The sequence below is a fragment of the Anastrepha ludens genome, chromosome 3, assembly GCF_028408465.1.
Source record: "Anastrepha ludens isolate Willacy chromosome 3, idAnaLude1.1, whole genome shotgun sequence".
Classification (NCBI taxonomy): Eukaryota; Metazoa; Arthropoda; class Insecta; order Diptera; family Tephritidae; genus Anastrepha; species Anastrepha ludens.
In genome coordinates this window covers 31,432,288-31,551,787 of record NC_071499.1, presented here as the reverse complement: position 1 = coordinate 31,551,787, position 119,500 = coordinate 31,432,288, and the positions used below count along the sequence as shown (strand labels likewise).

General features: G+C 36.4%; 2 protein-coding genes and 2 non-coding genes across 4 annotated transcripts; 1 reads left to right on the top strand and 3 right to left on the bottom strand.

Moving 5' to 3' along the window:
* Positions 1–1,306: 1,306 nt before the first annotated feature.
* On the bottom strand, positions 1,307–117,417 carry LOC128857340 (uncharacterized). The gene is made up of 9 exons (XM_054093053.1): positions 115,959–117,417; positions 58,455–58,631; positions 21,740–22,220; positions 21,452–21,662; positions 20,548–21,380; positions 20,277–20,478; positions 19,931–20,204; positions 18,994–19,872; positions 1,307–2,254 (listed from the first exon to the last, which is right to left on the bottom strand). Exons 1-9 carry the CDS (start codon positions 115,989–115,991, stop codon positions 2,075–2,077), a joined length of 3,270 nt encoding a protein of 1,089 aa, XP_053949028.1. The 5' UTR covers positions 115,992–117,417; the 3' UTR covers positions 1,307–2,074.
* Positions 15,275–16,616, top strand: LOC128857341 (uncharacterized). The gene is made up of 2 exons (XM_054093054.1): positions 15,275–15,722; positions 15,799–16,616. The coding sequence occupies exons 1-2, from the start codon at positions 15,590–15,592 to the stop codon at positions 16,299–16,301; spliced, it is 636 nt and encodes a 211-aa protein (XP_053949029.1). The 5' UTR covers positions 15,275–15,589; the 3' UTR covers positions 16,302–16,616.
* Positions 37,259–37,361, bottom strand: Trnai-uau (transfer RNA isoleucine (anticodon UAU)). Its single transcript has 2 exons — positions 37,324–37,361; positions 37,259–37,294 (listed from the first exon to the last, which is right to left on the bottom strand). It is a non-coding gene; the product is annotated as a tRNA-Ile (tRNA).
* Trnai-uau (transfer RNA isoleucine (anticodon UAU)) lies at positions 40,124–40,226 on the bottom strand. Its single transcript has 2 exons — positions 40,189–40,226; positions 40,124–40,159 (listed from the first exon to the last, which is right to left on the bottom strand). It is a non-coding gene; the product is annotated as a tRNA-Ile (tRNA).
* Positions 117,418–119,500: the final 2,083 nt, after the last annotated feature.

Below are 119,500 nucleotides of genomic sequence, written 5' to 3'. Positions count from 1 at the left end.
TCCTCCTTTTACTTATTATAAAATGTAATATCGATTTTCGCATGCGCATTGCTGCCATAATTTATTGAAACCTCAGTAAACGTCGTTTACGGTTTTCCTCCAACTATTCATTATTAGCAGCCAATGTTGCAATTAAATAAGCTATTCCTTCTCCTCGTCCTTTCTTCATATCGCTAATAATAATTATATATATATATATATAATTGGCGCGTACACCCTTTTTGGGTGTTTGGCGGTGCTCCTCCTCCTATTTGTGGTGTGCGTCTTGATGTTGGAGGGACCTACAGTTTTAAGCCGACTCCGAACGGCAGATATTTTTATGAGGAGTTTTTTCATGGCAGAAATACACTGGGAGGTTTGCCATTGCCTGCCGAGAGGCGACCGCTATTAGAAAAATGTTTTTCTTAATTTGGTGTTTCACCGAGATTCGAACCTACGTTCTCTCTGTGAATGCCGAATGGTAGTCACGCACAAACCCAAAGAAAACAGGTTTATAGACATAATTCTAATAAAATTTTTGTTAGATATTACTAATTATGCATCCATATTACAGAAAAAAGATTGTAGTATCTATAGACGCCTGTAAAATGGCCTTATTTATCGAATAATATCGAATTTCACATGCGCTTGTTGCCATAATTTCTTTCAACATAAGTAGACGTCGTTTACAGATTTCGTCCAACTGTCTTTCACTAACAGTAATTGCGCAATTATTTATCTTTTCTTCATATAGTTAATAGTAATTAAACAAACCAAACACATTAAAATATTCCACCAAACCCATTTCTATTAAGAAACACTTTTCAAAACAGCCTTGACAGCTGATTCCCAATTTTACAGCTAATCTTCTAATATATATGTAATTAATTTTTATGGATTTAATGCTAATCATTGGATTGGTTGCTCACTTCAGTAATTCCCGTTAAGGATGTTAATATTATATTTACTCCGACAGCCAAGCGGCAATTAGCTTGCTGTTTGTGCGTTCGAGATTGGTCGAGGAATGTGCCTGGCTTCTCTCTCAAAGCTCACACGTACATGAACTTACCACTATGCTTACCCATTTGGTTTGTATAATGTAATAGAAGGTTTTCAAATTCATAGGTGATACTTGTCTTAGTGACACGGCACATATAAGGCATTACATAAGCCGCACTGTTCTAGCTGGGAACGTATTGCTCTTATGTATTTTTCAACTGCTGTAGGTAATCGCGAATTTGACAGCCGAAGATGGCCGCCAACCCATGTCAAAGTAGAAACCAAAGCAAATTAATAGTTAAATGATTTAATTTTTAAAATTACTCAGTATAACAAAACAACTTTTATTAAAAAAAAATTACAATGATATGCTACACATTTTACAAAAAGAATAAGTACATTTGTATAATTTTCTGTGGTACATAAATACATGATTTTAATATTTAGGAAATTTACAAGAGTGGATAATTAACATGAAAATAATTAAGACATACGGATGTCGGCACTTAACACCTATGTAAACTAACAGTTAAAAAGTAATGTAAAATGTTTTTTGTTTTTTGTTTAAATTAATGAGTTAAAAATATGATACTTATTAGTTTAAAACGAATGTAAAAACAAAAAAAACACCAATTTAATATTAATTTAAATGCATTACATTCCACAAGCACTCACACACACAAATGCATTTAGATATTTACATTCCCATAAAGTTTTGATTTGAGAATATTCTTGTAAAATTTTTAATATTGGAAAGTATTTGCAAAATTTCTTGCCACACACACATACATACACGCAAACTTAATTTTTACACAACTAATTATACTGTACTTAAGTATTTGAGTATACAAACATACAAAATGTGAAATTAAAAAATTGATTAACATTCGAAATAAAAAACGTTTACGAATAAGTACTTTTTGTCGAGTAAGTATTAAATGTAATTATTTAGCTTCATGTTATCTTGAACTACATTTCAATTGATTCTTGTTCTTGTCGCTTAAGTGTACTGCTGCCAGAGAATGTTAACATTAACATTAATAACACTCTCTGCTGCTACTGCTACTGCTGCAGGTACCTCCGAAATTGAGCATTTTTACGCGGCACTTAAAATTTCCCGTATCCATGCCGCATTCGAGGTGATTTTGTCATACATTCTTGGCCGCTCTACGCCACTCGGTCCACAAGCTATGCGCCACGATGACACGCCCAGTAGAGCCCATTGATTTGTGCCCGGAATGAGACATTGCACTGGCGCACCAGAAAATTCCTCTTGCTGTAAGTGAAGAAAGAAAAGTACGAAAAAAATGCGTATATTTGAATTGTTTATGAGATTGGTTTAAAATTTGTATGCGTTTTAATATATTTATAATCTGAAAATAAATGGAATCTTTTTATTTTGTAAATAGTAATACACTTGAATCACAAAAAGTAAATTTTTTATTTTGTCCACAATAATTTGCTCCATTTCATCATCGCTGTCAGATGAAGTGAAATTATGTGATTCCAAAGCTCGTACATTTTATTTGCTTTAATACGGGGTAGCTCAAGTGAAAAAATTTTTAATTTTTATGATTTTTCCTGCCAACAATTTAATTAGCTGTAAACTTGCAACTTCCCCTCAAAATGAGATCTTATTTTGCTCTCTCACTTTCCCCTATTTTAAAAGTTTTTTAGATACTTCGTTACTTGCTTTATCAACAGACCTTTTATATTTCCAGATTCATAGTGAAAATTAATAACTCAAATAGTATTACATTAAGACAAAACAATTTATCGTTTTTCAGGCAAAAAAACAAGTTGTTTGGGGAAAGTTAACACATATGCGTAGGCGTTATGTAGGCGTTATCAGCACTTAAGAATTATCAAAATAGTGAACATGTTCTGGGATAAAAACAATGACACTTAAATACTTGTTTACTATTTGTGGTAAAATATCCTTGAAATGCAGCATAACAAAGAAAGCGATAGCAGCTACAATAACAAAATTAGCTGTAAGTAATAAGCGCGCACGGATCATCTACAAAGTAGCAGCAGCAGAGCAGAAACAACAATGGCGTGTATTTTGTTATTGCTTGAATTCGCTAGACAACAACAAAGTCAAATGGTAATAAAGTTTGACAATTTAAAGAACTCTACCGCTACACCTTGTTAATGCACCTTCATATGCATCCTTTTCACACTCTGCCTCAGCATATAAAAGGCACATACTTTTTAGTGAGGCAGCATTACTACGCAAATACTTGAATAGAACAGACGGTTGAGCGGATATAATTTCCATATTTTTTGAAAAACATTTCGAATTAAATATATCAAATAAATTTTCGAAAAACAAGTTTTTATACAGCCATACAAAAACTTGTTAAAATGCCACAGCTCAGATATTTGAAAGTTGTGTATCTCGGCAAATGTCACATCATCACCTACACATTGGGCAGCACGTATAATAAAATTCTCACGAAAAGTAAGTATACAAGAACTAAAGCAACCTGCATACATATATTTTTATAACTAACGAATAATTTGTTTTCTAATGTCGGTTATTTTCTTTTCTCTTAGTTATGCGCCATTTCAAGATACCACGCAATCACAAGTCATTGCTAGTCTTCACCAACGACGCTGGGAAAGTGTTTAGTAGACGTCGTTTAACAAATTTTTTCCTAATATTTCCGAATCTCAGGATGAGAATCCATCTACGATACAATAACAAAAGCACTGCAAAGACCAATTGTCAGAAACCTCAACGTGATCGTGATGACATGGACTGCAATTCGACCTACCCAACGACACCTGTATTTCGCATGAACTGTTTCATCGGCGTTTATCCTAGCAGCACCTCCAATAACGCGTATACGGTTTAGTAACGCTTTGGACCTACATATAAGAATTACACCAGCCCGAGCTCAGAATTTCGAGGGAGGACCGAAGAATATGCACAGCGACACACGAGCTCTTTTATTGATGATTACACGTATCAACTATAAGTTTTTCATAAATTAAATAAAAAACACATTTAAATAGCACCAAAAACATAAAAATGCTAAAATTTTTTTCTAATATCAGTTACTCTCTTGTCTAGCTTCCCCTGTTTCCCAGTCCCAGCAAACACGCAGTAAGCTCGGACCTGCTCGGCGATCGTTTAGGCCGACTCACCGCTTCAAAAAACACCTAAACTTCGTTACGTTTCAATGAGGAATTACAGGCGCCAATTCGCGGCAAAAGATTATTTAACGTCAATTCTTGAGGTACCCATCAATCTTGAGTCCCTGGGTAATTAAAAAATGTTCACATTTGCATATAAAATAAAAAATTTGTATGTACAAAATGAATACTTAAAACTTGAAATTTTTGCAATGTTTTGGGCATGAAAAATATAAAACTGCGGAGCAATATTCTTCAACCATATTGCTAATAATCGCTTTCAAAGAAATCTGAGCCTTCCCCTAGCATAGGTTAGGTTAGGTTGCCGCGGTTACCCAGCTATTGGACACACTCAGGCTCATAGATCATTGCCGTGCCGGGGACTTGTTCTAAACCAGTGTGAAATTTTAAAAAGTTTCAGAATATCCCTGATTTGCACAGTACTGGATAGAACAGGACAATAGCACCTGAGGTACGAGATCGAATCTTCTGTATTATTACCAACAGTGAAACACGTTGGTGGTGAAGTGATGATGTAAGGTGTATGGCAGCAGGTGGCATGGGAAAATTGCAGCACTATTGATTAAACAATGGACAAGTTTGGTTATTTAGATATTTTAAAACAAAATTTAAAGCAAGGCGTTAGGATGCCGAGCTTAAGAGATGGTAACTCATATATGTACTTATACTAAGGTTTTTCTCAGCACCTCCACAATCGTCAGCTTTAAACCCTATTGAACACTTAGGGACGCTTCTGGAGGGAAATATGATATAAAGAAGTACCAAATTACAGGCAAAGAGGTCTGGAAAGCTGTTATGTGGGAGGAGTGGGAGAAGATTGCTATCACTGAGACTACCACATTGGTAAACTCTATGTTCAATAGGCTTAGGGAAGTACAGGCGTCCCTCGTATAACACGGTTAATTCGTACCGTGCTATATCGAAACCAAATTTTAAGGTGTAAAATTTTATGAACCGTGCCATTTTTTTATTCTAGTACGGGACATAGCTATAGTTATAGTGATTAATAATTGTTGTGTTTCAGACAAATAGAAGAGCCAAAATGGACAACACCGTCCAGGTCCATTTTTTTTCGGGAGAGTTGTTGTTGTTGTTGTAGCAGTTGTTGTTGTCAGTGTAGTGCAATCGTCTTCGTCTAGCTCATCTAACAGTAGGCCAAGGAAACTTGCTGTTTCCATTAGTTCAAAATTGTACTACATAACTTCGTTAGTGCATTTTTGCATGTTGGCATTATTGCAAAGAAAATAAACATTTTTGAAATTTCCCAGAATTTCGTTTTTCCCCATTTATTATAGAATGTAAAGACGCTGTATGAAATACTAGCAAACCCGGCCCCCTTCGCTGGGCACACTAAAATAGAATAGATATGGTTTAAAACAGAAAATATATGATTTTCGTATTATTTATTTCTTTATTCTTTATTCAAGCGCTTTGGCATAAACAATATTTTTTGTTTTTCTATTTGTTTTTGAGTAAATATAAAATATAAATTGAAAATCAGGAAAAAAGAAGATTGTTTTTAAATTTCAAATCAACGCATATGAATAAACAATCGTCTTTTTTCCTGATCATCCATGAATTTTTCGTTTCAATTTATATGTTTTATTAAGCATTGGAGCTTTTTTAACCATTATCCATTTATATTTTTCAAAAAAAAAAAACGAAAAATTTTTTTTTTTCACGAACACATAATTTCATTCGGATTTCACATTAAATTCTCAAATTTCGTAAGAAATTATTCACTGTTCCAAAATCCACTCCAAAAAAATTCACAAACAATTTTTACATGTTGCACTTACGTTTTTTCCTTATGGCATCCAAATCAGAAACTCACACTGTCAATTTGACAGTTCAGTTCCGCCCCAAGCGTTAAAAAAGTAAGCGACATTATGGCTGGTTCAAAAGAACGCTGTACCCGTTGCCAGTGCTCCAACCAAACTTTACGAAACCCATTTTCAATACTTACTTAACAATGTGTGTAAGTTTGGTTTAATTCGGTGCAAAGACACGGCGGGTCCACGTTTTGGCATATATTTCCAGACCCTAGTCATCAATAGGTATGAAAATTACCCCGTATTAAAGAACTTATCAACAGCTTTCATTTGATACCCATATTGTACATACACAACCAAAGGTTACCCGGGTCCACGTTTTGACCTATATCTCGAGACCCCAGTCACGGACCGGTATGAAAAATACTCTGTACTAAAGCATTCGCCAACAGCTTCAATTTGATATCCATATTGTATAAAAACATTCTAGGGTCCACGTTTTGGTCTCTATCTCGAGACCCTAGTCACGGAGCGGCATGAAAAATACTCTGTACTAAAGCATTCACCAACAGCTTCCATTTGATACCCATATTGTACATACACGTCCGAAGGTTACCCGGGTCCACGTTTTGACCTATATCTCGAGACCCTATCTACCAATAGGTATTCAAACTATACGGAAATCATCTTCATTACCTACTTAACAATGTGTGTAAGTTTGGTTTAATTCGGTTCAAAGACACGGCGGGTCCACGTTTTGGCATATATTTTGAGACCCTAGTCATCAATAGGTATGAAAATTACCCCGTATTAAAGAACTTATCAACAGCTTTCATTTGATACCCATATTGTACATACACAACCAAAGGTTACCCGGGTCCACGTTTTGACCTATACCTCGAGACCCCAGTCACGGACCGGTATGAAAAATACTCCGTACTAAAGCATTCGCCAACAGCTTCAATTTGATATCCATATTGTACAAACATATTCTAGGGTCCACGTTTTGGTCTCTATCTCGAGACCCTAGTCACGGAGCGGCATGAAAAATACTCTGTACTAAAGCATTCACCAACAGCTTCCATTTGATACCCATATTGTACATACCCGTCCGAAGGTTACCCGGGCCCACGTTTTGACCTATATCTCGAGACCCTATCTACCAATAGGTATTCAAACTATACGGAAATCATCTTCATTACCTACTTAACAATGTGTGTAAGTTTGGTTTAATTCGGTTCAAAGACACGGCGGGTCCACGTTTTGGCATATATTTTGAGACCCTAGTCTTCAATAGGTATGAAAATTACCCCGTATTAAAGAACTTATCAACAGCTTTCATTTGATACCCATATTGTACATACACAACCAAAGGTTACCCGGGTCCACGTTTTGACCTATATCTCGAGACCCCAGTCACGGACCGGTATGAAAAATACTCTGTACTAAAGCATTCGCCAACAGCTTCAATTTGATATCCATATTGTACAAACACATTCTAGGGTCCACGTTTTGGTCTCTATCTCGAGACCCTAGTCACGGAGCGGCATGAAAAATACTCTGTACTAAAGCATTCACCAACAGCTTCAATTTGATACCCATATTGTACATACACATCCGAAGGTTACCCGGGTCCACGTTTTGACCTATATCTCGAGCCCTATCCACCAATAGGTATCCAAACTATACGGAAACCATCTTCAATACCTTCTTAACAATGTGGGTAAGTTTGGTTTAATTCGGTGCAGACGCGGCCGGTTAGCGAACACACACAAAAAGTTGACTTTATTTTATATATATGATTTTTTTCAGTTTGTGTCCGAAAAATCCAAATATCTTACGGAACCCTATTTTTTTCCAAAATAAAATGTAATCCGTGTTACTCGTGGATGATGTAGCTTTCGAATGGTGAAAGAATTTTTAAAATCGGTCCTGTAGTTTTTGAGCCTATTCGTTACAAACAAACAAACAAACAAACAAACAAACAAACAAAGTTTTCCTCTTTATAATATTAGTATAGATAGTAATGTTTCGCGTTTGTTCACATATCTTGAAGGAGCTAAGACGTATTATTACGTTTAAAATTATTTAGTGTTAAGTTGGTAATGAGTGCGCATTTCATATTATATACAGTAATTATTAAAATTCTGGGTGCTCTTATCTGCCAAATTACACTGATTTTGGAACTATCGGGAGTGCTATAAGAAAAACAGATTTATTATATGTATGTATGTACATACATACATATGTCCCTAAAGAATGTTATTCTGCCATAAAACAATGCAAAAATATAAAAATTTACTTTTGCATGAAATGAGGCAAACTGATTTTGTTTCTACATAACCCTTAGAATATGCAATTCTAAGAAGGCGAAAAAATAGCAATAGTGAAGAAGTAAACTGGTTGAAAGTATGTTGGTTAGGGGATTTAAAAAGCAAACCATATACATACATACATATGTTAAGCAGAAATAACTGCTGGCCGCCTACATACATGACCGGCATGCTGTCTGATGTTTAGTAGCGTGTATCATACGCATATGGCTCAACAGCATCCCTTCCAGTTACAATGCAATTGTGAATCGGCTGCTGTGAGAGCGAATGCAGTTAACAGCGAACATCCTACGTATCGCTTGCAATTGGTATGCAAGTGTGAGTGGACTGCTGTGAGAGCGACCAGAGCAGTTAACAGGGAAGAGGGAATTTGGAGATCAATCCGTTTGCGATAGCTAGGTTTACCAAGTATGTAATATTTTTTTAAATTCTTATTCTTAATAATTTATATAATATTCTTAAAATCTCATTTAGTGGGAATAAGAATCTTAAATCAATGATTATTATTATTATTATTAAATTTGTATAATAACAAGTTATACAAATATAAGAAGGCAGCAGCACTAGCAGCATGGATCATCGGCTGTCTGATAACAAAAAATGTAAATGTACATACATACTTTAAATAAGGTCTAACGTGAAGTAATTATTTAAATGCTTATAACTAAATAAAATAAGCAGAAGTAAATGTAAGCTAAAATTTTAGGTCCGTCTTAACAATTCGTTGGCTTTTAGAAATTTGTAGACAGTCAGTATATTACTTGCAGATGGCTCTTTAAGAAAATCAAGTGCGTGAGAGGATCCAAAGAATTGTTGTTGCACTGTAGATTTTTACAAGATTGTAGAATGGGGTCTAAGGTTGCGGTTTCGTCACAAAAGGGGCAATCGGCTGGCAGCGTACCTTGGAGGAGGTGTGCATGTGTGAGAATAGTGTGGCCCATCAATCAATGAATTGATTGCCCTCACAGAGAAGATCACAGAACTTTGGAAATATAGTACTATCATGTTTATACATACCATCATTCCGGACCAATCACATTATATTAATATATGTATGAATTAAAATTAACATATTTGATTGAGTTATTGTCATATATCATCACCCCAATGCATTATGACTATTTTCAAAATCTTGATCATAATGAAAAAAAGTTAAAATATATTAATATGATAGTATGAGATACATACATATAAATAATTTTGGCTGAATGGTTAATGTTGAAATAAAACCTTTTTATTTTGTTATGTATTTTTTTTATTCTTGAAGTACTAAATAAATATTTCATAAAAAGAAATTTGTTTGTTTCAGTTGAGCTCCCGTAGTTAATATTTTGTAAATATGTATAAGATTTTTACTTCGAATTCGAAACTAAAATTTTACTAATCGCATTAAAAAAATTATTACACTATAAATTGTAATCAATTTATGGGTAAAAAATACAAAGCTAGTGTAATAGCATATATCCATGGGTATATTCAGAAACGCATTATAATGCGCAACGTACTTTTGCAGTGTTGGCAATGAGTTCAGAAATGCAAATATGGCAGTACTGCAAATGCACCGCGTTCCAAAACGCCATTTTTGTATCAAACGGCACGCATTATTTGCAGGAAAAATTTTAATACTGCCGCTGATTACGCTAATATGATGTCTGATGAAAAGTGAGTATAAAACTAATTTTTTTAGCTTTTAATGCAAAGATATATTAAACATACGTTATTTAAACAATATTTTATTACATTTTTCTTGATTTTAGCGATTATCTAAGTACATCGGAAGTAAAGTTGCTTCTCAGAGTCCGACTGAGGATGGAAAGTGAATTTGCTTCAGGGAGGAGGAAAAAGAGTGTTTTGTGGAATAAGGTGGCGGAAGAAATAAAAAAAGTGAATAAAGATTTGAAAATAGACGGGCAAATCGCGCAGCGAAAATTTTCTAATTGTTTGAAAAAAAATTTTTTTTTTTTTTTGTTTTTTTGAAAATTGGAAAAGTAATGAATTACAATCACAATAAATTAAAAAGCATTAGCGACTAGGAAAAAAAGGTTTATTTTTGGGAATTTTTCGTTTTAATGAACATCTTACTATATGTGATCTTCTTTTTAGCTTTACACGTCTTTTTTTTCTTAAATTTAGCAAAAAACTATCACTTTTTACTTCAGATATATCGTCAACAACTAAACTCAATAATACTTCCATTTTAGTGTAAAACGCGTTCATAAATGCAACAAATCTTTTTGCAAATCGTTAACAAATCTAACAATTGCATCACTTGTCACATTGGCAGTGTTGCCAGCGCTGCAATTACTGCGCATTTATAATGCGTTTCTGAATATACCCCATATTTTTCAAATGCAAAACCCTGAATATAACCACTTTCAAAGAATATTTGTATGGTACATATAATTGGCGCTTACACCCTTCATTGAGTGCTTGGCCGAGCTCCTCCTCCTATTTGTGGTGTGCGTCTTGTTGTTGTTCCACAAATGTACAAAATCTTGTAGAAATTGATGAGGATGTATTTTTCATCAAGTTTCACTCTTTTAAATTTTTTTTTATATTTACCGTTAGTAAGCGTTAATGGAGCCCGTATATACATAGGTCACATAAGTTATTCGTACACCCTGCGTAGACACAAAAAACTTTAGCTTTGTGCAAAATATTTGCTGTGACAATATGTTTTTTTTTTTGTAGGTCAAAGTAAGAATGTTACTTTCCTGATGAATTGCCGCAAACAAAACTCCCGTTATTTCAACTCATACTGAGGGTTTCCAAGGAAAGCAGGCAGACGTAGCAAAAATGCTTTCAGTTCATGATATTGTTGCTACAAAAGTATCAGTAAAAATCGTTGCTGTAAACGAAGTAATATAGGTTTTTTTTTAGTTTTTCTCGCTGATTCAGTTTCAGTTGGGCGTAATATCTCGATTGAAAGTGGCAAAATGGGACGAAGTTCGGATTTACCATTAGAAATGTGTAAAATTGTTATTAAATTGTACATGGAAAACAAGTCTCTGCGCGAAATCGACAAAAAATTGTCAAATCGCATTATACGGTGCAAGGTGTTATTGCTCATTACGTTAATACTGGTAAATTGGAAGCTAACCACCACCAAGCCGGAAGGCGAAAAATATTAGCTTCACGTTCGGAACGCAACATAGTATCATCAGTCCGCAAAATCCCAAAATAACCTCCACGATACTATGGTATGCCGAAATATTCTAGAGCCTTTGCATAAAAGAGAAATCCTATAAACAGTCCGTAATTGTCTGCATAAGGCTGGTTATCACATCAGAGTGGCACGCCGCAAGCCGTACATTTCAGATATTAACAGAAAGAAGAGATTGGAGTTCGCCAAATGTTATATATATACTAATATAAATGAGCCAAATTCTTTTTGGGAAACATCATATTCAGTGGTGAGTCGAAATCCGGATCAGATGGTCCTCTAAAAGCTTGACGAAAAGAAAATACAGAACAAAATGAAAAAATCGTATTCCTACCGTTAATCATTGAGGAGGAAATGCAATGGTTTAGGGGTGCATAGTTGCATCTGGAGTAGTAAAAATGGTTTTTATTGATAATAAAATGAACAAACATCTGTATTTAAACATTTTGAAGAATAATTTACATGATAGCCATCAGAGAACTGCATGGCTCACTGTTTTCTTGAGTTGTTCATACGCTAAATTTCTTGCTCACATTCAGTCAATTGAACCAAAATATTTGGTCAAGTGCAGTCAGCTCATGCAGGCGAACGCTTAGTTCAGCTCAGTCAACACGTATGATCTAATGTCTTCGGCTCAAATCTAATCATTGAACAAAAAACAGCATTGAATGAAATTAGCATCAGCCTTTGCGTTCAAACGATCAAACTTGTTCAAAGAAGTAATTGTCATTATTGTAAATAGCACATGTTCGAGCAAACGAGCGTTGGCGTACAATGCACGCTGTAAATTGCGTTTCGTATTTGAAAGGATTAGTTGGTTTCAGCAATGTTTCCTTATTCACATTATTTTCTTTCGTGTTTTATTATAAGTTTAAAAAAAAAAACAAATATGAAAATATAGTGTTTTTGTTTTAAAATTTTGCTTTTACTTTGCTATCGTTAGTTACAAGCAAAAACTCATGCGGGATTATACGTGTTCAAACCGGCTCATTTGGCTCTATAGCCCTTTTATTCTTGCTCAAAAAAATGAATGTACAGCCGAACGAGCAAATACCCGAAACGGCTGCTATGAAGACGATTGGTGATAACATCGGAGAGCTAAAACGCAGCACATGATTTGATTGAGCCGAAATAAACAATGACAATAACTTATTTGAACAAGTTCGATCGTTTGAACGCAAAGGCCTGTTTTTTTGTTCAAGCGAAGCGTATGAATGTTTTACACTGAGCCGGTGCAGTTCTCTGATAGCCATTAAACTTGGACTAAACAAGACAATGACCCAAAATACTCATTTTATCTCGTGTAAGAATGGCTTATTTACCACTGTAAGCAGCTTAAATATTCACATCAATCACCGAATCTGAACCCAATTGATCATGTCTAGGAGCTCATAGAAAGGAGAATCAGAAAGCACAAAGTAACATCAAAGGCTTTATTAAAGACAGCTTTAAGTGTTGAGTGGGAGAAAATTGCAGCTAATGAAGCCAAGGTATTGGTAAAAGTATGCAACGACGCTTGGAAGCAGTTATTAAAGCTAAAGGTGGTCCAACAAAGTACTTAATACTCGTTTTTTCTATAATTTTTTTAATAAAATAGTCTTTATATGGCTATGTACGAATAATATTTTTGCATAAAATTATGCCTTATTTCGTTATAGCCTTAAGTTATCTAATTACAGAAATGAAATTGAAAGTTTTTGTTCCTTAAATACTGAATAAATATGTTATTCTTTACGAATATATCAAAATTTTGTTCGTTTGTATCCATCGCGTTATCTGTTTATAAGCTGTGAGTGTACGAATAAATCGTGCGACCACTGTAAAACAAAAACTTTTCATAAATGGCGATTTATGCCAAAAAAAGATTAATAAAATGAAGTATTTGTTTACTTTTTTCACAGTCACAGTAGACTTGTATATTTTGTATGTTATTTTGGCTAATTTTCTTGATTAGTTAGTTAAATATCGCAGTTTTTGTATTTTTGAAAATTAGCATTACAAGGAAGATGGGCGAGGGTATTGCCTCCTTTTTCTCATTTTCAATACCAACCGTCCAGAAACAATATGTATATATGTATGTATGTATGTGTACCGGGCTTCCTTGAAAATTTGCTACCCATAGAACTAATAGACAGATACATAGGCAGACTAGAGAAATGTCATTCTAGACATTTCGATATAACCGTTGCTTATAAAAAGGCTTTTAAGTAGGTATAGAACTAGAACGGCTTCGTTTTTGTATACCCAATATTATATTTTAACATAATAGGTCCTCATTTTAAATTCACTTCAATTATTTACAGACATGCATATGTATGTATTTACATACTTACATACAAATGTATGTACACATATCTAATGAATGAGCTAAATAAAACCTTATAAAAACATTAAATGAATAGTCTATAATACCCCTCCTTAACACTGCAATCAAATGAAGGTGGATGCATGCAGTGTTTGTTGTATTTACTAAGCGATAGTTGAATGTGGTATGCAGTGATAATGACACATCCATTTCAGGTCCAACGGCCGCCAGAGAAATAAGAAACAAAAAAGCAACCAACATGAATGAACATGCAGCAGCATGTCTGGCAAACTAAGAGAGTAAGAGAGATATTGAATGTGAAAGAGAATGTGTTGAAAGTGGTTCGACAGCTGGCTTGGATTGTACAAGTAAAATTTAATTTTGAATTTGCACTCGCCAAGTGAGCAATTGAATAAGGTTCCTCTTTTGTTAGTGACGTATAAACGTACTTGTATGTATGCATGTGTGTATACACTGTAGTGCAGTGAAAAAAACTAAATTTACGAGTCACATTACATGAATAATATTAACAAAATGTTCGTTAAAGCAATATTCGGCTGAGAGAAAGGATTTTGTTATTGTATTTTATTTTATTTGCTTTACTTTATTGTACCTACATATGTATGTATGTACAGAGCTGCTGTTTTCAGTTTAACACAAAAGAAATATTTACATATATATACATATAATATTGTATAAATATCAAATTAAATTAAAAATTACGAGAATAAAATAAAAATATGTGTGTACATATGTACTGATTTTATTTTTTTCTCTAATTTTTAATAATATTATATGTATTTCTGTTGTGTTTAACTGTAAACAGCAGCTCCTCAACAGTATCTTACTTATTCTATAATTGAAGTTTTTTTTAAGTTTGGGGCTTTAATGTATTATCATTTTTGATAGATTATAAATTATACGTACATAAATATTAAAAAAAAAAATTAAGCGAACTTTGAAAGCATTGCAATTTACGATACTCACTGTATTTAACCCGTTGGGCACCCGGATATGGCCAGATTTTTTTGACTTTGGACGTGAATTTAACAAATTCTACTACAGCTAACGACCTGAGCTTCCAAGTAGCTTCCTAAAGTTAATTTCCCATCCATTTATGGATATAACCTTTTAAAAAGGATCCTCGAATAGGACAAAAAAGATCAGATCAGGGTACCCAACCGACGGTTTAAAAACGATGTCCAACGGAGGGCTAATTTAAATTTAAATATGGTGCGTTTTGTTTTTGCTTTATGTTATGCTGTTTATTATTATTTTTTTTTTATTGCATAAGTCCTCCTCCATGTCATTATTTAATTTCAATTTATTTTATTTTCATTAAATTTCACTTTACATAATTTATTTTAACTCAAAATATATCTTGTATTTTTTAGAGTGTCCGACCAGTTTCAATTTATTGCATTCAAAAGTATCAATTGATTTTTTTCCGCTGCTATCTTTTCACATCCAAAACAAGCGCCAGTCAAATCGCACGTACCAAAAAGAGGGGAGCGCTTGAGATTACTTTTCTTCATTCAAGTTCCGTTATTGCAATTTCTGAGGGTGGCTTTTGGGTATTTGTACATTGTTCGCACGGCGCTACATCTGCATTATTGCATACATACATACATACATATATGACGGGTAAATAGATACAACAGCGAGAGAGCAGCGAGTTCGTTATTTTTCTTACAAGAGCATAGCGTTAAGCTACCGTAAATACGAGTACATTGAGATCATCCCTACTCACCTAGCGTACAAACATACAAAGAAACCGACTTATTGCCTGACAAAACAAATCGAGCCGTTAAAGTGAACGCACGCGCAGTGCAGCTGTATTTATGGAACAATCAAGAGAAATTGCAAGTGAAAATAAATGAAATTAACTGTTTTTTTAAATATTTCAAGAAAAATGGTTGAAGGAGGTGTTTTAAAAGTTTGCTATCGTAAACGCTTGTCTATCATCCACTATGAGCCGACCAATTGTTACGACCAGATCATTAAATTGAGTAAGTATATGCATACATACATATGTATATACATATGTATTTAATTATTAATTCAAATGGTTTTTTCTCGCTTCAGTTATTCAAAGCTTCAATATTCCCGCCTCACATGAACGTGCGCTGCTGATCTCCACCGAAAATGGCAGAATTTTTGACAGGCTACTCTTTGATTACTTTCTAACACTTTTCCCCAATCCCAGCATCATTTTTTACATACGGTATGATTACAATCGCGCAGTGAGCATTTTGCAATCAATACAACAACAACAGCAACAAGAAATAAAAACAGTAATAGAAAGTAGTGATATTAATATGGAAAAGGAGAAAAAAGATAATACCGAGTGTGAAGCAGACAAATATAAGTTTACACCGGTGTTTCGCATGAATTGTTTTATATACGAATATCCAACTACTAAGATAAAAGCGGAAAATAATAGTAGTAAGAAACAGAAGTCTAGCAATGTGAAGCACTCACCACGAAGCGAGTTCATGAAACGTGTGAAAAAGCATTTGCAAATTGGTGAATTGAAAAAGCGCACAAGAAAACCGTTGGCACAGGTAAGGCGCATTATGCGAGTGTAGAGATGGGTGTGCAGAGATGACTGCAAAAATAAAGCAACAAGACAGAGGCAAAAATACGACTAAAAATGAACCTCGGGGATTTTGTTTATGAAGAAATGTTCTAATTTATTCCAGCAACAAAGGAGATCAGATGGTCTGCCGTTGAATGTATACAACTTTGAATTACTCATTCCTTTAATTTTATTAAAATACTCTAATCTGTAAAATATTGACTGATATAATCATACCTTTACTCAATTAAGCGAAGTGATAAAATATTTATGTACATACGGATATATACATTTTTTATAGCGTTTATTAAGTTATACATTAAGTATGTATGTATATGGAAAAATATATATATTTAAAATCAAAAACTGCTTGTGTTTTACTCATCAAGCACTAAACAAAGCAACTGGAACTCAATTTGATCAAAAGAAAAGTGAACCAGATGATGTTGATGAAATGTAGACTCAACAAATGTCATACCCGTTTCCGTGTGAAAATAGAAGCGAAACTAAAATTTTAATAAACAAAGCGCCTGCCACCAGGCCACATTCCACAGGTAGTAGTAGTAAAATAACTAGTTTAATTTTTTTCTATCTGTTACCTCTGAAAAAGGTCAATTTTTTTTTTAAATTACGCTAAACCGTCAATCTTTGTTTATAGATGTTTACATTTTTGCGGTCAAATGCAAAAACAAAATGAATTACTCTTGTTCTTTTTACTTTACTACCCGTTCAATGAATGCACCTTGATTGACATTGAGCGAGATGCAAGAACGATAGCTGAGAGTTACGACAACCGTGAATGCGCTTCTGGCTGTGATGCCGCAATAAATATGAGTAAACAAGAAAGAGAATGGCATTGTTGGGGGAATTTGCTCGTGAATAACAAAATAAATGAAAAACAATACAACAACAAGTTGAATATAAATATACAATATATAATTACGTCAGCCAATCAACTGATTCTGTCAAATTCACTGAGAGCAGCACAGCGGTTCGCGGTTCCCCGCTTCTTCCACTGCGACGGCGATGCAAACGAAACAGAGCCATGATTTTGTCAATACTTACTTACGATGGACTGCTAAGCAAAACTAAGGGGTTATTTGGTTTAACGTCATTGAAAGAAATTGATTAAGCTCTTAGGGATACGACAAGCTTTTGGTATCAGAAAATTATCAGTTTTGAAACCAAACTCTAATTTCAGTGTAGATTCTACAAATTATGATATGGCATCTTATTTATGAGCAAAGATATGGGAAGGGTGAAACATTAATCCTTTTTACTATGGCAATGTCTTATGCCAATATTTGGAGCATATAACTTTGAGGCGCATCACAAAGGGTGTGTTCGTAAATGCAACATGACGCGCAAACTACAATTGCATAACAATCAGAACGTTCAGAAATGGCAATATTGCAGCACTGCAATAATCAAGCGTTCAAAAAGACAACAATTCTATCAGTTGTCACTCATAATTTCTATCAAAAAATTGTTTACTGCATTTAACTACGATGTCTGATGAAAAGTAAGCAAAACTGTTTTATTTTAATTTTTGTATTGAAATTTAGTTAAATTATGTTAATAATAATTGTATAAATTATTATTTTTAAATTTTTAGTGAAAATCTCAGTAATGCGGAGACACAGTTATTGCTGAGAGTACGGTTGAATATGGAGGACGAGTTTAAATCGGGTAGAAGGAAAAAAATGTATTGTGGAAGAAAGTTGTGACCGAAGTTACAAATGTAAATCCCAATATAAGACTGGACAGCACCACAGCGCAGAGAAAATGCTTAAATCTCTTGGTAACGTACAAGCGCATTAAGAAAAGAAATAATTCTTCCGGTAGAGAAGCTACATCCTGGAGGTATTTTGAGGACTTCGTTGAAGTTTATGGTACAAGGCACTCAATGACTCCGCCAACAGCAAATTGTTAAAGTGAAACTATAAATTATTAATTTTCATAAAACTTATAAAACCTTACTTTAAAAGTGGCCCAATTCATCCGAAAATGGGAATAGAAAAGGTCCTCGGGAAACGAATTTATTGTTTTAATAAACGATTTGTTTTTAGGTATTTTTCTTTTTAAAGACAAACATTTGTACTAAACATTTTTCTCTTTGACTTCAATAGCCTTCTTTTTCTTAAATTTAAAGAAAATCTATCTTTTCTTTGCTCACAAATTTCGTCTAGTGTTAGATTCAGCAAAATTTCCATTTTAGTATTATACGCGTTCAAAAATGCAAACAAACGTATTTGCAAATTGTCAAAAATTGTATAAGAAGTATCAAATGTCAAACTTGCAGTGTTGCCACTGATGCTTATGCTGCAAGTCATGTTGCATTTACGAACACAGCCAAACTGTACGAAAATGGTCATTGAAAAATAAAAATATTGGAACTCTTAAGTGCATCTGCAATCTCCGGATCATCCCATAGCCTAGCACAATTGTAAAATTGGAGAACTGCTGGTAAGTCTGGAGATACAGAAAAATTATAGGTAATGACGTTTGCTGCAAAAAAAGGAATCCCAGCAGCTTTTTAGCGAAAAATTGAAGCTATAATTGACCCAAATGCTGCATGCAGTAAATATCATTGCAACTATTAAAATAAGGAAACAGATAATCCGATTGATGTCTATTTTTAAAATGTTAATGTAATAAAATGTAAACTTTTTCCCAAATCAAAGAAAATTCATTCAGCTCACCGTGCAATCGTGCTTCTGGTAGGTCGCCTCGGTGCACATACTGTTCACGGTCGCTATGGATATGTTCTCACAAGGTGCCATATCACCAATTTTCAACTGCACCCGCTGCAGATGATCTCGCTGCCTTGACCAGCCCAACGTATTGCAATTTGTCCAAATTTCCTCAACTTTTGGCGGCGCAGGCGGTATCTTACTAGCTGCACCACCCAATGGTGTGCGCCCAGCAACTGCAACGATGCCACCCGGCCCAACACGCACAGGCGCATACCGACCAGTTGAAGACGCAGCACCATCATAATAATGCACTTGTGGCGCACTCTTTGGCAATGGATACTCGTTGAATTTTTGTTCCATTGTTTGTGTCAGCGCTTCGGCATGTGGCATTTGTGACGCCGCCGCTTCAGAGTGATCAAAATCAAAACGTGCGTTTTCTTCTCTATTTTCCGCGCTGGTGTTTATTCTAGAAGTATCAGCTTGATCCTGTTCCACCGCTGGCGAAACGAAGAATTTTTGTGATTCTGCTAGACGTCGTTGGACAGCGCTAATCGTTGGCGGCACTGTCGGCATTTGTTGTTTGCCCTCTAGACGCTCAGCTTTTGGGACAAAAGCACGACGTTTCGCTTGTTGCTCCTGTTTGCGGTGAAGCTCATCAGGCAGGCATATGGGTCGTACGTGATCGGAGAAGTTGACTGGTGTCTCAAGGCGTATCAGCGCTGCTGTAGAGCCTTCCACCGGACTTTTTATTAAACCAATAATTCGACGACGCTGTGTCCACGGTGCATTCGATGAGAGGCGCACTGCGCCAAATATGGCCATCCAAGTGGCGCGTGGTTGGCCCTGAAAACAGGACTCAGTGGTGAGTACCCAATCGCGCGAGATCTGAAAACAAAGTGTGTGTTATAGTAAGTCTTATCAAAAATGCATTCCAACAACCCACCAGTGTTCCATCACAAACATGTATATCCTCGCGATAGAGCGCCACCAACCACGGCCAGTCACCAGGTGAGGACATTTTTGGCAGCGATAAATATTGTTTAGGCGATAATACCGACTGCACACCACACTGCAATTCACCGCAGCCCACATAAAGCACCTGACGCTTCTGGCAATGGGTGCGTATGAAGGAGATTTCCGGTGCATGTGGATCCAGTACGCGCACGTAATCTTCCACAAGCTCGGTATCATTGCGCACTTCAAATATATCCACAGATCTAAAAAAGAAGTCCATAATTTTTTCATAGAAAATCCACATTAAACGGGAAGCTAATGGATTATTTACTTACTCATAGCCAAGTGATTTGCAGAGGGACTCTGCCACAGTTTGCCGCACTATCAATTTGCTATCATCCTCCAGACCCTCTGCGCATAATTTCCCTACAACTCCCTTTTCGGAGAATACAGCAAAACCTTCAGAATGGAAGCGTGGCAAGTAGGGTACCATCGGCTCGGGCTTCAAAAGATCTGCGGCCAAAGGTGCTATAGCAACTATTAAAAAGAAGAAATTTTCGATAAAATTACTTTCAATTCATTGAGCTCATAATTGTAAATACTCACGGCAGTCCTTTTCATCAGACCCATCCGGGCAGTCTGCTTTTCCATCACAACGCGCTTTCCGTGCCACACAAGCGCGTCCTCTACCACAATACAGCGCGTTTCCCGTGCAGAAAGTACAAGTGCGTTCATCTGAGAAATCTGGGCAATCCACGAAACCATCACAGAGTCGTGGGCTTTGTGCATTGTTCTGCAAATCGTGCGCGCAATGCGGCTTGTGATGGCAACTTTGTAAGCCCGTCGATTCTGGGAATGTTTCGCAATCGAAAAATTGCTTGAAGCGCGCAGGCAGCCGACTACCGCAGCCCTTCATGAAGAGCTGGCAATATTCGCGACACATAACACCTGGCGTGGGCTCGAAAGAGCCATGCGTGTCACAAGGTGGCTGCAATAGGCGGCAAACGAAGTCGAAAGCTTCACGAAAACACTCCGCATCGACTAATTCACGAAAAGCGATCACATCGGCTTGCACTTCTTCAAACGAATGATGACCCAATAGATTCGGATAGGTTGTAATGTTATAACCGATCGAGCGGCAGTAGTTCAATTTTAGCGGTTCACAACGACGCGGCGGCTTAGGTGTGGTAGTAATGATCTCGGTGGTCTCATCTTCGCCGCCAAGTGGTGAAGAGGACATAATGGGTTCCTCAATTAGGCCTGTAACTTCTTTGATGGTTAAACTTTGCGGGTCAACGGTCATATTGGCAAAGTATTTGCGGTGCGGTGAGTTTATCTCTTCTGCGAAGAGCGCTAACAGGTCGGCGGTCGATACGAGACCAGCATATGGGTCGAAGATAAGATTAAAATGGACGACAATCTCATTAAAGTCCTCCGTACTGTGATTGAAAAAAAAATATTCGAACTTTGAGGCGATACGGAGAGGTACAAAATAATAGAACAAACTTACCCATCCAATGCCAGTATCTCGCTGCCCTCGTAAGCTTCACGTAAATCAGAGCGCTTTACTATCAAATTTAGGCGTTCTCGGAAATCTCGTGCTTTGTGATTAAATCGCAAGGAATTCTGATCCGCCAATTCCATGGACCACTTGTCATTCATCACTAAAAACTTGCCGCGAAACGTCCGATCCGGCAATGGTTCAGGGCGGAAGTATGTATCTAAATAATGCAAATGCGTATTGATATAAAAATATAGAAGCAGTCGGAATATTTGCACTTTGGCTTTTCCCACTTACATCCCACATAAACGAATGCGCTGGCCACTAGGAGGGCGACTAGAAAACCTGCTATCACTGCACAGCCGCACTTTTGACTATCGCCCAGCTTACGGCGTGTGAAACGTATATCCGAGTCTGTGGATAGGACTGATTCCGATTTACGTCGATGTCCAACGCCATTGGTGTGTGTGTGATTGTGTCCATGCCCATGCGCGGGTGGAGTGCCCAATTGATGGTGGCACAAATCGGTAAGGCCATTTGCCGTCGCACCATTCGCCAGCCCGTTACTACTAATGTTGTTGTTATTGCTGTTGCTGTTGATGTTGCCATTGCTGTTGCTGTTGCTATTGCCATTATTGCTGGTGTTGTGGCTGTGGTTGTGATGTGGTTTGTGGTGGCGCGCGCAACGCGCATTGTGAAAGACCTTTTGCGGTTGCGCTTGCACATTTAAACTATTTCCGGTTGAATCGCGATGACCATTCGGATTGCATTGAATGCCCTAAGAAAGCAATAAAAACAATAAAATTGGAGATTATTGAATTTAATTGCCTAATAGTTACTTGCAACATACGTTTGGATTATAATTATCATAAAAATCCCAATGTACTATTAAACTTAAGCGTGAGTATGTGTTCATACATGTATGTATGTATAAATGTGCAAAATGGTCCCCCTAATGTTTGGAATCTGAACCAACAACTTTTTTTACTTTGGCAGCTTTTGGGTTGGCAACTAAGTAATTGCGGAATTTTTTTATAAAATCAAGGACAATTTTTTCATGGAACTAAATAACTTTATTCTGTAATGTATCGTCCATTTTGATCAATGACCTTTTGCCATCTTTCAGGCAGCATCATAATCCCACGCTCATAAAACTTCTGGTTTTTATTAGCAAACAACTGAATCAGGTACGATTTGATATCATCATCATTATTGAAATTTTTACCATTCAAGGAGTTTTGTAAAGATCAAAACAAAAAGTAATCAGATGGTGCAAGGTCAGGACTATATGGTGGATGTGGCAAAACATCCCAACCAAGCTCCAATCATTTTTGCCAAGTGGCCAAAGATGTGTGTGGACTTGTATTGTCATGATGGAATACAATACTTTTTCGATTTGTCAATTCGGGCCGCTTTTCTTCAACTGCATTGTTTAATTTCGTTAGTTGTTCAATGTAGACATCAGAATTGATCGTTCGGTTGGGTGGTAAGAGTTCAAAGTAGACAATTCCTTTGTAATCCCACCAAACGGATAACAAAACCTTCTTCACCTTTTGATGATATTTGAGTTGGTTCACCTGGCCTGCTCCACGATCTTTTCCGCTTGATATTGTTGTAAACAACCCATTATCCATCGCCAGTTATCAGTCGGTTTGATTTTCATTAGGTTTCTTTAGCAAATCGTAGCTGTTAATGCGTTGCGTTAAATGCGTTTCTTTCAGTTCGTGAGGAACCCATGTGGACCAACTGGATCAACTGGACGACCAGAGCGTTTTTCATCTGTGAGTGAAAAATCACCAGAACGGAATTTGGCAAACCAATTTTGACACTGCCGTTCTTTTAAGGCTTCGTCACCATTAACAGCACATAACTTTTTATGAGCTTGCGATGCGGTTTTCCCTTTGCGGAAATAAAAAATCAAAATATGACGAAAATGTTCCTTTTGATTTTCCATTTCTCAACGAACACCAAACGAAAACTACGCAACCGGTCAAAAAACTGTTTTTACTGATTGACAGATGATTTGCCAACTATTAAATAACAAAATGTGTTTTACATTTGCAAACCTAAAAATTCAACTGAAGCCATCTATGAGTGAAATCCGCAATTACTTAGTTGCCAACCCAATAAAATAGCCGTCGAAAACTTAATTGATGCTTAGAGATTTACAAAATAAGGCGCCTCAACAAAGTTTGCCCAATGGACTCAAGAACGCTTGGTTGAAAATGGATATTTTTACCCAAAATCCATCTCTTTAAAATAAAGCTTATTTTGGAGCTTCAGTGGCTATGTGACAGAAAATGGAGCTATGCGGGCGTCAGAAAATCCACAAGTCACCATTTTTCCTCCTTTTTTTAAAGAGGTGTACAAGCAATGAAAAGTCTTAATCAGTGTGGGACTTTAACGCCACTAAAAACTCTTCAAGGCCGACGCTTCATCCTACAGGGATACTGATTTGATGATAACGTCTGGAGGCCGTCGTGAGTAATAAGCTCAATCGTCAGTTACATTTGTTTCCTACTGCATTTTATCAATACGGCAGTTTTTCTTGCTGTGCGTTCGTCTAGCATCATTCCTTCGCCCCCAATCACTGTTGCGAAGCTCCACGATGTGTGGCAAAAAGCTTGCACCGTCCTCCACTTTTCATCCGACTCAAGCATTTGTGGGACTAGATTATTGGGAGTTACGAGCACACCAATTTTATTTGCTAGGTCTTCGCGTTCTTTATCGAAACCGCTGCAATAAAAGGCCACATGTCTCACCTTCGCCCCAGCATTCTAGGTCATAAGGACTGCCTTTTGGGGACTAGTCACATTTTGATTGCCATTCAGCTATTGTGGGTGAATGCTCTGCTTATTTGAGTTCATCTGTCGACTAGGGAACCTGTGAGCAGTACAACTCCTTCTATTCATTTGCTGCATTTTGCTGATGTTTATTGGCATTTTGCTAGCTTTGACACTTTTTTCTTCCAGACAAGACTGGATAGGCGTACAGCATTACAGAGTCTATCACTATGGAAAGAATTTTTCTACCAGCGCCTACCCAAAAGCGCGTTATTAACCTTTGTCACCTTCACACTAACAGCTGTAAGATGTTCCCGGAATATTAGTCTGAAATCAATGCACACGCCAAGATATTTTATAGACTCCTGGGGTTCTATATTGTGACCACCAACTGATATTGACAGCTTTTTTTCTGTTTGCTTCTACTGATCAGCACCAGTTCTGCTTTTTGCGCAGCTAGTTCCAAGCTGGCGCTATTCAACCACCTCTGTATCCTTTTTATGGTATCATTGCATGTATTTTGCAGTCTATTGATATATTTATCAATCCCTACGAGTGCGATATCGTCGGCATATCCCACTACGGTTGTGTCAGCGGGCATCTACGTTTTAAGAATGTCATCGAGCATAACGATCTATAGTGCTGGTCCAAGAACAGATCTTTGCACAGACCTGACACGCAGTAGCTCTTTGGCCTCCCCTTTGTATCATATTGCAGTACTATCTAGCTGCGAATGATTCTAGTAAGGTAATTTGTTACCGAGAAACTGCTGAGTGCATTCAAAATATTTGCCTAATTGGCCCAATTAAATGCATTTTTTATATCTAGCTTTACTACTGCACATTTTGCTCTGCCATACCATCTTTATTGCATCAACAGTAGATCTGGCCCTGCGAAAACCGAACAGCTTGTCTTACAGACCTGCTGGTCCTTCCAGAAACTCCTATAATCTTTCACTTAATATTCCTTCGTATACCTTCCCAACGGTATCGAGCATATAGAGAGATCTGTATGATGAAGGCTGACCAGGCTGCTTTCACTGTTTCAGCAATAATACAAAACGCTACTTTTTCTACCTCTTCGGGAACGTACCTTCGGTCCCGCACAAGCTATACAGATTAAAAAAAATCGCCCAGATTTGAGTACACTGCAGCTTTAAATACAACATTCGGTATGCCATCCGGCCCAGGTACTTTATTGTCATTAAATCGCGCCAAAGTGCTTAATATTTTTGGCAACGAACCGCATTTTTCTTCAGTTGCGTACAAACTCTGCTACTTTCCTCCTCCCTCGTCCTGTGGAGGAAAAAGTGAGATGAACAGCTTTTCAAGCAATGCTGGGCAAGTTGGTTGAGCTGATCGGGATCTCTTTCTTCTTCTTCTTCGTCTTCTTCTTATTCCTTCCTGCTTCCTTCACAGCTTCTTGCCATCGATCTCGATTTACAGCCACATCCCTCCACCATTTCACACGCATTTTCCAAAGATCAGCGTCCACATCTTCTAGCCATCTTTTCCTCGGGCGTCCCCTTTTTCTTTCTCTAATTGGACGAAGGTCTAGTACCTTTCTCGTTGATCGCTCCCTTGGCATTCCAGCCATCTAAGTCGTGAAAGCTTATAAATCGTATTATAGTTTCTTTCTTAACTATGTCTTCCAGTTCGGCATTGTGCCTAATGCGATAAGTGCCATCTGCCAGTCTAAGCGGACCATAGATCTCTTCTTTCAAAGCACACTAGCTGTTTTGTCTCGTTAGCTTTCAGCGTCCATAGTTCATAGCCATATGTAAACACAGGTCGCATCAGTGCTTTCTACATTCTTAATTTTTGCTCACGCGATAATATTTTAGATCTGAGATCTAAAGATCTCTTACTTCGGACATGAATATTTTATGGGCAATTCCCCTTGGGTTGTCATCCACGTCGGTGACCATTTCTTAAAGCATTCATGTTTGCTTGCTTCTATACCTTTCCTTCACTTCAGTCGGTGTGCTCGAAATTCTGCCGACAGCTCTTCGAGCATTGGTCATCCCTCACTCTTTGAGATCGTCTTCTTGTTTTGTTGCATGTTTCGCGCAGCTCAGCTATCTCATTCGACTACCAATACACCGGTTGACTAAAGCAACGACAACGAGTGATTGTATAGTACGGTGCCATTGAGCCATCTTTGATTTTACAAAAATGAAGAATAAAGTCACTGGCAAGCGTTATCGCGCCTTATTAACTGATTTTTATGTTTTTACTCAAATTGAAGTAGGAGTGATTCATTTTCAAAAAACGATAACAGAGTAAAACGTAAGTACTTCTTGACAAAAAAAATATTTTCATGGAGTCGATATACTCATCTTTTATACTCATTTTATACTCATATTTCTTGACGGATAATAATTTTCCGCTTTTCAACTGTTTTCTATACTTTACAACTAAACAAGCATGAAATTGAAGTTGTCCTTGGTGAGATAAGCGCGAAAATCAAGAAAATGCACGGAAAATTTGGGCTGACAGAATGCGCTACCGTGAAGCCAGCCATAGAAGCCATTGCAATGAAATGCTGTTCTTCGCTAACTCTAAATATTCATGCAGCTCTTATTTACATTTGATCTTGCTTACCATATCAATTCGCCTTACGCAAGCGCATGGTAAGTTTCCATTCACTTTCAATGGCAACTGCACCTGCTGTGCGGAATGCTGCCGCAGGGTGCTGGGTAAATAGATGTGTATATGCACACGTCTAAGACACTACACAAATAAATACTTCATCAACTTTTGCCCCCGCTCACAACATTGCAAGAATTTATGTATTAGCGACCAGAAACGCGTTCTTCGTTCAAGGTTGACTGCCTCACAACATCAGCCGTTGAATTCAATTCTAGTGGCTACAAGACCAGTCTATAAAGTAGGTAGAACAAGTTTAGGTGAGTACTTAAAATTAATTTGAGAACATTGCAATCGTGGTAATAACGCTTGGTTATTTTTTTCGTTAGGTCAAAGCTTGCATTACTGTGATCAAAGCAATAAAATTACCAATTAATTAAGCGCAATACAAAGTAGAACTAGCAGGAGTAAATTTAATCGGAATGTTTGCTATTAAATGTTGTTTACAATATCATGCCCATAGGAACTTAAAGCTAGGACGAACGATATTTTCAGTTAAGCTAAAAAGCGGCTCATCGCTGAACTTAAGCCTGAGGCCTGAGCGCGTGATGAACACTTTGCACAAACCGTCGATTTTCCTAATACAACTGTACGATTTGTAAACGTTGCTGAGGCGTAAGCCTTTCTATGATAAAATATCAATGAATAATGAAAAAATTATGTATTTAGTTTGACTGTAGTCATGCGTGATCTGTCAAAAAACCCTTAGTGGAAAAAATAACTCCAATCTGATCAGTCTTTATAACCTTGAAGGGCTTATGGTTTCACGAGAACTTTATTAGCATATTTACTTCAAGTTTAGTATTTATTAGTATTTAGTATTTATTGTAGTACTTAAATTTTATATTTTAAATTTTAATTTTTATCACATTTTTTTAAATAAATACATATACATATATATTCATATGTTGATTCTTCTTTATATATAAAATGTTTGTCTGTATGTCATCGATGAACTCAAAAACTACTGGACCGATTTTTATAAAAATTGGTATAGGTATATGTATATGGTATGTATTTTTCCACGGAGAAGGTTTGTGGAGTATGCTCATTGATGCCACTCGCCACCAGGTGGCGCTGCATAGTAGCAACTTCTGCCCCGTTCAACCGATTGTCATAAAAATTAGTATGACCCTGTATTTTTCCACAGAGGAAACGTATATGACATGTTCATGACTTTGATTGAAGACATATCGCAAATACAAAAGGGTCCCAACTCAAAATGTACCTTCTGCTCAAATATGAACGAGTCGTTATCAATAAAACGGTCCGCGGATGACATATGGCAAAAATAAATTTTTGGTTTTTTGGTAGGACTGTTATAAGCTTACATGGCAAATTTTAGCGTGATATGTCACATAGTTTGTTTTCTGTGCCACTGTAAACAAGTCAAGCTCGAGTGTGGAAAATTTTGAGTTGTGACCCTTTTGTATTTAGGGTGCGATATGTTTCACAATCGCTAACAAGGCACTGGTGCAACTGGGAATGCCTGCTTCAAACCGACCTGCAAACAACCTTTTCGATCGTGATATGCAACGAGAAACACACTATGATTCTGACGAACTGGGGACATTCGTTAGAACAAATTTTCCGCAGTTAATTCCAGAACAACGCATTGCGTTTGACAGAATTATGCGTGCAATCACAGAACAAAACGTTGGACTGTTTTTCATAGATGCCCCCAGTGGTACAGGCAAGACTTTTCTCCTTTCACTAATTTTGGCAACTATACGATCAAAAAAAAAAAAATATTGCACTGGCTATTGCATCATCTGGAATTGCGGCAACTCGTTTGGATGGTGGCCGAACAGCGCATTCAGCTTTGAAACTGCCGTTGAATTTGCAAAACACTGAGGCACCAACATGCAACATCAGCAAAATTGTCTTTGATAACTAACATGCGTGTACAACTACAGCGGAATGCATCGGCTGGAAATTTTGCGAAACAATTATTGGATATTGGAAATGGGCGAATGGGCGAATGGAAATTAATTAATCTACGCAATGTCTCACCATGCCAGCAAACTTCTCTAAGATCACAGAAAGCATCGACGAATTTTTGCAAAAAGTTTTTCCAAACATTGCACAACCCTCAGTGGCTCAGTACGCGTGCTATATTAGCAGCCAAAAACATCGGTGTCAATACCGTCAACAACGACGTGGTTGTCAACTATCCAACTGAATTCTTGAATTCGCTTGATTTGCCAGACATGCCGCCGCACATTCTTACATTGAAAATTGGCGTACCCATCATTCTTCTTCGAAACATAAATCCAACATGACTTTGCAACGGAACCAGACTCTCAGTCAAGAAACTGATGAATAATGTTATCGAGGCAACAACAACTGGAAAATTCAAAGGTGAAGACGTACTGTTGCCACGTATCCTAATGATCCCGACAGATATGCCATTCGAATTCAAGCGTTTACAGTTCCCGGTGCGACTCGCTTTCGCAATGACTATTAACAAAGCACAAGGACAATCGTTACAAGTATGTGGCCGAAAACCTTCTGATTTATTCGTCTACGCACCAGATTGAAAAACAAAAATATTGTGTATCCCATAGCACTTCAGTAAACATCGACTTGAAACTAAAATAAACAAAATCAATAAAATGGTTTAGAATAAATTGAATATTTGTGTACTGATTTTTCTTTAAAGTTATTTTTCTTAAATTTATTTTAGTTGTTGGCGTAGCGCGCCGGGTACAGCTAGTATAGATATATTTTCAGTTATGTTTTTCCTAAAACAGGTTGGCCAAAAAAAAAAACAAGTTTGCTTAAAACATTTTATTAATTCCCCAAGGTTGCATGCAGTAGTCATGTTTAATTTCCACTTGCATGTCTCAAAAGATTTAATAACGGCTTGTTATTCAATTAGGCAACATCGCACACCGAGGAGATCAAGCAATCCACAAGTACCCCCTAAGAAAAAGAATTAAATTGATCGGATGTGCAACCAAAGCTCAATGATCATAATTAATTCTAGCAAAATAATATCTATCTAAAAATAATATCTAATATATCAATATTCTATTCTACAACGGCACTCGAAGTGCCGACATGACCACCTTTTGCCTTGACTATGGCCTTGAGACGGTCCAGCAACGAATCGCAAGCTGCCGGAATGTGACTTGCAGGTATTTTGGCCCACTTGCGGACAATGGCTTTTCTTAGCGCATCGAGGCTGGTGAATATTTTAGTTCGGACTTAGCTCTTCAAAATGGCCTAAAGAGAATAATCCATTGGATTCGCGTTTGGTGAATTTGGGAGCCATTGTGTGGACGTTATGAAGTTCGGAAAGTTGTTAATTAGGCATTCTTGGTGCACTCGAGCTTTGTGAGACAGTGCCAAGTCCTGTTGAAACGTCCAAGGTCTGCTATCGCAATGATTGTCTGCCCACAGCTTCAAAGCAACCTCCAAATTACTTTCCAGATTATATTTGGCATTTACCTTGACGCCAGGCTCGAGGAAAACGATTGGAGACCAACCATCTGCGGTTACAGCGGCCCAAACCATTACCGGATGCTGCCTCCTGGTGGCCAATCGATGACTCCAATTCTCGTATGAACGGTCGATCAAATAAACCCCATCGTTTTGGGACTTTACGAATTGCGCAATTTGAAAAATTTTCTGGCTAGAAAACACAATGTTTGGAAATCGACCACTTTCGGCCAAGCGAAGCAACTCCTTCACTCTCTCAAGTCTGACTTGTCGCTGCTTCGGTGTGAGATCATGCGACTTTTGGATCTTGGAAGGCTTAACTTTTAGATCATTTTTCAGTATGCGACGGATGCTAGGATCAGATATTTTCACGTCTTTCACCATTTGATTGACACTTCGTCGGGGATTTCGCTCAAGTCGTTTCTTCACTTTTTGAACCATTTCACGTGACGTTGCGGTATTTTGATAACCACCTCCATGACGTTTCGCGATGCTACCAGTATCATTGTAACGAGTAATGGTGCGATAAAAAAATACTTTATTTACTTTAGGTGCTCGAGCTCACGAACAATCGCTGGTTGTGATTTTGAATATAATGAAATCACACTATTACGTTTGAAATCCATTACTGATTTTCTTTTTCTGCTTTTACTCTCGGCAAAATGCTTCCGCGCGCTTGCAAACAATACTCTGGACTGTCATTTAGCCAACTAACAGACAGCTGATGCCGGTGCAGTCTGAAGTTGGTTACTCTTCGAGTGCCGGACCTTGTAGTTGGCAGCCCTATATCAAAATGTTTGTGTTTCAAAGTGGTTTTATGTATGGTGCATGTAATAGATCAAGTTCGTCAGCCAAAAATTGATCAGTTTTAAATCGCACCTTGTAGCCGTCTCCACCATTAGTCATGAATGAGTTCATGCCATCATTCCAAGCGTGAAATTAAGGATAGGTAAATTTTCAAAAATCACTTTATGGAGTCAACTAACTCTGTGAACTGACTCTTTGAAAATAACACTTATTTGCATAGCCTACATTGTAGTGGATCATTGTCTGATGAAAATCAGCGGTCACACTTTGAAGTATGAAATATATGAGGAAAATTGTCGAACTGGATGGTTAATATGTACAGCACACTAGACACCTTTCGTTTAATAGAAATTATGGAGTACTTTAATTAAGTTGCATATTTATTTTTTTATATGGGCAAATGCTTTCAAAAAAACAAAATTCCGTATTAAGCAGAATGGCTCAATATATTTGAAATATAGGCCTCTCTTTCCGCCAAGATTTAGCAAGTGAGGAATAGATGAAGCAAATGAACATGTGTCAGAAGCGCGAGAAGAGAACTGCCCCAAATTATATGTGCTGGTAAGGCAGTGCAGCCCAATGAGCTCTAGCCATACTCGCCAGCGGCGAATCTTACTCGATAACTTTGTTGTTGCTTTCGCATACAAATTTTTCGTCAAGTTAATCGAGAATAGAGATAGCGAGCGGAGAAATGGCGAATAGAAAAAGGTCTTTTTTAAGTTTGGGGAAAAAGATATCCATTATTTTCTCGGTAGATTTCTCGTAAGGGATCGATGAAACAATTTGAAGTTTATACTCGTTGTCAAGATAACATTTTATACTAAAAAAATATTTTACTTTTTTTCTTTGTTCCATTCAGTTGTGAGTTACAGTGTGTTAACAATGGAAGTCAACAAAGAGAAAATTCGGTACATTTTAGAATTTTTCTTCGATAAAGGCGAAAATGTAAGCTAGACCGCTGAAATTGTGAATGATGTTTAATAAACATTGTTTTTGGTGCCGATACTGTAAGAGCTAATTACGTGCAATTTTGGTTTCGTCGATTCCGTTCAGTCATTTTTGGTGTTAAAGAAACCTTGGACAATGTCGGCAACATCACAGAGATAATTGGAGTTGATCGGCACGTTAGTAGTCGTAGCATGGACCATAAACAAGTTTTAAACCATTTGCGCAAAATTTTACGGATTTTTTTGCCGGAAAGTGTACCCTTAATATCTTCAGTTCCACACTTTGGAACCGCTTGAGATATCAAAAAAAGCTTCATTTGTGATTGACCCAAGATTAAATATTCAAAATGTCCCCCTATTTCTCAATCTTGAAAAAACCTTGTACGGTTTTGCTATCTAAGCAATATCACAGCTACAAAATACAAGTGAAAAAATGCTTTGAATAGCTCCAATGTATGCAGCTCAATCTGGAGAATCCTTCTTTTGAGTCAAAATTTCGGCCAAATAATTTTGGATATTAATGTATTTGAGCAAATGGAAATTGCATTTTTATATGCAAGGATTTTTAGTTTAAGCAACAGAGCTACATATTTCAATTTGCATTTGAGCATCCCTAATGCTGCATTCCAAAATAAAACAATTTTTCTGGTTGTTGAAATATTGCGTAGCGAAGTTTGTAATTTTTTAGTTGTAATTTTTCTACCATCTCACAATATGGCAAGATATTACCAGCAAGTATTAAAAAAAATCACTAACAGCTGCAGCTTGAAGTGATGCGCATCTAAGCTTTCCCAAATGCACTTTTGATGTACATCTTAAACCCTCTGGTAACGGCTCGCGATATCGTTTCATGTTAATAGAAAAGCGCTTATGAGTATGCAAAGCCATTCAAAGTTTAGAGACAAGGATATGCATGTGTGTGTGCATACGGGCATACATTCAAAAACCAGAAATGCATTTACCCAATTAGTGCCTTTAGAGCCATGCGAAAGGCTCATGAACACGACTATAATATATATTGTTGTTGTAATGATTGGCGTGTTCAATTATCATTTGAGCATTGTTTTTTTTTGTTGCTATTTTTCTTTTTAATTAATTTGCTACTAAAGCATGAACAAAATGTTTGCCACGTTGTGACGGTTCGCTTTGAACTGTGAAGTATAGACTGATGAGACTCGTCTGCAGTAGAAGCAAATTGATTTATGGTATGTTTATGAAAATTTTCTTCACACTTATAAATTAAAATAAATAATAGTTATTCATTAAAATTTAGCAAGAAGCAGAAAACAACGTAAAACATAGCAATAACGGTGAAGCTGATTAAAGCGTTTGTCAAACTCAAAGCTCATTTCCCTTTCCAAGGAGGGGGTTTCTCGCAAGCAAAACACGCAATCAACGGGTGACGAGTACTTGAACTGAGTAACGTTCACAACACTAATTCAGCAGCATCGTTGATTATTTGTATACTTTTTTCGGTTTTTGTTTTTCCATTTGCGGTATTTTTTTATCCACTGCCCCTCAGTCAATGATTTGACAACTTAGCGTGCATTGGCTATAGTTTTTTCATGTTCCTGTTCTTGTTTTAACGATTTGTTGTGTATAATCACTCACACATACATACTCATATTTACTTTTGTTATAATTTTCATGTTATTTATTGTTTGCTTTTGTGATTTGCTGGTCATTGGCTGCAGTATTAAAAAAGTTGTTTCAATTTTTATTAATATTGGGAATGTTTGGGAGAAACGTTTAGGCGGCAATTGTGGTAAAGACTAACGCAATCAACATGCCAAGCTTAATTAGCGAGAATGACGAATATTTTTTTATGTACATACATATTTTTATAGTTTTATAGACATACACATTAGACTGTACCAATTTACAAGAGAAAAAGATTTGTCGTACACCCCTGATCTGAAGTATTTTTGCTGGGCAATTTCGAAAAAAATAAGAACTAAGATAAGAAGGGAAAGTGCTAAGACTACAACGAGGTTCTTGGTGTCAATGAATTTTTAAGCACAACAAAATTTCTTCTCCAGACAAAAAAGTCGCTATACACGAGAGTCTCCTTTTACACGATTCTTTTATACACAAATTTGAAATTACACAGTTCATTAATAATTTTAATACATTTTACTAATAAATTTAAAATTATGCCTTATTAAGTAAAAAATTTGCGTGCAAGATAAGGGCAATAAGCATGATTCAATAATAAAACGTTTGCTCAGTAAGCAGCTTTCTCATTCTCTCTTGACAAATCAGCTCCCTTAGCAACACAATGGGTTACTAACTATAGAAATGTTTGGCAAAAATGGAAGAAAAGTAAAATTTGTAGGAAAAACATTTCGTTTTCAAAAGGGTGTATAAGCACTTGCTCGGTATGTCCAAAACAATATGGAAACCGTCCTGACATTCAGCTTAAATCAGGATATCATAGATCATATTTTTGGGGCAATGAACGTGAAAGATGGACGTTTTGACAATTTGAATCCGGTGCCTTTTAAATACATTTTGGGGGAGTACTTACTTGTGACTAATCACAGCTTCCTGATGGCAGGTGGAGAGTGGTTATGAGGAGAGATTATGAGGAGTTTTTTCATGGCAGAAATACACTCGGAGGTGTGCCATTGCCTGTCGAGAAGCCTCCGCTATTACAAACAACATTTTCTATCATTTTGTGTTTCATACCCGGGGTAGTTTGTCAAGTAGTTAGAATTGTAAGAATAATCGCGACTTGGGGGGTCAAAACTCCACTCTTACGTGGGCATAGCGTAGTAAAGCAAGGCGTGAGTATGTTCACAGCTTGTTGTTAGTCAACTAAATTTATGATGAGTTCGCTGCTCCTGTGAAAGGCTTTCATTAGGGCCATAATGCTTAGGTAATATAATAGCATAATATTGGCAAAACTTCCCAACTTCGTGATTAGTTTTCGATTTAAAAATTAATTCACAAAATATCAATCTGGGTTTAACTTAATAACCTTTTTTTTAATATCATTCCTGGCAAATTCCGTTTGTTCCATTTATACATAATTTAAGTAAAAACAAAACATTTTTTGCTACCATTTTTACCAAAACGGTAATAAATTTTTCTACTTTCTTCGCCCTTCTTAAATGCGACCTTTTGTAAGGGCGCGTCAGAATTCTAATGTCACAAAGTGAGCAAACCTTAAATAATTGAATCGGTGGCAATAAGTACATTTTAGAATTAAGGGGTTATATACAATTAGAATTTTCAAAACAATGATTCTTTTAGTTTTTTTTTTTTTTTTTTGTCTTCATGGAATACACACCGAAAATTGAATATCGTTCCGGAGAATATTTTCGAAGTTACACGCAAGTTTGAAAAGGCGTTTCAGAGTGGTTGAAAGTACAAGGCAAAATTTAAACGCATTTTTTCTCAAAATGGTGTTTTCAAAGTCGGTGACGAACATTACTTGAAAACGGTAAAAACCGATGAGTCTCAAATTTTAACAGGAGCTTCTTAAATATATTTTTTAGTAGTTGATCTAAGAGGCAGGCATTTTTGATGTTAAAGAAAATTTCATTAATGTCGATAAGCTCACAGGAATAATCAAAATTGACCGGCATGTTAGTAGTCGTAGCAGTATAAAGCAGTTTTGAACCATTTGCGTAAAAATTTTACGAGCAAATAATGGATTTATTTTTCGCCAAACTAATATTTCGAAGGGAAAGCATAAAACGACCAAACGAAATTCATTTATTCTCTAATTTGTGAAAAGTCACTAGGATATCGCTTGGAACTTCATAGCGGGCAACAAAGCAAGCATGTAGGTCTAGCGAAGGTGCTTCTATAATAGCAAAACATATTTTTTGTAAATGTAAATTATGTAGATATTCTCGAATCTAAATATTGGAAATGGTTTAGAGAGATGTAAGATTCTTTTATCAGAATTCGGAGCTTAAATTTCTGCGAGCGATCATAAAACAGATACGACTTTACACTAGATTAGATTAGATTAGATTAGATTTGAGCGGGGTTGGTCCAAGCACTCAGTCAGTAGACCATTGTACTACACCCGGATAGATTTCAGTAGAAAGAATAGAGATAGGAAAGATAAAGAGTGGATTCTCTTGGATTCATTGACTTTACACTAACTGAAGACAAAATGACGGTCGATATTTCAGACCTTTCAAACTTTGGTCCCCTCCTATGGGAAGAACACCGAATCGACCTCTGGTGAACAGATTTTACTATCTACAAGCAAAAAACGCTAGTTAACACAATTTATTTATTTTTTTTATTTCCTACAAATTTTAGTTTGTACAATTCAAAATCGCCAAACAAATCGTCAAATTTTGCCATAGGATCCACCAAACAAATTAAAAATTAACAAATATTGACGTTTATTGAACACCAAAATCAAATTTGCTCGTTTTTAGATCCTTTTCAACATTCACTGCTACTCAGATTGAAGAAATTGCCTGATTATTTATGTCTAAGTCTGAAAAGCTAATATCTCACAGAAATTCATTGGGCCAAAAAATCTTGATATCAAAAATTTTTTTGGAGGAAGCAGTAAATATAGTAATTATAGATCTTAACGGCATATTAAGCGATACAAATTTTCTGTTAATAAGTCCTTTTAACCGCTTATTTAAGGGATCAAACCGTGTTTTGATTTGGGGAGGTTTTTTTTACTCACATACCTATGAATATAATAAAACTTCTTTAACGACACGCTTGAAAAATGCATATGAAAAATTACAAAAAACATAAAATTTACCCGACATCCGCACACAACAATTAAAATATTCATATACACAATTAATCTCTATTATTTTCATTGGCAATTAAAATGTTTATCTACTCATGCGGTTACAGATATTAATGGGTTTCATCACAACGCGCATACTCTTCGCTATTACACAAAAATTATAATTTTTCTTTACTGTGTAAAATAAGTAAAGTATTTACGGCGCGCAAAAGTAACACCAAACACCAACGCTTACGAATTGGCTACACGACCACTTGAAGTGCTGGATCAAACCACTTAAAGATGATTCGCACGCAATGCAAAAAGTTACATGAATAGCTTCATAAATCTTATTAAGTTAATCTACAAACGTTTATGCACAAAATTTTGTAAAATTAAGAAAATAATGACCTGGGAGTAAAAATATGCAAAAAACAATACCAAAAAAAAGTTTTGCAAAATAATTGTGCTGCTCCAGGTGAGGCTCGAACTCACAACCCCGGCATTGCTCAACATCAACACACAAGTTACTGATTATAAGTACCGTGCGCTAACCAATTGCGCCACTGGAGCGCTGTGAGGGGGTTTGGCCAATGTTCAACTAGAGCCACAGCACGCTGATGAATCATCAGAACAATACGAGTAACAGTGGATAACAGACGCGAAACAAGAATCGAGCAACAAACAGCATATGGCATTGACAAGGCGAATGAAGCCGAGTAAATAACAGAATATCATAGCAGACAACCAATTGCTCTGCCAAGCAGCACCTGGCTTTCCTAAACACTCGTAACATTCCCAAAGCAACAAAACCAAACTCTCCGCTATTCTATGTGGCATTGGTATCCACGTCATGCTTATAATCGTCATCGCCAGCCGACGATTGGGGAGAAACAATAACAAATACATAATGTTCTCTGGTAAAAGAGCAGCAGACTTTGCGGGAGAAACACAACAAAACAAATACATACATACATATAAATCAGAAAGCACATTCTGACCGCACTGTACGGTGTGAATTTGTTAGGAGCATACGTAAATACATATGTATAGGTAAACACATACTTACATGTTAATATGCACATATAAAGAATTATTTTGCAAATGCATATATGCAATATATTGTACAAACGCACACACACACATACGTAAATGGAGAAGACGAATGAAAAACACTGTGTGTTTAAAAATAGTCAATGTCATATGACGTCACTGATAAGAGCGGCTATACAGATATAAATGTATATCGCGTGGAGACATAGCGGAAGGGAGAGGTTATCGACCGGCCGACACAATCGTACAACAAATCGAATAAAATTTGTTCCAGCAGAGTTTAAATGAATAAATTGTATTTTTGTGCTGGATTTTTGATCATAAACAATTCTTATTATTATTAAGATTACTATTTTAAATTTGATTGCTGATAATTGCATGTCTATACATATGTATGTGTGTGTATATATAAACTTCTTGTTTGCAATAATATAATAACAAAATTTTAAAAATTAACTAAAATCACAATTAAATCGTGCCAGTGAGTGGGATGAAGAAAAATAAAAATTGTTATTGTTACTATTATTAAAAATTTCGCAGCAAACTTATTTCATGTAAAATAATAAAAAAGCCATTAATTATCGTATAAAAATATTAAATATTGTTATGTTATTATTATTTGCTATAGTAACAAGTATCGAAAAAAACTATTTTTTTTGTAAAATAACAAACAAACAAAAAATCAAGTTATAAAAAAGCAAGTAATTAAAAATAAAAAAAAGAATATTATAAATTAAAAAAAAAAATGATTGCAACTATTATTAAAAAATATCGGAAAAAATTATTTCATTAAAATTAAGAAAAAAATTAGCTATCGTAAAAGAATATGAATTATTGTACGTATTAATACTTACTATTGTTAAAAAAATATAAGGTAAGTGATTTCCAGTTAGTGACATAATAAAAAACTAAGCTTACACCCTACTGAAAATTTTGAATTAAACATTTTATAATATTTTTATATGCATTAATACATATCGAAAAACTTTACTTTCTAGTTTATTTCACTTCGTTTCATTTGATTTGATCTCACTTACACACATTCATTACATTTATTCGAATTTTCTTTTGTTTGATTTAATTTAATTTTTTCATTTCATTTTATATAATTTTTACTTCCATTTTTAATTTTTTTTTATTATACCTCCCTTTCTATATTTATTGATTTACATTTTTATTAATTATATAATTTTTAATTTTATATTTTATATTAATTTCAAATATTTCGATGTATGTAGTTTCAAAAAGAAAAAATCTAATAAAAAATTATTTTGACTAATATATATAAAAGAAATCAATTTATTAACCCTGTACCGCATATGAGCCCTTATATGGTATTGCAGTTCTTATAATTATATTTCCAAGTTAAATTTTTTAAAATAATTCAAATTATTTTAATTCCTCAACTATATGTATTTAGCAAAAATGAAAAGGCAAACACTTTTCTATGATTTTATGACAATTCGCAATAACCTCACTTTAGTGCAAGTGGGTGAAAAAGCAGAATTGTAGTGCGAGGGATTCATTTTCAAAAAATGATAACAGAGTACAACGTAAGTACTTTTTGACAAAAAAAAATATTTTCATAAAGTCGATATACTCAACTTTCTTGACGGATAATAATTTTTCCGCTTTTCAACTGTTTTCTATAATTTACAACTATTTTTTATATTTGGTGTTGTAAAAAAGCCGAAATATAAAACTTGTTCATTATTTTTTTGCTTTTAATATGTCTTATTGATAATTAAATAAAGCTATTTCCACCATGAAACAATTTTTTTAAACGTTTCATTAATTCATGCAGTAAAGGGTTAAAAAATCATATATAATATGTTTCATAACAAACTTAATCCTATTTTTTAATTGTATTAACTTAGACAAAAACTAGGAATAAAATCAATTTTTGTTTTAGTTTTTTGTTTACAGATTTTTTCGAGTTTTTCAAACAACCAAAAAAAGAGTCATTAAGCTCAAGCTTTTTTCCAATTCACTCTACATTTATTTAGTAAATTTTTTAAACGTAAACTAATAAATCTGTGCCACTAAATTAGCGCCACCGGCCACATATCTGAGTCATAAATGTGGATTAATTTTATTTTCTTAACATATAAATAAGTATGAGATGCACAGTAAATTACGATATTCGTGCACCAGTTTTTTATTTCGCACTTTTTCACTATTAATACCCTCTAAGGAAATTAGAGCATAAAGCAAGCATTTAGAAACACTCAAATATTTAATTGGGTTGTGTGAAAAAAATGTGACAAAATATTTACAAGTGCTGCTCCAGGTGAGGCTCGAACTCACAACCCCGGCATTGCTCAACATCAACACACAAGTTACTGATTATAAGTACCGTGCGCTAACCAATTGCGCCACTGGAGCGCTGTGCCGATTGCTGGATGGGCTTCTCGTCACTTCTCATTCACTGCTCAGCTTGATCGGTATTTCTCTCCAATTATTGTCACGTACTTTACTGTTGATTAACAAATCTTTTTGCACGAACTTTGAAAACAAGTTTATATATTTTCGAATTTTTCTTTTCCACATTGCTTGTGCTGAATGTTTGCGATTAAAGCAGTCCACTCTGGCAGTCTATGCTCTATTTTTTAATCTGTGAACGTGAGTTAATGTTTACTCATTAAAAAATAACTTGAATCACATTTACAAAAAAATCGTGTCCGTTCCCATGAGATAAGACGAATTAAAAAAAAGCAAATAAGTAACTCCATAAATAAATACAAAAATTAACTAGTAAAGAAATCTTCGGCGTTGAGTCAAATATTTTATAACTAACCCAATGAGTAATATTTTCTGCGCGTGTAATGTAGTTCACTCCGTTATTTACAGTTCTATACATTATGTTTTCTGTTACCCACTTTCAGTATCTTCGGTTGAACCCGCTTTCAGATTTTAGAAGGAAACGTTTGCTGTATAACAATTTCTTTAAGCCGTCAAGCAAAGTTTCATGAATGTTACTCAAACTTCTTCATGACCATCTACCTAACCAATCCAACTCCACTGCGTTTCCATCTTGCACTAGAGACAAAATGGCCACATTGGTTAACGGGCGAGAGGTCTGAACACAATTTGCGCGAATATTCGGCTCGCACGAAATAAAAAGTTAGAACATAGACGACTCCCCTTATGAGTTGGAATTCGGTTATCAAAGAATTTCAAAGTTAGAAACATACCATCCTGACCAAACAGTTTCCGGAATATATTCAGAAAATTCAAAATACAAGTTTATTACTCAAAAGTGATATTGTGGCCTCCATCAACAGCAATGCCTTTATGCCAACGTTCGATGCAGCTTTCGAAACATTTCTGGAACTCTATTTTTGGTATAGCCATTAGAGCCATCTTCAATTTTTTCATTACTTCTTTTCGGCTGTTAAACCGCGTTCCCTGTAGTGGTTTGTTGACTCGATGGAACAGAAAAAAATCGCAGAGAGCTATATCAGGTGAATTCGATGGCTTTCGGATGGTATTCGCTTCGTTCTTGGTGAAAAATTCACGGATAATGATGGCACTGTGAGATGGTGCGTTGTCATTGGTGCAAAATCCAAGAGTTGTTTTTCTACAATTCCTTTCTTTTTTGGCGAACTGCCACACGTAAATGTCTCATAACGCCCAAATAGAAGTCATTATTAATTGTCTGACTTTCTGGCAAAAATTCGTGGTGCTTGTTTTTTTTCCTTGTTCACTCCTCGCGGGAGCATAGGGCTCGACAAGACTCTTCCATCGTACACGGTTCTGTGCTGTTGTTCTTGCACCGTCCCATGAGATGTCGGTATCTGCTAGTTCGCGCAGCATCGACCTTCTCCAAGTGGTCGACCGCGACCTCTGCTCCCTTGCGGGTTCCAGTCCAGAGCCATTCTCCCGTTTAATCTATGAAAACCGTGAGCATCGCTTTCTTTTTTGACTGAAAACAACGTGGTTTTTTTTTTGACTTGGTTCGTTCGGAACTCTCCACTCACTCGCCTGTTGTCTTGATTGCGTGTCCCCCTCATAAACCCACGTCTCGTCACCAGTGCCAATGATGAGTTTGATGAATGTTGGGTCAGATTCAGCCTAGGAAATCATATCTTTGGCGATATCAAAGCGATCCCTTTTTTGCGTGAAATTCAGATCCTTTGGGACTAACTTTGCAGTAAACCCAAATCATTAGTTACAATGTCCTGAACGGATCCATAAGCAATGTTCAAGTCCTCTGCCAGCTCTATGATGGTTATTTTGCGGTTATTGATCTACTTTTCCATCACTTTATTGATGTTTTCATCAGTTTTCGATGTCGACGGTCTGTTACTAAATGCGCTAAATCCGCCAGCTGTCCCATGAATTCGTTATTTCAGTGGGTCAAAAATCGTTATGTCTGCACCGTACGCAATGAGAGCTCGCATTGTTTTAGGAATAATGATTCCCCTCTCTTTGTTCTTTCCACACATTTTTCATCAATCAATCCAATCAGAATTGACCATTTGCTTCAACGTGCTTCGGATCGAATAATTTTTGTCGGACTTGACTCCGATTTGGAACAGTCGATTCTTGCCTCGTATGCCTAAATCCATATTTTACCATGTGCGTAGGTAGATGTTATATAGTACACAGCTTTGATGCATTGCGATCGAAGTTGTTCAGCATTTTCTTACACCAAAGACTGTCAATCCAGGAGCATTTCCCGTACGCAAATCTTTTTGCAAAATCTTATTGATGCTCGTCATATTAATGTCCAAGGATGCCGCAATCTCACGACATCTGACATGACGACCTTCCTCAATTATTTCGCATCAATATTTTCTGGCCCTACTAGTGATTTTGGATGATCTCCCCGAAATTCGTCGGATAACGAAAAATTACCACAAAAGAAATTCGTTGTCCCAGTTTTTTACGGTGCTAAAGGATGGTCACTGTTCGCCGCGTAACTGTTTAAGTCCACAGATGCATTCTTGTCTTGTTAACCTACGTGGAAAATTGTGGAAAATAATCGCTGGAATATGTTCCTGATTTAATTCCATTTTTCGTCGAGTTCAAAATTTAAAACCAAAACGTTCTGAGTGCGTTTATGGCAAATTGACATATTTTGGAAAATAAAAAATGTTCAACTACTTTTTTGCAATTGTTTCTACATGAAGTTGCTTGTGTAAGTAACGACGATCATTTTGAACCCAGAATCATTAAAATCGGTTAATTTTCGACTAATTTATGGGCATTTAAAAAAAAGTTTTGCTTATATAATTTAAAAAAATCGATTTTGATCCGAAAAACAAAATTGCCGATAAGTCTTGAAAAAATTTTTTTTTGGGCGAACAAAAAAATACGTGTCTCATTATTTTGACCAGAGAGCAACATATTTGAGTTACATCGAAATCGAAGAACATGACTCGAATAGCCCGGTTGAATTGAAATGGAAAGCATCTGCTATTAAAAAAAAGTCTGGCAACCAAAGCCGAATAAGTCCGACAATTTTATGTTAAATGTTGTTACATGTTTGACTATATCAAGACGTACGACTTTAGGGATTACTCGTCAGCTCCTCAATTGATCCAATTCTATCGATAATCCTACGGCAGTCGGTTCGACGTTACCGAAACGACCCGCCGGATTTACATATATCAGGCCAAGTACTGTCACTCCAGCAGCATTCCCCTTGCATGTATGGGAAATGTTCATGATGCTAAAACAACAAACAAGTTGTTTGGAAATTTTGGTATATTGGAAACGCTCTAAAGAAAATCTTGACCCGACTGCATAGGCAGGGCAGGGAAAAAAATCAAATCCCACACAGCAAACAATATCGTGCCGAGATGTAAGTCCTCACTAGTTTTTGAGTGTGTTGAGAAACTGAATCTGTTGGGAACATACAATCGCATCCGGCTAATTTGAGTTCCAGAGCACAGGACTATAACTGGGAACGAAGTAGCGGACGCATTGACAAGATAAGCTGCGGCCTCGTCCTTAATAGGACCCATGCCCGTCGAACCAACAAGGAGATTTGGAGTGAATAGACTAAGGGAGGTTGGCACCAAACTGTGAGTCTGCGCCAGATGAAACCCTTACTGGGGCGTTACAATCAAAAGATATTTAAAAAACACAAATAACACTTCCCACGAATAAATTACGAATGTTCACGGGCAGTCTCGCAGGCCACTGCAGACTGCACATGATCAGGATATGGACCACTGTGTCATGTAGTATCTGCGACCAATCCCAGAAGGCTCCAATACACCTTCTCCTTGAATGCTATAGGGCGGAGAAGGTTGAGACATTTCGGCCAAATGCAGCCAGAAGAAAGCCACGTATGCTCAATCCAACACAGCTATATCTTGTGTTTAATATCCGAACTGGGTCTGGATGAGGTACTGTGATGAGTAGAGGGCATACAAGAGCATGAGGTCGAAGTGCAAACCTCAAATCAATCTACGCCTATATCGTGCCGAAGTTGATCAAGCATTGCTTAGTTTCTATGTACAAATAAGATATGAAATGTTTACAAAATAGTTTGCGACTTTGTTTGCATCCATTTGCCCCTTTTTGTTTCTTCTCTATTTCTGCCTGGCAATGGTATCACGAAGAACGTTTCTAATTTATCTTCCAAGTGGGCCCTATCATGGGCAATCGTATAACCTAACCTAAACTAAGCAAATCAGTCATTAACTCGACCGCAAGCAACACGAAGATAAGTGAGAAAAGGTAAAGAAATTTTTTATGAAAAATAATTCAATTTAAAAAACTATAAATTGCACCACCGATTTCGGAAAAAACGTGCCAGAAATAAAACCTGTTGTCATGAAACTAATGCCATTGTTGACGATGAAACCAGTCAGAGCAGACAAAGAGGCAGTCATTCACAGTCAAAGTAGCTCAACGACGCACCGCAACGGACAATCAAATAGCAGTGCAGCAGCAAGCGATAATCACGACAAATCAAAGTAGTGAGAAACCTGGCGTGGCATTAAGATACAGTAGTTGATTTAGAACAGTACTAGCCGCCAAGGTACATACAGGTACATATTTAAGTATAAGTACGAGTGGTAAAAAATAGTTGTTTATGTAGTTAGAAGAAGCAGCGGCAGCAGAAGTACTGTAGTTGGCGTGAAAGGCTTCTTATGCAAGCCACAGCGCGAATGCGGAAGCTGTGTGTTGTGTGTTCGTAAGTTTCAGGTTGTAGTTGCATGTCATATACCCACATATATGTATGTACTATATACTTATACTTGTACCTAGGTATGTATGTACATGTATACTTTTACAAGCAATGAAGTAATGCTGTTTATGTGGTTGACGTTGTTCGTTGCTTCATTATTTACCTGTAGTTATCTTAATTCTTACTTAGAAGTCTTATTAAGAAATCTCAAAAGGTTGTTATTAAACTAGGTTACTTAAAGCTTACCAACTGATTTCTTCTCTTTCATAATTTCAAAAATATATGTACGAATATGTATGCTGATTAATTTTATTTCTTCTCTTATTAAATTCTTTTACTTTTTGACCTTAAAGTGGCGGCAAAAGAACTAATTTCGAAATACCTGAATATACAACATGTCCAATTATGTAGGTTATATGAAAATATTACGGAGATTAACAAAGTTTGCTTAACCCATTACTGCCTACCCGTAGTCCTCGCTGTACGGTTTTTTTGTTTTAAGTTTTTAGAAAAGTTTGTATAGGTCAAGCAATGACAAAGCTCCGAGTGAATTTCTGTCATACAAAAGCGTCTTATTAAAACATCCATCTGCCATTAGGAGGCGAGATAAAACTGTAGGTCTCTCCATTTGTTGAACAACATAAATACGCGTACCACAAATTGAAGGAGGCACGCGGCAATTACAATAACTATATCACAGGGACATAAGCTGTGAGTACTGCCAGACATACCTTAGCCGTAACCATAGCAATCAGCTGCTCTGATAAAACATATGGGCATCACTCTAAACGATCATAGGTGCCGCAACATAACGCCATAACCATAACCGTAGCCGTATGTAGCTATTGGATTTTGGTTTTTCCTCATTAGTGTAAGCAGCTATGGAATACTTTACATTTGTTTTGATATAATATTTGCGATCAAATTTGAATAATTGAAATGAACGACGAAAAATTAATTGCCTTAGGGAAAATGATTTGTATTTTTATGAAAAAATGCAAATGTTGTCATTAATTCTACTTCAGTATCAGCTGTTTATGGTTACGGCATGACTAATCGACAAATGCTGTAATGTTGCGGCTATGGTTATGGTTACGGCTATGGCTACGACACCACTAATATCAGCCTTACCGACAAATTTTAACAATTTATTTAGTTTTAAATTTTTTTTAAAGAAACTATAATTCATTCTACTACAAAAACTATGTAAATCTAGGTTTCAAGTTTGTGAAAATTAAATAAATAATTCTGACTATCTAAAAAAAAATGAACGAATGAATGAATAATTCAGAATATCAAATAAAAATCGAATAAAGCCCAATGAATTTTGCTGCAAGTCTGCTGTAGCGCAAAAATCGTATTTTTGGATTTTTCATTTCCTTGCCGTCCTGTAAATTTTCCTCATGCGAATTTTATTGAGGAACAGACCCAACATCGTCAGCAAAAGGATTTTGAAAAATATTTTTCTTTGATTCCTATACTTTTTAGCTTTGTAAACATACATATTTAATTTTTGAGAATTTCTGGTAATTGGCTTTTTGAAAGAATAATCGGAATTTCAGCTTACCTTCCAAAGGACGTCAGCTACTTGCACTTTCTTCTGTGAGCAGGAAAGAAAACTAAATTAATATCATATGCCTTTTACGAGATATGATTGTTTGCGCAAATATTATTTTGTGGGTATTTTAATACCCCTTAGGTAGTTATAGGTTCTTATCATGCCGGTCCTAACGTATGGGGCAGAAGCCCAAATGATGAGAATATCCGATGAGGCGTCCTTAGAGTGTAAGAGATAGACGTGGCAGCCGAAATTTTACTCACAATTTTTTTCACCATAGGTAAATAGCTATACCGTTAAGTTACCCGTTTTTTAAACTGAAGTAACAATTGCAGTCGGTCTGTTAAAATTATAAGCATGACAGACAGAGAGGACTTTTTCCCTAATGATGAGATTATTTGGATTTTACTTCTAAAATTCAATTCTAAACTTCCGCTGAACTATTTTCGATCAGTAAAAGTATATTTATCTCAACAGAATAGACGTAATCTCGGGATCTCGAACTCATAGGGCATAGGTAGGCGCTACAAGGCAGATAAACTGGCCCGTCAAAGTAGATCCAAGAGTTATGTTAACTAACACTAAGCAGCTATCTTCTTCTATTTATTCAAACTAATCTGTCAAATTATGTATAAAAATGCGCGAACAACGCAGAGAAAATAACAAAAAGGCATACTAGCCAGGCTGTCAAATTCAATTTTGAATGCAATTTTCAAATACTAGGTATGGGAATAAGTTTCCGCCCTCGTAAAAGCAGTGTCGCTGCTGATACTATTTTTGTGTTCGCTCTAGTAATATGTTGGTGATTTAAAGGTGGATATATATGTGAGGTCTCGATCGCAGTAATTGGCATTCATTTGAAGCGTAAAGATCCTTTCTTATCTAACGCCAAAAATGTCTACGTTCGCCCCGAAAAAACCGCATTTGCGGGAAGTAATGCTTCATTATTACCTTTTAAAAGAAAGTGCAGCTGAAACGTGTCGTATATTGATAAATATTTACGGCAATCAAGCGCCATCAAATACAACTTGTAAATATTGTTTCGACGCTTTCAAAGTGGCAATTTCGACGTGAGTGATAAAAATCGGAAAGGGGCACCCGAAAAAATTCGAGGATACTCAACTACAACAATTATTGGGCGAAGACGCATGTCAAACCCTTGATGATATGTGTAAAGAGTTAGATATTGTCAGATCAACCGTCGGTAAACGTTTGCATATAATGGGAATGGTCCAGAAAGCAGGTAACTGAACGCCACATCAATTGAAGGAGAGGGATATCGAGAGACGTTTGGTGACGTATGAGATGTTTCTTGAACGGCAGAAAAGAAAGATCTGCATCGCATCGTCATTGCCGATGAAAAATGGATCTATTTTGATAAGACTAATCGTCGAAAATGTTCTAGCCTGCCAGGTAAACCAGGTCCATCGGCAGCGAAAAAAAATATTCATGCTTCAAAGGTTATGTTGCGCATCTGGTGGGTTCAGAAGGATATCATATATTATGAACTCTTTAAATCATCTGAAACCATCACTGGCAATCGTCACCGACTGCAGCTAATACGTTTGATGGGGGGATGGGATGGTAGACATGACAAAATGATTTTGCCGCATGACAACCCCAGACCACACGTTGCTAAATCGGTCCAGAAATAATTAGAAGGACTGAACTGGGAAATCTTGTCGCACCCACGGTATTCTCCAGACATTGCACCTTCGGATTACCATCTGTTCCGATCACTTGTCTGCTCCGGACTAGTATTGAACATCATAGCTGTGCCAATATTACGTATAAACCCTGGCGAAGTAGTAAAGCTAGAACCCCATACGTTCTAAGTATTGTAGCTTTCAAGCAATTTATTCAGCTAACAAATATCATAGCTGAGTAAAGACACAACGCCGCGAAAGTGTAGTGTGATTTTTTTTATGGAATAAATATACATACATACAGACATACATATGTACTTGCGCGCAGAAGAACATTCGTTTACTAAAAAAAAAAAAATTTAAAAAGAACAAAGTCTCATTCATTGCTGTGGTACCTTACAGGTCATGTCTCGGTCAATCGGTGGTTATAACCAAGTTTTGTCAAAAACGTCAAGACCCGACCTGACAACTTCACAATAAATGGGTATGCTTGCATACATACATATGTATGTACATATCCCTACATTTTTACAAATGTGCTCAGAGGCCTACTTTCCCTCTACTGTATTACTGCGGTAATCGACAAGACGGCTAATTAAATTCTTTTGGCATATACGAGCAGAAACGTGTAAGTCTCCGACTCCTCTGCCACAAACGAATGTATGTATAAACCCCTAGCTGGGCGTCTGCTGCAGCAACAAAGAAATAAACATTTATATGTGTGCGTGTGTATGTGTGGTGAATATATTCGCGTATATGCATGCATGTTGCATGCAACATCATAATGCGCAACGTGACTTATGGCCATTTCTTATATGTAGCTATGTGGCTAGGCTATGCTTGATCAACAACTGCCTGGTGAAAAAAGAGAGACCTAGACTGGCTGCTGATGCGTAAGGCGTTTCAATTCGCTTTTCTTTGTTTTTTATTTTTATTTTTTATTTGTTTTTCTTTTGCTTCCTCATTGCGCAAGCGCAGACGTTTATGAGGCCTTTCTTTTCTTGCCAACACAGTTTTATGATTACCTAGCAGACTTTCTTTCCTCCATCCATTCGAATCTACAGCAGCTCATATTTCTGTTTTGCATTTCCACTCATACGAGGTATGCATAAGTGGCGTGTCGATGTGAGTACGTGAAGTACAGTGCAATTCATATTTTATTGACCATGTCAGTTTGCACGGTTCATAGATCGTCAATTCGACAAACGAATACAATGAAAAATTTAGCTTTATTAGTAATAATCACCTATGCATTATGGAGTACACAATACACTAGGGTGGTTCCATTTGCATAGGTTTTGCGACATTATTGCAGATATACTCACATACATATATTCTTATATGTATGCAAGTACTAGCTGAGCGATTCTATGTCAAGTGATCCAAGTCATTTTGTTCTGAAATTGGATTTATTTCAAACATTGTTAACAAAAAATTAATAATTTGAAGATCTATTCAGTGTTAAAAATGTGTATACAGAGTTTCTTCTTCTTATTTTTCCTGGCTTTCCTATTTCGGTTCAGCGCATGGTTCAATTCCGAATGGAACAAAATATCGGCCAAATTGCCGCCACGGCCTCGGCGGCGCACCTCCATCCGATGTTCGAAATTTTCGATGACGCTAAGGCATAATTAAGGTTCTATGCCGTTAATGTGCCGAATTATCTCATCCTTTAGCTCTTGAATTGTGGCTGGCTTATCGACGTACACCTTTTCTTTCAAATAACCCCAAAGAAAAAAGTCCAACGGTGTCGTTGACGTTTAGGTGTGGTTCACATTCAACATCCGCCCTTGAAATTTAACCACCCTTTAGTATTTTTCCATGTCTTTAGTTGTCTGCCTCGATTCAAAGATGGACAATAGCACTGAATCGAGAGTGTACTCGGAACTTTTATACTTAAATTACTCCTTTAGACTCTCAGACTGGTGTAGCGTCTCCCAAGCTGAGATGTACGCTATAGACAAAGCAGCGAAAACGATAGTCAAGCAATGATAATGGCACTGGCCTTAGGGTGCATACATTCAAGAGGTGTTAAAGATTGTAGGAGGCCGCTCTCGCTTATCCAACAACACAACACGACACTTTGTTGGGACCCCGACCACTCTGGAGGAGAGAGAAATGAAAGAGCGCATGAGTGTGCGAAGGCTTGACCGTCAGCGAGTGGTAGAGGAAATAAGCATTACTCAAGGTGGATTTAATAAGGTGACAGCATTCACCCAGCTGAATTTTTCGCCGTAGGTATGGCTTACGTCAAAATGATATGCTTTGTTTGTATGTATTGGTATGTTTACATTCGTATGTTTACATTTGCTTGCTGATTTTGACATGATGCTTGCACCAAACGCAACAACAAATACATGTAGGATTTTACTTATATGTGTTTGCTGTCACCTGTAATAAATTCGCCTTGGCATTACTCTAAACGAACGATTGACGTGAGCATAAGGGCCACCGAGTGTCTTGTCGTAAGCAAGCAATCCGTTTAACTTAACCTCACCTAGTGGTTCCGGTCTTCTCATAACATGCCCGTACCAGCAAAGTCGAGTTTCTTGAAGTTTTGCGCTAATTTGCTGCTACCAAGAATAAAGTTGTTCTGTATCTCGTCCACTGGCCCACTTCAGCTTACGTATTACTGCCCCGTACAGTTTCTGTTCTAATTTGGGGAGTATAACCCAGCATTCGGAAGCCATTTCGGTATGCCATTTTTGGTCTGATCATGCTTTTGTAAATTTTACCTTTTAGCTTTTGTGGTATTTTCTTGTCGTACAGGACACCAAAAGCTGCTCTCCAGCTTTGCCATCCGCATTGAATTCGGTTGCACATTTTCTTCTTTGAACGTAACATCTTCACTAACATGCGAATCCAAGTATTTAAAACTATTCACCATCCCGATAGGGACGTTATCGATTATTCAGAGCTGGTCACTCGCAACTCGCTGCGGCAAAATTGAACTCTATAGCTTCAGTTTTTGTGCGCTGGATTCATGCCCGTTAGATTCAAGGGAGTTTACTTACTAGTTCAGCTTTTCAGGTGGTAACTTGGTAGTATGTGTCGATGAAATGTTTTATGATGGTTCCCGGAATCAGATGGATGCTTCATGCCTACCAGACAAGCCCTATTGTGTGTCTTTTCAGTAATTAGGTATGTAGTTTAATCCTACTTCCGAGAGGAACTTTTGTGTGGATTCTTGGAGTTTCATGTCCCGTCCTTTAATAGATGGTCACCTAATACTATTTTAATAATATTATTAATAGGACTATGAATAAGTTCGTGCGGGTTTTTTTCGAAATTTGAAACTTTATTGACGTAAAATGGTTACAAATTTAATATTCAAAATATTGTCCATCGCTTACTACTACTTTTTCCCATCTTTCTGGCAATTCACGGATTCCCTTTGTGAAAAATTCGGTCGGTTTTGCCGCAATCCACGAATCGATCCATTTTTTGACTTCATCGTAATTACGGAAGTGCTGGTCAGCCAGGCCATGTTGCATCGATCGGAAGAGATAGTAATCGGATGGCGCAAGGTCTGGACTATACGGCGGGTGGGGTAGGACATCCCATTTGAGCGTTTCTAAGTATGTTTTGACCACTTGTGCAACATGTGGCCGAGCATTGTCATGTTGCAAAATAACTTTGTCGTGTCTATCGGCGTATTGCGGCCGTTTTTCTCGCAGTGCTCGGCTCAAACGCATCAATTGTCGTCGGTAGACATCCCCCGTAATCGTTTCATTCGGTTTCAGTAGCTCATAATACACAACACCCAGCTGGTCCCACCAGATACACAGCATAACCTTCAGGCCATGAATATTCTGCGCCGACGTCGATGTTGAAGCATGGCCAGGGTATCCATACGTTGCCCGACGTTTTGGATTGTCGTAATGGACCCACTTTTCATCGCCAGTCACAATTCGATGCAAAAAACCCTTTCTTTTGTGCCGTTGAAGCAGTTGTTCGCATGCCATAAAACGGCGTTCAACGTCTCTTGGCTTCAATTCATACGGCACCCAATGGCCTACCTTTCGGATCATTCCCATGGCTTTTAAACGTTTGGAAATGGTTGATTGATCAACTCCCAAAGTTTTTGCAACCTCTTCTTGCGTTTGAGCCGGATCTTGATCGAGCAATTCCTCCAATTCGGTATCCATGAACTTTGGCGGCGCACCCTCGCGTTCTTCGTCTTCCAAGCCAAAATCACCACTTTTAAAGCGTGCAAACCACTTCTGGCACGTTCGCTCAGATAGAGCATGCTCACCATAAACTTCCACCAAGATACGATGACTTTCGGCTGCTTTTTTCTTCATATTAAAATAATGAAGAAGAATTCCCCGCAAAAACACATTATTTGGCACGAAATTCGACATTTTCAAGTGTGGTAAAAATATTGTTGTTTACGCTTCAAATAAAAAACTTATACTGACGTTTGTGCCTTACGACAGTAGCTCTCCAATGAATGTTTGGAAATGTGGATCGATGGAATAATAATCAAGTTACGCCATCTGTTGTAAAACCGCACGAACTTATAAATAGACCTATTATAATAATATTATTTTACATTCGATGAACGGTGCTCAAGAATGAGTCTCGCAGTTTCGTTCTCTACTCTGCAAAAATATGCAGGCTTCCCAGTTTAGTGAAAACTTCTGTGACAATTCTTAATTTGTACTTACGGAAGCTCATACAATCTTTAAATGGATTCTGGTTCTCTGGAGGGTTTCACAACTGGTTGATTACTCTAATGTAGTTCCCTAGGAGCTTTATTTGTTTTTCTTTTTCTTCTTAATTGTCGCGATAACCGCTTACGCGATTTTGGCCGAGTTTAACAAAGCGCACCAGTCGTTACTTGCTCGTGCTAACCGGCGCCAGTTGGACACACCAAGTGAAGACAAGTCCTTCTCCACCTGATCTTTCCAACACAGAGGAGGCCTTCCTCTTCCTCTGCTACCATCTGGTACCACATCGAATACTTTCAGAACCGGAGCGTTTGTATCCATTCGGACGACATGACCCATTATTCGCTGCGCTATGTCTATATCATCGTATATCTCATACAGCTCATCGTTCTCAAAAATCGTGTTGTCAGCGTCCACGCTTCTGCGCCATACGTTAAGACGGGAATGATGAGAGTATTGTAGAGTGTTAGTTTTGTTCGTCGAGCGACGACTTTACTGCTCAGTTGCCTACTTAGTTCAAAGTAAAACTTGTTGGCAAGAGAGATTCTACGTTGGATCTTCAGGCTGACCTTGTTGACTGTATTAATGCTGTTTTCTGTGTCTTTTTGTTTTTGGACTCTTATTTAAATCACAGGATAATAATCCACAAATTGCCAGGATATTCTACTTTATTTTTATTTTTTTATTACATCCAATGGTACTCATCTGTCCGTTATTACGGCAGCTCCTTCTTAAACTTATGAATCTTCAAAACGCCGAATAAGCGCGAATACCATACCCGACTATTGCTTTGCGACGGAAGAAGCTTCTTCGCCTTTTAATTTGAAGTTTTAACAGGGTGAACAGTTACTTACCCCTTGCCCAAGGAGTAGAAGGGCTCTGGACTTATGTGTGAACAGTTATCACGGGAAATCTGGCAGAAAGCCGTGGAAAATGTGATAAAACGGACACAAGTTTGCATCAACAATTACGGCAGCCTTTTGACGGGTATTATTTCTTTCACTCAACAGAAAAATTCTAAGGGTCCAGATTCAGATTTACATCACCCAAGATCATTAGTAAAGTTATTCAAAAACATAATTGGATGATTAATTTTGCATCACCTTGTATAAAGGTAAAAAATGCCTGTTTTAATGCTTTCTCGTTGAAAAAATAAAATTGTATTCAAATGAATTTATTGGAAAGTATGATTTTGTTAAATAAATTCTATGTACGAGGTTACCCTATGGTCAACAGTTAAAGCCTCACGAAAGTTCATTCAATAGTTTCGGAAATTAGTGAGTTCAAACAAGCAAACAGAAAGGCAAAAATTCTAAAGCCGGTTACATTCGCTGCATCACTTTCGGCAATTTTTTTTAAGAATTTTTCTATAGTTTTATATAAGTGTAGGTTTGAACATCCCTAGGCTCAATAATGATTGTTAAAACTACAGTTACTGACAGAAAAAAAGGGGAAACAAAGAAAAAGGAGACGGAAAAGGAAAATGAAAGGGAAAAGAAAGGAAAAAGGGGCAGAAAAATGAAGGGAAAAGAAAAAGGAAAAAGGTAGGGAAACGGAAAATGAAAAACTGAAAGAAAAAGAAAACGAAAAGGACACTAAAAAGAAAAAGTAAAAAGAAAAGGAAAGGGGATAGGGGAAAGTAAAAGGAAAGCTAAAGAATAGGGGAAAGAGAAGGGAAAGAAGAGCAAAACGGAATAGGAAACAGGGGTAGGTTGAGGAAAGGAAAAGGAGCAGAAATAAAAAGAAAAAAGGAAGAAATTAAGAAAAAAAGAAAGAAAAGGGAAAGGAAAAGGTGAACTTAAGAAATAGGAAAAGAACAATGAAAGGAAAATGAAAATGAAAAAAAAAATGAAAATGAAAAGTAAATACAAAAAATTAGAAAGAAAATAAAAAGAAGAAGTAAAAGAAAAAATTATGAAAGAGGATAGTAAAAGGAAAAGGAAAGAATAATAAATAGGAAAAGGAAAAAGAGGACGCTTAAGGAAAGGGGAAAGGATAAATGAAAAGGAACAGAAAGAAGAAAGAGAAATGGAAAACGAAATAAGAAAGGAAAAAAAGTAAAAGAGAAAAGAAAAAAATAAAGAAAAGGAAAAAGGAATTTCCTACAAAATAACTGTGTCCACATAAGCTTCAAAAGAAAATATTTAGAAACAACCGATGGAGAAGTCAGGCAATCCTCCCAAACAAATGCATGTAGTCTGTAATCCTCGACTGACGATCGTCTTTTAAAGTACATAAACGTTAACTCCTTTATAGGATCGGCCAAATGATTACTTCTTTGATGTCGACTACCTGTGCATGAAATACACAACTTCGGACCATTGTGCTACAGAAGTATGCCATAACACAGCAAAGAAAATGCGAACCGCCCCAATGTGCATATGTAAGTGTTTACAATAGTCCATTTGCACACAAATTTATCGCTCCAAATAAGATTTATGCGCGTTGATCTAAATTACGTGATTTCCAACAAGGAAAACTTTTCTATTTTTCTTTCGGCTCTATCTTATTTTCAATTATAAAACGAAGTCGAACGGGAAGATAGCCATAATAGAAATATTAATTGTGTTAATGTCATAAAAGTCAGTATGCGAAAGACGTGCGATGGAGTTGGCAAGAAATTAGTTTACTGATAAACTTTTTTTTTTTGGACTTCAAAGTGGAGTAAAATTAAATTGAGTTCAACATGGAATTTTTACATGAAATGCAATTTATGAATTTCGACACAATTTTGCACAACATGGCATATAAACATCGAGCGAATCGCATTGAATAAACGAGTTTAGAAATATGTTTAATGAAAATAGATATGAAAAAATATTAGAATGCAATCAACTTTTATTAATAAACTTAAAGGCCACTCTTCATACTATTAAAAGGCCTTATCTCTGTATGAAAATCCAATGTATAAAATAATGGAAAGTTAGCAAGATAAAGCAAAGGGACTGCATCGGCGAGAAAAAAATACTAATCTATGCCAATGATTTGAGGCTGATTGGGATGAATTAGGATTATCATTTCTATCCATGCTGAAACGGATTAAGAAGGTGGGCCAACATCAGACCTTTAGGCGGCTAGCAGCGATTTAGAAGCAATCAGCTGATTTGCTGGCGTAACCGAGATTATGAAAGCGACTTGTTTACGACAGAGGTCGACAAACGTGTATAGCGTGAATCTTGTTGTTGTTTCACAAATGGAGGGACCTACAGTTTCAAGCCGACTCCGAACGGCTTAAGTTCGTTGCCAAGGTGACATTTCACACTAAAAAAATCGTGTACTGTTTATGTTCGTTCCATTCAGTTGTGAGTTACAGTGTGTTAACAATGGAAATCAACAAAGAGAAAATTCAGTACATTTTACAGTTCTTTTGATAAAGGCGAAATTGCAAGCTAGGACGCTGAAATAGTGAATGGTATTTATGGTGCCGATACTGTAAGAGCTAATTACGTGCAATTTTAGTTCCGTTGATTCCGTTCAGGGGTTTTGATGTTAAGGAAAATGTCGGAAACGTTGATAAAAATCATAGAAATAATCGAAGTTGCCTGGCATATTAATAGTCGTAGCATTGCCCCGAACCTAAAAATCGACCATAAAACAGTTTTAAGCCATTTGCGCAAACATAATGGATTTCTTTTTCCCCAAACTAATATCAGTCAACAGTCCCTCCTTCGAAACCTTCTCTCCCAATTAAAGTACGGAGTCATGTAGTCTGTGCAACCTGAGCTCCACTTTCCTATTGAGCTTTGTCCGAAGGTTCTACAGGTGAATACTCCGGCAGCCACTAACCTCCTCGCGGATTTCGCTGCCAGGTTTTCCACCATAAGGTCAATTGGTGGCATGTAGAGTATCATTTTTCATCGCTCCTGTTATGCACAGAGCAGCGAGTCGCTGAATCCCTTCCAGTGGTATTAAGTATGTTAGCTTTCTTGTCGCAGTCCATCATACTAAGGCCCCATACAGCAACATCGGTCTAACTACTGCTGTGTAGCACCATTGCATCAGAGAGGGTGATAGACCAAAGGAAGATCCTACACAAATTACTAAGCTCCAAATTAAAAACTTACCCCAAGAATTATATTTGTTTATTTAAAATATAATAGCATTGGTGTTACTTACTATTGTCGTTCTAGAGATTTTACTTTTCTTAATAAATAATTTAAGTTGCGTGAAATCTGTGCTTATTTCAACATAATTTTAACATTTATCATTATAAGTTTAAGTATTACAAACCAAAAATTGTTAGCCCTTAACTGATAATAAAAATATACGAAATTTATTTAGTCTTATGAAAATTGGTCATATGACATTTATTTGGTAGAAAAAAGTATTTTTTACACGCTTCAAACATGTTTACTTGGTCTCAATCAATTCAAGGCACTTGTTTTCTGCTCACATCAGCCATCCACTTAGGGGGCGTCCATAAATTACGTGAGGTGTTTTTTCCATTTTCTGAACCCTCCCTCCCCCCCTGGTGAGATGTCGTGAGATTTTATTCAACCCCCTCCCCCATCCCCCAATCTCACGTGAGATTTTTCAAAATGTGGGTTTCTTATGTAAACGCGTTGGATTGTTATTGTAAAAAGAAAAAAAATTTGCTTCGTGCTTTTATTTACGACTAGTTAAGACTAGTAATCAATATTGCTGAGAGTTATAAGTGTAATAAAAATTTAACAATAGAAGACTTAAATCGTAACTACTGCGATTAAAAAAAGAATATCTACTCTAATTCAGTCCATGGAGAATCATGCGCGGTGTCAAGAGAGACTATTGGGACCAACATGTCCATATGATTTTCAGTAAAATCATGTGCTCCTTCAACTTCGTTCTAATCTAGCCACTCTAAGCCGTTTACGCTTGCGCACAGTAACTCATTAGCTCGTCTTGTGACAATCCGTGAGGGTCGCAGTTTGCGGAACATACCCGCTTACTTAGCTGGTGCAATGTGAGCTGCTCTCCTGTGCTCTGCAGCTCTTGTGATAGATGCGAAGTAAATACCGCATGTACTGCAGCATATTTTCTCTAAATCATCACGTATACTTGGGCAATAGAGATCAATAGGCTGATGATGGCATTCAGCGGTTCAATCGGTACGCGTATTAGAAATGGAGCAAATGATTTTCCGTCATGTTCTTTAAAGTCCGGAATTGTCAAACGTCAACCTGAGTGATAGGGCGTTCGGCTCATAGTGGCGCGAAAACAACCGACGGGCTACACTGTACCGCAAATTCAGATTAAATTGAGCTATTTGGTATAAAACAAATATGGTGGTTTGACAGTAGTAATGTATAACGTCGAAGTATGAATGAAATTATTTTCTTTCGAACGAATTAGTGAATTATCTTAATCATACTACGATTACGCTTGAGATTAAATCTTAAGCATGTACAATTTTATTGTTTCAATCAGAAAAAAAATTGCGTGATATTTGCCGAGACCTCCCCTCTCTCCAACGTAAGATTAGATGAGATTTGACTCGACCCCCTCCCCCCCTTAAACATCTCACGTAATTTATGGACGCCCCCTTATGTAGCTGCCCAACCTGTGATTTTCTGCGCTACTTATCAAAGAAATTAACATAGGACTACTTACCTTAGCATTCCAATTTGTTTTTCCAATCGATGTGTGTTTGCCGCAAACGTTGTTATTTTCTCGACTACTAATATTATTATTATTGTTATTACTGTTGTTTGCGGCATTGCCACTGCTTGATTTCGTAGACTTTTCCGCGGAGCTGCACTTGGTATCAGCACTTGATTTCTGTTTACTCTGAAATAGCCAATAAAATGTGAACATTTTAATTTTAATTACGCATATCAAAGCAAATTAGACTTAAGTGCATAACTGCAATAAACCTGTAAGTGTGTGCATAAAAGTATATGTAATTAACACGGAATAATAGCACAAATAACACAAGAGCCTTGTTGAGCGATCTCTGATAATTATAATTAAGATCCGTCGCGCTGAGGTGTACTGAGTTTTTTCCAACACAAAGTAAATATTCACATACGGAAACGAATAAAATCTTAAAACAGTAGGTGCTTTTTCCGCTTCCCTTTGATAAGCATATCATTGGCATGGAGCGATCATAAGTATTTGAAATAATTTTTTTTCCCCGAAGGAATGCATTGAAAAATGGCTTGCTGGAAAAGAGCTGAGCTGAGTACGCCATTGTGTTAATTATCCAAATATCCATTCATCAAATCTCCTCTGCATTTTTTCAGGTCAATTCTGTTTTACTACGAAATCAACTAATCCATAAACACTCTCGATGGGGTAAAATAAAAGTAAAAGTGAATGTATCAATTAAAGCCATTTAATGTTTAGGTGCACAGTTAACAAAGTAATTAAGCGTTGCACAAATAATGCCCCGCAAGATCTAATATTGTATATTTATGTACGAACACAAATGCACAGATGTGGTACTGCAGTGAAAGATCTGCTTATATGTAAAATGAAAAAAAAAATAAATAAAACTCATAATAATAGACCAAAGTGCTGATGAGTGTTGCCACGTGTGCGCGTGCGCACCAAACCAAAACAAGGCACACATATCGGATGGTCGTAGCTCATGCTGAGCGCCATAAGCAACAGCAAAAAAAAATTAGAAAAAGTGAAGAAAGACGTATTAGAGTATAAACAATGTTATTTGAATTGGCGGTAGGTACATCATTGACTGACCGCGAAGTTCCATATTTGGTAAGGCGAATGCCATTAGCCAAGTGCAGCAAAAGGGCCCGACTTGAGTGGCGAAATATGTGCATCTGTATAACCGCAATGATAGTACATATACGCATATACATACACACTTTCATGCATATATGCGATTGTAAAGCCATAATGGAAATTTTATTTACTTAATTAATAGCATTTTATAGCTTTTTTTAGTGAATCTCTATATGCGAAATAAACTTTTTGGCAATTCGTGAAATAAAAGTTGAAAGTGAATTATGCTTTTAAACCAAAAGTATCATACACTCAACTCTTACTAAAAGCAAAGCAATAAAATTAACACCATTAAAAAAGAGAAGAAGCAACGCAAATGAAAGGTTGGCGAATGGCGAAATTCGTATTATCGCAACAATAAAAAATCAAAGAGAACTAATAATTATCGATTTCATGATTTTTAATGATCTCAAAACAAAATTTGCACTTTCTCAAGTCAAAAATCGTATATGTTACTTAAATGAGTACATTAAAAAAAAAAATGAAAATAAGGCGCATTTATTAAAGGTGGTGCCACTAGACCAACAACAATGTTTTGTACACTTGATTGCCAAAGCAAAGTATTGGCAAAATAGAAAACAGAGAATGAATTCGCCTTGTTACATTCTGGGCTGACAGCCGCATGGACACGGCGAAAGAAAAAAAAAACGAATCAGCTGATTTACCAACATCACCTTTAATAACGGGTGATTTTTTAGCTATTATCTTTTCAAACAGTTGGTTGAAACAGCAGACGCACGCTTCGTGTTTTATTGCACTGTCAAACATCTTCAGTTTGGTCTATAATTTAACCATGAATCGTCTTACAAACGAACAATGCTTGCAAATCATGGAATTTTATTATAATTAATTAATTTAATTTAATATATGGAAAATAACAATAAATTAATATATTATTTTACAATAAAAAAAAGGAGCACTAGCTGCCAGGGCTTACGGCTCAAATATGAAAATATCACTTGTAATTTACTTGCACACAAATTAATTTACATTTTTACATTCCGCCCCCATCCTCGCAATCCGCAGCATCAGTTGGCTGTATTTTTCGCGATTTTCGTGACGTCACCTCGTCTTCCTCCGAGCTGTACGCGCTCAATTCATCCGACATATCATTGTTAGCATCTAAATCGTTGTAGTTGTGGTTGCTTTTATGAGTATTTGTACTCGTATTGCTTTTCGTCGTTTTACACATTTTTTTAATTTAATTTTAATTCAATTTCCTATATTTGAAAAATTTAATAAAACGAGAATGCTCCCTCTACGCCTATTATAAAAATGCGTGTTCTGTTAAGAAAGTTTAAAGTCGAAAAATTGTGTTCAGCGACGAAGCTCATTTTTGGATCAATGGGTACGTAAATAAGGAGAATTGTCGATTTTGGAGTGAAGATCACCCAGAAGAATTGCAAGAGCTACCAATGTATCCAGAAAAGGTCACAGTTGGGTGCGGTTTATGGGCTGGAGGTATCATTGGACCGTACTTCTTCAAAGATGCTGCGAATCGTAACGTAACTGTGAATGGTGAGCTCTGCCGTGAAATGATATCCAACTTTTTTTTGCCCAAAATGCAAGAGCTTGACTTGCATGACATGTGGTTTCAGCAAGACGGTACCACATGGCACACAACAGGCGTAACAATGGACTTGTTGAGAGACGAATTCGGTGAACATTTTATTTTACGTTCGGGACCTGTCAATTTACCACCCAGATCGTGCGATATAACGCCTTTAGATTATTTTTTGTGGGGCTATGTTAAAGCTCATGTCTATTCAGACAAGCCTGCTTCAATTAACGCATTGGAATACAACATTAAAGCATTTATATGTGAGATGCCGGCCGAAACATTGGAAAAAGTATGCCAAAATTGGACTAAGGAGATGGACCAGTTGCGGTCAACATTTGCATGAAATAATCTTCAAACATTAAATTATATGGACTGTACTATCAATTTAAATAAAAATGCTTAAATTTTTCTGAATTTTTCGTGTGTTTTTTTGAAAATCTTTCCTATATCTCTTAAAAAATCACCCTTTAGATTCGCCTCGATTCAAACCAAAACAATGAAACCGAGTAGTGATGTGAAAGAGAAATTAAATCTTACTATGCCTCTTCATTAAAACTCCATATACACCCGCTCTGCTCCTCCTGTGCAACTTGATGTTGCTCACAATTCGAAAGACCTGTATACCGCCTACGAACGGCAAATGGTTTTCTAATGAGCAGCTTTTTCAAGTGCACTCGAAGGATTCTCATTGTCTGCCCAGGGGCGACCGCTTTAGAAAAAACTTGTTCTATCATTTGGTGTTTCGTGCTCGGGCTCTCAAACCTGTGCACTTCCATATGACAGTCACGCACTAACCCATTCGGCTACGCCGGTCGTAAAAGACATTTACGGCAACCAAAATGACATTTACGGCAAAACCAATGAAGACATTCCATTAAGTGTTCGAAAGAAATGTTCTGAGTCAGGTTCAGACGCTATCGCCAGCATATCTCAAGGGGTGGAACGGTGTACAGTGAATGCTACAACCTCTGCAGCCGCGAAAGTATTCGATGTAGCAGCAGAGAAAGACAATGAAGTGGGAAAGAAAGTTTGAAGTTTCTAACCCACGCTTCAGAAAGGTTAGGTTAGTTTGAATGGGCAGGCCAAGAAATGGCTTCACAAGAAAAGCGTACATCGTCTTACTATCTACTACAATGTGGCGCAAAATTAATCACCCATTTTGTTTTTTTACTAAATATAAAAAATTTAGTTTTAAAAATTAAGTTTATTAAATTTTTTACTAAATAAAAAAAAATATTTTAAGTGAAGGAAATCTTTATTTTGATCTTTAGGCGCTAGACTGGTTTTTAATTACAGCTGTCAAGCTCACGAGTGCTAAATATGATTAACGTACGACGCCATTTGCGATAGAGTGATTAATTTTGTGCCATCTCGCACAAGAAAATTCCTCGTTAAATTCTACTGTGGAAGTCATCTGTCATTGTCGTTGTGTGAACAGACATTTTATTTGAAGTCATTTTGTACGATATATTTCCAATAATTGAATTGCACTTTCGGCAAAAAATATTAATGTAACCCCCGTGAATAAAGGAAAAATCCGACCCTCTGGCCTGGTACTGTCTGCCGCAAAGTTTGTCCTATAGGTATGCCCTTTCATAATTATTAGAGTAAATTCATATTGAGTAACTGTTTTTGTTTTTAACTGATCGACTGTGCACAGAGAGTTAGAGTAACTAAACTCAGTGTTGAGTTCAAAGGGAAATGAGGTCGCAGCGGAGCTGATAAATAACCGCGGGCGATTAGTTAATCCTCAGCTAAGAGAATAATTAACAAATGCATAAACTCTGAGCTGAGTAAGCGCTAAGCGGCGTACAATAAGCTCTAACAGAACAAAAACGAGATTAAACGATTAGTTGGACCCAAGTGTGCATTTAAAATTCTTGTGGAAAACGCAACCAATTTAGCCATTATAAAACGATAAAAAAAAACGATAAACAACTTTTGTACGTCTGTATGTGTTACTGATCACACCCAAATTTGAATCACTTGCGTGCGACAACCCAAGCCCAAAATACGGCTCACTACCATTTAGCACCAATTTTTTAACGCTTAAACATTTTACGCGGACAGCGCAAACAAGCTAACGGTGCCACAAAACGTACAATACATATTTATGAAGGGGGGTAATAAACACAATGGGCACGTGTTGGAAACACGCATACCATCCCAAAAAGCACACATTTTTCTAAACGTGTGACTTTTCTTATAGCTTTCATTTTCACGACTTTTTTCCGTTTTCTTTTTGTTTGCCAAAAGTGTTTTTTGTGTCATTTGAAATTCACTCATCGTCGTTTGTGTCAAAAACTGTTGACACACTCCACTTGTGGTATTTGAGACGCTTTGTTGACATTTTGTTACGTTGACACGATTTCTTTGCGTGACATTTGTTTGTCAGACGCAGTGAATTCTAATTGTGTTAATTACAATTATACGCTGCTAAAACTAGTTTTTAACACCTTCAGTGCATTAATTATGACTGTTTTGAGTGGTTGGCTCAAAATTTATTCAAAGTTCTTTTTTCGCATCTTTTACATGCTCAGTTGTCTTTTAAGTATTAGAGTAAGTAAATATAACAGTGTAAAGTGGAATCTGTAATACATATAATCTATATGTATGTTTGTAAATACATCTGTAGGCAATTCTCGAGTTAACAAGAATAAAACTCGGCACAAAAAGAATGCAATTGCAGGGAAAGTTGAACAAAGTTTTAAGAGAAAAAACTATATTTCTACTTATCTGTGACCCGGCAGACTTTTGAATTGTTACGCAAATATCAGATCTTTTCCATTTCAATTCTACCGGGCTATTCGGGTCATGTTCTTCGATTTCGATGTAACTCAAATATGTTGCTCACTGGCCGAAATAATGAGACACGTATTTTTTTGTTCGAAATTTTTTTTTTCAAAGATTTATCGGCAATTTTGTTTTTCGGCTCAAAATCGATTTTCTTAATTATAGGTATAAGAATTTTTTTTTTTAATTGCTTATAACTTAGTCCAAAGTGAATCGATTTTAATGATTCTGGGTTCAAAATGATCGTCATTACTTGCACAAGCGACTTCATGTAGAAACAATAGCAAAAAAGTAGTTGAAATTTTTTTTATTTTGCAAAGAAACAAAAAGTGCGAAATTTTTTCGAAATTCAATATTTCAAAAAGTGTATTTTTTTTGTTTTTTAACCTTTTCCAAATCAAGAGGACACCTCAAACTTCAATTGAGCTGCATGCCCAGTAGCTAAATTCAGTTGTTTTTGCGTAATGCATTTTTGAGTAAAAACCTGTTTCGCACTTTTTGTTTTTTGCAAAATAAAAAATTTTCAACTACTTTTTTGCTATTGTTTCTACATAGTCGTAGCATCGCTCAGAAGCTAAGCAAAAATTTTACGTAAAATAAATGGTTTTTTTCACCCCAAACTAATATACAACTGAGGATATTTTACTGCAAAAACAAAACGAAATGCTTTTTTTTTGATATCAACGAAAAAAATGTTAAAGCTAATATTTTTGGTAATTATTGAAAGAAATTATTTAATTTTTAAATAAATTAAATAAAAGTAAAACAATTTGTTTTTGTTTTTTATTTACGTACCCCTGTTTGATGTACAATTTGATAAAAATAAATAAAAATGTTCAAAATGTGATCAAATCAACATTTTTTTTTAAATTGCCTTGAAATTGGCACCCAATTGTTCGATGGCACGCAGTGCGCGTCTCACCTTTTCCCTACCAAGTATCTGACGAGCCAGTAAAAGACTCAACAGCCCGATATTCCTGAACAGTTTCAATTCGCACTGCTCTGCAACCACCCGTCCAAGTTCGGATAAAGGAAATTAAGCTGGCGTTTTATTGAACGATAATCCTAATATTATAATTACAATAACAGCTTAAAACACCCAATAAAGAGTGTAAGCGCCAATTAGCTCAAAGCTAAAGGAGAAGTTATCATAGTGAACTGTTTGAGAGAAACAACATGACTGTTAAAGTAACAGAATGTAACTCGCACCTTTCCAACAACAGCTTCATGGAGGAAAAACTATTCAAGCGCTCTTTTCTTTAATTTACAAAGTTATTGCATGTGCCTTTTTTAATGTTTTGATTTATGTCATTGTTAATCTTAACACAATTTTCCAATTATGCTTAGTTTTCGCCGCTACAGTGACCCATTTCCTTAAGGTATCAATTATTGGCATACTGGCAAATAAAATTGTGATCATTGAAGCAGTAAGTTAAAATAATTTCCTGATTAATGGAAGATGTTTCCAAAACTAGTGCCTTAAATAGTATTTTCAATCTAATTTGCATGCTAAATATAGTAAAATATATTTGAAGACCAGTTTTCCGAAAAAAAACTATAGGAATTCAACGTATTTTTGCTTGTAAAGCTTTTTCATTTATGTTTTATATAATTTTTTGTTTTAATTTTGAGTAAACAGGAAATTAAATTTATGTAAGAATCTTACATGTGACATACATACATTTTAACCCGAAGCTTTTGTTGGGGGAAAAAATAAATTGCCGTTGCACATTTTTGGTTAATTGTACGAGCATGTAAATAAAATATCTTTATATAAGTATTAATATGTATGTATATACAAAAACAAATGTAGATTAATGATTATTTGAATGAAGATACACTTCCAGTTTATTAGGCACATACATGCATACATTTGTATGCCTATGATTAGTTTGAGATGTTAAGGTAGATATAAATATTACGAAGCAGAGAAAAATAAAACTAAACCAAAAATACATGAAAATAAAAATCAAATTACTTTTTTCTTTTATATATATTTATTATCCGTAAGTGCCCAATTATTTCAGGCAAAAAGTGATAACACAAACATTTACAATGCCATTATCTGTATAGCACTGAAAATTCGTTTATCCTACATTGTGTTGCTTTGTTTACCTACATTTAATTTGAAGTTTGTTAATTGCTTCATTTTTTAAGTTTTTTTTTTTCTTTTATTTTTGAAAATACTAATTTTATTTTTACTTGTCTGTGAATTACGGTTATACACCATGACCTTTGAACTGCATGAAAAATTTGAAATCGTTAAATTGCATGTATTGTTCATTTGTTGTTGTTCAAAAGAAAAAACATTTATTATAGTGTTTACAGGTGATTAATTGTTAATAGTTAGAAAAAAAAATTGAAGATATTTTTCCCCATTTAGTTTAGTGAATTACTCTTTCAGTCATCACTTACTGACAGTCATTATCTTAATTGAATGTCCGTGCTGAACATTTCCACCACTAAATGCAATTAAATTTAACTAAAAAAACCTTTCCATTACAAAAATTGCATATGAATGCTTATACAAATAACATCTAAAATATGAAAAGATATAATCTCAATTTGACTGCAAGACTAAACGTAATTTTTAAGATATTAAACTCATCAAATAATATTCTAAACTAACATCTGAAATTATCCCCACGATTAACTTCTTATTGGCGAGTAGCTCAAAAATACACCCCGTTGCATAATTATTCAGAACCGCACAATAATTTCACTTACATTTTTTATTGTGTTTTAGAGAAAATATTCTTACATGCACTATTTGGACAAGCGTGTTATTAAGAGAAACAAGTTCACATAACAAGCAACAAAGACAACATCATTTATATTAGGCAAGAAGAGAGTAGACTAATATATAACTGTTACAAAATTATAAATGCATTTTGGGAACTGTTTTAAAATACGTTTTATTTGTTCTCTTTCTAGTAATGCTCTCCCATTCTTTTCACTCACTTCAAAAAGCCTGTTCACAATTGAATCAAATAATTGCACTACTTTCGTGTCTCATGAATGAAGAATGTAGAATTTCCTCCACAAACTACTCGAATCAATGCACCCCACCATGATGGAAAGAGTAATGAGATGGCGCCTATCGTGGTGCCGTTACTTTGCGCTCAGCGAATTTGACAATGAGTTACGTGGTTTTAGCACCAATATGGCCAGATTACCATTTACGTTACTTGATTTAGCTTTTGTTTTTGTTATTTAGTCTCGGAGTTTTAGTTCTTTCTTTATGACATTTTTCTAACCTGTTCTAATTAAAGTGTGTTGTTTATAGTTTTGTAAAATATACATTTTTTTTTAATTAGTTCAATAATTCACCCAGTTTTATTTAGCTTCACTTTTTTTAACATCTGGTAGCATTGGCCGCGATTGCGGTTATTATTGGTGTTATTCTCCTTTCAGCAGCCAAATCTCCCCCGCTACTGCAGTGTTGCCTAGCCTTGGATATAAAAACGCACTAAAATGCCCATTTAAAGAAAATAAATAATAAGATTTTTATTCAATTACTTAAAGAACTTTGTATGCTTGACAAATTGTCTTCAAAAGGTGCGTTTTTTTTTAAATAAATGTGTCATGGTTATGTACAATTTAATTTATGAGTTTTCTGTTAAGAGAACTACTTTTTTGCTATATTTGAGGTTATCAAGAAGAAGAAAAAATAGTACCTTATTTTTGTAAAAGTGCTGCTATAGTTTCTTCAGTAGTATTTTGTTGCTTATTTTTATTATGAATTCACCTATTGATTGATGCCTTATGTCCCACTAAGGATTGAGGACCGGAAGAAACGATTACACCTCTATGGTTTTAATTCGCATTCAGTAAGTTCAAACGCTTTTTAAAATGGGCAAAAAAGTGTTTAATGTTAAGAAGAGTAGGGAGAAGAATATTTAATATTCTTGCATTAACTTAAAAGGAGCAAAAAATTAAATATGCACTTTCAAAATATCAAATTTTATAAGAATCAACAAATTATCATTTGCACTAAAATCTTCTCAGAGTGACCTACTTAACCTTCTTTTGTTTAATAATATAGTTTTCTTTTTAACTTACACTTTCGGTAGCTTTAAATTTAAAACAAGGAACTAACACCAACTTAAAAATTGTCGCATTTCGGGTATAAAAGAGCACTAATTTTATTGCGAAGAGCAAATGGTTGGCAACACTGCACATCTTAGCAAACGTGACGTCACGCACTCTTGATGGGCGCAATCTTGTTTCTATCATTCTTGTGAAGAATGTAGAGCACCGCTTATTTCCTCCACAAACTGCTCGAACCAATGCACCCCACACGTTCTCCATGATATTGAAATTTGGAGAAATTGATAGGGAGCCTATACTGAATACCATAATAAAGTGTATTTCAAACCGTAAAATTGTGTTTTTCTTATCGAACCGCAAAACTTATTGAACAAAATATTATGTACGCGTATGTGTTTTTGGGAGCGTGTGTGAAAGGAGAAGTGTGGTTAAAGTCAACGAAAGGTAAATGAATGTTTCGACTAGTAAGTCGTGACGTTGTCACTTTTTTGTTCATTTCTGCTACCACGGTTTTGCACGGTTTTCTGTCTTTTGCGATTTTAAGATGTAACATATTTGTACATATGTATGCAAATCACCGAATAATAACAAATTAACATTTTTTAAGGCAAATGAGCTTGAATTGAAAATTGAAAGTTCACCCGCCCGCAGGAAATCTTGTTTGCTGTTTATATATATATTTTTTCAAATAAACAATATTTCTCTCTCTTTCCTGTTTTTTTTTTCAAATAAACAATATTTCTCACAATTTTGTTTTTCCATTTGTTTGCGCGGCAAAAGGTAATTTATCTATATATACGTATGTATACATTGTAACCGTCATGTTTTTACCCACGTCGTTTATTGTTTCCATTGCGTGCGAAACTAGATCAACTGGTTGGAAATATTTATTCACGCAGCTCGATGGTGCCACTGCAGCCCCCAAAGTGTACGCACGCCTCTTGATGTATGATAGATACAAATGTCCATACTTATGCATTCTTGTAAGCACACATGTACATACATACATCTGCACGCAGTTAACATTGTACGTGCGTGCATATATTTGTACGAACTTGTGTTTTAACACAAAATACATGCAACTAATATTTTTAATTTAATTTTTATAAGTGTTTCCAGCCAAGCTGAAGATGTTTTCAATTAAAAAATGTATAATATGTGATAAAATCATCAAGAATGACTCTATTAAAGTTGCTACGTGCATCATCTATTAGATCGATTGAGTTGAAAGATTCTCTTTTAATGCCGGATGGTTGTTTGAAGTTTCTAAAGAGTTTTGAACAGTCTATTTTATGTTGGAAGCATTAGCCCTTATGCGTAAAGAGTGACCTGTAACTGTATACTTCTGTGGGTAAAAAGTAAGGTGAATTTGGTTGTAAAATGAAAAATCTGTATTTATTCTTGTAAATCAATTTCCTTTTTTTTCAAAATAATCCCCTCTCGATGAAATACAGTTATGCCAACGATTTTTCCAATCCCCGAAACATGCCAAATAGTCCATTTCCGGTATAGCCATCAGCACCTTCTTCGATTCAGATTTTATGTCCACAATCGAATGTCAAATAATATTCCTTATTAACAGTTTGGCCAGGTGGAAGGAATTCATAGTGCACCACACCACGAAAATCGAAAAAAACTGTCATCATAACCTTTATTTTTGAAGGACTTTGACGTGCTCTTTTCGGTCTGGCTTCGCCTTTAGCACGATATTCGCTTGATTGGTCGGTTGTTTCAGGGTCGTAAGCATAAATCCAAGTCTCATCTCCCGTAATGATGCATTTGAGCTTGTCCTGATAGTCTGAAAGCATTGTTTCACACACATCAACGCGACGACTTTTTTCCAAGAAATTGAGAGTTTTCGGTACCAAACGTAAAATTGCTTAACTCGCCACGCCTTGACTCGCTAGCTCTTATTCATGGTGGGAGTGAGAGTTTGATCTGAGAGGCAAATATTCCACACACATACATAAATGGTTGAGTGCGAGAAAGTAATTTGTATCCACACAAAACGCATCTTTTTTTTGCTAAATGCAGGGTAAATTGTTGGGATAATATTCAAAAAATTTCCCATTAGGAAATCACACAAGAACTCCCGCAAGCCAAGAGTCTTATAAGAAATTTTACCTGCAATAGGGAAAAGAAATTTGAAAGCGGAGCCAAGAAGCACCAAGAGGGGTAATAGTCAATAGTCAAAAAGAAAGATACAGGGTATAATAGAGACAGAGATATAATAGAGACAGAGATAGCGACGAGCTATCTGTATGAGCTTTACGACGACATAGACATGGCGCAGCGAATAAAGATCCAACGGCTACGTTGTCTGGGACATCTCGTCCGAATGGGTACATACGCTCCGGTTCTGAAAGTATTCGACGCGAAACCAGCTGGTGGTTGCAGAAGAAGAGGAAGGCCTCCTCTGCGTTGGAAAGATCAGGTAGAAGGACTTGGCTTCACTTGGTGTGTCCAACTGACGCCGTTTAGGATTTTGTTAAATTCGGCCAAAATCGCGTAAGCAGTTATCGCGCCAATCAAGAAGATGAAGGCAATATTAACTGCGTAAATTTTGGAGTTCTCGTTTATTAAATAAATAATCCTTCTCTTGGCTACATTTGAGTTACGAATTCTAAGCCAAATGTCTTAGAAAAGAATGGGTTTCAATATATTTGTTCAATATGTGAAATACTATGGACTTGGGTTTTTCAAAATTTCCGCGATTTGGCGCACACTCTTCCCTTTGGACTGATATTTCACCATCAGGTTTTGTAAATCACTCGATATTGGCTTAGTCATCTTCACTCTTTAAAACTTGCAACTTCAATGGCATAATGTGAGAAATAAAACTAACTTTTGAAGTTCAGTTATGAAAAACATAACGGAATACACATAGTTTACTTAAGAGGCTACATACTTCCAGAATTTTCAAAAACTCGATTTTTTTTACAGATTATTATTCTTTATAACTACAATATTTTAAGGCGTATTTCTGTGGAAGTTGATTTTAAACATTGAGTTAAAATGCATATGTTTTTAAATACCGTAAATTGCAAAATTTTTTGAAATTCAAATTATTTTTTATTATTGATGCAGACCGTGAAGCAACTTTTTTTACATTGTACTTTGTAAAGAAAAATAAAAATACATTTTTTTATTAAGTTTAAGTACTATTAAACAATGTGTAAATTTTTTAAATTTTTTTTTTCTATTGTTATCCCTTCTAAAAACAGTTTTTCTTTTAGCGCATTTTTGGCGCTACTGGACGTACATATGTAACCTCTTAAATATGCTAAAACATTAGGGAGTCCCAATTTTTGTTTGCCTTTGAGAAATTATGCTATTGCGGTTATTACTGAATAAACGGAGTTACCGTTGATATTAAAATAGTTCAGAATGAAATATATTCAACGCAAGTGATTTCTTAAAAATCTGGGAATAATTTCTTTATTTATATAAATTTCAATCTTCTAAATATTGGTGTCACAGTTTCTTTTTGTTTCTTTTTAAAAATAAATTTTTAATCGTCAACATACTCCGGCATTGAAATATATTAATATTTGCTCGAGTTATCATGCGCACAGACCAACAGACATGGCTAAATCGACTCCTCTCATCATTTTGAGTATTTTAATACATAATTGTCCATATCTATCTCCTGGGCTCGTACTTACTAGAGGAGGAAGACCTACAATTGCTCCCTCCTAAGGAGCTGGTTCGATTCGTCAGTATACTAAATACTTATAATTAAGTCATTAGGGGCCCACAATAGATCAATCTGGTCGCAGTGCATAAAGGTCTTAGCCTACCCGTACAACCATTACCATCTATCTCGATTCCTTTATGCAGATACATGCCACCGTTGTGCGAAGAATTTTTAGCACAAGTGCACGGCTACAACAATTACTAAACAACGATCACCGGATTAAAAAAAAATACATAAAATAATATAAAAGTTATTACAACATTAAGGCGCACACCACAAATAGGAGGAGGAGCTCGGCCAAACACCCAAAAAGGGTGTACGCGCCAATTATATATATATATATATATATTACAAAAGGAAATTTAGTATCAAAGGGATATGAAAAACTAAATTGTAACAAAACTTTTCGTCCATTTTCGCCAACACTGTCACCATAAGATTAGCATAAGCTGACTCAGATGGCATGACCAACGGTTAGGCCTTCAAACCGAAAAGTGTTAACAGTCGCAAAATTATGCGAAAAAAATCACTCAATTTACGCTACCCATTTTTTAAACAATACTTATAAAAATGCGCATAATAAATGTGTTGATGACATCAAAAACGCAACTATAGTAAAACTGCAGCCGCCAAAATCATTGGCAGGCATAATTTGCAAAAAAACACAAATAATTTATGCATAACCAACATTATGGTAGCGGATTGCGAATTGTGTAAAAGAAAACGCGTATGCAATGAAGCCAACGGCAATGTAAAAAATGTATGAACTCGCAACCACACAACAACAACAGCGGCGACGGTGGCTGAACTTGCTGAACAACCGGCAATTACCGCTGCCAGCAAGACGCCTTCGCCTTGTTGGCGCCCACATTCACTTCTGGCCAGCGACGAAAAGCGCACAACGGCCGCCACGACTGCGATGCTCATTGGCAAAAGCGGCCGCTGGAGGCGGTCGAACGAGTTTACGGCATGAGACAGGCCGCCATGCCACGCCGCAATCGTTGCCACAAGGCGCACAATGTCAGCCGCAAACAGGTCGGGCTTACGGCGGCTTGCTACGAAAATCACTTTCCTTTTTGGTGCATAATAATTTTTGTCTTCTTTTCCTCTTTGTGTTTCTTAGTTGATGGTGCCGATCAGGCTTTAAATTTTCACGTTAATTTCACATTCCTCTTTTTTGTAAATTTGTAAATTTTCATTTTTTTGTTTTTGTGGTCGCTGGGGGTTTTCGTTTCGTTTTCAATTAAAAAGTGCAAAAAATATGCCGCCAAAATGGCAGCGACGAGACCTTGACATTTTGCCATGAAAATTTGCTAAAGGCGCGCAATTCATTCGGTTCGCGTGGCTTGTTGCACCAACAGCAGCTGGCAGTGGCAGTGACAACAGCAGCAGTTGAAGAAAGTGGGTGCCACATAGCAGAAAATATGCGAAAAAAGACAAAAATACTGAAGAAGATCGTGTTGATCAACATTTTGAAGATAGTCTTGCAGACATAGCTGCTTCGATTCGGCTATGATGTAGTCGCAGATGTTGCATGACGCTGTTGCAAATACTTTGATGTCATTAAAGCTGATTGTTGCGCTGGCTTATTTATTTCTTCAATTTGTATTTATTTGCAAATTTTGGAAAATTCGCTTTCACCTACGAAATAAAGGCACTGAAAACGGCGAAGTAAGGAGGCGGTGCCACGTTTTCAATTATGTTGATATTGTGTGTGGTGTCACACACCAAAAAACAAACAGAAATAAAAATTGCAAATAAATATTTTCTAAAAACAAATAAATAATCCATTAGACGCCGTTTCTCGCATCTGCATTAAGTCACCTTTCACGCCGTCACGTTTGTCGTTTGAGTCTTTTGTTAGCGACAGCCACAGCTGTAGCCACAGCCTTTTCACTTTTTCCCTTCCCATCAGCAGCTCGGAATCTACCCATCTCCCAACAGCCATTATTTAGCCATCAGATCAGCGATTTTAGCAACTGTTGGTGTTTGCCACTACTGCGCAGTAAACGAACTGCTTACGCCTTCCCCTTTCTACGTCCGCACAACTTCTCAAACAATTTGTCACGGCACGTCTGTATGTCTGTACGAGTTTGTTCGTCCGCACATGGCTCTTGTGGCGCCTGGATTTCGTTATGGGAATCATACACCACTTTAACGCCTGTTTAATGCTTTTATTTAATTTAATTTATTTTTTCTTAAATTACACTTTCGGCTTTATTATTTAGCTTTTTTCTAAAATTTTCTTTTACGCCATACTTTTTAGGTTTATGAAAAAGAAAGTTGCGCCAGTGAAATTTTGCAAAGCCAGAACTGAAATGAAAACCGAAATTATGTTTAAATTTATGTTGCACATTTTCGCAGTTGTTGAATGAATGCTGGCAGCGGAAAAAGTATTGTGAGGGGAGTGACTAGAAGAAGAGGGCAGAAAAGAGAGAAGAAAAGCGAAACATTCAGCGTGTGTTTTGATGGCGATTAGCCGTTGCCGCATTAAGTGGTTTATTGTGTGATTATCTCATTTGGTTGATCTCGAGAAAACAGAAAAAGTGTTCTCTAGTAGCGATCGGCAGGCAAAGGCAGACTTATACAAATACATTTCTGCCATTAAAAAAAGGTTTCGTGCGAACCAATAGCAGCCCGGAAGCGATAGAAAACTGTGAGTTCACCCATTTAAAAAAAAATCCGAAATTTTCCGAAAAAGATTTTAAAACTTATTGAAATCTCGCAAGACTTTTTGTTCAGAATATGCAGTTCTATCTACAAATTAAGTAAAGTTAATTATATCAAAATCTATAATAATAACCAATACCTTAAGATGTAAAATGGTAAACATCGTTGGGCCAATATAGACCAAAAGACGCCCAACAAACTCAATTCTCCTGCCCGGCAGCGAAGTATGGGGAGATGCGCTACACTGCAAAGCCAAGCGCAAAGCTCTGAAGACTGTGCAATGAACAGCGGCACTCAGAGTTGCCTCAGCCTACCCCACTGTATCTGGCGCTGTGGTCAGCGGGGAGATACCTTTCAGCCCTTCTCAGAGTGGGTTCTTCACTGTGGCACTGAGTGGCTTCTTCACAGTATCTGAAGCAGCGGTTTTAATTATCAGCGGAACCATGCCTATAGATATTCTATAGCATAAGAGTGCAAACAGAGATGGGAGGCAAAAATCTCAGGAATCCAGGTACTACGCTTCTCCGATATTAGAGTTCAAACGCTCACACTTTGGCAGGCAAGATGGAACTCTGAACTGTACCGTAGATGAACAGCGAGACTAATACCCGATCTAAAAAAGTGGGTAGAAAGAAAGCACAATGAGGTTAACTATTACCTTATACAGTTTTTGTCCGGACATGGGTCCTTTTGCAAGTATTTGTAGCGAATGGGAAAAGTGGGCCTACCAAACTGCATATATGGAGATACTAAGTATGATGATGCGGAGCACACCTTCTTTGAATGCGAGAAGTGGAACATAGAGAGAACAGGTCTGCAACGAGCTATTGGTGTATTTACATCTGAAGAAGTAATCAAGAAAATGATGATAGACGAAGAAAAATGGAACGCCGTCGCAAATTTCGTGGAGGATATTATCCAAAAAAAGAAGCGGGAAATGGAAAGTTATACTCAAGAGCATTGCGCAAAGGTTTCTCTTGACACGCGACCCTGGACGCAGGGTGAGTAAGTAAGTGTCCTTCTTAGGACGCTTTTGAGGGATAAATTGAATTTGTAATGAACTTGTATTTTCAATTTTCCTGAATATATTCCAGGAACTTTTTGATCATGGTGTTATATTTAATATTTGCGTAAAAAATACCCAGGGTGTTAAAAAATTTAAAATATTTAATGTTATTCAAGACCTCCTTGACCAAGAAAAGCGAAAAATTCCAATCCATTCCTTATTTTTTATATATGACCTAATAAAGCAAAAACAAAGAACAGAATTCCTTAAATGTTCAAAGAGCCGTTATTCCGTTTCCAAGTAAGATGTTTCTTCAACTGAAGGATATACACATTTTTTCTAAAACCCCTTCAGTGGATCGGATTATTTGTCATTTTTCGATACAATGCAATTCGTAGCTGCAGTTCTTCAATACAATTAACAGAATTACCATAGACTAATATTCTCAAATTTGGATTAAGTAGGCAAATGAATACTAAAATCCTCTCTTGACGAACAAAACTAACATAAACATTCTACAAAGCTCTCCTTATGCCCGTCCTACTGTGTAGCGGTAAAGCTGGGGCGATGAATATTTTGAAATATCAAATAAAAAAGAAATCTGGAGGTCTTAAATATGGTGATCTTGTAGGTCTTATTATGGATCTGCCCTTTCCTATCAAATAACTTAGAAATGTTTGATGTAAATAGTCTCTAATAGCAATGGAAAATTGAGCCGTGCTTTAGCTCTTGCCGGAACAGCATTAATTGCTTTTAGTCCAAAGGAATATCGTTCAAAAGATTAACTTGTCAAATGAATCGTGAAATAAATTCTGGGAATAATGAAGAAAAGGCCCTTTTTTTACGGAACAACTAGAAAGTACAACACTCAGACAACATTAAGTTCTTTGAATCCATTAAATTTCCTTAAATCTACCCGACCTCCGAAGAATTCTGAGTAGATCTTGCAGTGCCAAGGAGCCAGGTGGTCCTTTCTTGACATCAGCACTAAAGGCTTCAAGCTTAATTTGAGCGAAGGCGGGGCAGACACACAGAAAGTGGTCCTCCGTCGCATCCTCCTCTCCCTATGCTGGGCGCTGTCTGAGGTGCCTTCCCTTTCCTTGGGCTTCGCCCATAGAGCGTAACCCGTAATCAGTCCAACCAGCTGCCTGCAGTCCCTTCTGCTTATTGGTCGTTTATGGATGAGGTTCTGGGCCCTCCCGAAATAATACAGAAAGTAGTCCCGGGAAGGATGTCTTCTCAGAAGAAGAGAAGGGATTGCGTTAGTGGCCACACTACTCAACGCAGTAGACGACGGCCGCTGTAAGTGCGAAGGCATTTGGAGCCCTACCTCACCTACCAAACCAAAACGCAAAAAACAAATCTCTTAAGATGTGTGGCATGTATTGTGCAGTGCCTTGCCACACAACCGCCACGAATAACAAGACCGATCGATGCATTAATTTCCTCAGACTATGCAATCCAGATACCACCCATTACATACAGGGTTGGCCATATTAAACTGACCCATTGAGTAACCCTATAACTTTTTACTGTAATTTCAGATCAGCTAATGACATACCGCGTTGGAAGCGTCAGTCGAAGGAGATTTATACCATGAAACAGTACACCCCAATAGAACGCGCTGAAATTGTTCAGCTGTACATTCAAAATTCCTTCTCGATTGTAAAAACGCAACGTGCGTGGAGAAAAAAAAATAAAGTGAAATCATTATGAGTGATGAGGCCCGTTTCTCCTTGAACGGAACCGTAAATAAGCAAAATTGCCGTTTCTACGCCACTGAAAACCCTCAAATTATTGAAGAGGTACCTCTCCACGACCAAAAAGTTACAGTCTGGTGTGGCATTTGCGCTGATATGGTCATTGGGCCGTTCTTCTTTGAAAATGGTCAACACCAACCATTGACCGTCAATCAAGAGCGTTATCGGGCCATGATAACCGATTTTGTGATGCCGATTGTTCGTGAAAATGGTATGGAGCACTTCTGGTTTCAGCAAGATGGCGCACCACCACACACAGCACGAGCCACCGTCAACTTATTGAAGACTTTGTTCCCTGGCCGTTTGATATCAAAAAGCGGCGATTTTGACTGGCCGCCACGATCACCGGATTTGACGCCACCGGACTTTTTTCTTTGGGGCTATTTGAAATCTAAGGTTTACGTCAACAAGCCAAAGACACTAGGCGCACTTAAGGCCAATATCCGACGGGAAATAGCCGCCATATCGGCCGAGACGCTGGCCAAAACTATGGAAAACGCCGAAAAACGGGCACATTACGCTATACGAGCTAAGGGCGACCACTTGCGCGATATCATATTCAAAAAGTGATGTAAACGAATCTCCTTGAACTAAGTTAAATGTTTTTCACAATGAAACACAAAAAAATGTTTCTTTTTCCATATTTTTTTAATAATCACATGGGTCAGTTTAATATGGCCAACCCTGTACACCAAATTTCAATTATCCTATCCCTGACTTAGGTATTAAAGTGATTTGTGCACAATTTCTTTTTCAATCGATCGTAAAAATTACTAATTACTACATTTGTTGCGCCGCAACGTATACCTCCACGCCGCCTGGAAATTATTATAATCACACACTCACGCCCACAACCATCAACGAGTAGCCAATCGACAGACAGTAGATCAGCAACAGAGCGGCTGCAGCCGAACGAACAGCTCAATTGCAGTCAACGTAAAAACAAATAGAATAGCAAAACACACAAAATACAAAAACAATCTATAAGCTGTGAACAAACACGCCAAACGCTGCAAGGTAGCCAACTACGATTTCAATCGAAAACGCCAAAAGTCGTGCCTAACAGTAGCAGTGCAGACAACCACCGATCCAGGCTCTATAACGAAACGATAACGACACCTTCCCGCATAGCTAAACACAAAAAGCAAAAAACCGTTTCATGCTGTAAGAGAGAACAACAGGTAAAAACAAGAAAGCAAACAGGAACGAGGCGAAGAAAGTGCAAACGGAATATAAATAAGCAAATCACTTCACCTTAATGCAGTCACAGGGTTATCGTTCGAGTGAAATCACAGCCTTATTCACGCGATTGGCTGCAATTTACCACCAGCAGTATTTCATTGTCAACAGCAGGCACCAAAGAATATTCAAAAAAAAAAATAACAATTACACCGACGAAATGTCTTGTTAACGCTACCTGCGTGGAATTTTAATAAATAAAAGCACAAAATTTTCCAAAAAACATAAAAAAGCTGATGCCAATCATTCCATAACCCGTGCATAGCGCAGGCGTGCCGAACTATATATTTTTTTTTTATGTAAAGAGAAAAACAAATTTCCTACTTCGCATGAACGTCTTCGCTGCAATCATTTTAGCAAATCATTCATGCCGAATAAACAGCAACAAGCGTTCACTTTCGCTACGTATTTTTCGTTTTTTTTATATTTCACTTTACATTGCTTCCTTTTTTCCTTGCTGTTTTATTTCTTTGCACGTTAAGCATTTCGCCCACTTATTTTCGCTCATAGATATCAGCATTTTTGAACTTTAATTTATTATAATTTATATACTTATGAACTTATTTTTTCACAGGCAATGACATTGCAATTTTTGCAGCATTGTTTCTTGTCTCATTTATTTTGTTTGTTTCACTTTTTTTCGGCTTTGGGTGCATTTATTTTTGAGGTTCAACGCCTTAATCTCTATGCATTCAAAAAAGGTGAATACACAGATGAAAAATTAGCCGCAGTAAAGAGTTGCATTTTTATGACATTTTTACTATCAAATAAATATGTATAATAAGATTTCAATTTCACACACATATTACGGGTTTTGTAATAAGAGTGTCATATCATTTTCAAGTTGTTAAAAATTAATAAAAAATGAAAGATCAGTTCGTCATACTTGTAGAGTCACGAAGCGCATCATTGAAGATGAAACTGTGGGATTGGCATATGTCAAGTCATATGTCAACGCCTACAAACCAGCCACAATTGTAGCACTAAGACTTGGGTGTTATTAATAAAATAAAGATACATGAAAAAAACCATATACCATCAGTAATGACATGGAAGAAATTGCATACCACTATTAATGTCATGCACCACACTTAAAAAACAACTAATAATTACGCTCTCTCCTTGTCGTTTTTGCTTGCATAACGGTTATTTGTAATTGGCCAAGATAATGGACAGAGTCAAGCAGTCATGCAGCAGTGGAGAAAAATCGTTAAACTTTTTTTGTTAAGTTATTTGTAAATAAATTGTAAGTTTATTAAAATTAACAACTTTTTAAATTAATTTTATTTTAGAGACGCTCAATACGATACGACGATCTATACGAGAGGTAGAAAATCCAGCCGGTAGTTAACATGATAAAACTGCGAAAGTGGAGGTGGATTGGGCATACACTACGCAAGGACGCAAATTAAATATGCCGTCAAGCACTGGATTGGAATCCACAAGGTGCTCGCAAGGTTGGCCGTCCAAAAATATCATATCTTGGAGGAGTATTGTCCAGAAGGAAGTTGAAACGTCAGAAAAAGCTTGGAACGAAATCAAGCCCCTCGCAAAAAATAGAATCAGATGGAGGTGTTTTACTGAGGCCCTATGCTCCAGTGGGAGAAACAGGAACCGATGATAGTGAAAAAGCGGTGAGTGGGTAGAACGAAGTGCTTAGCTAGGTAGGTGAAAGGGTTGAGGGGGCAGTCTGGCTCTCCTCAAGTAGCACTAAAGCGTCGTTTTGATACCATTATGAGACCTGCAACAGGCAGATATCTACAGCCAGCCAGAGGTATTGATATAATGGAGAATATTAATGGGATTTAGGTTGGCTCACTGCCCCAGGCTGTCGAAGAAAGGATCAACCAGCGACCTTAATCATCTAGCTGCCCAACCCGTACATTTACAGACAAAGTGCAATGGGGGGTAAACGGATAAATAAGATTCTAAAGCTGTGCTATCGCAGATGTCCGATGGTGAAATAGTAATTTGTACCAAAATTATTTAATTGTCCGGTAACAAGAGTTGATCGCTTGGAGAGTTGTACTCGCCTTTATTTTTTATCAATCTTGTATGGCTTTCCGCAATCCTCTTTTATACCGTTATTCATTTATAGACAAAAAAAATTGATCAATGTTTTAATGCATTTTTGTATGACTTGAAATCTAAAACCATTCTGAGCAGTTGCAATTCTCGTGTATCCTCAAAAACGTATAACACAGACGCTTAAAATTGTTATACATGTATGTATATATGTGGAAAGTGTGCCAAAAATCGCCTTTAATCTGCACAGCCATCGATAAAAACGGACACATTGGCAATGCCTCACCCGCATATCATGCGCAGAGTGTTTAATTTTTCTTCGATCAACTGGAAATCAGGCAATTTACGTGTTAACCATACCAATTATTTTATTAGTGCCAATACAAGCATTTTCACACACACATACACATTCGCTTAAGTGCATGAACTTATAGCGGTTAGATATGTGAGCAAAAAAGCTCACCAAAACGCGCTGCATAAGATTACTTGGCTTAAAGCAACATGCGGCCGAATTGCACACACGCCCCGGCACGTCAGCTGTCACTTTTCTCACTGGCACAAAAATAAGAAAAAATAATAATTTTTCGTTTTTTGAAATACACTAAAGTTAGAAGTAATTGTTGCTGTAAGCCATGTTTCGAAATGTTTTCAAGAAATTACACCTCAATAATATTTATAGAATTAAATCTGAAAATAACCAACTAAATAAAAATTGGGGCTAACCGAAAGCTAAAAAACAAAACATTACAAATTCAATACACAAAGCAAACGGAATTTAGGCCGAACCATAAGGGCCGTAAATATTTGCTCGTATATATTTAAAACAAATATTTAAATAAAAACTCATAAATAAAGCGGTCACCTGGTTTTTTGTTTTTGTTGTGTTTCTTTTTTTTTTTTTTTTGTTATGACACGTTCGTGCGGCTCATTGTCAGATCTCCCTAAGAATTTCGTTGAAAGGCTTGTTTGCATGTAAAAGTCTACGCGAAAGGTGAAAGTTGTTTGGCCTTCAACGTTGACGCATATTTACATACACACTACGTACATTTGTATACATATTTAGATTTATACCTGTGCGCCTACTTGCCTGGGCACGACATTTACAATTTGAGAGTCAATACAGGGAATTAATTAAAACTCGAAATCATATACAACAAAAAAGTAACGAACAAATGAAATAAAAAAGATTAGTACAATTTACATGCAAACATAGACAAGTTGTATGTTTACATAGAATTGACTTTCTTTATTATTAGGCATGGCATCTCCAAGGTTCTGTGTGCAACTGGTACAACTTGTAGAACCTGTATATGCCCTACAAGCAACAATTGGTACCGCATTCACAAAGCCTATGGAGTAAATGCCAGTTCATTTCTAACTCTAACCAGTTGTTGTTTTGTAGTAGTTGTTGTGTTGTTGCTTTTGAGCAGCAGTAGTGCATACTTTATACTTTTCTCAGTAACCCGCGTCATTGTTGTTACTTTTGTCACAGCATTTATCAGTCCTTTTAACTTTTCTTTGTAGTCCACGTAATTGTTGTTGTTTTCATGAAAACATTAGTCAATCCTCTCTCACAGCAGACTCTTATTTTCAGCCACTTTGCTGTTGTTGAAACAGCTTAACACGTTCCCTACAAATTGTTGCGGAGTACTGCTGAAGTGACAGTCCATGGAACCAATTGTCGGTGAACGGAAAAACACTACAAGATGGGTAATGGCTAGATAATTTCATGGAATCCTACTACTGGAAGCCAACAATATATTTAGATAGAAACAAAAATGTGCGACTTGTTCTTTCACCTGATTGTTTTTTTTTTTTTTTTTTTTGATAAAATTATTTATATTTATTTTTTAATTTTGTTTTTCAAAGTCACACACTTAAATTTAATTCCACAATTATATTATATTAATGATTTTCAACTCCGTTAGAAACAGCCATCAAAATGCTTAAAAAAGAGAAAATATAAATTTTTCAAAATTTCGAAATTTCAATAAGAAAGTGAAAATTTGGAAAGGCTTTTCAAGTAAATATTTAATTAAATAATTCTGGAGAGTTCAAAGTTAAAACAGTACAATACCCATAAAATGCAAAAGAGCTTTAATTTATTACTCAATTTATAACCGACGGGCGCCATAACCGAATGGCTTCGTGCATGACTACCGTTCAAAAGTTTTCAGGTTCGAATCTCCGTGCATAAAACACCAAATAATTGAAAACATTTAACTACTAACCGTTGCTCCTCCGCAGCCAATGGCAAACCTCCGAGTGTGTTACTGTCAAGCTGCTCATAAAAAACCATCTGCTATTCAGAGGCGGCGTAAATTTGTAGGTCTCTCCATTTTCGGAAAGACATCAAGAAATGGGAAGAGGAGCTCGATCAAACTCCAAAATAAAGGGTGTTTATATATAATATATGGTATGGTTCCTTCGGGAAAGTTTCTTATTTTGATCCCTAAAATATGATTTTCACAGAGCAATGGGGCGATTTTTTTGCCTCTCCACAAAAGACACTAAAAGTTCGACCCAAATTGGGGGACATCAGAATTCGTTTTAGAGGTATGGTTCCTTCGGCAAAGTTTCTTATTTTGATCCCTAGAATACGATTTTCACAGAGCAATGAGCGATTTTTAAATCGACCCGCCCTAATATATACATAATAGGACTATGAATAAGTTCGTGCGGTTTTTTTCGAAATTTGAAACTTTATTGACGTAAAATGGTTACAAATTTAATATTCAAAATATTGTCCATCGCTTACTACTACTTTTTCCCATCTTTCTGGCAATTCACGGATTCCCTTTGTGAAAAATTCGGTCGGTTTTGCCGCAATCCACGAATCGATCCATTTTTTGACTTCATCGTAATTACGGAAGTGCTGGTCAGCCAGGCCATGTTGCATCGATCGGAAGAGATAGTAATCGGATGGCGCAAGGTCTGGACTATACGGCGGGTGGGGTAGGACATCCCATTTGAGCGTTTCTAAGTATGTTTTGACCACTTGTGCAACATGTGGCCGAGCATTGTCATGTTGCAAAATAACTTTGTCGTGTCTATCGGCGTATTGCGTCCGTTTTTCTCGCAGTGCTCGGCTCAAACGCATCAATTGTCGTCGGTAGACATCCCCCGTAATCGTTTCATTCGGTTTCAGTAGCTCATAATACACAACACCCAGCTGGTCCCACCAGATACACAGCATAACCTTCAGGCCATGAATATTCTGCGCCGACGTCGATGTTGAAGCATGGCCAGGGTATCCATACGTTGCCCGACGTTTTGGATTGTCGTAATGGACCCACTTTTCATCGCCAGTCACAATTCGATGCAAAAAACCCTTTCTTTTGTGCCGTTGAAGCAGTTGTTCGCATGCCATAAAACGGCGTTCAACGTCTCTTGGCTTCAATTCATACGGCACCCAATGGCCTACCTTTCGGATCATTCCCATGGCTTTTAAACGTTTGGAAATGGTTGATTGATCAACTCCCAAAGTTTTTGCAACCTCTTCTTGCGTTTGAGCCGGATCTTGATCGAGCAATTCCTCCAATTCGGTATCCAAGAACTTTGGCGGCGCACCCTCGCGTTCTTCGTCTTCCAAGCCAAAATCACCACTTTTAAAGCGTGCAAACCACTTCTGGCACGTTCGCTCAGATAGAGCATGCTCACCATAAACTTCCACCAAGATACGATGACTTTCGGCTGCTTTTTTCTTCATATTAAAATAATGAAGAAGAATTCCCCGCAAAAACACATTATTTGGCACGAAATTCGACATTTTCAAGTGTGGTAAAAATATTGTTGTTTACGCTTCAAATAAAAAACTTATACTGACGTTTGTGCCTTACGACAGTAGCTCTCCAATGAATGTTTGGAAATGTGGATCGATGGAATAATAATCAAGTTACGCCATCTGTTGTAAAACCGCACGAACTTATAAATAGACCTATTATATTATATCTATTACATATATACCTTATGATCAAAAAGGACCGGGAAGGTGAAATTTACTATTTTCTTCAAATGCCAAGGCGTAATGCACCATGAGTACCTTCCATTGGGCCAGACAGTCAATAAAGAATATTATTTATCTACTTTGAAGCGCTTGAGAGACGATGTACGTCGCAAACAGCGGGAAATGTGGGCAAACAATTCTTAGATTTTTCATGGTGGTAACGCGCTATCGCACCGAGCCCAAATTGTGCTGGATTATTTGACCAAACACCAAGTAAATACCATCGTGCAAGCACCGTATTCACCTGGTATAGCCCCGTGCGATTTCCATTTGTTTCCCAAGTTAAAGTTACCACTTCGTGGAAGGAGATTTCAGTCGATAGAGGAGATCAAAGAGAATGCGACGAAGGAGCTGAAGGCCATCCCTTCGTCGACCTATCAGGGGTGCATGGAGGATTGGGTTAAGCGTTGGCACTTGTGTGTGGCTTCAGATGGGTCATATTTTGAAGGAGATAAAATAAATTTGCCTCAAATTTAACTCTGTTTTGTTTTATTTAAACATTCCCGGTACTTTCTGATCATAGGGTATATCTATTGCCACAGATTCTTACAGTTATATGATACATTCAAGCGCTTATGCAAGTCTTTAATATTTTTAGAAACAGCTTCTTAAATGGATTTTAATTAATTTCCTTTTCGAGTGGCAGTCTTTGCATTTATTTAAATTTGACAAATATGGCAATTCATTATTTAAGAAATGTGCACAACAATACTCGTAAACAATTTTGGCTTTTAATAGGAGAGGGAAATACAAAAATAGAACTTTACGACTAATTAGTAAAACAAGAACAAAATACAAAACTTGAAAAAGATTTGCAATAAAATTAACAAATTTCAATCTGAAAAAAAATATTAAATTATTAAATCGAACTCGTTGTCGCACTTTTTCCGTTTCGCTATTACTTTAGCACAGATACCACAAACATCACGCTTCATTCTTCCAACTTTCCTAATAGTAAAATAGAGGAATGAGACCAAAAGCACGGCTTTCGAACGACCTACATTTAAACAAGTCGAAAATTCGACCAATAACAATTCTCATTGTAAATGGTAGGTTTTATCCAAAGCAAAGCCGTATGAAGGTTACAGTTTGTATGGGAGCGCTAGTCGTCCTTTTCCAATAGCTATCACTTTTCACCATAGAGCAGATATTGACAATTTGTGTAACTGCATTAAATTTCATTATCTTAGCTTTTGTGGTTCCGTAGAAAAACGATTTGAAATTTTCAATTCATATGGGAGGTGCCACTACTCCTCTTCCAAATACGATTTTTAGAGGTGTACTACTAGCAGACCGTTATTCGGCTCTGATCAAATTTTACAGATATGCCGACGTCATTCATTCTGTGTTTCACTAAGCTAAAGCTAAATTTTGTAAGGTAGAATCCAAAGTTCCTCTCAAAAAATGTTTTTCCACCATACCTAACGAGCAAACCAGATACCGTCATATCTTGGGTATATACAATTTATGAAATCGTGCCAAGTTTCTGTTCCCTTGCATAGTTGGCTTTAGATATATATTCATTTTCACATGCCACGCCCCCTATATATCGCAATTAACATTTCTGCATTAATCGAAGTTATTTCCTTCAAATCGGTGCATATTTCATTGAAACGGTACACTCAAAACAGGGGTTTAAATAATTTAGTATGGCGTATTTACACTTCTTTAATGATCACAATTTTAATTTGAAATATGCAATAAAACAATTTATTTTCAAATTTGTTTCGCAAAAATATAAATTTATTTATTTAAATTTTTAATTTATTTAATTTTTTGTTTTTTGTGCTGAAGAATCGATATTGTAAGCTTTTCGTTCACCTGCAGCTTCTTCACTGGCTTTAAATCAGCGCCAGCACTTTTTGTCACCCTCCCACGGAATAGCCAGACTACATTAAAAGATAAAGGATTTTACCTATCAGTAGATCCTGAATTTGGTCATGAAGACTATAAAGTGCAAGCTTGCACAACTAATTCAATAAACTATATACAAAACCAGCAAATCCACACAAGCTCAGGGAAAAATATTTTTCTCCATACATTGGTGCAAACTCGTACTTTAATAGCTCAGTACCGACATCTGAAGTACAGTGGCATGAGCATTAACTCTATGAAGACTCAAAATTGCAAAGCTTTAAAAAAGTATCTTCGCTTTTTTCCTGTATATTTATAGCGATAATTTAATAGAATATCACTTTCGCATTTGTAATTTTGACATTTCCAAAAGAATTTGCAAATTATATTTATTTTTAGTCACAAGACCCTTTTGAATCAACCAAAATTCGACATCAATGCATTTAGCAGTTTTTTAGGTTCCCAAATAATAGGCGCCATAGCAAAATTGCTTTGAGTGTGGCTGCCATTCGGTAGGACTTGAAGTCCAGACCCACGATGGGCACGCAACACCAAATGACAAAAACCAGTTATTCTAATAACAGCCGCCCGTCGCACAATGGAGATTTTTCGACACATTTTGTTCTTAAATCCTAGAGAAGGCAATTATTGACCGATTTTACTAATTTTTTACTTTAAATGTGCGTAAATTATTTTGGAAGAGATTACCGAATTTCTCTTTTTGAAGTGAAAACTTCTTTAGAATCGTTGGGAGTGATTTGAGAAAAAGTGAAACGAAAAAAGCGACACTCTTGGCTACGAATATTACATATACACGTAGCGACGAACTAAATAACTTTTAGGCCAGCGCCGACAGCATGGCGCGATAGCCGAGCGGCTAGCAATGTGAGCTTCCGATCCAAAATCCTTGGTTCGAATCACAAGAAAAAAATTTTGTTTATACAGTTATTTTATTTTATTTTATGATATGTTTATGAGGAGCTTTTTTTCATGGCAGAAATACACTCGGTGTTTTGCCATTGCCTGCTGAGGGGTGAGCGCTATTAGAAAAATAGTTTTCCTTAATTTTGGTGTTTTCACCGAGATTCGAACTGACGTTCTCTCTGTGAATTCTGAATAGTAGTCACGCACCAACCCATTCGGCTACGGCGTTTGTTTAATTTTACTGATGCAAAAATGAGGAAAAATATATGAATAAAGTTTGCTTACTGTTTACACATTTTCCAAAGGTGACGGAAAACCAAAAAAAAAAGTCGATTTTCAAACAAATACGAGTGCATATGTGTAATTGTGTTAGAGTTTCGGTCACGCCCCAGCAAAACCTGCGTGCATATGTGTTTGTAACATTCAAAAAAATGTAATTGTGTTAGAGTTTCGGTCACGCAGGTTTTGCTGGGGACGCTCATAATAGCAACCGCGTGTGTATTTTTATATTCGTAAATATTTTCATTTTTAAATATTTACCGCAATTATGCCGAAAAATAATGCAGAAAAGTGTCTTGAATATCGACAGAAAAAAAAATCAATAAATAGCATCACGGAATTCATTCACGAAAATTTAATAAAGTATACACCAAAAGTATCGCGGATACTTAGAAAAGATTACAATAAAGTTCCAATGATTTTAAGTGGCGATTTTAACGTAAATTTTGCATTGGACACAGCGGTTCCTTCAATTGACGTTCTCAATACAACATTCAATTTAAAAATGTGTAACAATCGCACTGAATCGACAACACGATCAAAAACAACCATTGACGCGGTATTTCAAAGACATGTTGACAACATCGAAACCAAAGCATTTGTATCATATTTTAGCTATCATAAGCCACTTGTATCATTTGTTGAAATTGAAAACATTGAGGATGAATAATAATAAAATGAAGAAAATAAAATATGAACTTTATAGCAATATTATAATGAATCTATAATTATCTTGCTCCTAATGCTGCTTTCGTCTTATTCTCTCTCAGTTTGTTTTACGGAAGGTTTCACTTCTATCGCGTCTAACCGTTAGACTGGTGTTTTTTTTTTTATATCAAAACACACCCTTGAATCGGGAGTATCTTTGAGGAGAATTCGGGAAATCTTTAAAAATAAAAAAAAATGTATGCATTCAAATTCGGTTTGGCCTTTTCTATGGTAGTTCTAATCAAGGGTAGTATATCCCGGCAAGTACGCAAATTTCCAGCCCCCTTGAAGAGATGAAATAATCCCCCCCAACTACCTAAAAACTTAAAAACTTATTTTTTTTCAAGAACAAACCTAAAACATTCACTGGAAAAACTTCAAAAAATGTATATATGTACACATTTTTGGGGTTGCTGAGTCCGAATTCGTTATCCATTTGTCCTTGCGGGGTCGAATTGAAGGTCAGTTGAAGGTCAATCGCAGAATTTTCGCCGAAAATTAAATAAAAATGTATATACATATATGTTTTTGGAGTTGCTGAGTCCGTATTCGTTGTCAGTTTTCACATGGGAGGTTGAATTGAAGGTCAGTTGAAGGTCAAACATTCCAGGGCATTCAAGGTGCGTGCCCTCAAATCATAGTCCTTAGTTCGTTTGTAGGGATCTTCATCAGAATAAGCAGTTCTCATCCGAGACTATGCTTGGTTTTTCATTAGGGAAAGATTTTTACGTGGCGGGTTCCAAACCCAGTGCACAACCAGATATGAGTTGATTCCCCTTCTCACATTAGCTCGCTCTCAAACGGATGTTCGAAAGCTATCCAGAGGATACTTGGGTGAAGACCAGAAGTCGTGAGCTCCTTCGACCGTTTGCAGAAGAAACGTCCTGGCCACTCCCAAGTGGAAGCCAATCAGGTACTTCCCCCATTCTGCGTGGACTTGTACACACAGAACAATCCTTTACACAAGAATAGTTGTTGTAAAATAGCGCTGGTCGCTAATTGGGATGCTTTCAACAGAAATATTATATCACTCCAACAACGACAACAACAACAATGTTCCACAAACTTTGGGTGACATTTTCAAAAAGATTGTCGATTTTTGGCCACACCGACCGCTATCTGACCACAAACTCATGTCGCATGTAAAAGTGCGATCCACGCATACAGTTAGAATTGTTACTCAATTGTACGTCTATCTTTCTCATTGCCACTTAGTGTACACATCTCCAATAGCTTTGTATACATAATATTTCGAATTCAATAATTATAAAAACGAAAAATTAACATAGCAACAAATACAAAATTACGCCAGCACTGCTTGACAAAAAATATAAAAATAAAGATTCAAAAACCAGAATTAATTCGATTTGAGAAGACCTTCAGCAGCACTAAAAATATAGAAATAAAAAAATTAAACAAAGATGTCAAATGAAATGAGAATATGGCCGCATTAATGCAGCGGAAAGAGCAACGACAGAGTGGGAAAAAAATTCAAATGAGTTGTATAAAATGTGTTTTTTTTATATACGCTTTAACATTTTCATTTGCCATACCTTTGTTTTAATTGTTTTTGCATATATTATTATACGGTAATCTTTTTTTTCAGTAGGCTGCGCTTGAATTGGCAAACAAAGCGCACGACGCTCGGTCGCACGATGATGCACACGATTGTAGGCCCAAAGATGAACAGTGATGATACAGTGAAATACAGAGTATGTGGATATGCAAGAGCGCAGGCGCACGCCTACAAAACAAAAGGTGAAAAATGCATAAATTTAAACTCACAGCGACAGCTGACTTTTATGAGTCATACGTGTGCACGTATGAGGTGGTGTGGCGTGGAACGGCTGGCGCTCCCCCTCAAACCAAAAATTAAATGCTATATAGGCAAGTTTGTCACATAAGTCTTTCATGTTTGCATTGAAATTTGTTTGTACGCATGTATTTATTTTTTTTTTATAGTTTTTCTCAACTTTGTTGCTTGGTTTTAGATTTCCTGCAATGTTTGTAGTGCGTAATTACAGGCATTGACATCAACTGCCGCGACAGGAGCTATGGAAAAATTCAATAGCTGCTAAAGAAAATCAAAGAATTACTATTAGGTGCGCACATGCAACTGCAAATATTTTTCTGTCTACGCTTTAATAGCTTTCGTTTTATTTTCATTTAATCGGTTTAAATTGCCGTTTTATACTTTAAGTTGCATGTGGCATGTTCTTATATTGCTTTGGCTATGGTTGTGGTAACAGCTTTAATCAATGCATTTTTCACCAATAAATACACACTCTTTGTGTGGGGTCAATGAATACGGAAAATACTGAAAATGTGAGAAATGTATATACAAGATGCTTGAATAAGTCATAAAAATGTGAATGCTTGATTATCGGTTAAATTTGCAGCTTTGCAGCATAAACATAATTCGCTTTCATTGGGACTCTGTCTATTCGCGAGCTTCTAAAAGCTATGCACAAGCATATTTTTTATAATACAATCGAACGGAGACTATGTAAAACTGCAAATAAGGGGAACGACTTGAAATAGTAGAAAATTAGTTGCATAAAATTTTCAAAACCTATGTACGAGGTGTGTTCAAAAAGTATAGTGATTTTTCAAATTAGGCGGGTCACGTTAATTTTAATATATATATTTTTTTCTTGGTTTGTTTTGTTTGGTGTTTTTTGGCGAACATATATTTACAGTTTTAATAATTTTTGTTTTGTGACAAATACAAAAACATGTTTTGGTGCGCTGGACGATTTTCTTCTGTCGAATGACCAAAAACATCCGATTTTTGGGCCTAAAATAACACTGTATCCTTGCCTGAACAACCGTAATAACTGGGCTTGTCCCCGTGCAACTTTTTCTTGTTCCCAAAACAGAGAATACCTATGAAAATACGGAGATTTGCAACAATTGTGGAGATGAAGTCCCCATAATTGAAAGAGCTCAAGCCATAACATAACAAGGATGATAGATTACTAGGTTTGGCCAATAACTATGATGAAAAACCAAATTCTGATGGCAACTTCGGCTACTACGTCACTGGAGTGATTCGTCAGCTAAAACCTGCACGATGATTTCATACACATTCATACACTCGTCTAATCAGTTCTTGTTCAGATGTCAACGAAGTGGCATTGTGCTTATTTTTTTGGCATATCACTAACACATTCTTAGTTTTTTTCGTAAACAAACCGATTCGTTACCCCGGCTATGTCAACACATCAACTAATTGTGTCAAATTCTCTGAGAGCCGGCTAAGGGCCAAATTTTGACCACACAATACACATTTTTTCACCATGAAGACAACCGTTTGATGCGGCCTATGGGCTGGAGGAATCATCGGCCCATATTTCTTCAAAGACCTGGCTGGCGCTAAAGTAACAGTGAAGGAAGAGCGCTATTGCGCCATGGTAAATAACTTTTTATGCCGGTAATTGAAGCCCGTGATCTCCAGAACATTTGGTTCCAACAAAACGGCGCTACTTGCGATACAGTCCGTGAAACAATGGATTTACTGCGTCGTCGTTTCGGTGAGCAATTTATCTCTCGTCTCGGATGAGTGGATTGGCCACCAAGATCACACCTTTGGACTTTTATTTGTGGTGATAGATAAAGTCGAAATGCTTTATGGATAAATCAGCTTCGATTAAGGCATTGGAAGCCAGCATTATTAAAGTTATTCGCGAAATACCGACCGAAGTCCTCCAGTGAGTCATGAGTCTTTCAAAATTGGTGTTTACAACAACATTTGAAGGAGGTTTTCCTTAAAGAATAAATGTCACGAATGGTTCTACACAAAAATAATAAAGTTTGCCCAGGCAATTTCAATTTTCGTTGTTTTATTTCAATTTAAAATCCGATACCTCTAAATTGATCACCCTTTGTACGAGTAAATTATTGAATAGAAAAATATTTTTCGTGAAAAATACCAAATCGCCCTACTTTTTGAGCACCCCTCGTACGCTCAATCACTGCAAAAGCTCAAAGTGTAGCTCTAATTTAGACATTGCATGTTGCAGCAATTTGTAGTCGGCGTCACAGCCTCAGCCTCAACTAGTCGCCTATTACTGACAGCCAATTTTGGGCATGTGCAGTATGCAATTTTGAAAATTACTCTTTCACAGACTTGTAGCAGCAATTCTGTTGGCGCAGCGAACTACCAAAAAACGAAGGAATACAAACAAATGCTTGCTTATGGCTTTAAAGCCACCCACAAGCCAACGCAAACGATTCGGAAATTTATTGCTTCGCTCAAGTGCAAAGATAAAATACATTTATTGGCGAAAAAAAACTTACTGCTGGCAAATAAGTAATATTGTGGCCATAGAGCATGGGAATTGTTAAAAACTCGTTAAGAGTTTCACTGTCTCGCGAATGGCAATGCACACAAATATTTACCGTTTTTCAGCTCGTAAGGAAAATCCAATATATGTACACACTTAAAAAATAATCATACAGCAGAATTATTCTCTTGTGTAGCAGAATGCATGTGTTGGAATACAAAACAAAATAAATGGGAAAAACTAACCTTTTCGATTCGATTAAGTTAGACGCTCTAATTTTAAAGGCAATTCACACGGCGCCCACAGAGGCAAATGTTGTTGCTTTCGAAAGATTTCCCCAGCCATACAGGCCCCCACTCTTATGATGAATGCACACACAACCAATCAGATTGTACCTTAACTATCCAAAATGTGAAGCATATTCCGCGAAGTGTGGGGCATTCGTATAGGAGATGCTGAATGCTGCTACCTCTTCCGCTTCTCTATAGCGCCTACATAATTCTTGTGAAAACTTTAAACATACATATTTTTAAGTGACCTCACAGGTGTTATAACGGGTCACTGCACTATTGGCACCCTAGCCTCACAATAACTTCTGCAGGAGTTGCGGAGATGAAGAAGAAATTGAGTCGGTACAACACCTCCTCTGGGAATTCCCTACACTACAAAGGAGCCGTGTCAAATATCTTGGCGATTACTTATTTGAAGACCTGACTAGTTACCTTCTTAAAAAGATCTAAGTGATTTAAGCAACTTAGTGAGGCGATGGAAATCACATGCAGATATTACAATGGGCCTTAGGGCCAAAGAGTGTATTGTCTTAGACAGACAACCTGACTAACCTAACTTAACCTATCTAAAAGTTTTTTGATATGCAGTTTTATAGTTTATTAATTTTTTTTATAATAAAGGGAAAGTTTGAAGTTGCCAAAAATTCCATTGGTTTTACGTAACTTTTTCACAACATTTGCTCCATACAAAAAAATGTCGCGCATTCATTAAAATCGACGGTAATTTTCAGCAACTTTAAATTTGTTAAGCCCGGAAAACTCTGGCTGATCTCAGCCTATATGTCGCACGACACCCCCTTCCATGCTGCTAAGGGAGGCCCTAGCTGAGGGGATACAAATGAAAACCGGCGTCATCATTGGTACCCCTGGTGAAAAGAATTCGGGAGGTGTGGCCAATATCAGACCTTTAACCGCCTCTCAGCGGATTTGAAGGAATAAGCTGATTGGCCGATATAATCGGGATTATGACAGAGGTTTGTTTACGAAAAAACTGAGATTGTGTTCGTGATATACGAAAAAAATCAACACAGTCCCACTCATGTTGATTCGTTTCTGTCTGAACAATGACTGATTACAATAAGATTGCGCCCATCAGAGAGTGCGTGGCATCGCATTAGCTGAGTTGTGCAGTATTGCGAAAATTTTTAACTTTGGTGTTTGTTTTTCTTTTTTAAATTTAAATCTACCGAAACTGTAAGTCAAAAACAAAAAGTGTATTATTAAACAAAAGAATGTTAAAAAAGGTCACTCTGAGAAGATTTTTGTGTTAATCAAATTTTGATGGTTCTTATAAAATTTGATATTTTGAAAGTGAAAATTTAATTTTTTGCTGCTTTTAAGGTTATGTTAGAATTTTAAATCTTCTTCTCTCAACTCTTCTTAACATTGAAAACCTTTTTACACATTTTAAAAAGCGTTTGAATTTACTGAATGCGAATTAAAACCATAGAAGTTTAATCGTTTCTTCCGGTCCTCAATCCTTAGTGGGGCATAGGGCATCAAGAGGTGTATTCATAGTAAAAATAAGCAACCAAATACCAGAAAATACTAAAGAAACCGTAACGAAATTTTTGCAAAAAGAGTACTTAATCTTGTTACATAACCTGAAATATAGCAAAAAAGTCGTTCTCTTAACAAGAAAACTCATTAATTAAATTGTACATAGCTATAACACATTTATTTAAAAAAAAACGCACATTTTAAAGGCAATTTGTCAAGCAAAGTTTTTTAAGTAATTCAATAAAAATTTGGTATTTTATTTTCTTTAAATGGGCATTTTAGTGCGTTTTTATATCCAAAACTAGGCAACACTGCAGTAGCGAGAGAGATTTGACTACTGAAAGGAGAAGAACACCAACAATAATAGCAATCGCGGGCAATGCGACCAGATGTTAAAAAAAGTAAAGATAAGTAAAACTGAGTGAATTATTGAACTAATTTTTTAAAAATGTATATTTCACAAAATTATAAACATTACACTTTAATTAGAACAGGCTAGAAAAATGTCATGAAGAAAGAACTAAAACTTCGGGACTAAATAACAAAAAAATCCCAAATCAAATTCTAATTAAAAACTTGATTATTTGTAATAGGGGTAAGAGCCTCACTTTCATTACTGTATATACACTTTTGTAAAAAATATAGTGAGCATTGAATATCTATTGGGTTATTTCTATTATAAGTACAATATATATATGCTTTAATTTTTATCAACAAAATATCTATGTAGGTGGACTAAAGGACTATGGAGTTATTGTGAAGAAAGTAGAAAGAGAAAGCCTATATTTTTACAATTTTTCTTTTTCGTAAATAATCACTCTCTTCAACAAATTACACACAATAAGTAATCGATTGAAAATACTTCTGTGCTACTTGCCTAGATCGTTTCCATATAAAATACCTACTCTAGCTGCTTTCTATAACTTAATAAGCCTTCGTACTGAAATTCATAAAACGAAAAATCCACTAACACAGTACTACAAATAAATATTTCCGCTCTCACTTGCGCAAAACAACTAAAAAGTACGAGTAAAAAAACAATATTGTAATCAAATAAATCGAACTTCTTAAAGAGTTAAACTTTTCCCCAATTAAAAATGATGAGCGCAAAAAGTGAGCTTTGAAAACTGAAAAGTCATAAAGAGAGATGACCAAATAAGAAAGACTTAAGCGCCGAACTTATTGCCGAAAATATTTAATACACTTAATACAATTTTTTTAAATCCGTACTTCCTTTAACTTTTTTGTAACCCAGAAAACTACGCCAATTTTGAAGCCAATATTAATTAATGAAATTATAAACATACATTTCCGCAGCTTACGCACGCACCTACACAATCTGCCGAAATTGGGAAAAATTAAAAACTAAACACCATGTAAAGGCGGAAAAATAAATAATAAAAACAAATAGTGAGAAATGAGGTAGACACCAACAAGGTAAGCCGCCAACAGCAACAATAGCAGCGAAACGTATAATTGAACGATCTTCTCCCTTTTGAGTAGCTCGAAGTGTGCGAGCGATTCGGTTTTATTTCAGGTGTTTTATTTAATTTCGTTGCTACGACGATTTGAGTGCCGTTGTTGCTGTTGATGATATTGCTGATAATAATGAAGTCTTACGCTCATTGCCATCTTGCTCATTGGTGCCCGCTCGTAGTATTGTTGCTGTAGCTATTGAAATAAGTATGAGTATGAGCGAAGTGTTGTGAATTTTGTGTTAGCACATTTTGTTATTGTGGCTGGGCAAAAGAAAGCATTTAATGAAGAAAGCATTCAAATGAGCAGATCATTTTGTGAAAGAGTGCAGCAGCAGCGAGAGAAAGTAGTTGTAAAAAACAGAAACAAATCAGAAAGGCATATGCTAACACAACCTAGTACAATTATGTACTTGCACATAAGTATACTAGTGCCTACATGTATACACTAATATAGAAGAATAAGCTATTTTAAGTGCTAAATTATTACTACCTAAGTTTATTGGCATTGGTCAGCGCCTTATTTCAAACTCCAGTGCAGTACTTCCTCGTAGCCAAATGTAATAAATGGTGGTTGCCAATACGTTTTTTATATATCATTTTGTATATGTAAGTCTTAAATTTAGATATTTTTAACCTCAGAAAACAAAGACAATCATATGCAATTTTAAAGATGTGTTTTCAAGAACTTGCAAAGAAGAAGACTAAACATCGCTATATCTAAATTTATTGTCAAGAATTAAATTTAACTGAGGTCAAGTAACTGTTAAAGACGACGACTCACAAGTATCGGCATCTGGCAACATCCCGAAACTGAATTAAAGGTTTGGTCATCACTGGATGGACGAAAAGCACTTACTGAAACTTTCTAAACCTTCTTATGGCTTCTCACGGGCACACTAACTGGACAAGACTACTTACCGTATGGCCACCAGATTTGGAGCATTTTCCTTACTTTTTTGCTTTCTTCCTTTTCTTTTCTTTTGAAGATCCATATAGAGATGAGCAAAAGGTAGAATGCCTCTAAAACTTTATGCGCAAATGTGCCGCCCATTGCTAAATACGTTTCAGATTTCTGATGGACCATTTCTTCGAAGAACGGGGAAATTAAAGGGATATTATTTGCGGCATGTAAGGGCAAACTTTCTCCTGTGTTTTAAAATGGGCCTGTGTGGCCACTGTGCGCTTTTTATAGCTCGTCAAACCTATTGTAGTATATCTTAAATTAAATTTAGGATCGCTTTCTCAATGTCCAGATAATTATTAAATGTCACATTAATTCAGAAATTACCAAAAAAAAATTATAGCATTCCGTTTGTTCCACCTTGTCCGACAGGTAACAGATAAGAATTTTAGGCGTCTTTTTAGGCCTCTTTTTATAATTTCTCATAATTACAAATAACAAAATGCTTCAATTCAAGCAGGATATCTTAGGATATTCGCTCTGTAACAAGTTGCGTAATGTTAAAAATGTAGTATATCTTTAGAAATCACTTCAGCAATTTCTGGTCAGAAGAAGCTGTTTGTGTCTCATGGTAATAAACAGCGGGAGAGAATGAGTAATGAGAATGCTCGACGTGGATGCGAGGAAAAATTCTGTGTGTTGTTTTCTGTTTTCTATGTTTGAACTTGCCTAAACATCGAAAAAATACCGATATTTTCAAACCATCTCTGCTAAACTCTCAACATTTCGATGTTAGATCTCCACAATTTCTCTCCATTGTATGTTGTTTGTATTTCTCAATGGCACACATGTTCATACATGAAAGCTATACAGCAACAGCACTGCACTACCGACATAAATATATGGCCGATAGTAGGAGAGTAAAATACTTTGTACAGCTAATTACGGAATTTATTTTTCTTGCACTCTAGTTCTTTCTACTTATGTATATATCTGTTGTCACAGCACACACCTCAACAAATGTTTTTTTCGCCAATTACCAGTTACATAATACCACATTTCTATTTGTACTTTTTCAGCGCTTTAGGCTTTCTTTAGCCTGAAAATTGTCTTTGTTATACTTTTTAAATACAGCCTTTGGTGGAATTCTCTTGCAGTCACCACACAACGCGCAAGACAGCTGGCGACTGCCTTATCGCAAATGCACATCAAAATTTTAGCAACGCAACCAGCCGGCTAAGCTTCATATTCGCTGAAACTAAACAGGCGGTTTAATGTATTTTTGTTTTTATTCGCTGTGCAATAAAAGCCGCAACAGCACTTTTGTTTTATTGAGGTGTTCAGCAAGTTTTCAAGCCCTTTTTCTGTACAAATTTCTACATAAAATTACATTCGGTTGCATAAATTTTGTAATCAAACTTTTTGAAATATTAACGGTATGTAATTGCTACTAAAAGCGTATTAAAAAATGGTACTATAATACCATATGTACATACGTGCATGCAATTAGGACTTTCATTCTTCATTTTGACACAACTTTACGAGTAATAGAAAAAGTTTTTCTCATGGCGTTGCCATATAAGTTTTTAATATATGTAAATAGGAAACACAAACTTCAATATACCTATTTCGTTTCAGTACACACAAAAATTACAAAGAAAAAATAATGTAATCATTACATTTTTGCCGTAATTATGGTATTATTCAAACTAGGTTAGATTGAGGCCATTGCGCTAGAATTGAATACCATCTTGATCAAAAAGTGCTCGGAATCTATTCAAAAAATTCAAAATACAAGTTTATTCCTCAAAAGTGATATTATCACCATCAAAGTATGTACTTCGTTTAATCCAGTTCTCGAAATATTTCTGGAACTCTATTTTGAGTATAGCCCTCAGTGCCGTATTCGATTTTTCCAATACTTTCTTTCGACTGTTAAAAATCGTTCCCTCCATCAAACATAAAAAAATGGCAGGGAGCCATATCAAGTGAATTTGATGGCTGTTGGATGGTATACGTCTCACAATGCCCAAATAATAGTTATTATTAATTGTCTGACCTTTTAGCGAAAAATCGTGGTATACAAAATCGTTGTAATCCATAAAAACCGTGAGCATCGATTTCTGTTTTGACTGAAAACAACGTGGTTTTTTTGACTTGGTTCGTTCGGAACTCTCCACTCATTCGCCTGTTGACTAGATTTCGTGACGCACTCATTCACCCATGTCTCGCCGCCAGTAATTATGTGTTTGATGAATCTTGCGTCGGAAGAAGTCTTGCAAATCATGTCTGTGGCTATATCAAGACGGTCCCTCTTTTGCATGAAACTCAAGTCCTTTAGACCAACTCTCCCTCAACACAGCACAAACCCAAATAAATAACTACAATGTCCTGAACGGATTTCATTGATGTTTTCATCAGTTTTCGATGTCGACGGCCTGCCACTACGTTCGCCATCCTCGATGGACTCACGACCTCTTCAGAAGCATTCACATCACTTTTCTACGGCTACTTTCTTTGGGGTATCATTACCGAAACAGTTTTCCAACATTTCTAAATTTTTCGCACCATTGAATCCATTTTGAGCTCAAGTATTAATACAAATTTGTTGTTGCAAATTAGAATTTATTTATAAAACTGTAAAAAATCGAGAACACATGCAGATTTTGACCAGAAATCGCATTTTAACCATCAATCACTCACCGCACTCGCCTAATATGGCTGCCTGTAACTTCTACCTATTCGAAAAATTTCATTTGGCCACGAAAGGAAAACGTTTAGTGTCCGTAGAAGCCTTCCAAAAGGCTGAACACTGAAACACTCTTTCGAAAAGCTTTTTGATCGAGCAAAACAGAGTATCGAGGCCAGAGGGGACTATTTTGAATAAATAAACTGATGCAGCTTGATGCAGATCTTTGACAGCAATTATTTGTGATATGTTAATGTCTTTTTTTTTCAGCCTGTACTACAGGCTTGACAAACTTAGTGAAGGAACGATACTCGGTTGAACAATGCATACAAACGATCCAAACATTTTATGAAAATGGTCGTTCGGCAAGAAGTTTCGCATATTTCGCACATTACAAGAAAAATCAATAGTTTGAGATCATCAGTTTGAGATGTGCATAATAGCTCCTATTTCCAGCCTGCAATCTGTCGTTTATGCAGATAAGCGGACCTGCTGTACTACTTAAGTTTACTCCTAAGTACCTAGGAAGGATTCGACTTTTTGAAGATAAAATATTGAGCGATGAATATTTCCAATATTAGAGTAGAGTGGGGGGGTGTACCAAGTTTTTACGCCTTCGAGCAATGGAATATAACAAAAACAATCCCACATTTTAAGTCCATGAAAACATTCTTTGTAAATATCCTCTATATGGGTAAGGCCAATGCTTACATCATATCTCTTCGATCCGTTTCTTAAGTGGTGGCCTAGAATTTTCAAACAATCGATTTTTTTTTGTTTTTGATATTTCGGCTTTTAAGAATATAATGAGAAATTTTTGGAAAGATATTCTCAATATTTTCGATTCTACAGACATTTTAGCAGGTAGAGTCTGATTCTTCACGCAGCAGCATCAATGGAAAATATCCACTCTCCAAACTTTAATCTCAATTATCTCAAAACTACTTTTTTCGGCCTGGTGTTGTCAAGAAAAAAAACTTTTCAACCGAATCGTTCGAAATTTTAATATGATAGGTTGTCCACAACATCAAATGATATTATGATTTCAAATATTTCGTTTTTTTTTATTGTAAAAATAAAAAAAAAACGATTTTTAGAGTGTCAAAATTTGTTTTATTATTCTAGTACGAGACATAGCTACAGCCATACTTACAATATAATTTACAATATTTACAGTGAGAAATTTACGTATACTACTCGTATAAATATTTAAGTGTACATCTACCATTGGGGATTAAAAGGTGCGTTTGAGCCTATACTAAGAATAGCTGTTTATCTCCGATCTTGTATGAAAATTTTCAAGGAAAAAATTAAGAATTGCACTTTGCTTGGCAATTGCGGCATTTGAAATTCACTTCAGAATTGAAAAAGTCATACAACAAAAATAACAAGAAGTCTCACTAAAATGTGTCGAAAATAAAACAAAATACTTAACATGCATAGTTGCTATGTGTACTAAACCTGCTGCAAATGAATAAATATAAAAAAGCAATATCAAACAGCACAGCAAAGTACCTACAAATCAGCGATAGATTATTCCCAAAACTTGTTCAAGCCACGACGGCGACTTTCAATTGCAACAATAGCAATAAAAACAACGTTATTCGGCACCAGTTCGAACAAAATGCAGACAATAGCAGCAGCAGCAGCAGCAACAGCAACAGCAACTACAACCAGCACCTAAGAAGCCAATGTTGATGTGCTGTTTGTTGTATGTAGAGTTGTGTGATTGGTGCCTGCGTCAGTTGGTTGTGTTGGCTTAGTGAATGTTCAAATGTTTCAATTCTGTTGAGTTTGTCACTGCTGCTGCTGTTATTGTTGTTGTTGTTTCTATTATTTTTATTGCTATTTTTATTTCTCATTTTTAAGGTATTTACTGTTCATACTGTTTTTGTTGTCGTCAAGTTGTTGCCAATTCATGGCACAGCGGTAGTGGCAAACAACAGCCGCACCAAAATAGTCACGCAGAACAGGTTGCAGTGCCATTTAACGCGAAATGCCACAGCAAATGAATGCGCGAAAACAAAAACAAAACCAAACACATACTAGTGCTAACATTAAAATTAAAAATAAGAAGAAGAAAATAATTTTATAAATAAAGAAACCAACCTGAAATGTGCTGTGAAGACAAGAAAATGAAGTATGTGAGCAAAATGTGAAAGAAACTTGGACTTTTATGCTTTAACATATATACATATACATGCACACATGCATATATATTGCATACAAGCATGCACGAGTATGTACGTATGTATTTGTGCATCTGCACTCCAGTAGTAGCATTGCATTTGCGCGTACTTCACCGGTTTAGGTCAATCATTCATTGCTGAATGTGGAAAAATAATTGCATTGCATTTCACTTTGCGGTATTCAGGCGACAACAATGGCGACGATGATGACTGCGACTAGCTCACTTTAACGCTAACCCACTATGCTTGATTTGGGCCGTAGACAATTCTTAAGAAATGGGCGAATGCGCATCAAATAATAGTCACAAAAAATTACCAAATCCATTAATACGGATTTACAAATTTTGGTTGCATATCTTGCACAAAGCTCACACAAGAGGTTCACTAGTAGCACATACATGTATGTAGGTATATGTATGTATATGTTTAAGAACTTGTCGAAAAGAACCAAATATGTTAATTTCCCATGTGTTCTTCTCTTATTCTCTATTTGACTGAATATTAAGAGCGAATTGCTCAAACTAGTCACAACCCTCTTCTTTTCTACTACCTGCAGATACTATTTTTCGGTGTTTCGAGCTTTGATATTTTATTTCTGTGAGAGTTTTCCAAATCATCTACGTATCTACAGGGTGGTAAAAATTTCTGTACATCTCTTAATTGTTCTTAAAGTGGGCTTGTTGTTGTTGTAGTTGAAGTGGCTGAGTATTTCTACTGAAATAATCCTAATTAGCAACCAGCACCGTTTTATTACCACTGCCCTCGTGTGATGATGTCTTGGTTTTTTTTTTGCTTCTAAGTCAGATCTATTTCACGAGCTCCAACTATAGCAGTATATCAGCAAATTCTTTATCTCGGTGTCTGAGATCTCATTAATTTGCTGTAAGAAAGGTTTACAGAAAGAGCGAAGTCGCGCCCTAGCTAGCCCTGGACATTCACATAAGACATAAGTAGTGGAGCGGAAAAGACTTTCCTTCACCCCTTCCGCTTGACAGCTTCTGCAGATGGAATTGAAGGGAAGGTTGAGTTTGGCTACATGATCCCCTACCTTCCAATGACCTATAAGGGTTGCAGTGATGCGTAAAATGTTAGGTCGAGAGCATCCAAACAGGCAATTCGTCCTTGGGATTTTGTACGACGGCCATGTGTTTTTTGTTGTAATACATGTAGTTAATTGCTTCCGTCTTCTTTCGGCTAAAAAATGAGAGTGTGAGGCAATGGATGCTTTTATTGTGTTGAGTGGGGTGTAAACTGCCACCGATTCTGCCATGTCTAGTGTCGAACCTTTTCTTGCTAGCTCATCCGCTATCGCATTACCCCGTATGTTCCTATGAGTAGTAAGTAGTAGTAGTAAGAGAGTAATTTCAAGCCAATGACTAAGCAGTTCTAGTTCCTCTGTACACTGCAAGAGTAGTTTGGATGAAATAAAGTTGGAGTCTAAGGGCTTGATAGCTGCTTGACTATCTGAAAAGATAGCTACTCTTGCATCAACTTCCTTGTAGAGTTTCAGTGATTTGTATGTGTCTCTGATCGCTAATAGTTCTGCCATAGTAAGGAAGTCGAATTGACTGGCATAGTCAGGAAGTGCAAAGTGCTAGCATTTGGCGTAATTTTTCTATTTATTTAACAAGTATATCTTACCTGAAGATTTAACAAAAAATTATAAAAATGTTAAGAACAGAAGATATTTCACTTTAAAAACTCTATATAAAATATTCACTTTACTTCCTATTGCACTCAGGCTTAATAAAAACAATTTTAGTATTAAATAGCCGACATTGCGACCTAAAAGATCTTTTGCGTCCTACACATGCTTGGGAGTAGTTCGAACTAGTCCTGCTAACCGGCAGTACTACTGTAAATGTGTTTAATCAGGCTCTATTTGTCCTAAATGTTCCCTGCCTCAGGTTGGGAATCAGTTGAAAGCCAAATTCTTTTTTCCGGCTTGCGGACAAAATTCAGAATATCTGCAACAGGAGCATTCTTGATTTTATTTGGGTTCATCGAGGCAATATAGTTTCACAAAATATGCTCTGTAATTTCATCTTCCTCCAGACAGAGTCTACGTAGAGCGTAATTCTTTTATATACATATCCTAAATTCCTCGAAACTACTCCTACGCGAGCGGGGCCGCGGGTTAAAGCTAGTACTTATATACATATAATTGGCTTGCCTTGATGTTGGCGTCTTAATGTTTTTCCAGGGACCTACGTTTGAAAATCCTTTTCATGGAGAAATGCAGTCGGTAAAAAACCTTTTAATATTTCATGCCTGAAGTAAGTTTCTAAAACGGGGCACACCAAATCTTAGTCACGCCCAAAGCCATTCGGATACGGAGGACACCAAACTTATTCTTCTTCTTGATTGGCGCGATAACCGCTTACGCGATCTTGGCCAAGGCTAACAAAGAGCGCAGTCGTTCTCTCTCGTGCTAACCGGCGCTATTTGGACACACCAAGTGCAGAGGAGTCCTTCCTCTACCTCTATCACCAGCTGGTACCGCATCGAATACTTTCCAATACCATCCAACGAAGCCGCTGGATCTTTATTTGCTATGCTATGTCTATGTCGTCGTAAAGCTCATACAGCTCCTTGTTCCATCCCCATCACCAACGTGCAAGATCCAAAAACCTTCCGCAGAATCTTTCTCGCAAACAATCCAAGGGACTCTTCATCGGATGTATACGATGACACGCTTCTGCGCCATACGTTAAGACGTGCATGATGAGAGCCTTGTAGAGTATTCGTTTTTTTCATCGGGAGAGCATTTTACTGCTCAGTTACCTACTTAGTCCAAAGTAGGGCTTGTTGACAAGAGAGATTCTACGTTAGATTTCCAGGCTAAGATAGTTTTGTTGTTCTTGTTGTGCAGCATAAACAATCTCCACACATATACTGGGAATGCTACTGAAGTGACAGTCCTTGGCCGGATATAAATCGGGATCGTTCGTAGAACCGACTATCGTAGGACATAGTTAACGGTGTTAATGCTGGTTCCTAGATAATCAAAGCCTCTTACAACCTCGAAATCATAACTGTTTGAAGACAGGTGGTACATCGATTTGTCTTCGTTCACCACCGGACCCATTCGATTTGCTACTTTATCCAGTTTGGAAAAAGCAGAACTAAGAGCGCGGTGGTTAAGGCCTGTGATGTCAATAGCAATAGTTGGCGTATGCCAACAAATGTACGCTCTTATAAAATATTGTGCCTGAGCGATTAAGTTCTGGAGGATGGTAGAAGTCCACGCAAGTGGAACTAGTACCTGATCGCCATTCTATGTATTGGGAGTAGCCAGGATGATTCTTCTGAATATGGTCCACGCGGCTCACAACTTCCAAGCTTCGCCCAAGTATCCTTTGGATAGCGTTCGCTAATGTGAAAAGGTGAAGCAATCCCAGATATCTGGTTGACGCTGGCCGCCACGTAAAAATCCCAGCACCCCCCCATGAAAACGAAAATATGTCGCCAGGCCGTCGATCCATTATTTGGGACACTCTTCAGCGAGAAAACGCGAATTAATTGCACTTTGCTGTTTTAGTATAAAAGAGGACATGTGTATATGTTCCCTCCATTAATTTTAAATGAACAAAGCTGAATAGATAACAAATAATTTGTCCATGGAAATTTCTGAAAATTTGTTTGATTATTATATAATACCCACAACAATTTTCCACCAGATCCATTGAAAAGTGAATTTGTTTTTCGGTTAATTTACATGTAAAGAAAAAACCTTGAGTCAATTCTCACCTGCCACCGCCCAACTTGGAGCTGCGATGATTGCGCCGTTGGTGTTGAAAATTTTAAATTATTAAAAGTTAGGCAATACTGCAACTACAAACAAAGCTAAATTTGCTTTTAAAGAAACTGTATTATTCCCACGGAAATAAGGGAGAACAATAGGCAAGGCAAAATATACGCAGCCAAAAAACAACAATAATGCAAGTAATTGGAATGACAAATGTGTTGGCAGCAGCGCGAAAGGCACACGCACACAAGTATGCATATATGTATGGTGCGTACTAACACAAGGTTAGTGCGAAGCATGCAACATTGAACAACTTTGTTATTAAGTCAATTCAAATCGTATTTTGAATGGAATAAAATTTTGTACTCAAGCAAAACTATGTTAATGAGTAGCTGATAACGGTTTTTAGGCCTTTCATAGATATAAAATAATTTTTTTATTTTGTTTTTTTTTACACTGTGACAAAAGTTATTGTTTTTTTTTTTTCAAACGAAAGTTAAAAAATCAGTTATGTGAAATGAGATTCCTTAGGCAATTTATTGTTTGTTAACGCGAGCTTCCACTTTTGCTTTCAATCGCATATTTTTGAATTGTATATAAATTTAAATTATACTAATGACTTCACCACATACAAACGCACACACACTATTATTCATGCACGAACATTATAGATGCTTAGCTCACTTGTTTTTGTGTATTGGCTCGCTTTGCAGGCTCATTATAACGGTTGCACTTTCACTGATGCCTCCACACTCAGCCGCACCAAGGCAACATAGAAAAACGTGGAAACCAAAATAACAATTATAGTAGTAGTAGCAACAGCAACAAAGGCAAACAAGTAGCAGCAGTGCGACAGCCAGCAGCAACATCACCAGCACTAGCTCCAGTAGTAACGGCGTCATCGTCATTAAAGACATCATCACAATCAGCATTGATCCATGCAGAGGAGACTCATTTGTGTCATTTTAGTCAGCCGAGAAGGCAGGCAAACAGTCGATCAGCGGCTTAGCGCCAATCGATGTTGGAGAAATCTTAAAAGATTAATAGTCGGATTGATACAAACATACATACACACATAAGCATACACATACTTACTTACTTCTATATACAAGGTATTTCAAGTTCGATTTTCATATTTGGCAGTGCTTTCTTTAACCTGATGTTGGAGAAGATCGTACGAGCAGCAGAACTTAATCGCTCAGGCACAATATTTTATAAGATCGTACAACTATAGGCGTATGCCGATGATATTGACATCATCGGCCTTAACAACCGCGCGGTTACTTCTGCCTTTTCCAAACTGGATAAAGTAGCAAAGCGAATGGGTCTGAACGTGAACGAGGACAAAACGAAGTACCCCCTGCCATCAGATAAGCGGTCGGCGCACTCGCGTATCCGCATTCACGTCACTGTTGGCTATTGTGATTTCGAGGTTGTAAGAGACTTCGTTTATTTAGGAACCAGCATTAACACCGACATTAATGTCAGCCTGGAAATCCAAATTGACTAAGTAGGTAACTGAGTAGTAAAGTCCTCTCTCAACGAACAAAACTAAGACTCTACAAGGCTCTCATCATGCCCTTCCTAACGTATGGCGCAGAAGGGTGGGCGATGACAACAACCGATGAAGCGACGCTTGGAGGGTTTCAGAGAAAGCTTCTGCACAAGATTTTTGGACCTTTGCACGTTGGTAACGCCGAATATCGCAGGCGATGGAACGACGAGCTGTATGAGCTTTACAACGACATAGACATAGTGCAGCGAATAAAGATCCAGCGGCTACGTTGGCTGGGTCATGTTGTCCGAATGGATACAAATACTCCGGCTCTGAAAATATTTGATGCGGTACCAGCTGGCGGTACCAGCTGGCGCTAGCAGAGGCCTACTCTGCGTTGGAAAGATCAGGTGGTGTGTCCAACTGGGGCCAGTCAGCACGAGAAAGAAACAACTGGCGCACTTTGTTGAATTCGGCCAAAATCGCGTAAGCGGTTATCGCGCCAATTAATTGAAAAAATTTGAAAAAATCGAAAAAAATGTTCTCAAAATTTGATAGTTTAGGTATTCAAAAATATCTCCCTAAAAGGATTTTTCAAAATTCGAATTATTTTCGAAGTTACAACTATTTTAGTGACGCGACAGCTAGACTGGTTTGAGCGGACGGCTGTAACAATAGGCGTGTTTTTCTCGAAATTCCTTCTTTCGATACGGTCGGCACGATATCTCAAGTTCTAATCAACCGATTTGCTTGAAGTTTATCATGAACATTCTTTAAATATATGTATCTCTATCGCATGACGCACGAAAAACTGGAAATTTCAATTTTTTATATGTGTAAACAATTCGAGAAAGCTTAAAAATTAGGGAAAAATCAAACTCAATTTTTGAGTAGCCGCCATTTTATGAAAAAAATGTTCCCTTTATTTCTGCGTCATACGATGATGACATTCATATTTATTAGGAATTTGTCATCTTTTTTCCCCCATGACCACAAGGGTAGAAATCGTGACGACGAGGAGACTGCCTTTTGTTTTCCCCTTCCACTTCAAGGACGCATAATTCCATGAAATTTTTTTTTTTTTAATTCATTTTGTGTGCTCTTAATATAATATAATATAATAAATAAATGATAAAAAAATGGATAGTAAAATTATCATTAGCTTTTTTTTTAATCGCCGTCAAAAAATGCTCGAAGTTCGGGCCTCTAGAATAGAATACCCCCTTAAGAAGAGGAAAAGTGCTTTGTTGTGACAGCTATCACGGTTCGACTGGGTCTCATTTTGTTGATATGAAGCAAAACGCCGGCCGCTGTAGCCGAATGGGTTGGTGCGTGTAAGGCTCGATACACGAAATGATAGAAAAATTTTGCTAATAGCGACTAGTTTTGTAGCGAAAAATGTTGTAAGTTTAGAAATAAGCAAAGTAATTCACATTGCTATTTTTTACCATTATTTTTTTATAAATTCTAGGTAGAATTGAATTTTTTCATACTAAAGTATCGCACAAGTAAATATTTCTCCACCAACTTAATTTTTGAATTAATTATATTAACTTAAAAAAAGTTATTCAAAAATTCTATAAAACGGTATGCTGCTTATATTTGCTGTTTTTGGGTTTCTTTCGTGTATTACAACAAATATTTTTACTGTACATACGTACACATATGTATGTATGTATGTGGTTACGTTTAAGCGCCGACGCGCATTGATAACTGTTATTTGAGAGCCGCATTAAGACGTAAACTTGCGCAAGTTGCGCAATAAGCAATCTGAATTCATTGTATCGTATTTCAAGACCGCAATGGATCATTATGAAAAGCCCTTCGGCATTAATTATAAAAACACTAAATGCATACATACACACAAACTCATACTGGAATATAAACATATGTATGTATGTGCACATAATAACATACTCATGCAATTTAATTTAACTTTATTTTACCGTAACTGATTATTTTTTTTTTAATTTTGAAATTTTACTGCACTTCAGTTAATAAATTTAATATTTCATTTGCATCTTTACTGTAATTTAAACTTTTTGCTACCATATGCGGAAAATTTAATGATTTTAAAGCGCTACTGCATACCGCGAAGCTCGAAATTTCATCCATCAGTTTTGATTTTTACGAAATAAGCGAGTAAAATTGGTTGTAAGAAATCTTGAAAATTATTTAATCTGCGCAATAGATATGTATATACATATGTATGTACTTGCAGACAAGCAGCGAGCTCAGTATTACATATACTGACTGGGACCTGCAGCAATGGAAGTTTTCTACTTAGTCGGATCAATCAAAATTAACAGACTGAGATAAGATCAACGAGACCTACGTCAGAAAGCACCAAATGTGCATACTCCAGAATAGTTAATTGAACTTCAAAAACTGTAAAACGTATTTCAGAAACTGTAAAATGTACTTCAGAATAGTCAATTGTTCTTCAGAAACTGTAAAACGAACTTCAGAATAATCAATTGTACCTCAGAAACCGTAATATGTGCTTCGCAGTAGTCAATTGTACTTCAGAAACTGTAAAACACATTTAAGAAACCGCAAAATACGCTTTAGAATAGTCAATTGTACTTCAAAAACTGTAAAACATATTTCATAAACTGTAAAATGTAATTCAGAATAATCAATTGTACTTCGGAAGCCATAAAATATAATTCATAATAATCAATTGTAGTTCAGAAACTGTAAAAAATATTTCAGAAATGGTAAAAATTGTACTTCAGCAGTAGTAAAACTCACTTAAAAAACTGTAAAATGTACTTCAGAAACCATAAATGCTCTTCAAAAACTATGAAATGCACTTCAGAATAGTCAATTGTATTTACTTAAAGAGAAATATTGCCATTCCAGCTACATTTCGTTGATATCGTCTTGAAGCAACTTATTGACGAGGCAACAATTGTTGACGGCGATTGTGCCAGAGCCATACAACATTCTACCAATTTTCTTCACTCAGAGGCGCATAATTAAAATCTGCATAAATTGATTATTTTCTAAAATAAATTTTACGGTTTCAGAATTACAATTGACTATTGTGAAATATATTTTACAGTTCCTGAAATACATTTGACGCATTCTAAAGCGCTCTTGAAAAAGGTGTGGCTTGACAAAAAAGTCTGAAGTTCGATGGAGCATCTCTTATGACTTGGGAAACAAATTCTACGCAAATTTGTCAAGAGAGCATAAATAATATTGAAATTCTGAAAGACCCTTCCAAGCCTAGAAAAATTTGGTTGTGAGCCAGAAGATACCGTTTTCATGTAGGATATAACCCGATGAATAAACCTAAGGTTCAAGTATTTCTTGTTTAGATTAGCCTTCAAGCGTCCAGTTGTTAATGAATTGAAAATTGGTGGAATATGCTGAAAAAAGGTTATAAATAGAAAGACATCAACTAGAACCTTGGAAGAGTTGTTGGTGGCCATTAACGAGGAATGACCGTAGTAACTTCACAAATATTGGAAAATGTTAAAGCCAATACGCCTAAACGGATGCAAGTTGTAAGTTAACAAATGTAAAGTTAACAGGTTGACAAGGTTAAATATATTTAATTTGGATGCATGAAGCAATAATTAAAGGTGATGTAAGTAGCCTAATTCTCACCCTGTGTTAGCCATCTTGAAGCTACTTAATAAATCCGTGTTGTCCTCTTGGAAAAGTTACTTTTTATTTCAGAGCAAATTCTAAAGAAAAAGTACTCAAAAGCGTAGAAATTAAAACTTTTGCTAAAAGATAATTGTAAGTAAAGTATGCAATTTGGGCGTCTACTTGTGTTTCTGCGTATATATAAATTTATCTTTTTTTAACACAGATTTTATACTTGTAACTTTGCAAGTAATCTCGTTAAAAAATCAAATGTATGATTAGCGGACGTGACGAAATAAAAGTAGTTTTTCCTTGTTAAGAGTTTCCACTATTCTCAAGTTGTTTTATTTATTACTTCAGTGTAGGTTTACAAGTGGCACATATAGATTCCAATCCGATGCATGGTCAAAATACATATATATATGACACAAATCCATGGGAATAGTTAAGTTAAAAATATAAATAATTAAGTACCACTTATAAAATAACATAAAATTATTCTATGGCTTACAACGACCTTTTTCAATTTTTTACTACATTTTCAGAAAGGGGATACACTTAAGCCCGTTTTTCCCTTGCTTCCAAATTGCATCAATGGATTAAGTAGCATCCGAAATCAGTTGTCAAACTTTACTTAACCTTGTATAATTGAATCATGATTTGGATGTATGTAGGCATCATTATGTTACTTACAATATTTCAAAATGAAAAGTCGTTTTTATGAATGTTTCGTATTTGATTTGTGATTGTATTAGGTGCGCAACTATATTAAGTTCTCGGTGTTTGTCAATAGATGCCGACAGCAGTGTGTGCTAGTCGATTCTAACATAACCCAAATGTCATAAACCAAGCTTAGACATATGGTACACTGCTTCGACACATTAGTGATCTGTTTTGGTTTCACATACTTTTGGTTTTGTGAAAATGTTTGATTTTGGGCCGAATAATATATTAGTAATTTGCGGGAAGTGTTGATTTTCCTCTTTCATTCGAAAAAAACGACGGCTGAAGCGCATCGAGAGCTACAAAAAGTTTTTAGAGATGCTGCTTTAAGTGAAACAACGTGCCGAGATTGGTTCCGTCGCTTCAACGACGGTGATTTTAATGTTGACGTGAAGGAAGGCCAAAAGCCTTCGAAGACGCTGAATTGGAGGCATTGCTCATTGAGGATCCGTGTCAAACGCAAGAAGAGCTTGATTCAGTATTAGGAGTTACCCGCCAATCCATTTTCAAGCGATTGCATGGAACTTGGGCTTCTTATGAGTTAAAACCAAGGGATGTTGAACGTCGTTGTTTCGCCTGTGAACAACTGCTTCAACTGTTCATGAAAAATGGATTCATTACAGCAGTCCAAAGAAAAGAAAGTCATGGGGACTGCCCAGTTATGCTTCTACATCGTCGCCTCGGCCGAATATTCACGCTGCGAAGGTTATGCTACGTATTTGGTGGGACCAAGTTGGTGTTATTTATTATGAGCTGTTAAAACCAAGCGAAACCATCACTGGGGATCGGTATCGACTTCAATTGATGCGATTGAGCCGAGCACTGCGCGAGAAGCGGCCAGAATACGCGGAGAGGCATGAAAAAGTGATTCTACAGCATGCCAACGCTCGGCCAGCAGTTGCATTCATATGAAGACATCAAAAAATGGCTTGATCCGTGGATAGCCACCTGCTGGAAATTTGCTTAGTTCATGAAACCGTGACAACTTTAGGTAACTCAACTTGATCTGACTTTTAGTAAATGTCTTCGATGTTTTCCTATAAATAGGGACTACCATGTCACAATAGAAAAAACGTTTCAGCAGAATTTGCTTTTCTCTCTTTTAAAAGTCTCTTTTTTAATTGCATTTACCTCAAAATTAATTGTTTTTTTATTTTATTATTTTTATACCCTAGCTCAAAAACTGTTGCCCAATCATTTTCCAAATTGATTTCATATCAACCTAAATTTGGAGTAACCTTATATGTATATATAACAGGCGCGTACATTGGAGAAGCTCCTCCTCCTAATTGTGACGTGAGTCTTGATGTTGTTGCATAAAGGGAGGAACCTGCAGTTTCAAGCCGATTCCGAACGCCACCGATGGTTTTTTATGAGGAGCTTTTTCCTGCCGGAGATTTGCCATTGCCTGTCGAGGGGCGGCCGCTATTAGAAGAAGCCTTTTTAATGAACTTTTGTTAGTCTGCCCATATTTGGTCCTATTCAGTACTTTCGCTATTTAAGTCTTGTACGGCTCATAAAAGCATCTTACAAGACGTTGCTTTATTGAATAACAGCTTTTGTTAGTTTAGTATTTATAGTGGCTCATTGTGTTGGCCATTTCCACTACTTTTATGGGTATTGTTTGTAAAATGTAATCAAATTATTTAAATGGTTGACAGCGCATGTGTGAAGTGAACTGTGATTGGCAAAAATTATTCAAGCAAATCATAGAAAGTTTATGCACTTGCAGCCGTTGTACACCTCTCCAGTCGAGTAATATAAGCTTTAAAAGTAAAAGTTTCCATGCAAATTGCTAATAACTGAACGAGTCAGGTGAAGAAATGGAAAACAAAAGAACGCCGTTTTTATAGAGCATAAAGTTTGCTTTTATGTCAACTCTGCTTGTGATCACAGCCAATTTACAATAGCAATGCATAATTAATATGAATATTTCGAAGTAGCTACATCTTCCAGCACCCACATCCATTGGCAAATGGATGGCATTTACGTCATCTTTTGAACAGATACTCGTATGTGGGTATGTGAATTTTAAAAAGAGCGTAACTTTGCATTTTCGTGCGATTTAGTCTGATGGATAATGCCATATTAGCTCAAGCTGCAGAATTACGCTGCTCAGGCTTAATATTTTATGAAAGTGCACAATTACTGGCCTACGAAGTAGTATATACAAGGTGGTGCAAAATTAATTATCCAATTTTTTTTTTCGGAATAACTTTCTTACTAAAGAACAAAAAAATCATGTTGAGTGCTGGAAATGTTTATTTCGACCTTCACGCGCTCCAATACTTGTCTGTTAAAATACTGCAGCTCTCTATTTCACAAGTGTCAAATGAAGTACGATGCCATTTGCAAAAATTATAAATCTACCGAGAGGGTTATTAAGAGGTGTGCTCAAAAGGTAAGGGGATTTTTCATTTATCTCGAAACAGCTTTATTTATTCCTCAGTGTTTATTTTGTCTCCTTAGTCCCTCTCAGATATATCGCACCCTAAATACAAAAGGGTCACAACTCAAAATGTTCCACACTCGAGCTTGACTTGTTTACAGTAGCACAGAAAACAAACTATGTGACATATCACGCTGAAATTTGCTATGTAAGCTTATAACAGTCCTACCAAAAAACAAAAAATTTATTTTTGCCATATGTCGTCCGCGGACCGTTTTATTGATAACGTCTCGTTCATATTTGAGCAGAAGGCACATTTTGAGTTGTGACCCTTTTGTATTTAGGGTGCGATATGTAATACACAAACTCCATTGACCTAATATAAGGGGACAGATACCTGTAAAATTTCGAAAAAACAATTTTTTTCTTTCATAAAATGTTAATATATTCCTTTAAGAATATGTCAACAAATCTTTAGAACGTAAATTTATTTCTTATATTATAGATCGTCAACCGTGACGACTCTGTTCTTTGCGTCCGAGCGCTGGGAGAGGTTGAATTTTCTTGTATTCAAACTTTAGACGCATTTTCACTCAAAACTATATTTTTCGAATTGGCGTACACGATAACTCGAAAAGTTATTGACCGATCTCCCTGAAATTTTGCACACATCCTTTTTATGATATTACTTTCTATGTGTTTCAAGTTTTCGAAAATTTTTCGAAAAAATAATTTTTTCGAAGCAAAAATAGTAGGAAAATTCGCCCCAAAATTCATTTTTTTAAGCATTTTATTCCGCGAATTTTTTTCCCATTTTTGTTTAACTCATATACAAATTATGACATTAATAAACAAAAAAAATTTTAGTTTTTTGTATTCAGCAACACTCTTTGAAAAAGCCTTTAGATCGGTCGAAACAGTATATCGAGGCCAAACTGGACTATTTTGAATAAATAAGCTCAAAATGAACAGAACAAAGCTCCTGTCGCTTCTATTTTAGCTCAGTCTTGTTTATGTTGGACTTCACCTTGTATTTATTGATCGATGTCTGTTTTTTTTTGCATAAGATGTAGTTCGCGGAACGCTCTCTCTTAGGCATAATTACATTGTTGTTTTAAAGCAATAAATTGCGCCCCTTCGATAAATTTTTTTCGAAAGCAGAAAATCGGCGCGCACACCCTTACACGGCTAACCTTTGCATCTACCAAAAAAAAAACTAAATACGTCATATAGGTGAAACTGTAAACATATGTTCGGGATTTGTGTATAACACAAAAAAAAACAAAAAACAATCGAAATTGCGTACGATTAATTATCCAGCACTAATTACCCAAAAATTGGAATACACTCTCTTAAAGAGCAATGTATCCAAAATAGTGCACGAAAACCAAATTTTGCGAAAACTATTGTAGCATATTTCAGGAGCCGCCGATTGATTCCATTTACATCCAAACAGTAAAATTTAAAATAAAAGAGTCTTCAACGTAAAATATTCTACTCGGCAATTTCGACTATATGAAAAGAATATTTACTTAATTTATGAATATAAATTCATTTTTTTTCAAACTTTAATCAGCTGTTTTTCTTGCTTGCTAAATCTCATGAGTAAAAATATTTCCAGCAAGGATTTCTTGCTTCACCTCAGAATGAAATGTGGTTTTTGCTCACTCGATTTGCACTTCCATGCAAATTTTTACAGTGCACGTAGATCGAATCTTGGTAATTTATGATAATTATAATTATTAAAAATTATCAGCTCCCCCATCGGGCCTAATATTATCGAAATCATTACACTGAAAACGAGAAATACATAAGTAAGACTTTGATACTTTGAACTGATAATTAATAGTCCTCACTTCATAAAATCAGACTCGTTAAAGCCTCCCAGTTTGGCCATCCGAAGCACAGAGGGAGAGTAACTTCGAATGCCACGTCAATCACACACTCGTCCAATCTGTCGTTGCTCAGACGGCAACGAAGTAATATGAGTGGGTGCTGCGTTGTTCTTTTTCATATATCACCAACACAGTCTCAGACTTTTCGTAAACCAACCGATCCCGGTGACGGCCAATCAACTGATTTCTTCATAGCTGCTGAGAGCCGTTTAAGGGTCTGATGCTGGACACAATCCTGCGTACTATACATCGTGTAAAGCCCCTGTTTATGTCCATCAACCGTTACTCATATCCCTTATTATTTCATTGCATATGCAATATGAGAGGAAAGTTCTCTCTTATCCAGCGTATTCTCTAGCTTTTGTCTCCTGAGATTATTTTCTCTTAACAAATTTGAAGAAATGGCCTAATTGGATTTAGTTTATCGAATTAAAAGGCGGCTAAGTAAGTGGAAAAATGGACCACTTTTGCCGAATAGAAGAGTGTGCTTTCCTTACATTTTTCAGGGCCCGTGTTCACATAAAAATGAAATATGTATTCGTACCTATATATAAATTATTCCAATTTCACTCTCCTCACACAAATCCAATTTAAAATTATTCCAATTTCACTCACCTTACTGTTACTGCAATAATAAATATCCGACATTTTGTTGCTTATTTCTTCAAATGTTGCTCTTTCAAAACTATTGACAAAGTTTTATTGCAGAAGCAATTTTCACATGAAACTCACTCTTTTGCCAAAATTTTTTTACTGTTATATTTACAAATATATTTATTGCTCTTAATGCCGTGAAATTTTTTTCAAATTCAAACGATTCCTTTTTTTTCAACGCACAAAAAATAGTATTATAGAATTCTTCATAAACAACACACAATACTTTTTTATTTCTCTTTTTAATTGTGGTGGTGTGGTCAAAGTATGAGTAGAATGCGTATTGCTTTTCTTTAAGAGCATTAAGTGTTTTTAATAAACATAAATTCAGGTATGAAATATAAATTAATAACACAAGCATAAAGAAACGCGAAAATTAGAAAAAAAGTCAGCAACAATGCGGTTGACGGCAACTTTCTACTTCAGCGCGCACATTGTAATCCGGTAACAGTAGCAGCACAATAACAATAACATCAGTTACTTATTGTACTAAGTAGTAAGACACAGCAGCAAACATCTCGATCGTGTACACACATACTATAGTAGCGCTGAGAGAAGACAACAACAGCGCGCGTTCAAGCTGCAGCAGCAATATTTTCACCGGGAGGGAAAATCGTTGCCGTGCAATTCCTTCAATCAACTGTGTACATATGTATGTACGCATGCATGTACATATGTATGCATGTATGAAAGCACTGTCGATCGCCGGCAACAACACAAATAGGCAGTATCGTTACTTATAAGCGCACTACACCAATGCCAATTGAGAAAATCATTCACGAGAAAATCGTTGGTTGATGCATCTGTATATATGTATGTATATGTACATATGTATTTTAATCAGGTTGCTGACGTTAGCTTCTTATTGTTAGTATAATATTTATTTATTTCTTTTTTTTTTTGTTTTATGTTGTTGATTTGACAGGTTTAGACTTTTACGCGATTCGCCACAATGTTCGGCTCATATTTCACATTTTTAAGATTTTCTTCTGACACCTTAGTTGCAATTCACAACAACTGAATGTTCGTTCACGACAACGAAAAATGCACTCAAAATCAAGAACAATTAGAACACAGAAGTATAAAATACAATACCAACACACAGTAACAGCAAAAATGTATAATAAACAATATTGTTAAGTGCGCTTGCTGCCAATTAGCCGAGCAGAACACCCCACAAACGGCTACAACTGCGAATTGAAGAGGGGCGTAAGTAATGCGATGCCTAATTTTATGCGCCGGGATTCGCTTGTAAACTGGTCAAAACAATAGCAAAACGTCAGAAATACGTAAGCACACTACTTTCCGAAAAACAACAAAAAATAAAGCCGACAAACGTACAATATTTAACTTCAACGGATACTGCAACACGCAGCGTTAAATTGCTGTTATTCGCCAACTCGCACTAAACCGTACTCGTACAAAGTTCCAAACGAACTGAAAGTGCACAATTCAAGAAATAACCAAACCAAGAAAATCTCCAAGCAATGAATAAAAGCAGACATCAGCGACAGCGCAGCTGACTTCACCTCTTACTTTTTTAACATTTAGCATTTAAGCATTTCCAGTTTCAGTGTAGCGCGTGGTAACTTGGCTGTAAGCGGCTACAACGATCATGCTGTCGAACCTCGTCTCAATTGCCTGGCAAAATTTTGTAGGCGCGATCAGTTTTACTGAACTGCCGAGACAATTGATGTTGCTGTCTTCGACTACTCATACAACTTTTTGTTGCCAACAGCAACTGTAATGTTGTGAGTAACAATATTTGTTGTGAATGCATTAGTTAGTTCGTTATCTGTTGCGTGTTGTTAGCGCATGCATTCGGGTGCAACTTGTTTGAGCGATTGTTGAATTCAAAAGTAATAGAACTTGAGGTGCAAATTTTTGTGTATACAGTAGTGGCACACTATTGAATGAAATAAAGTGTCTTGTGTATTGAAATAAAGTGTCTTTCAGAAGTGACGCCTAGATTGAAATAGTCAATAATTCCTAGACGGTACCTTTTTTGTCATCTTTGACATTTGTCAAGTAGACAGATGTACAATTGTACACGATAGATCAACGATCGATCTTCAAGAACAACAAATCATAAAATTTGAGATTTTGTCGTCCGACTGAGTCAACAATTCAAAGGCTAGTGAAAAAATTTTAAGGAACTGGTTTCTGTGGTGGATAGAAAAACGACTAGCAGACCAAAAACTGGACGTTCTGTTGAGAATTATGCTGCTGTAGCGCAAATTGTTGCTGAACAACCTACACCTAACAACAGTGGTATCTCGATGTCCTCGACAATTTGGCATTCGTGGATCGAGTTTTTGGCAGATTTTACGTGTAGATGTGCTCATGGTCGACATTTAAATGATGTCATTCTTCTCATTAATGAAAACGTATTACATATGTATAATGAAATAATTTGAAAATTCAACAATTGTTTATTTGAATAAAAATAGTTGAACCTGAAAGAATCTAAATTTTTACATATTTTATTTTAAGGGGTTAGGGGTAGTCAGAGGCCCGATAATATGACGATTTTCAATTATTTGTTTTTGCTAGTCAATTGCTTTTTTTACAAAAATAAAAACATAGCATTAACACAACATGTTTCGACTTGACTTTGGCGAAATTCCAAAAAAAAAAATAATAATTGTAAAAGTTAATGCTGTTTGTGTGTGGCCCGTTTCTCCAGAACTCCCTTGCAGTGATCATCACAAGTCCTTGGAGATTCATATAAAATTCATTCATAAAATTAACAATATGGCGACCTCAGGAAATATTTTTCAGATTTTTTAGAAAAAATCCAGCAATTAATTGGATAAAATTGGATTGAAATTTTTGTAAAAAGATCCTTCGTTGAGGCTCGAGGTTTTTTTGGTTTTGCAAAAGCAGTATAAATGAAATCTACCAAGCGGTTTTTAAGTTACAATGATCACAAGTTCAAAAACCATAGTTTTGAGAAAAACGCATTTAAACTTTTGCTATCGATTTATTTTTAAATTTTTTTGATTTATTTTATTTTTTTAATATTAATTATTTTGTTGGGGTGATATTAAAATTAAATGAACTTTTAATTTTTTAAAATCATTAATTTATGAATTATTGATGCATTAATAATGATTATAAGATTAAGTTACTTTAGGGATAAGAGCGTAATTTTTTTTGAAAATTCATATCGACAAAAAAGTTTGCAACCTCGATGTTGGATTAAGGTATACTTTTGGGTGTAGCCGTTCAAAAATTAAGTCTGTTCGACTTTTAAATCCTTACATGACTTACACTTTGCCATCTATTCCTGGGCCATATAATAATTCTTCAGCCGTCATAGCAGCTTCCAAAATATCGATTTGCTGTTGCCTGCGTAGCATTCTACCTACTCGAGTATTATCGTTAGCGCACTTATCTGCCACTTTCATACGTCGGTTGCTGGCAGCTGCTGCTAGCTACTTGCTCTCGAACGCTCCGGAGCGCCCGAGCGCACTTTGTTAATTGTTGAATAACTCGAAAAG

Bases quoted from the DNA above. Each gene is read 5' to 3' on its own strand.
- LOC128857340 (XM_054093053.1), bottom strand. From the start codon at position 115,991: ATGTCGGATATTTATTATTGCAGTAACAGTAAG. The intron at 21,381-21,451 runs GTAAGTTTGTTC...TTTCAATCACAG, and splicing joins GAGATACTGGCATTGGATGG to TACGGAGGACTTTAATGAGA. The intron at 20,479-20,547 runs GTGAGTATTTAC...TCTTTTTAATAG, and splicing joins GTCTGATGAAAAGGACTGCC to TTGCTATAGCACCTTTGGCC.
- LOC128857341 (XM_054093054.1), top strand. From the start codon at position 15,590: ATGAAATTAACTGTTTTTTTAAATATTTCAAGAAAAATGGTTGAAGGA. The intron at 15,723-15,798 runs GTAAGTATATGC...TTCTCGCTTCAG, and splicing joins CGACCAGATCATTAAATTGA to TTATTCAAAGCTTCAATATT.